Source organism: Dipodomys spectabilis, unplaced genomic scaffold (assembly GCF_019054845.1).
Source record: "Dipodomys spectabilis isolate Male_0828 unplaced genomic scaffold, ASM1905484v1 ptg000002l, whole genome shotgun sequence".
In the NCBI taxonomy this organism is placed as follows: domain Eukaryota; kingdom Metazoa; phylum Chordata; class Mammalia; order Rodentia; family Heteromyidae; genus Dipodomys; species Dipodomys spectabilis.
This window is the reverse complement of record NW_024870679.1, coordinates 40,270,073-40,388,162: the sequence shown is the minus strand read 5'-3', so window position 1 is coordinate 40,388,162 and position 118,090 is coordinate 40,270,073. Positions and strand designations below refer to the sequence as shown.

At 45.9% G+C, this 118,090-nt stretch overlaps 3 protein-coding genes and 1 non-coding gene across 4 annotated transcripts; 3 read left to right on the top strand and 1 right to left on the bottom strand.

The window, feature by feature from the left end:
• The first annotated feature begins 16,957 nt into the window (after nt 1-16,957).
• Fabp3 (fatty acid binding protein 3) lies at nt 16,958-25,640 on the top strand. The gene is made up of 4 exons (XM_042677561.1): nt 16,958-17,113; nt 21,961-22,133; nt 24,075-24,176; nt 25,348-25,640. Exons 1-4 carry the CDS (start codon nt 17,041-17,043, stop codon nt 25,399-25,401), a joined length of 402 nt encoding a protein of 133 aa, XP_042533495.1. The 5' UTR covers nt 16,958-17,040; the 3' UTR covers nt 25,402-25,640.
• A 642-nt stretch (nt 25,641-26,282) lies between these two features.
• Nucleotides 26,283-61,975, bottom strand: Zcchc17 (zinc finger CCHC-type containing 17). The gene is made up of 8 exons (XM_042677549.1): nt 61,905-61,975; nt 60,257-60,377; nt 52,200-52,257; nt 47,973-48,073; nt 43,948-44,039; nt 38,938-39,038; nt 37,022-37,167; nt 26,283-27,146 (listed from the first exon to the last, which is right to left on the bottom strand). Exons 2-8 carry the CDS (start codon nt 60,320-60,322, stop codon nt 26,985-26,987), a joined length of 726 nt encoding a protein of 241 aa, XP_042533483.1. The 5' UTR covers nt 60,323-60,377; nt 61,905-61,975; the 3' UTR covers nt 26,283-26,984.
• Nucleotides 61,976-62,155: 180 nt separating this feature from the next.
• Snrnp40 (small nuclear ribonucleoprotein U5 subunit 40) lies at nt 62,156-82,686 on the top strand. The gene is made up of 10 exons (XM_042677280.1): nt 62,156-62,374; nt 64,172-64,301; nt 65,790-65,883; nt 68,873-69,038; nt 70,873-70,995; nt 72,663-72,783; nt 75,234-75,316; nt 76,831-76,892; nt 81,344-81,447; nt 82,239-82,686. Exons 1-10 carry the CDS (start codon nt 62,231-62,233, stop codon nt 82,286-82,288), a joined length of 1,077 nt encoding a protein of 358 aa, XP_042533214.1. The 5' UTR covers nt 62,156-62,230; the 3' UTR covers nt 82,289-82,686.
• On the top strand, nt 73,894-73,957 carry Trnaa-ugc. The gene has a single exon. It is a non-coding gene; the product is annotated as a tRNA-Ala (tRNA).
• Nucleotides 82,687-118,090: the final 35,404 nt, after the last annotated feature.

Below are 118,090 nucleotides of genomic sequence, written 5' to 3'. Positions count from 1 at the left end.
ATTTGTATTTTTCATATTTCTTATTTATATTTCTTTTTAACTATCTTCTAATAGCTGTTCAAACAGGTTTTGATTTAACATGTCCATTTATGTGTACAATGCATATCCACCCACCCAGGATTTTCCCTCCCTCTTTTTGCTGTTGTTTAAAGACAGGATTTTGCTATTAGTCCCAGCTGGCCTCAAACTCTAGATCCTCTTGCCTCACCTTCCAAGTGCTGGGGTTATAGGCATATACCACCACACCCAGTTGTTTCATACACATTTCTTATTTGGTGCTAGAGTGACCCTGAAAACAAAATGAAACAAACCCACCTTTTAATAAACTCAAATCCCTAACTGGTCCCCCACCATCTGACCCCAGTGGCTCTTGGCCCTGTATCCCAACATTGTCTGGAACAATTTCCTGCTTTCCAGGAATAGCCATGCAACCTCTCTCCTGGCCTGAATGGTTGACACCACTATCACCCTGAGGATCAGCCCTACCGCCATCTCCCAGGGAACATGTGGCAGCAGGGCCAGCAGCAGGGTGCCTGGCCTCTGCGGAAAGGCCCTGAATTGGTTTCATGCTCTGCAGTCCCTGTCCTGAAACCCATAATTGTATTTTATTTTTAAAGGGCTGCACGTTTTCATTCTGCACTGGAATCTGCCAATTAGGTAGCCTCGGGTGCTTGTGTGCCTTGGGCCTCTCACATAACATGATGCACTCCTTAACATTAGGGTCATCTGAGCCCCTTCTGTACCCTAGCATCCTACAGAGGACAAATGGATGGATGCATGAATGAATACCCAAAATGTATTAGGAATGCACGTTTGAATGAGTGAATGAATGAAAAAGAGAGGAAAGAAGGTAAGAGCCTGTTATACAATGAAGACTAGGGTAAGAGAAATTTTGAGTTTAAGAAAAGTTCGGAGGGGGCGGGGAGGCTGGGATGGTGGCTTAGTGGTAGAGTGCTTGCCTCACGTGCATGCAGCCCTGGATTTGATACTCAGTACCACAGAAACAGAAAAAGCCAGAAGTGGTGGTGTGGCTCGAGTGGTAGAGTGCTAGCCTTGAGCAAAGGAAGCTCAGGGACAGTGCCCAGGCCCTGAGTTCAAGCCCCAGGACTGGCAAAAAAAAAAAGTTGAGGGGTTGGAGGCAGGCTTGGTTGGAAGAGTGCAAGCCAATGGACAAAGGTCAGGTACCGAGGTCAAGTCCCAGTCTTACAACAAAAAACAACAAAAAAAAAAAAAAAAAGAAAAGTTGGGAGGGCATTTCAAGCAAAGGATCAGCACAGGCAACAACACCACAAGTGAAAATCCCCCTTTAGTCAGGACTCTGGGAAAGCATCTTCACCAGCCTCAACTAAACCCTGAACCTGGAGAAGCGGAAGAGGAAGGGTGGTGGCTGTCCTCTGGAAGGAGCTGTGTCCCAGAGTGGGGTTCAGGAGAAAGCCCTGGCATCCACAAAAGGAAGGACTAATTAGTACCCTCACAGACCTCTCCTTCACTGGGGAGTGGTGAGAGGTCAGGCCAGGAAGTCAAGGAGCCAATGGGAGAGCTCCGCTCAGAGGCAGGCCATGCAGGCTTGGTGATCTTAATGACCCAATCAATGGCTTTGCTACCATGTGCCTCTGGCCTGGGGGTAGCAGTCATGCCCCAAGTGCCCATCAGCTGATATGAATTGTCTGGGCCCCAGAACCTGCAGGCCAGCTCCCCACTGCCCCTCCCCAAGCCCAAATCACAGACTGCATTCCCATCCCCCAAATTGAATGCTCATCAGTGTCCCAGGACCAGTGGAGGTGGGGGTGGGGGTGGGGGGAAAGCAGCCCAGCAGTGAGTGTCCAGCTGCCAAAAGGGACAGTGTCCAGAGGACTAAGGGTTTATGGGCTTACAGCCAAGAAGAGGACCCCATGGGTTGCAAAACCCTTGAAAGACTGTACAGATTGACTATCCCTACCCAAGGTGCCTGGGATCAAAAGTGTGACAGATTTAAATTTCTGAATATTTGCCAGGTGCCGGTAGCTCATGCCTGTAATGCTAGCTACTCAGGAAGCTGAGATCTGAGGATCAAAGTTCAAAGCCAGCCTGGAAAGAAAAGTCTATGAGACTCATATCTCCAGTTAACCACCAGAAAATTGGAAGCGTCGCTGTGGTAGAGCACTAGCCTTTAGTGAAAAGAGCTCAGGGACAGCGCCCAGGCCCTGAGTTCAAGCCCCATGACCAACATTAAAAAAAAAAAGAGTATTTGCATACATAATTAGATATCATGGAAGTGGACCAGAAATCTAAAACACAATTTACCTTCATGTACAACTAATACATTGAGCCTGAAGGTCTTGGTATAAGTTTATCATTTCCTGTAATTGTGTGTACTGAGTCATCAGAAAAAGTTGTCATTCTGCCAATTATTCACATGGAAATCTGTGGGTGTTTGGTACAGCACCATTCCTAATGCTAAATGTATATGGTACTGATAAGCAATTTCATTTTGTATTTATTTACTTTTTTTTGAGGTAGAATCTCATTAAGTAGTCCAGGTTGGGCTCAAATCTCAAATTGAAACTTGCCTGCCTCAGCCTCCTGAGGCAAGCACCACCATACTAGCAACAATCTCTCTCTCTCTCTCTCCTCTCTCTCTCTCTCTCTCTCTCTCTCTCTCTGAACTTGGGACCTCACACTTGCAGTCAGACGCTCTACCCCTTGAACCATGCCCCATTCCCTAAGCATGCTTATCTTCTGATACACTTGCTCACACACAAGCACACAAGTACTTAGCTGTAGAAATCATGAAGTCCCATTAATGCAGTGTCACTAGGCAGCACAGAAGTATTGCCAGGAAGGACACTTGCATCACTGTGACCTGCCACAGCAGCATCAGATATAGGCAGATTTCAATCTAGGCCTCACTGCTCTGGTCCATCCCATCTTTTCACCAGAGCCCTGAGTTCAAGCCCCAGTTCAAGAAAATAGGAAAGAAAAGATTTTTCCCGTTTTGCTGCTCACTGTCCCCAGGACACCTTGGTCATATGGTTGAATGAACAAGATCACACTTGGGGGGGGGGGGAAGCACATGGAAGAGCATTATAAAACACTGAAACAAGCAACCACCAGCTAACCGCTCATGGCTACCTAGAACCAGGACTACCCAAGGACTCCAGGTCTTCACGCCTGGTTGCAGGCTTTTTTTAACTTCTCCTCTCTCTCCCTCTTCCTTTTTGTACTAGGTCTTGAACTCAGGGCCTGAGTACTGTCCCTGAGCGTCTTTGCGCAGTGGTATTCTACCACTTGAGCCACAGCTCCATTTACAGCGTTTTGCTGGTAACTTGGAGACAAGAGTCTCACAAAGCCCTGGCTGGCTGCGGACTCAGCCTCCTGGAGAGCTGAGGGTGACAGGGGTGAGCCACCAGCAGCTCCCACCCCACTGCAGACACAGCCTGATCAGAACTGATCAGACAGCTCCCAGAGGCTGGGTGTGCTGCTGCACGTCACACTTCAGCCACCACCCGCTGTTGGCTCTGCTTCCCGGGTAAGGAAACGGAGATCTGAAGTTACAAAGCTGGTGACTGTACCCCTAGGTTTCTCTAACCCAACCCTCTTCTCCCCGCGCAGACAAAGGTAAGCAGAGTGGCTGTGCGTGGCCGGGGGCCGGGGCTGGGATGGGGCAGAGCTGGATGAGGCGGGGGGGCGCTCCGCACTGGCCAGGGTCCCCGGGGGAGATACAATTCCAGGCTTTGGTGGCCCAGGGACCTCTTAGGAGAGAATCCTCGGCCCGGAGGTGACAGCGGCACCTTCGCCGCCCCGGCTGGTGCCAGGGCGCCGGCCTCCAGTGCCAGCTCCGCCTCCAGCTCCCGCGGATCACGCTTTTCTTGCCCAGCTCAGGTGCGGACCAATCAGAGCTCAGGGGCGCCCAGAGCCCTTGCTCGCCTAGCCGGGTCTCTATTGCCCCCTGGTGGACAAATCGGTGACGACGCCTCTGTCGGATCCCAGGAGAAGACGCCAGCGATGGCCCCTCAGATGCTGACCCGTGGCCCTGGACGCGTGAATGGAGTGCCCACAAGCCTCCTTTCCAGGCCCTAAAGAGAGGGGAAGGGTCCCGAGAAGGACATGGGTGGGCCAGGTGGATTTGAAGACACCTGCTCTGCCACCCACCACTCCTCTCTGGACCCGCTTCCCTGCCTCTAAGAAGGGATTCATGGAAAGAGCCCAGGAGGCTGGGTGCAGCCCAGCATGCTCCAAGTCCTGAGTTCTATCACCAACATGACTAAAAGACTTCATTTTTAAAAAATTGACTAAACGGTGTGAGCTTAGGCCTTCCCCTGTCCTTTCACTGGGCCTCGATTTCCCCATCTGTAGAAGATGGAGGTCAGATGGCCTCAGGACTCCTCTATTCAGGAATCTAAGTGGAAGCAGGAAAAAAAAAAAAAGGCCATGCGACTCTGCTATCTAATTAATCACCAAAAGCCAGAAGTGGAGCTGTGGCTTAAGTGGTAGAACATCAGTCTTGAGCAGAAAAAGCTAAAGGTGAGCACCAGGCCCTGAGTTGAAGCCCCAGTACCAGCGCGAGCACACACACACACACACACACACACACACACACACACACACACACACACGAAAAAACAAACACAAGGCTGGGATTGTGGCTTAGTGGTAGAGTGCTTGCCTAGCATGCATGAAGCATGAAGCCTTGGGTTTAATTCCTCAGTACCACATAAATAACAACAAAAGCCAGAAGTGATGTTATGGCTCAAGCGCTAGCCTTGCTAGCCTTGGGCAAAAGAACCTCAGGGACAGTGCCCAGGCCCTGAGTTCAAGCCCCACGACTGGCAAAAAACAAAGTCCTTGCCCTTGAGAAAAACAAAAACTGACAACCTAGCTCAGGTAGTCCACAAATATTTACAGCCTAGTCTGAACAAGTCCCAGCAGGATATGTATACATCAGCCATGCTGGGAGGTGAGGTATCAGGATGATGACCAGGTTTTAAGGAATGAAAGAACTAATAGGTACTGTATTCTTTGTTGTTGTTGGTTGTGGGGCCTGAACTCTGGGCCTGGGCACTGTCCCTCAGTTCTTCAGCTCAAGGCTAGCACTCTACCACTGGAGCCGCAATACCACTTTTGGCTTTTTCTGCTTATTATAGAATTGAACCTAGGGCCTCATGCATGCAATGCTAGCACTCTACCACTGAGCCACCTTCCCAGCCCCAGGTACTGAATTCTTTTACAAATAAAAATGCCTGTAGATCCTAGTGAAAGTCCTACCTCCTGGTGGGAAAGCAGATAAGCAAACTGTGGTAGGGATAGTAAAACCTAAGGAACAGTAGGACTACTCCTCTTCGTACCTAGCGTGAATACAGGAAACTAATGACCGTAATGAATCAGCTGAGGCAAGGGTCAGGCACGTCTGTTGAGCACTTGGTAATAAAAAGTCCTTAAATCTGCATATAAACCAATTTGAAGAGTCTGATTGGCCTGTTTGAATCAGGTAGGCATTCCTGAACCAATGGGTTATAGTCATGATGCTGAAGTGGGACCACGTTTAGGGGGCGGGTATGTCCTGAGGAAGGAGGGTGGGACCTGGCTGAGTCAGCTTAGGAAAGTCTGTGATTTTAATCTAGGTCATAAGTGAGTTTCCTTCCTTCCAGTCATGAGAAAGTCCTCTGCACCAGGTAACAGGCCACTATGTGGATTGTCCATTATTTGACTGTTGAACAGAAAAATACCAACCCTGCCTTAAGGAAAGTTTATTTTCTCAGGCAAATTGAGTTACTACAGTTAACCTGAATGTCAGGGCAGATAAAATGTGACAGTATCCATCCTGGCCACCCAGGGATCCATGTGAAGGCAGGCACATACAAGAGAAAGACTATTATAAGGTTTATTAGAGGGGCCATATCCCTTCACCCCTTGTCTTCACCCTCACCCCCCAGGGAGCAATGTGGCATCTGCCCCATCCAGGTGCTAGCTCTGGGGCTAGTGGAGGGTACTCTGCATGGGCAGGTAGTTCTGGGCAGACAGTGGGACTGGCCAGCTATCATGGTGGGAGATCTAGGCAGGGAGTTGCTCAGGTCTGGGTGAGGCTGAGGACCCGAGGTGAGGAGAATGCTAACAATATATACTTCCATAGTCACAGAGATGAAGTCATGAATCAATGTCTTTATAAAATATATAGGTGGAATCTCCAGGTAGGCAGGATACAGCAAACAAAAAAGTCATAAATCAACATACTTACCAGTGGCAAGGGAAGGAACATCAAATCTCTCTTCCTGGAAGATAGAATCTGGCAGACTTCTGCCCAGGCTAGTTTGAAACTGCAATCCTCCAGATCTCAGCCTTCAGAGTAGCTAGGATGACAGAGGTATGAGCCATGTTGCACCTGGCTGCAATCTTTAATATGGAATAAGCTTCTTCATAGAACTTCTTCACCTTTAGCTTTTCACACAATTCGTGTGTCCCTCCCCCCTCCTTTCCCCCCATGTACCTTCAGTCTCATCACTTGCCTTTTCCTGGAAACCATTGTTCTCTCTTCACTTTCCTCTTACTGGAACTTCCCTGGATCATCTTCCAACCCTTTCCCATTACTCTCTGGAGGCAGGGGGTGGGGGTGGCAGGGAAGATACTGGGGCTTGAACTCAGGACCCTGTGGTCTCAATTGGCTTTTTCACTAAACACTAGCATTCAATCATTTGAGCCATACCCCCACTTTTGGCTTTTTGAAGGTTAATTAGAAATAAGAGTTTCATGGACTTTCCTGCCCAGGCTGGCTTCAAACTGAGATCCTCAGATCTCATCCACTCGAATAGCTAGGGGTACAGCCCCTTTTATTCTTCTCTCACCCCATTTTATAAACAATAGCCTGGGGAAGGTGTTTGGGCCAAGGGAGTCCAGCAGGGGACAGCTCAGAATGACCAAACTGTGATGTTTCTCCTTTCCAAGAGGGGGTACACTGTCTGTGACTGCTGGCAACCCTTCCAAGGTGCAACTCAACTCTGGAAACAAGACTCACATGCAATGAGATAAAGGATAAGCAATCAATCCCCAGTTTCCAGATGAGAAGACCAGGGTCCTGAAAAGAGTGGTGGTGGACGATAGCCTAGAGTTTCACAGCAGTGTGAGTTCTACTTCAATTGTCCCGACCCCAACCAGTGGCCTCAGCTCTGTTCACCTGCTGCCCCAGGTCCTGGGAGGGCTGCTCTTGGAACCTACTGGATCCTGAGGCGTCAGTTCTTAGACCACTCATGCTTGAACCAATACCCTCCCCGCTCTCCCCAATCAATCTTCCTGTCTGTTCCCAGGACTTCTATGCATCCATGCAACCAAACTGTGGGTAGGAGGGAAGGGGTTTAAAGGCACAGTTCTGAATCCTGGTGCCCTAATCTAATGTCCACGCCATCAGCTCTACTTGGAGACTCAAACACCACTGTCCCCAGGAGCCCCTTTCTCACTGTGTCCTAGACTGCTCACTAAGCCCCTGGGTGTGTTACCTCACTGTACCCTCAAATGCAGCACATAAGGGCTGGGAAGGTGGCTCAGTGGTAGAGCGCTTGCCTTGCATGCCTGAGGCCCTGGGTTCGATTCCTCAGCACCACATAAGCAAAAAGAAAAAAGCCGGAAGCGGCGCTGTGGCTCAAGTGGTAGAGCGCTAGCCTTGAGCTGAAGAGCTGAGGGACAGCGCTCAGGCCCAGAGTTCAGGCCCCACGACCGGACCAAAAAAAAAAAAAATGCGGTACATAAGGCACAGCTGAGGGTATAAGTAAGTGAGCTGCCTGCCCCGTTGGTAAATGGTAAGGCAGGACTGACTTCAACTCAGTAAATGTGATGTCAGGCAAAGACTTTGAACCACTGTGTCTGAGCCTCCAGTCCTGTGACATCCACACTCTCCTTTTTTTCTTTTCTTTTTTTCTTTTTTGGTGGTCATGGGCTTGAACTCTGGGCCTGGGCCCTGTGCCTAAGCTCTTCAGCTCAAGGCGAGCGCTCTACCACTTGAGCCACAGCGCCACTTCTGGTTTTCTAGTGGTTTATTGGAGATAAGAGCCTCACAGACTTTCCTGCCCGAGCTGGCTTTGAACCATGATCCTCAGATCTCAGCCTCCTGAGTAGCAAGGATTACAGGTGTGAGCCACCAGCACCAGGCTCTCCTTTTTTTCTAAAAAGCTGCATAGAATAATGGCTGTCATTCCCCAACCTCTCTTGTGGCTAGATGAAAATATGTGGCTACTTCATGGTCAAGAGAGATGTACTTGGCTGCCAGCCTTTAGCTAGAAGGGGCATGTCCCCTTCTCTCCAGCTCATGTGGGTGTGAAAGTGGACCACACAGATCACATGGCTGCCACAGCAGATCATGGAGCTTCTCTTGCTTGCCTTTGGCAGAAAGGCCAGACTTCCATAACAGGAAGATCTGTTCCGGTCTAGCTCTAAACAATCTGGTCTTACACTCTACCCTCACCCCAGGCCAGTCATCAGGAAAAGTTTGTCCTAGTCTTTCCTTCTCTGCATTCCTAATTTCTCTCTCCATTTCCAGAAGACACCTATGTATCCTTGAAGACCTAAACCAAAGAGTACCTCCTGTGTGGAGCTGCTCCTGACCATCTCAGCAGAGTGAGTGGCTTTTTTCTCTGCTTCCATGTCATACCTACAGTTCTCTAGAGCCTCTGCCTCTCAGTCTTGTTGCCATATGAAGATGGAGTCATCTTTCTAATCTTCCTGGGGGCGGGGACCAAGTCTAGGCCATCTGTTGGTTATTGTACCCAGTGTGAGGCCAAGCATCAAGCCAGAGGAGAGTCAAGTTCAGCAAGGAGAGCCTGAGCAAGCGAGCGAGTAGGTAAATGAGAGAGAGAGAGAGAGAATGTGTATATGTACATGAATGAGCTAGCTTGGCTAAAGGCCCAGGCCAAGTAGACAGTGAGAATATCTAGAAATAATCCCAAACCAGGCCTAATGCCCACATGAAGGGGTACAGGGTAAGGGCGAGACTCAGCCATGGGTGGGTAGAGACTGGTTCAGGCAGGCTGTGGCCCTGTTGCCTGGATCACCAGCCCTCTGGGTGTGTTAGCCAAAGTAGATGGACTTTGGCTAACTGCTGACACTCAGACTTCAGTGACCCTCAGTGACCAGTGAGTATTTTGGGCTAGGGCTGAGCATCACCTGCTCCCTTGGCCTCACTTGTAGGGCAAAGGGGAACCTGCCAGCCTGATGAAGGGCCAATTCTAAGACAGGACACCGGAAAAAATTGTCCTCTCTCTGCTCGGTCACCCTCTTCCCCACTTGGAAATTACTTTTTTGAGCCATGGATCATCAGTGCTGGAAGGATGAAGAGATTGGAAGCTTGATTCTCCCTCTCCCCCCATGGAGCTGGGGACCCTGAAGGGAAGAGCAAGGTCCAAGGTCACAAATGTAGGAAGAAGTGCAGGAGATAGACATTACAGGAAAAGGGCAGAATAGCAGTGAAGAGTTGGTCTGTTGAGTTCAGGTCCTGGCTTTCCTCTGAAATCTGGGAGAGGACTCACACACAGTTCCTGCATTATTACCAGGATGGAGATGAAAGACAACCACCACTGAGTCTAGCACTGGCCCAAGGAAAGGGATCCGTAGATTTTAGCTAGCACAACGACACAATCTCTCCAGGGGCTCCAGTCCTTCTAGAGGTAGACTTTTTCTGCTCACCTAGTATCCTTGTTTACTATGGAGTCCACTCATGCTGTTCCCCTAGACCTCCAGGCAAGCCCCTGACAATCTCAGGTCCTCAGAAAAGCGGGAGCCAGGCTATGGCCTTGGCTCTCTACCTGCTTCCTGGAACTTGCCTGGCCCTGGATTCCCAAGGCCAACATCCACCCTCTGCCAGCTCTCCTCATTCCAGAACATACAGTGGTCACATTTCCTCACCAACTAGGTTCATCAAGCCTCCTGGAACTTCCTGGATGTTTCTAGAATCTTGGGCAGACTGTTCCTGAACAGAGTGCACTCTGAGGTATGACCATTGTGCCATTAAGGCCAGGAGAAGGGACAGAAAATTAGGGGATAGAGGCCAGGCCACAGGGAGGGTAGATACCAATCTGGAAAGCAAACTACCCAATCTAATTAGAGATTATTTTAGATTTTGGCAGGGTAACTTCTTCATTTAAGGAGGAAACTGTAGTTTGAAGGGGGATGGGAGGAGGAAGCAGAGTCAACCCCAAGTCTGGGACTTTTTTCATTACTTCGTAGGAATAGCCCTGTCTTCAAAGAAAGTTGTCTTTGAGGTCCAGGCTACCAGGAACAACCAGAAGGGTGAGTCTTGCCTGAAGAACTCAGTCCCTTCTACATCCAACCATGGGTGCTGCAGGGAGAAAAGAGGACAAGAAGCAAGTTGAGAAGGAACAGAATTTTCGAGCAAAGAGAACCCTGGAGTGGACCAGTGGCTCTCTTTGCTGGAGAAACTAATGTTAAGCAACTACCCAAACACTTGCCAGGCGCCACGCACAGAAGAGGGCAACACAGGCCTGTTCAACCCTAGAGAGCCTCTGGTACTGACCTCCGAGAGACTCAGAGGTCAGTAGATTACATCAGAGCAGGGTCTGGGCCATGATGGGGGATACTGGGCTCCCCAGAGACTGGACAGTGAAGCTGAAAGCTTCATAGTGTTAACTAAAAGATGGTAGGGGCCAGGCACCGGTGGTTCAGGCTTGTTATCCTAGCTACTCAGGAGGCTGAGATCTGAGGATCTCAGTTCAAAGCTAGCTCAGGCAGATACATCTGTAAGACTTAACTCCAGTTAACCAGCAAAAAAGCCAGAAGTAGAAGAGTTGTTCAAGTGATAGACCACCAGCCTTGAGCAAAGAAAGCTAAATGAAAGCACAAGGCCTTGAGTTCAAGCCCCAGTACTGGTACTAAATAAATAAAAACAAAGGAATAAACAAAGAAAGAAATAAAAGATAGTAGGGGCTAGGCAGAAAGAGCATTGGAGGCAAGCAGCGGAAGATGAGCCTGGTGGCCTGGCAAAAGGGAAGTGGGTGCTGGAGAGGCAGCAGGTGCTAGGGCACTGGGCCATGACCTGAAACAGAACTTGTGCAAGAGAGATACAGCCAGGGAAAGAGGCTGGAAGAGAGATGACCTTTGCCCTGCATTCCCACCCATGTACACTGTCTCAGACTCTTGAGTCCTTGGGAGGCCAGCTAAGTACAGATCCTGATGGGTTAGTTTGTTTGTTTGGATAAACAGACCTAAAGAGATCATGATGCACCAGAGATCACTGGCTGGTATATAAGTAAGAGAGGCAGAACTAGAACTCAAGTCCAGAGCCCTTAAAGTTAGTGGAGCTAGTTCACTCACTCCTGACTCATTCATTTGAGATACTGAACTCTCTACCACCTTCCAGGCTTGATTCTCAGAGCAGGATTTTTGGTAATAGATTAGATCAATGAAACTGAGGAGAGCAGGCCAAGGAGTTTGGGCTCCCTTCTGTTAGTCACCGAGAGAGAAGGGTTGGTTTCTGGGAAGGAAGAAGACCCTTCTCCCTGGCTGCCACTGTTCCCGGGGCAGGGAAGGGCACTGCTCTCTTTCTGGGAGAGTGGTGGCCATAGGCAGCAGTTTCCCAGAAGTAAATTAGTGTTGAGTACACCTGTACCGATTGCCCCCATTTGTTCTCTCGGACCCACAGTCTCCCAAACTCTTGGGAAACAGGGAAGCAGGTTTCTTAACACAGAAGGAACACTCTCCCGTGGCGGCAGTTCCCTTCTGCTGTGCTGTGCTGTGCTCTCCTGTCTCCTTTGGGTTACTACTGAGCCAAGCACAGTGCCTGGCCCTAGGAGATGACCATTATAGTAGGCTGGACAGACTATTCTTTTTGTGTGTGTGTGAGGGGGAGGGGCCTTGAATTCAGGGCCTAGCAACTATCCTTAAGCTGTTATGCTCAAGGCTGGTGCCCTACCCCATGAGCCAGAGCTCCACATCCGGTTTTTTGTTTTTGCTGATCCTGGGGCTTCAACTCAGGGCCTGGGCTCTGTTCCCAAGCCTCTCTATGCTCAAGACTAGTGCTCTACCACTTGAGTCATAGCACCACTTCTGGCTTTTTCTGAGTAGTTTATTGAAAGTCTTATAGACTTTCCTCCTCTGGCTCGTTTTGAACTATAGTCCTCAAATCTCAGCCTCCTGAGTAGTTAGGATTATAGGCATGAGCCACCAGCTCCCTGCTGGACCAATTGTTGAAAGAGGAATAAGGAAGAGAGGATGACACTTACCTGTAATATCTGAAAGCAGCTCCAGGGCCTCAGGAGAAGTTGGCCACAGATCCTTTCTTATTGACTCAGGGTTTCACAGTGACTTGGTCATTTGACTGTCCTGGAAAGGAAGCCTGGAAGGGAAAAAGAGGAGGGAATTACCACTCACTAAATATTAGCTTATGTCAGCCTTACCAGTTATTCTCTTTTTCATTGATGCTGGGGATTGAATCCAGGACCTCATACATGCTACCCAACCCCATTTATTGTCTCCTGTAATCCTTAAGACAACCCTGAGAACCCTGTAATCCACTGAAGGGAAAGATGACTCAGGTCATAGCTAGTAAGTGTCAGGCCTGGGATGTAAAGTCAGGCTATGCATGCTATGCACCAGGGGAGTGGTTCAGAAGCTGGGGAAGAAGGATTACCTAAGACCTGCTGAGTCCATGGCCCCACTACCCATACTGGAGAAGAGAAAAACTCCCCGATGTAGGTATTAGGGATGTGATGAGGAGTATTATGGATGGTGGGGAGAAGGGTAAAATGAGGTCTCTGTGTTCCTAGATCAGAAAAGCCCCAGCTCAGCTGCTTTGGCCTCTGCCTTTAGGATCTCTCCCATGCTAGAAGCACGTTTCTGATGGAGGCATCCAGATGGCAGGGAGGGCCCAGGAAACAGCTGAACATGCTGAGCAGACCTCCTTCTGCTCCCCTCTCCATGGCCCCATGCATCATCCGGTGGAGCTGCCCCATCTCATTGGCTCCCTCCTAGTTACTCATCTCTCTTCTTCTCCATCTTCCCAGCCCACGGTTTCCATGGAAACAGAGCAGTGACATCCCCAAAGGGCCAGGGCTGGGGAAATGCTGCTCTTGACAAGCACTGGTGTTCTGCTGCTTGCCACATGTTTCAGGCTCATCTAGTTCTACCGAAGGCAAAAGGAGAGCAGGAAGAGAGACAAGGCGATCCCCCTCTCCCAGAGTAGTATTTGAGCAAGGAGGATGCAACCAGGGAGGCAGAGAAAAGTTCATACTTAGAAGGGAGGATGGAAACCATAAAGGAAGGAGTCAGCTTTGATGAGTGGATCAGAGTGGTCCCTGCAGCAGGGTAATTGGTCTGGGATGCCTCAAGACTCACATCTGCTGGTCGTGGCCACTCAGGCTTGCAATCCCAGTACTTGACTGAAACAGGAGGATCTCAAGTCTGAGGCCAGCCTGGGGTATGTAACAGACACTTCTCAAAAACAAAACAGACAATAATTGATGACACGATGGCAGTATGAGCAGCAGTGAGCATTTAAGCGAGCCATGCTCTGGACTTTAAGTGTAGTCTTGCTCTTGCTCCCTAAATACCCCCATTTTCAAAGATGAGAGTGGCTTACATCAAGACTCAAGGCCACACCACTAGTATCCAGTGGAATCAGGACCGGAACACAGATCTTCAGGGTAGTACCTGCCAGTCTGTCCACAGCTTCCCACGCCTGCAATAGAAGGGCTATGTAGAGACACTCCTGAGTGCCTGGCCTCTCAGTTGTCAGGAAAGGAGACCCTGTTCACACTCTAAAGGCTATGACCTTGAATTGGAAACTCTCCCCTCCATGGCATCTGCTCTGGTAGTGAGGTTATTGGGGCTCCATGCCCAGCCCTGAGGCCTGTCCCTGTTACTCTGGCAGAAATGAACTTCTCAGTTCTGGCAACTGGACTATTCAAAGGAATCAAAGCCTTAGGTAGGGGGTGTGTGTGAGAGAGGACTCTTCCTCACTTGCCTTCTTCCAGGAACAGAGGAAGAGAGGCATGCAGACAAACAGAGGTTTGCCACACAAACAGAAGGTTTGCCACACATACTACAGGCATGTGGCAGAGCTGGCCTGGCACCAGCGCTGACTGCTCTGTATCTACCCTAGACACCTTCTGCTGGCTGATGTACAGTTCACACCACACTCTCATGCTCAGGGCCTTCCTATGGTCAGGAGTTCACTTAAACTCCTCTTCCTCTGAGTCCCCAATTCAGAATGGGCTTCCCAGAGTTGTCACATGAGGAATGGTCCCTGTCTAATGGGTACTTAGAAAATGCTTTTGCTGAAAAGCACAGACTCCTGACTTGGGCCCACAAGGTACGTAAAGGCAGGAGAAAAACCTGGCATTCCTGCCCTCATTTCCTGTCTCCTTTGTCTTACAACTTTGGGTCAGACTCCTGCTTAGCTGTGTACATGGACATGTTACTATCAGCTAGCGGCACCTAACCCATCTCATCCCTTTAAAGGCAGAAGGCATACAGATCAGAATGACTGAGGCCTCTTCCTATCTGCTTTCACAGACCCCTAAGAGGTACCTACCTGAAATGTCTCTGGTCATTTCTGTAAGCTGCAGTCACCTTGGATTCCAGGAACAGAAGAGCTTTCAGACACATCACCTCATGATGAGGCCACCCCCAAACAAGGACAGTCATTGCATAGGAACTGCACTGTTGCCTCCAGCACTAGGGACTTCTTCTACCACCTTGCTGAACTAGAACTGAGATAGAGATCAACCAGTCCACAGTTTGACCAAGACTGCTGAATTATGCAGACCTCTCACCTCCTTCTCTGGGTGTTCCTCCACTTAAATCGAAAGTGCATGGCAGTACCCCCACGGTGAGCTAAAACACTTATTTTTCTGTCTTCCCCAGACTGTCATTTTGAGCCAGGTGCCAGTGGCTCACGCCTGTAATCCTAGCTACTTAGGAGGCTGAGATCTGAGGGTTGCAGTTCAACGCCAACCTGGGAAACCACCAGAAAACTGGAAGTGGAGCTGTGGCTTAAAGTAAAGCACTAGCCTTGAACAAAGGAGCAAAAGGACAGTGCCCAGGCCCTGAGTTCAAGCCCCATGACTGGAAACAAACAAAAAACTATCATTTTGATTAGGCAACTTTCATTTCTCTTGTTTACTTTCTTTGTAGTGACATGCTGGAGGCTATGGCATAGAACTCCAGTCACATCTGGAGGGGAGCTACTTGAGTGGGTGTCCTGTTCCCTGTTGTCTCTCTCCATAGCAAGGTGGGCACCACACAGGTGCTTTATTTGTTTTGTCTACTTATTTACTTTGAGTCAGGATCTTACTCAGGCCAACCATCATCTCTCCCTCCATCCTTCCACCTTATAGTCTCCAGTGCTGAGTGCTTTGATGACCGCTGAATTAAGCTAGGTGTTGTGGTACAGGTCTATAATCCCAGCACACAGGAAATGCAGACGGAAGGATCTTTTTCTCATCCCTCCCTCCTTGCTGAATTGAACTTAGGGCATGAAAGGATCCATGAAAGGATCTGCTACACCCGTGCCAGGGGACTATGCAGAGGTGGGCACAGGAGAAAGATTATTACAAGGTTTATTAGGGGTGCCATATGTCCCCGGGAGAGAGAGCACAGGAGGCCTCCGCTATTTAGGTAGCAGCAGGGTCTGGGGATAGGAAGTGAGGTAGATGGGAAATCAGGTGGGTCTGAGAAGAGAGAGAGAGGGGCCAGCATGTCTGGGTGGAGCTGAGGATTAAAGGTGGGCACAATGTTTACAGGGCATCTTGTCTGCTAGGCAAGCACTCTACCACTGGAGCCCCACCCCCAGACCTGGATGGCATGTTTGAGGATAGCCTGAACTATACAAAGGAAAGTAGAGAAGAGAGGGGAGAGGGGAGAAGAGGGAGGGGAGGAGAGGGGAAAGAGGGTGGGGGAGGATGTAAAAGTGATGAATTAATGAATCGGCTTTTGTGCAACTTCCTATAAAAGGAACGCCTATAAGGTTGGAAGGAAAATACCCCAACACCTAGTTCATGGATTTTGTTTTAAAAGCTTCGTGTGGCCAGGTACAAAAGTCAAAGCAAGGTGAGCCTTAATGTTATTTAAAGTGTCAAACAATTGCACAGTAGACTCTTTAAGAAAGGGAGCAGTCTGTGCCGGCCGCAGACTTGCTATCAGCGCCTGGAGGAACCATCTGAAGGTCCAGCATTTCCAGATGGCGAGGGAGAGGGGGAAAGACCTGAGCCCAGGGCTCGGAGAAGGGCGGAATACCTGCGCAGGGGCGGGGGGGGGGGGGGGGGGAGAGGAGGGGAGGGAAGAGGGGAGAGAGGAGGGAAGAGAGGAGGGGAGGGAAGAGGGGAGAGAGGAGGGGAGGGGGGAGGGAAGGGGAGGAGGAAAGGGGGCACCAGCGGGAGACATTCCGCGGGGAGGGGCAAGCACGTGTGGGGCAGGCACGTGGGAAGGGTCACGCTTCGTCCCAGAGCAGGTGAGGACACGGGGGCGGCTCTCAGCCACCGCGGGGCCCGGGGCCCGGTGCCCGCGGCGGGCGGGAGCGGGCTGGGGCCTTGGAGCCAGCGAACAAAGACTTGGTGTCTGGGATCGGGCTCACCTACTAAGCGTGACCTTGGCAGCCCCCCCCCCCGGCCTCGGGCTGTCCACGCGCGTGAGGACAGCGGTGTCAGTGTCACCAGCATCCAGCAGTGCCCAGCACGGGTTTCCATTCTCCTCCAGCCCCGTCTCGGGGAGGCACGGCGCGAGGGAGGAAGCGGCGGCCGGCGTGCGCCCGGGCCGTGCCTCGAGCTTCCCTTGTGGAGGAGGCCGGTCCTGCCCGTGTGTGCGCGCGCGCGCTGGCGCGGGGGGCACCGGCGGGCCGGGGCGCCTCCCCCACCCCGGCCAGCCCCTCGGGGCAGCGCCCGCCCCGGGCTTCCTATTTCGGGAGCCCGGGGTGGGGGAGGTGAGGGGGTGGGGCGGGTGGGCCGCGGCTCGTCACGTGATGGCGGGGCTATTTAAAGCCACCCGCTGTGGCCGGGAGCCGCTGGCCCGGGACTCCCTGCTCTCCATCCCACTCGCCCCCAGTGCCTTGTCAGCGCAGCCCAGCTCACCATGGTGGACGCCTTCGTGGGCACCTGGAAGCTAACGGACAGCAAGAATTTTGATGAGTACCTCAAGTCTCTGGGTGAGCCGGCCAGCCGCGGGGCTCAGGGCGCGGGGCCGGGGAGCGGCTGGCTGCGCGCCCCGCGCCCCCGCCGGCGGGCTCCGCGCGCCTGCCTCCTGCGTCCCGCGGCCCGCACGCGGGAAGGGCACCCAACCCAGGCAGGGATGTGCGGGGAGGAGGCCGCTGTGCGCTGGTGCTGGGTACCCCCGTGCTTTCTAGGAAGCGGGGGTACCGGATCTGGACTGGGAGGAGGTGGATGGATCGAGCGCGCGAGCGCGCAGGAGGCTGGGGAAGAAAATTAACAGAGACACGGGTGGCCAGGAAATTGGAGTGGGGATGGGGGTGGGGGCCCGCGGCTGAGTCTGGAAAGGGAATGGAGTAGACAGGGAGTGTGGTATCCCCCAAAACAGGAGGTTCAGTAAGAATAGGTGAATAGATTGTGGGTGAAGAGACCAGGGTTAGGGAAGGTGCCCTCCTTCTCACCACGCTGACCTTGCCTCCCCGCCCGTTCCCTCCCCCCTCCCGTAAGTAACCAAGACTTACTGGAGTCTAGTGATAGGGTGTGGCTAGAGGCCCATCACCACCCAGGCTTTCCCTGCTGGCCTGTTCAGTGCAGAACAACCACTGGACGTCTGCGGTGCAGCAGAGGTTCCCAGAGTAAAGCCTAGACCTGTTAAAGGGTCACTAGCCTAGGAGGAGGTAGAAAGCAGTGTGGTTGGTGTTGGCATGGAGAACAGTTTCTAAGAATCTTACAAGTAAAGGACCTTGGAGCTCTCATTCCTGGACTATTGAACAGTGAAAGGTCCAAGGATGGAAAGTTGTCATTAAAAAAAAAAATTCCAAGCCAGGTGACCGTGGCTCACCCCTGTAATCCTAGCTATTCATGAGGCTGAGATCTGAGGATTGCAGTTCAAAGCCAGCCAGGGCAGGAAAGTCTGTGAGACTCTTATCTCCAATAAACCACCAGAAAACTGGAAGTGGTGCTGTGGTTCAAGTGGTAGAGACTCACCTTAAACTGAAGAACTGAGGGACAGCACCCAGGCCTAGAGCTCAAGACCCATGACCAACCCCCCCCCCCCCAAAAAAAAAATCCCACAGCAGAACTAAGATGAAAACAGGATCTAGAGCTACAGCCCACAGCCCTTCTGGCTACACTGTAGGCCCCAGGAGAGGGAGGGGTGGTATGAATTGCTTACCCAGAGGCTGGCTGAGCTGCTCTCCTGGTTTGGGATAGGATGATGGCATCCTTTCCCTAACATTCCTGGCTGCACTGTCCTAGTTCACCAGCCCTGAAGAGTGAAGACTGGGCAGGACTGGTAGTCACTGTTGTGCTAGGTCGCAGGACTTCCTCCAAAGGAAACAGGCCTGGATCACAGAAGATAGGAAAAGTGTGTCTAAGGATCGGTCTCCCCTCCACTTCTGGTCCTATCCTGGACAAGGCTTAGTGTAGCTGTGGAGGCCCTAGCTCTCAGTGGAACCTATCTCATCTTGGGGCATGGTGCCCAGTGGTTCTAGGGAGGCAGCCATTTGGGGGGGACAGTATTGGGGGGTTTGGACTCAGAGCAAGGTGCTCTATTAACCCAGGAGACTGAAATCTTTATTCTTCTAGCCTAGCTGGGATGAAAGGTATGTACCACCATACCTATTCTTTATTGGTTACTGCCTGGGCTGGCCTCAAACAAATGATCCCTTCTAGGATTTCACTGAGCAACAGTAAGGCAGCAATTCTTCCATTCTCCTTCTTCTTCTTGATGGTACTAGGGTTTGAACTTTTACCAGGATTTGTTTTGTGCCAGTACTGGGGCTTGAACTCAGGGTCTAGTCACTACCCTTTAGCTTTTCTTTTTTTTTTTTTTGTCGGCCGTGGGGCTTGAACTCTGGGCCTGGGTGCTGTTCCTCAGCTCTTCAGCTCAGGGCGAGCGCTCTACCACTTGAGCTACAGCGCCACTTCCGGTTTTCTGGTGGTTTATTGGAGATAGGAGTCTCACGATCTCTCCTGCCCGGGCTGGCTTTGAACCGCGATCCTCAGATCTCAGCCTCCTGAGTAGCTAGGATTACAGGCGAGAGCCACCAGCGCCCGGCCCCTTTAGCTTTTCTATACGGGGCTGGCACTCTACCAATTTGAGCCACATAGTTCCACTTCCACTTTCTGCTGGTTATTTGGAGGGTCTCATGAACTTTTCTCTCCAGGTAGGTTTCAAACCTCAGTCCTCAGATCTCGGTCTCTGGAGTAGCTAGGATTATAGGCATGAGCCATCAGTGCCAGGCTTATACTGGGATTTGAACTCAGGAACTTGTACTTGCTCAGCTAGTGCTGTCACTTGAGCCACACCTCCAGCCCAACTTTTGTGTTGGTTATTTTGGATATGTAGTGTCTCCGAGATCCAGGTTGGCCTCCTAACAAAGTTCTCCAGATCCCAGTCTCCTGAGTAGCTAAGATTACAAGAGTGAAATATTGGCACCCAGCTAGGGCAATTTTGTTGTTGTTGTATTGGCAGTATCATGGTTTGAAATCAGAGACTCGACTGGCACTCTACTACTTGAGCCATGCCTCCAGCCATTAGACAACCATACCTTTTTTTTTTTCTGGTTGTGGTTTTTGAACTCTGGGCCTGGGCACTGTCCCTCAGCTCTTAGCTCAAGGTGAGTGCTCTACCACTTGAGCCACAGTGCCACTTCCAGTTTTCTGGTGGTTAATTGGAGATGAGACTCTCACGGACTTTCCTGCCCGGGTTGGCTTTGAACTGCGATCCTCAGATCTCAGCCTCCTGAGTAGCTAGGACTACAGGTGTGAGCCACCAGCACCCAGCTAAGACAACCATTTTTAAGAATTCCTAGGCAACTGCTAGGGAAACTGGACTGTCAAGGTTTTGTTCTCAAAGAGAACACAGGGTCAAACACCTGAGTCCCTGAGCTGAGTTGTGGCAGCCATATCAGCCTTGTTCCCTTATGCTGCTCTAATATGGACTAGAGAACAGATCTCCAGAAACCCCACTATGTTTGCACAGCTTTTGTGTATCTATGCACTGTGGGGGTCTGAAGCCAGCATCGGGCATGCTAAGCACATGCTCTCCTATGTGCTTACTGAACAGCACATCTAGCCCAGGGCAGCTTAGGTTAGGAAGCCAAAATTCCAGCCAGCCAGCTTTCCTCACCACACAAATGGAAAGGTTAAGGCTCACTAAAGCAAAAAGCCCACGCAGCTCTCAGTAAATAGCTTTGGCTTCATTCCTAATTGGAACCCACCTCTTTTAAGTCTAAATTCTGTCAGCCAGTTTGTTTAGTTTCTCTTGGGACAGCATAAGTATTTTCTTCCTAAAACACTCCCACCTCGAAGTAGGCTCTAGGCAGACAGTTCCTAGTTCAGTGATGAAGCCCTGCTTTGTGCTAGACTATGTGGCTGGCGCAACTCTGCTACCATGAGGCAAAGCCAAGTCAAGGTTCCCAGCCGAAAGGCCTGTGGGCTGCATCAGCATTTGGGACAGTAGAAGCCCCTCTGGCCATAAACCCAGGTTTCTCAGCCTCTGCTAGAGGCCCAGCTTTACCAGAGGTCACAGACACATCTGGGAACCTTTGTGCTTGGACTGAATGCAGGCTGTGCAGAGCAAGACAGTAGGAATAGGTGGACACTGAAAATCTAGGTTAATTACTCCTATCTTGGACCAGACACCTTGCTTATTGAGCATCATTTGTAAACTGAATCATAAAGCCTACTCTCAGGGCTTGTCTCAGCACTAAGTGCAACACTATGGGGAGTGTATATAGTGCACCTTCCAGCAAGCACTGTGATTGGCACCTTCAGAGAGCTGACACTCCACTTCACCATACTGGCCTCACCTCAGCCTAGGAATGGAGCTAAGCACACTGCTTATCCTTGCTCCAGCCCACAGGTAGAACTGTCCAGGTGCCTGGTGCTCTGCCTCAGGTCATGGTGCGGCTGGGCAGTTAAAAGGGCTCTGGAGCCTAAAGAGCCCAGGGCTTCAGTCTTATTTGTAACCTGGGCTTATATCCAGCTCAGTATTTAAATCTACAAAATGGAAATAAAATATCAGCTCTTCAAGGGGACAGGAAGGTCTGAGCCAGGTAGCATATTTTGGAGTCTTACCATCCAAAGTAGTCAATACCTTATTCTCATCTCGGCAACTTTACTAACTTGATGTAGCAGGCCTGTTTCCTATCTGTCTACTGGGCACACGGAACTGAGGGAGACTGAATAAAATAGCCACACAAAGGCTCTGAGAGTGGAGCTGGATGCTCATACCTGTAACCCCAGCTACTCAGGAGGCAGAGACTGTGGGGAGGGAGGCTCAGGTTCAGATCAGCCTAGGCAAAATGTAAGATTCCATCTTAACAAATAAGCTAGGTGAGGTAGTTCACTCCTATGATTCCAGCTATTGGGATGCAAAAGCAGGAGGATCAGAGTCTGAGGCTGACTCCGGAGAAAAACTTAAGCCTGTGTCTGAAAAATGCCTAAAGCAAAAAAGTGTGGCTCAAGTAGCAGAGAGCCTGCCTAGCAAGCATGAGGCTCAACTTGAGTTCAAACTCCTGCCAAAAATAAATACTTTGTGTGTGTGTGAGTCCGGTCATGGGGCCTGAACTCTGGGCCTGGGCACTGTCCCTCAGCTCTTCAGCTCAAGGCTAGCACTCTACCACTTGAGCCACAGTGCCACTTCCAGCTTTTTTTGCTTATGTGGTGCTGAGGAATCGAACCCAGGGCCTCATGCATGCAAGGCAAGCGCTCTACCACTGAGCCACCTTCCCAGCCCAATAAATACTTTTTTCCTGACAGCAGTTACTCTTCGAGTTTTTGTACAGTGCCTCCCTGCCCAAGCTCCTATACTCCTAACCTTCCCTTTCCCCACCCTCAGGTGTGGGCTTTGCTACTAGGCAGGTGGCATGTATGACCAAACCTACCACAATCATTGAGAAGAATGGAGACATTATCACCATAAAGACTCACAGCACCTTCAAGAACCTGGAGGTCAGCTTTCAGCTGGAGGTGGAGTTTGACGAGACCACAGCTGATGACAGGAAGGTCAAGGTGAGTGAGAGGAATGAGAGGGGAAGGGGAGGAAGAGGGTGCTGAGACCCTGAAGGGACTGACTGGCTGGCTGGCTGCTAGCTTCCTTGATGCTGAACACTGAGGGTTTAAGTAAAACAAGGTCACAAAGCTGCTCAGTGCTGGGGTGCCCCAGGGCCCAAGTTGGTGGTTCTCCTCCTCTCCCTTTTTGGGAAGCCCTGCTGGCTGCTGTGGAGTGGGCAGCACCTGGAGCCAGGATGTTCTTCTAACCTCAATGTCTCTGAGGCCCCAGCTGGGTGACCTTGTGCAAGGTATGCAGCCCTGGCTTGCTTCCCTCTTCCATAGATGGAGGAGTTATGTGGTCATGGCTGTGACCTCAAGTGCTTTAGGAACGATGCCCAGAAGCCAGGGCCCTTTCCTGAGAGAGGTCATCCAGGCCTCTGGCAACAAACATGGCACCGGGCAACAAGAGGCTGAGCCCTACTCAGGTGCTTCCTCTTCTGCAAGCTGAAGCTCCCAGGTTTTGCCAGTGGTGAAGATAGGCAGAGCTATGCCCTAGAATGGGTATTCATGTGGTCCTGGGTATCTGCTCCGTTTCCCAGGGGTGGCTGGGAGGCACATACCTCCAGTTTCAGCCGTCAGCCCATGGCGCCTGTCTTGGCAGCTTGCCTCAGGCATCCAGCACTGGGACTGGCGGGGAGAGAAAACCAGGAGCCTTGCTTTGACAGGGCAGCCCTACAGCAGCATCCTCTACCCCATGACCCTGAAATTCAGCTCCTCACTGTTTCCTCTTCCTCTCAGTTGCCTCCAGGAACAGGGCAGGGGCTGGTCTGCTTACAAAGGAAGAAGAGCTATAGCCCAGCCTGGGATCACACAGCAGGTTGGCAGTAGAGCTGAGATAGTGCCCAAAGATGGTAGCTTCCCTAGGATGAAGGTGGCTGCCAACCACAGAGGGCAAGAACCCCAATGAAAAACTATGGCCTTCTATTGGCCAATCTAATCTGAGTGGCAAAAACATAGGGGAATGAGAACCAGGAGTAACGTGGTATACAGATAGGACAGCAAGAAATGAGTGACCCCAACATATTTATAACCTTCACAGTCTCCTAGTGAACCCTGTTAAGTCAAGGCTCTTGAGACTGGCATATCCCCCCTAAATTCCTAGAGGAGACCTGGGAGAGCTGCCAATGGGAACCAGCTGATGCATGCTGGCAGCACCCAGAGGTCTAAGAGAGCTTTTGAGCCAGGGCTAAGGAACACTCCAAGGACAGTTCTGAGACCTTGCCCGCTGAAGGGAGTACATGACCAGAAGTGGAAGTCCTTTAGAAGAATCTTCTAAGGAATTTAGACATTTGGAAGTGGTGCTATGGCTCAAGTGGTAGAGCACTTGTCTTAAGCTGAAGAGCTGAGGGATAGCACCCAGGCCCAGAGTTCAAGTCCCACAACCGACCAAAAAAAAAAAAAGGAATTTAGACATTTGAGCAATGACAGACACAAGGCTGGAAATTCCCAGGACTCCTCCACAGTATCCTTCTCAGGGACAGGGACAGGTTCTTTATACGAGGGAACTGGGGCCATGGCACTTACACATAACAAGTGATCCTTATTTATTTTTATTGGTGCCAGGGTCTCACATATGCTACACCTTACCTCAGCACAAATGCCTCCATTTTGGAGGATCATGGTACTTCTAGGCGGGGCACTCTTCCTCTGCCATGTTTCTATGTATTCTCTATGTATTCCCTATCTTAGGCCCCTCCCCTCGTCAGTCAACTGTGGACCAGAGGCTGAGGGCAACCTGAACATCCGACTTTGGCTAGGATGGAGGCGGGCTGTCTGAGCTCTGCTCCTGGCACTGTCACTAGAGTTGGGGTCAGAGGTTGTCTTCTGTGGCCCTGAACCCATCCTGCCCCTCAATCCTGGCTTAAGATCACTGCTCACGCCTCAACCCTCTTTCCACAGTCCATTGTGAGGCTGGATGGAGGCAAACTTATCCATGTGCAGAAGTGGGATGGGCAAGAGACAACGCTTGTGCGGGAACTAAGTAACGGGAAACTCATCCTGGTAAGACGGGCAAGTTGGGAGCCTCTGCTGCTTAGTCTACACTGCCCCCTCAACAAAGCCTGTTCTACAAAGTCAAAGCCTCCCTGAAAGGCACCACAGATGGGATAGGAGAGGCAGGGTCATGACTTTGGCGTCACAATGGGCTAAGATTAAAGCTTCACTTTTTGTGAGAGTGTAAAATGAGCAATCAATCACCAAAGCAACCTTTGCAAGCTGCAGAGAACTCTGGAAGAGATCGTGTGTTCATAGCAGACAGCATCAGGGAGGTGGGAGGAACAGAGGTGACCCACAGCCTTAATTTCTCCCTCCTGTTGCTGCCTCACCCCCCTCCAGGCAGAAAGCAGGGCTCTCTAGAAGCAGCTCCCTCTTCCCATCCCAGCATCCCTGCATGATCACGTGCAGGGCAGGCTGGTGATCCAGGAAGGCACTGACTGGCAGGAGCCCCTCTATCCCAGGCCCACCTCTCAGTGTGTGGTTGATGTCGGGGATCACAAATCTGGGGACTGTACTTGGACCCAGGAGCAACCACTTGGTGGGCCTCTGCACTGCTGACATCCTTGGGTCAGCAGAATGTGCTGATTGCCTTCTGGCACTCATATGAAGCTGGGGTCCTCAAAGGGTTGGGAGTGAGGGGTCCAGCTTTGTGGGGATATAAAATACAAGACCAAATACTCGTTGGTCACTCTACAGTGAGATCATGCACTTGACTCTATATGCCAGACTGAAATGAGGCTCAGGGCCTGGGTCCTGATACTGCCCCGAGTTTGGGGGAAGGGAGAGTTGGCACCTTACTTAGCACAGTTGCTTCTCAAGTGTCTCTGACTCTTTTGTGAGGCTGAACCTGCTAGGAGGGTTCTCTACCATTGAGCCATGTCTCCAACCCTCTTTGGACACTTCCTTCATCTCTGTGTACTATGTGCCAGGCACTATCTTCCATGCTAAGCTTGAAGGAAGCTGAATGGTAGAAGAAGAGGAATGCCTCTTTCTAGGTTCATTTTCCACACCTCTAAAACAGGATTATGATGCATATTTTTAAAAGACTTACATCAGAACAAACACATGTCAGGTGCCCTGCACACAGCAAGACCTCAGGTGATGATCACTGGATAAGGGGAGAGGGGATGCGAGGCCCTCCTTGCTCCACCCCATCTGATTCTGTCTTTCCTTCCAGACACTCACCCATGGCAGTGCAGTGAGCGTTCGAACCTACGAGAAGGAGGCATGACCTGCCACACCATCATGGACTGCCCCTTTGCCAACTGGCTCAGCACCACATTGCCTCATATTTTTCCTCTGGCATTTTATATAAATCTACTTTGGTTGGGGAATTCCTTGGGGTCAAGTGGCACCAGTTTAGATCGAGTTCCTCCTCCCACTGTGTATGTGTTTTTTTTGTTTTCTAAATGATATCCAAAGTACCAAAGGGTACTCTGAGGTCAATAAAGCAGAACAAAGGCCACCCCAGCACCATTTGCTGTTCGTGACATGGCTCTGAGAATCATTTCCCCTGTGTGGCTGCCTGAAGGCTCTCTGGAAGAAGCCCTGGATGAGAAGCTGAAATGGACTAATGTCTCAGGGCCAGCAAGTCAGACTGTCTTACACATTCAATAATGGAATAGCTCCACCTAGATGTCATCTTAAATGAGCTAGTTCCCTCAGTGCTGCAGCTTCCCCAAGCTGCTCTTGTTCTAATGACCTTGGGTCTAGCTCTCTAGGGACACAGGATCCAGGCTTGTACCACTCTGGTGGGAGATCATTACTGCCTAAGAACCAATGCTCAGCTCCCACCTATGCCTCAGGCTAGTACCCGAGGTTCCAAACTCTTCCTTGTTCTCTAAAGGACTCTGGGGAAAAGGTCATCTGATTGGTAAAGAAGACTCTGGGGTAAAAGGTCATCTGATCAGTGCTGATGGAAGGGCTTAAAAGTGAGCTCCCAAGAAGGCAGTGACCTGCTAGCTCCTCTCCTCTGTACTTCAGCTGGGACCTTCTCCAAGGACTTAGGTAACATACCAAATGCTATTCTGTCAGCTAGTGCACATTCAATGACTTTTAAGTCTGTTAAGTTACTCAGGGACAAGGATAATAAGAATAAGGGCTTTTGGCAAATTTAAAACCAAACACTTCCATTTAGTGCCAGGAATTTAAGCAGAGGCCTGAAGTACAATTAGATTCAAATAGTAATAAATAGAAAATAGAGCAATGATCTTGACTTCTGATGTCTGGTTTAGTGGTCTGCTGGAATGTCATACACAAGATAAGTCACACTGCAAATGACTGTTTTCTGGTTGTCACTTCTAGCTCAGGGGAACCATGTTGAGGGAATGGAAAGAGTGAATGCCACTCCTTCCCATGTTCTCCCACCTGCTGCCGGCCTCCTGCCTCCTGCTCCCACCCTGGATGGGGCAGCAGAGACTACCTACGAACTGGCCAATACAGACCAACAGGAAGGGGTCCATCACATCCCCAGCAACAGCCAGGTTCACCTCTATAGCACTTCCTGTGGCTCAAGACTGGACTGCAAAGGAAGCCAGCTCTGGCAGTGGCAGCTGTATGAAAGAAGCTAGGTGAATGAGTGGGTGGGTTGCAGGGGTCACTTGCAAAGGAATCAGGAACAATAGAAAACTCAATTCAGGCAGCTGCTTTTGGCCTCTAGCTCCCAAATCTGCCTGCTGCATGAAGAAGCCATTTCTGGGAGAAAAGTCAATGGGGTGGGAGGCCACCTTCTCACTACTGAGTCTTTCCAGGAACCAGAGCATCAAGCACAGAGCTCCTGGCCCTCATTGCCCCTCACCCCCACTTGTTCTCTGCTCACTCCTTGTGCTTCTTCTTGTGCTTCTTCTTCTTCTTCTTCTTCCTTGATGCCTTGCTGTCTTTTGAGGCATGCCTTGCCCTCTTGCCAGTGTCACTGTCCGAGTCTGAGCTATCAGAGTCAGATGACTTCCTGTCTCGATGCTTCTTTTTCTTCTTTTCCTGAAAAGAAAGTTAAAAAATTCAACAGTGTGGGTAAGTACCTGCTTTAAAAAATACAGCAGGAAGGCCGGGCGCTAGTGGCTCACGCCTGTAATCCTAGCTACTCAGGAGGCTGAGATCTGAGGATCGTGGTTCAAAGCCAGCCCGGGCAGGAGAGACCGTGAGACTCCTATCTCCAATAAACCACCAGAAAACTGGAAGTGGCGCTGTAGCTCAAGTGGTAGAGCGTTCGCCTCGAGCTGAAGAGCTGAGGGACAGCACCCAGGCCCAGAGTTCAAGCCCCACGACCGGACCAAAAAAAAAAAAAAACTTTCAGAAAAGGTCCCTACAGGTTATCCAGTCTCTATCTAAAGACAGTGACTCACATATGCAGGGACACAGAACAGTTGGATGCTGGTGGGTCATACCTCTTATCCTAGCTATTCAAGAGGCTGTGATCTGAGGATTACAGTTCGATGCCATCCAGGGCAAGAAAATCTGTGAATCTTATCTCCAGTTAACCAGCAAAAAACAGCTGGAAGTGATAGAGCCCCAGCCTTGAGCAAAATAGTAAGATTGAGAGGCCCCAAGTTTGAGCATCAGAACACACACACACACACACACACACACACACACACACACACACACACACACACACACACACACACACACACACACACACACACACACACACACACACCACAAGATGAAAGCAGATTTCCACTGGAGCATGGCTCAATGGGTAGAGCACTTGCCTAGCAAGCTTGAGGCTACACACACACACACACACACACACACACACACACACACACACACACACACACACACACACACACACACACACACACACACACACACACACACACACACACACACACACACACACACACACCACAAGATGAAAGCAGATTTCCACTGGAGCATGGCTCAATGGGTAGAGCACTTGCCTAGCAAGCTTGAGGCTATGGGTCCAATCACCAATTCTTGGGGACAAAAGTATGCAAAAGATTTAGGATTTATAACTCCCAGTCTGGCAGTCATACCATCAACTACTCTTGAATATTTATCATCTCTAACATTCACAACATCACAAAAGTATACTGATAAAGAAAAAAGCTTGGAGCCAGGCGCTGGTGACTCGTATATACCTAGCTACTCAGGAGGATCATGGTTCCATGCCAGCCCGGACAGGAAAGGCTGTGAGACTCTTATCTCCAATTAACCACCAGAAAACTGGCAGTGGCACTATGGCTCAAATGGTAGAGTGCCCACCTTGAGCTGAAGAGCTCAGGGATAGCACTCAGGCCCTGAGTTCAAGCACCCCCCACCCCAAAAAAAAGAACAAAGCTTAGGCCAGGAGTGGTGACACACATGTATAATCTCAGCACTAGGGAGGCAGAGACAGAAAATCCCAAGCTTGAGGCCATTGAGGACTACATGGTGAGCTCCAAGTCAGTCAGTGCCACATAGTGACACCCTGTCTCAAACACAAAAACAAAACAAAAAGAACAAATTTAAGAACTTTCTAAAAACTAGATCCCCAAATACCATGCTGCCAGAGTAACAGTACAGCCTACAGAAACATAGGAGGCAGGTTCCTGTGACACTGTCAAGGCAGTTTTTAAGCACTTTCCTTGAATTTCAAATATCTGTATTGCCTCAGTAAGGTTTCTGAATGAGGAAGAATAGAGGGAGGAGAAAAGGAAAGAACAAAGCACAATGCTACTGCTCTTCCTATAGGCTTCCAACTGGGAGCTGGCTGTCAGAAGGCAGCAGTGACAGGGTAGAAAGAACAGCTGTTAGACAGACCTCCATCTGCTTGTTCTTATGACTGTAACCTTGGCCAACCACCCCACCCCACTGAGTCCCAGCCTCCTCAAATAAAAACCAGATAAAAATAGCACCTATGTCACATGGCTGTGATTTAATGACATAGTATTTATGGTCTGCAGAGGGTGAAGTTGCTTGCCCCAGATCTGCCTCTCTGATCTGGGGCAAGCTGCTTCCAACTGCTGCATGGGATTTAACATTTTTTGAAGCTCACTTTTCAGTAAAAGGGAAATTTTTACAAGAACATACTTCAGAGGGTATTGTGGGAATTCAGTGGGTCCTAACTGTAGTGGCTGATACTTTACAGACACTCAGTGGGAGATAGCTATGGTAGGTTTTGTGTGTTTTTCCTGGTGCCAGGGATTGAGCCCAGGGCTCTGAGCATGCTCAGCAAGCACTCTACCATGAAGCTACACCCTCAGCCCACAAGAAGTAATTTTCTCTTATTTCAGAGAACTCCCAGGATGCTCTTACAGTGTGGCTAAATAGCTACAGCAGATGAACCTAAATTTTAGGTTTAAAGCAAAATCCTTTCTTGGCATCTCCCATGGGACAGAGATCGAGTGGGAACAAAGTAACTATGGCCAGGAGCTGAGAGCAGGGAAACATGGCACAGTGCATCTCTCTACGGCAAGGCTATGGGATATATCCCCCATCAGGGGGTATTTTGGGCTTGGGAGCTTCACTAGGCTCTGCCCTTTTACATAGGACAGGGTCCTAGGAAAGTAAATAAGCACATGGATAGCCAGGTACTGATTCCCTCCAAGCCTAGCCTAGCCTGAGTAAGAAATAGGGAGAATAATGCTGCCTTACATCTAAGAAACACATCACAGTTTCTCAATAATTTGTTGGGGAAAGTAACAGGCTTGGATGGGGATTGCAGGGCACAGAGGGAGTATGTGAATGAGGATGAATATGGTTAGTAAGAGGGGAAATGAGATCGGAAGAGTGATGGAGGGAGTGAGGTTGATTAGGATACATTGTATACATGTATGGAAATATCACAATGAAACCCCTTTGCACAACTAATGAATACTAATTTAAAAAGATCATCTGTCAAAACCAAAATTCATTATTTTTGCTGAGATGGATTCTCACTAGATAGCCCAGGGTGACCCTAAAACTGGTAATTCTCCTGTCTCACACTCCCAAGTACCTGAGATTATAGATATGTACCACTGTACCAGCTAAAATTCACTGATTATTATTCCCAGATTTCACAGATGGAAGCCTGTAATTCAGAGAAGAAAAGCAAGTTGAGAAAGGCTAAGACAACAAGAATGCCATGTTTCCTAGTTTGGCACTTTTTCAACTTTGTTCTCAAACATGCTGGCTCAGGAGAAGAACAAAATGCTAGAGAATCCTGGTGCACTAGGGCATGCATGGACTCTGGCAATTGAGGACTGAAAAGAGGCTTTCTAACTAACACTCAGTTTGAATGCAAAAGTGCTCATGCAATCTGAAGGGACACAATTCACATTCCAGCAGGTGGCAGTATGTGTGCTGGGTCTAGCTCTGAGTTAGAACACATAAGAACAGTTACTTCAGAAAGTCAACAGGAAAGTTGGGAGTTGTGTAGGGAAGGCAGAGAGTCATTAGTTTCTGATCCCTAGACTGCATTCAAGTAGGAAAAGGAAAAAGATAAAGGGCAAAAAAAAAAAAAAAAAAAGAAAAAAAGAGCCAGGGTGTGAACCTAATATAAATGAAGGGAGGCACTGAAAAGAAGCTTGAATGTTTCTAAGACACTAGAGAAAGCAGATATTCTTTGCTAGAGCATGCTTTCCAGGGCTCTGAAACAGATTCTCAATAGCCAAATGCAAGGGAAAAACAAAAGTAAAAGCAAAACTTGAGACGAGAGAATTGCAGCGATATGCAACTAATTCAGTGTTTAATAATCCAGATGTGGGGCTGGGGCTGTGCACACGCATCTCACCTAACTTTCATCAATAAATGGGCAAACTTTTTAGGAAAGAGAATTGACTTCAAAGAGGGTGACTAAGATGAAGTGACTTGCCCATGTGGTAGGACCTAGTTCAACTCTCACTAGGACCCAAAGCAGATGTTCTTTTAGCCTGGCAATGCCATGTTAACACCTAAATCCTTTGGAACTGATTTAGAGAGAAGTCAAGCAAATGCTGGTTCTTAGGAAATGACTGTCAAGAGATGATTTGATTCTTAAACTGATTTTATAGAATAAACTTTTGGGAAGTAGTACAGAAGACAAATCCTGGCTAGAAATTGCCTATAAGGTACCAGTTTATTTCCTTGCAAAGGAAAAAGCAGAAGAAAAAGGTCTATCAATCAACGATTTAGAACCTAGGAAGCACATTAGAGAGCCACAGTTATATATAGTGTTGCTTAGGTCATCAGGAAAACAAATTTCTTTTTGTGCTAGTACTGGGGCTTTAACATAGGGCCCTGAGCTTTCTCTTGGATTTTTCTTCTCAAGATGGTGATCTATCACTTGAACCACGCCTGTACTTCTGGTATTTTGCTGCTTAATTGTAGATAAGAGTCTCATGGACTTTTCTGCTTAGGCAGGCTGTGAACCTCAATTCTCAGATCTCAGCTGCCTGAGTAGCTAGTAACAACATGTATGCTAACCATATCTCCAATGAGCTTCATCTTGAAGCCTACAACAATTGTAATCCAACTAGTAAGTTACAAGTTGATATACACAAAGATTTTTTTTTTTTTTTTTGGTTGGTTGTGGGGCTTGTACTCTGAGCTTGGACGTTTTCCCTGCACTCTTCAGCTAAAGGTAAGTGCTCTACCACTTGAGCCACAATGCCACTTCCGGTTTTCTAGAGGTTTATTGGAGATAAGAGTCTCACGGAGTTTCCTGCCCGGGCTGGCTTTGAACCATGATCCTCAGATCTCAGCCTCCTGAGTAGTTAGGATTATAGGTGTGAGCACCCGGCTAACACAAAGATACTTTAAAAATAAGGCATACGCTTCTGTAGCCCCCAACCAAAAGCCAGTAGCAGGCCAGTGCATCCCTTTCCCAGGGTTTGCTAGAACAGACATTTAGGCAACTTAGGTCCCTTGTAATGTTGGGCACAAACAAACCCTTCCCTATGTATGCATTTTATTTTTTTTTAATTTTTTAATTTTTTGGATCCGGTCGTGGGGCCTGAACTCTGGGCCTGGGCGCTGTCCCTCAGCTCTTCAGCTCAAGGCTAGCACTCTACCACTTGTCACAGCGCCACTTCCGGCTTTTTTCTTTTTGCTTATGTGGTGCTGAGGAATCGAACCCAGGGCCTCAGGCATGCAAGTTAAGCGCTCTACCACTGAGCTACCTTCCCAGCCCCTGCATTTTATTTTTTGCCTTTAGTATGCACTTTAGCCTATACAGCCAATTAATAAAAACAATGATTGAGGAAAATAAAAAGGCATAAAACCATTCATATACTAACAAAGGGCAATGGAGATTTGGATATGGGTTGACTAAGCAGACTATTAAAAGCCTCATACCTAGCAGATCTTTAACAACTGTTTTGGTGAAATGAAATACATGTGTCAAAGTGGCTCCAGTTAACCAGCTAAACAGCTGGACTGAAGATATAACTCAAGTGGTACAATAACTGCCTAGCAAGCACTGGGCCTGAGTTCAAAATCCCAGTAGCAAGACAGATGGAAGGGAGGGTGGGAGAGAAGGAGGGAGGGAAGGAGGGAGAAAGGAAGGAAGGGAGGAAGGGAAAAATCTGAAAAGGCATGGTGTAGAATGTATAATCCCAGTACTCAGAAAGTGGAGGCTGTAAGAGCCCCTATCTAGGAGCTACTACCTCTAGGAGAGTCAAAGTTCAAAGCCAGCATATATTTTGGCAGGGAAGCTGAGGCCCCAGGAAGGTCAGAAGGAGAGTTAGTTGGGCTATATAGTGAAACCTCATCTGAAAGTAAATAAATAAATGATGATTTTAAAAATATCTGAAAAAAGGGCTGTGAAGGTGGCTTAGTGGTAGAGCACTTGTCTTGCATGCTCGAGGCCCTGGGTTCGATCCCTCAGTACCACATAAGAAAAAAGCCGGAAGTGGCGCTGTGGCTCAAGTGGTAGAGTGCTAGCCGTGAGCTGAAGAGCTGAGGGACAGCGCCCAGGCCCAGAGTTCAAGCCCACGACCGGACCCCCCAAAAAAAAAAATCTGAAAAAAAAAAAAAGAACCGACTGTAGGGGTTAGAGGTGTGGCTCAGTTTGAAAGAACACTAGCCAATGAATGAAAGTGGTAGGTACTAATTTCTAGTCCTATAGACCTAAAAAAAGAAAAAAAGAGAAAAAAGAAAAAATATCTGATGTCCAGACTTAGGTTCTATAAGGAAATATGTATTTTTTTAAACTTCTAGGGCTAAGCCGGACGCCATGGCTCACACCTGTAATCCTAGATATTCAGGAGGCTGAGATCTGAGGATCACAGTTCAAAGCCAGTCCAGGCAGGAAAGTCCGTGAGACTCTTATCTCCAATAAACCACTAGAAAACCGGAAGTGGTGTTGTGGCTGAAGTGGTAGAGTGCTCGCCTTGAGCTGAAGAGCTGAGGGATAGTGACCAAGCCCCATGACCGACAAAAAAAAGAAAAAGAAAAAGTCCGTGAGACTCTTATCTCCAATTAACCACCAGAAAACTGGAAGTGGCACTGTGGTTCAAGTGACAGAGCACTAGCCTTGAGTTGAAAGAGCTGAGGGACAGCACCCAGGCCCAGAGTTCAAGCCCCACCATGACAAAAAACAAACAATGAAGCAAAAAACAGCTCCTAAGGCTAGCCAAGTGCTGGTAGTTCACACCTGTAATCCTAGCTAGTCAGGAAGCTGAGATCTGAAGATTGCAGTTCAAAGCCAGCCCAGGCAGGAAACTCCAAGAGACCCTTATCTCCAATAAACTACTCAGAAAAGGCCAGAAGTAGTGCTGTGGCTCAAGTGATAGATTGATAGCCTTGAGCACAGAGACTCAGGGACAGCCCCAGGCCCTGAGTTCAAGCCCCAGGGCTGGGAAGGTGGCTCAGTGATAAGAGTGCTTGCCTTGCACTCATGAGGTCCTGGGTTTCAGTCCTCAGAATCACATAAGCAGAAAAAGCCAGAACTGGCGCTGTGGCTTAAGTGGTAGAGCACTCGCCTTGAGCTGAAGAGCTGAGGGACAGTGCCCAGCCCCAGAGTTCAGGCCCCATGATTGACTAAAAAAAAAAAAAAACAGGGCTGGGAATGTAGCTTAGTGGTAGAGTGCTTGCCTAGCATGCATGAAGCCCTGGGTTTGATTCCTCAGTACCACATAAACACAAAAAGCCAGAAGTGGTGCTATGGCTCAAGTGGTAGAAGTGCTAGCCTTGAGCAAAAGAAGCTCAGGGACAGTGCTCAGGCTCTGAGTTCAAGCCCCAGGACTGGCACACACACACAAAGAAAAAAAAAATACCAACACCAAACAAAACAAAAAACTCCTAAGGTTAATTCAATAGTCTGAATTTAAGAGATGTGAGAAGACAAACTGTACAAATGTAGTGAGAGTAACAAAATTTAGAAATATGCTCCTTTCTGGACATGGTGGTACATGCAGGTTATTCTCCAGCACTCAGGATACTGATGTGGGAGGATCGAGAGTTTGAGGCCACCCTCAGACACTCTGTGAGTTTCAAGCCTGTCTAGTATACACACACAGGACCTGGTGGTTTAGTGAATGTGAAATGTAAAGAAGAGAAAAGTAAATAATGTATTAACTGCTTTCTTGGGCAATCAAAGATATAGTTGCCACTAAAACATATAATATAAAACAGAAGGGTAAAAACAAGAGTTGTGGTTGTGGTGATGATGATATGATGTGGTATGTGTATATTTGGGAGAAAAAAAGATTGTGATCATGACAGTATTTAATTAGGAACTTACTTATCAATTGTTCTCTACTTATTTTGGGGAGCTGAGCATCTGTCTGCAAGTCACTGTCATCAAAGAACAAGGCAAGGCAACAGTGGCTCATGTCTGTAACCCTAGCTACTCAGGAGGCTGAGATGTGACGATCCTGGTTCAAAGCCAGCTTGGGTAAGAAAGTTCACGAGACTCTTATCTCCAAATAACCACCAGAAATCTGGAAGTTGAGCTGTGGCTCAAAATGCTAGAGTGCTAGTCTTAAGTGAAAAAGCTCAGAGACAGCACTCAGGCCCTGAATTCAAGCCTTACAACCTACAAAAACAAGAACAACAAAACAAACAAATAAAAAACCCAATCCTACTTTGCAAACTAACAAACTGAAGTTAGCTTGAATTCACACACAAGAGCCTCAATTCTAGGTCTGCATGACTTGAATCAACTCTATGGGAACTAGGAGGCACTAGTTAGGGAGTGAAAGTTATCAGGCAGGTAAAATCCTAGGAGTGACATGACTACCCAGGAAGAGAATACATACATAAAAAAAGTCATCCAAGGGGCTGGGAAGGTGGCTCAGTGGTAAAGCGCTTGCCTTGCATGCATGAGGCCCTGGGTTTGATTCCTCAGCACCACATATGCAAAAAGAAAAAAGCCGGAAGTGGTGCTGTGGCTCAAGTGGTAGAGTGCTAGCCTTGAGCTGAAGAGCTGAGGGACAGTGCCCAGGCCCAGAGTTCAGGCCCCATGACCGGAGCCCCCCCAAAAAAGTCATCCAAATACTTGGCTAATTTTTATAATGGCATAATGGCTCTTTCCCTCTCCTACAAAATGAATTCTTCATTTATGGGGAAAGGATCTCAGCCTTGTATCCCTAGAGTTTGTAGTACCTGGCACAAATGACCAGTCAATGAAAGTTTGCCAAATATTTAAAAATAAAACAAAGCTGGGCTCACAACCGTAATCCTTGCCACTCAGGAAGCTGAGATCTGAGGATCGAAGTTCAAAGCCAGACTGGGCAGAAAAGTCCTTGAGACATATGCATAACCACCAGAAAACCAGAAGTGGTGATGTGCTCAAGGCACTAGCCTTGAGCAGAAGAGCTCAGGGACTGAGCCCAGGCCCCTACAACTGACAAAATAAATCAAAGGTTTTCTTTTTCCTTCTTTACAGGCAATCTATGGGCGCTGGGAAGGTGGCTCAGTGGTAGAGTGCTTGCCTTGCATGCATGAGGGGCCCTTGGTTCTATTCCTCAGCACCACATAAGCAGAAAAAGCTGGAAGTAGGGCTGAGGCTCAAGTGGCAGAGTGCTGGTCTACAGCTGAAGAGCTGGGGGACAGCGCTCAGGCCCAAAGTTCAGGCCCCACAACCAACAACAACAAAAAAAGAGACAATCTACGTAGCCCAGTCTAGCCTTCAGCTAGGATCCTATGATCCTCCTGCCTCTACCTTGCAGGTGGCTGGGATTACAAATGTGCACATCATACCTGGCTAGCAGCCTTAATAAAGGATTATTGTAGTAGTCTTTTTTTTTGGCCTGGGGCTTGAACTCAGGGCCTGGGCACTGTCCTTGAGCTTTTATGCTCAAGATTAGCATTCTATCACTTAAGCCACATCTCCACTTCTGTCTTTTTATTGGTTAGTTGGAGATAAGAATCTCATGAACTTTTACGCTTGGACTGGTTTCAAACCACAGTCCTCATATCTGAGTCTTCTGAGTAGCTAGGATTACAAACACAGTCTTATTTATCTAAAGAAAATAGTAATGAAATGGCCAAAAATGTAGGTTGAGCCAGGGTCCAGACATTGAAAAACAAAGAAGAAAATCAAGATCTCTTATAATCTTTTCACTAAGAGAGATTTTTTTTTTATCAGTATTCATATTCTAATCTTTTTCCTAGGTAATAATAAACAGACATCTACAGCTCTATATCTAAGATTATGGTCATTCTAGGTATGATATATTAATTTTTCTTATAGCCTTTTATGTTCTTCAAAAATTTTGATATTAAGGACAATGAAATATCTATGGCTAAAGGGTCATTAACGTACTTTCCTATTACTGAATATTATTATTATTATTATTATTATTTTGGTGAGCTAGTCCTGGGGCTTGAATGTAGGCCTGGGCACTATATGTGAGATTTTTTTTTGCTAAATGACAGCATTTCTGCAAAATGCCCATTTTCATTTTAAAACAAAAAAAATTTATTTTTATAATGGAACTTACCTTCTTTCTTTTTCTGGAGGAATTCTTTGTGGGATCAGGCTTCTCAAATTCTGCTGACTTTGCTTCTTCTTTCTCCTCTTCTTCATCGGGGATGAGAGCATATTTGGTCCCCCCTGGCTGCATGAAACAATCCTTTGCAAAGTGGCCTGCAGAAGAGAGACAGAAAGGGTAGGAAAGGAGTAAGCAGTCCCTCCTTTCAGCAGGCGGGTCTTCCTCAGAGGCTCCCGACATGGCCAAGTGGCTCAGAAAATATTACTAAGTCTATTCAGAACAGATTTTCTGCCACCTCAAGATGGCACTACTCACTCAGCAGAGGCCGGGGAGCAGATGGTCTTAGAGCTGGTGGAGATATTGGTATTGCTTTAGAAATGGCAGAGAAGGAGAATGCAGACTGTGTTGTCCTCCATTAGCAATGGGATTTATTAATTTTTCGAGGTCTATTCTGGAACTCATTTCTGACAGTGAAAAGCTGCTCCAGAGAGCAGAATGCTTAGGCAAGGGGAGCTGAGTGGCAGGCCAAGTCCTAAAGGAAGATAGCTGGCAGGAAGTAGGCACTCACAGCCAAGCCAACATAGAGAGACAGGCAGTCACTGAGGGGCAATGAACATTCACAGATTGTCAGGTTTGGCAAGAGCCTGAGGAATCATGAGATCCAATATCAAGCAATTGCAGAGGATTCAAAGGAAATACCTCAAAGTCATATACAGTAACAGAGCTACTCATGGCAGATTTCATGCCTCCCTGTTCTGGGCTTTTTAGCTGCACCAATACCTTTGGTTCAACCTTTGTTGACTGGAACAAATTATTACTTTCCTCATTATTATTTTCTATATTCTTCTCCATCTCATATAGTGCCATGGGAGGCCCCTTTAACAGATGGCATTCCCTACACAGCTTCCCACAGATCCCATCTCAAGAGCAGATATAACTACATAACTAGAGAGCTAAGTGCAAGCTACTTTGCACCTGAGTCTAGAAGCTGAATGGCTCCAGGAGGACACTTCAGAGTTCTCCAAATACCTGGTATGCACCCATTCTTCCAAGGAGATATTCTTTCTTTCAGTTTTACTTTTCCCTTCTCCCTCTATGTTAATAATAAATAGGTTCTTAAAATCCCATAACGTCAGCCAGGGCACAAATCTGCCACAAGTCACTGCAGAAAAATGAACAGAGCAGGACAGATGGAAGGCTAGGGGGAAAGAGGTGACAAATTGAGGTCACTCTGAAAATGAGAAGCTGTCAACTCCTCTTATGGCTCCAACAAGGGAAGTCAGGCTGACAGAGCTTTTTAATATTTGAAAGACTAGAAGAAACCTGAGGAAAACAAGCTACAAGGAAGTCACTAGCCTGTATTGTTGTTAGTAACAGGCTTTTGTGTACCCAGAGGTTTGAAGTTAGAAAAAGATGCGGAAGACAGAGCTCAACTTGGATCCTCAAGGAATATAAGTCCAAGTCACAATTTTTACAGAACAGTAATTGTCCCTTGCGATAAAATTTAGAGTGTAGGAAGTGGAGTTGTGACTTAAGTGAAAAAGCTCAGGGATGGTGTCCAGGCCATGAGTTCCAGCCCCACTACTGACCAAACATAAAAATAAAATTAGAGTGTAAATCATAATCTAACACTCTTCCCTCTGTGGCATAGGACACAGGAACCTTACCCAGTCAGGGTAAGTGCAGAAAGCAGGGTGCAGCGCATGTGGGGGAGACAATGACAGTTGCTCAGGAATCTTGCAGGGCCAGCATTCAGGAAAGAAAACAGAAAACAGCTTCATATCACTCTCTGATATATAACAGCACCAGCAGGCGCCACTGTCAATTGACTAAAGAGGGAGACAGCCTAACCCTGAGCTATCTCTTCCATGAGGCAGGGTCCATCTATGGGGAGGGAAACACAGAAATGGCAGGCTTGTCCTTACCTTTACAGCCACACTTCTTGCAGGTAGTGTTCAGGACAGCCTCGAGGGTGATCTTCTGCCCTGTGTAATCCTGGAAGGACCGCCTCCGCCTCTCTTCTTGCCTGTAATGAAGAAAACATGACTGCTGACCCTCTTAAGGGATGTGGCCAGATACTACAAGGTAATGCTGTATGCTGGATTTTTTTAGGTTTTCTGTCCTGCTCTGTTCATTTTTCTTCCTGCTCTGTTCAACGTATTGGGTAGAATGAGCGAGGCTGAAAAATCAGTTGAGTCTAAATGTTCCCCATGTCAAGAGATTTTATTTTTTTTACATTTACTATTGTAATAAAACACATAAAAAAAACACATAGTACCTGAACTAAGGTACTCAAGTAGTTAATATGAAGAACATCATCCTAGATTACTTCCTTTTTCTAAACTCTAACTTACACATACCTTAATCCTGGCACACTTTGTACTTTTTATTTACAGTTTCATATATTTATGTTTCTTCTTTGGATGATGTTTTTACTTATGTTTTTAAGATACCGTCTCAATGTATAGCCTAGGCTGGCTTTGAACTTGTCATCTGCTAGCCTCAGCTTTCCAAGTGTTATTATGCCTAGTTCTGAATGGTGAGCTGTTTGGGTTACAATATCTTAACTGTGTTCATTCCCCACCTTAACCCAAGGTTCAAAACATTTTTTTCTCCCTCATTCCATTGCGTTCCGTTGCATTCCCTTCCCTTCCTTCTCTCTCTCTATCTTTCTTTCTCTCTCTCTGGTGCTAAGAATCAAACCCAAACATGGTCGAACATCATGTTCTATATCTATAATTTATATCCATAGTCAAAAAATATTCCTGTGTGTGTGTCTGTGTTTGTGTGCATGACTAGGATTTAACTCAGGGCTTTCCTGCTTCCTAGGCAGGTACCCTTCCACTTGAGCCACTCTGCTGTCCTCCAGATATCTTTTTTCACATGAATATCTAATGTTGGACTCTAGCTTCACCTAAGATTTTCAAACCCTTTATTTACTAGGTCTTTTTTTTTTTGGATCGGTCATGGGGCTTGAATTCTGGGTCTGGGCACTGTCCCTCAGCTCTTCAGCTCAAGGCCAGAGCTCTACCACTTGAGCCACAGCACCACTTCTGGTCTTCTGGTGGTTTACTGGAGATAAGAGTCTCACAGACTTTCCTGTCCAGGCTGACTTCGAACTGTGATCCTCAAATTTCAGCCTCCTGAGTTGCTAGGATTATAGGCGTAAGCCACCATGCCTGGCCTTACTAGGTCTTTATAATTCAGTAAAAATAGAGAAACATTACCCAGAGAAATGCAAGACAGCTATATCAAAGGAGATCATAAGTAATTAGTTCACATATTTTGGGCAACAGTTTCAAGTGTTGTGGGCTCAAATGGAGAGGACAAAGATCTTCCACATTCTGCCCCAACCACTGATCTTGGAACTTCTTTAAAGTTCACCTCTAACACCTCTTCTAGGTCTTCCTCTTCTCCTTCTTTTCTACCTCCTCTTTTTCCTCTTTTTTATTCTCCATTTCTTCTTCCTCCTCCCTTTCTCCTTCCTTGCTTGCTTGCTTATGAACAGGGTCTCACTATGTAGCCCAGACTAGTATCTGCAGAAGCTGGGGTTCATGTACTAACTTGGAACAGAACTAGGATTCTTTGTAATTAAGTCTTACTCTAAAACCTGCATTCATTTCACTATGTTGCAATGCTTTCCTGAATGCACCTACTGCCACGGTTTATGACAAAAGTCACTGCTTCAGTCACATTGCTGTAACTAGAAGCAGCCCACATGCCTGGTCACTTCTCAAACCAGAAGCCTTTCCCTCTCCCTACCCTATTTCTGAAAAGCAATTAGTTCATTATCTTGTTTTATATTTTATCATTGTTAAGCATGGTTCTGGGAAATTTCACTGCTTTTTGAATTAGTCTAAAGCAAACAGAATTCTTTGGAACAAAAGTAATTTATTATAATGTCATCAGTTTAGTGTCAGACCTAAATAACCTCTCCGAATTATGAGTTGTAAAAGATTTCCACTATAACTGAAAGTGTTTTGATAACAATAGGCCCTACAAATGTCAATATTTAGAGACTAAGGTACTACAGAATATGAAAAACTTTAAGTCACATGCAATAGTTAGAGGCATTTAGTGACAATAACGGCTTAACTTTAACACTAGATTCCCTACATAAACACAGGCTAGTTACTTATCATCAAGCAATGCTAGAAAATAGAAATACAAAGTAAAATGAAAATCACACCCACCCATGAGAATTGCATTCATTAAGGTATGTGAATTACCTTGAATGATGCCAGGCACTGTACATTTTTTTGATAAATAACACATCTTTTTCTTTCAGAAAAAAAATTCTTCATATCCAAAGTGATTTTGCTCAGGAATATAAAAGATCTGAAACTTTTTGAGCTAGGTACCAGTGGCTCACACCTGTAATTCTAGCAACTCAGGAGGCTGACATCTGAGTATCGCAGTTCAAAATCAGCCTAGGCAGGAAAGTCCATGAGACTCTTACCTCCATACAACCACCAGAAAAACAGAAGTGGCATTGCAACCCAAAGTGGTAGAGAGCTAGCCTTGCAAAAAAGCTCAAGACAGTACCCATGCCCTGAGTTCAAGCCACATGACCTACCCCCCAAAAAAAACTTCTTCAAACATGATTTCACTCAAATGTCATTTATTACTTTTTTGTTTTCATGGTTGTTGCTTGTTTACGAGTCTGGGTCTCACTATGTAGCACAATATAGACTCAAACTCACCTACTACTTCAGCCTCCTAAATCCTGGGATTACAGGCATATGTCACCAGATCCAGCTTTTCAAAATTTTTTATTAATTGCCGGGCACTGGTAACTTGTGCCTGTAATCCTAGCTACTCAAGTGGCTGAGGTCTGAGGATCAAAGTTCAAAGCCAGCCCAGGCAGGAAAGTCTACAAGACTCTTATCTCCAAAATTAACCACCAGATGGCTGGGAAGGTGGCTCAGTGGTAGAGCGCTTGCCTTGCATGCCTGAGGCCCTGGGTTTGATTCCCCAGCACCACATAAGCAAAAAAGAAAAAAAGCCAGAAGAGGAGCTGTGGCTCAAGTGGTAGAGCTGAAGAGCTGAGGGACAGCGCCTAGGCCCAGAGTTCAGGCCCCACAACTGGACCCAAAAAAAAAAAAATTAACCACCAGAAAACCAGAAGTGGCACTGTGGCTCAAGTGGTAGAGTGGTTACCTTGAGCTGAAGAGCTGAGGGAGAGTGCCCAGGCCCAGAGTTCAAGCCCCACAGCCAACCAAAAAAAAAAAAAAAAAAAAAATTAATGACCTAACTTCCACAGAGAGCATCAATTAGCATAAAAGAATAATATATTTCACTATTTAAGGCAACGAATAACATCACGATTAACCTAAGAATTAGTGTATGATTTTTTTTTTATTGGCTTTCTGGGATTCTTTTTTTTTGCTGGTCCTGGGCACTATCCCTGAATCTCTTTGTGCTCAAGGCTAGTGCTGTACCACTTAGCCAAAGAGCAACTTGGCTTATTGAAATAACAGAAAACAATTATTAAGCCCCTCAAGTTTCCTCAATGGCTGCACGCAGGCTCACTAGGAGAACTCCTACCTAGCAAGCATAAAGTCCTACACTGCTAAAGATTTCTCAAAGGATCTCAGGGATTCAAGAACCACTGGTTAAAATTTTAGGAAGTATTTGAAACAGAACATTTTCTGTGCCATTGTCATAGTTCAAAGAAAAACCTTCAACTCTTTTCAAAAAAGCCAATGAAAGAAAGGTGGTGTATTCAGAAGATGTGAGAATCTAAACACCACTGGAATTGCTCCAAGACTACCCCATTCTCCGACACGCTCTTTATGAGGCTTCAGAAAACACTAGGATAGGGCAAGTAGTGGTATTTCATGAATGCTTGCTGGTTAACAGATTAAAGAATAAAAGCAGAAAAAGACAGAGAAGGAAATAAAACAGTAATAGAGCCCTACTATGCTAAGAGATTTTCATCTTAGTATTTCATCTTAGAACTTGGTAAGTCAGGCCTGGTGGCACATGCTCACAGCACTCAGAGACTGAGGCAGGAAGATGTGGACTGTATAGGGAGACACTACCAAAAAATAAATAAATAAATAAAAATTCAGGGGCTGGGAGTGTGGCTTAGTGGTAGAATGCTTGCCTAGCATGCATGAAGCCCTGGGTTCGAATCCTCAGTACCATATACACAGAAAAAAGCTGGCAGTGGTGCTGTGGCTCAAAGGGCAGAGGGCTAGCCTTGAGCAAAAAGAAGCTCAGGGACAGTGCCTAGGCCCTGAGTTCAAGCCCCAGGCCTGGCAAAACAAAACAAAAAATTCAACATCAAGAAACAACTAATCAGGAGCCAGTGGCTCATGCTTCCTATAAACCCAGTGACTCAGGAGGCTGAGATCTGAGGATCATAGTTGGTTTGAAACTAGCCTGGGTAGGAAAGTCCGTGAGACTCTTACCTCCAATTACCACCAGAAAACCAGAAGTGGAGATGTGGCTCAAGGACAGCACCCAGGATGTGAGTTCAAGCCCCATGACTGATAAAAGAAAAGAAAAGAGCCAAAAAGAAAAGAAAAAACTCTAAGCCAGAGACCAGTAGCTCATGTCTGTAATCATAGCTACTCAGAGGCTGAGATTTGAGGATCAAGGATCAAAGCCAGCCCGATCAGGATAGTCTGTGAGATTCTTGTCTCCAAAGTAAACATCAAAAAGCCAGAAGTGGAATTGTAGCTCAAGTGGTAAAGTATTAGCCTTGAGCAAAAAAGCTCAGAAACAGCACCTAGGCCCTGAGTTCAAGCCCCAGGACTGGCACACACACACAAAAAGAAATAACTCCATAGTCATGTTATATATACTTCATATCCATAAAAACTAAAGACCACAAAAGTTGCATAACTCATCAACAACTAAATCAACAAATGGTGGAAGTTCCAGGTCAGCCTGAGTGGGACTGAAGCCTTTCCAAACCCTTTACCTACTCAATGATAACGTTGTTGGGATCAAGGTCTTTCCCAGTTCCTTGGTTGACAACTTTCATGGAGAGGGATACTTTTATCCTATCATTTTTCATCTGGGGGAAAAAAAAAGCAGAGTCATCAAATATTATAAGTATATAATTGAGACTGCTAACATACAATTTTCTGACTAGGGATCGGATTTCTCATCATCCTACAACGCTGAGCTCTTGTACTGGACAAAGTGCTATGCTAGGAACCGTGGGAGTACAAAGAAACCTAACAGGCAGACCTAATGGCAGAAATGTAGGAAATGATCTGTATCTCATCCTTGTCCTCTGCTCAGAAATCCAAGGCCCACCAGGAGAATCAGGCAGAAAATAAAAAATTCAGAGATCATAAACCCTGAATAGATCTTCAAATACCCTGAAGAGTAGATCTCCTTCTTGACTTGGTCTAGAACATCTTTAAACAAGGTGACACTTGCTACTCACCTTGGTCTTCTTCTGCTTCCTGGGACATATGAAGCCCTTCTTCACTTCAGAGTCTGCATCAGCTGTTCTCTTGGCCTAGAACATTCTTATCCCAACTCTTCATATGACTAAGTACTTTTCCTTTGGGTCTCATCTCCTCTGAGAGCCCCCTGATGACTATCTAAATCTACAATAAAGTTTGAACAGACTGCAATTGTTTTACACACACACATACACACATTTACTTTCAAAAATAGTCTGTCTCCTCCACTTACATTATATCTACGCTCCATAGTGGCTGGAATCATACATACCTAGCTCATATTTTTTTTTTGTTGGTCGTGGGGCTTGAACTCTGGGCTTGGGCACTGTCCTTGTGCTCTTCAGCTCAAGGCAAGCACTCTACCGCTTGAGCCACAGCACCACTTCCGGTTTTCTAGTGCTTTATTGGAGATAAGAGTCTCACGGAGTTTCCTGCCCGGGCTGGCTTTGAACTGTGATCCTCAGATCTCAGCCTCCTGAGTAGCCAGGATTACAGGCATGAGTCACCAGTGCCTGGCTACATTTTTTGTTTTGTGAGACATCTTACTATGTAACTAGGCTAATCTGGCACTCAAGATCATACCTTGATCTCCCACGTGTTAGGATTACAGGTGTGTGCTCGGCCCCTGGTTCTTTCTTGGCTCCCCCAAACCAAGCATATACTATACACTCATTCTCCATTGAATAGCTTTCAGGTCCCTCCTTCCAGGTGGAAGAACAGGATGAATGCAGGCTTGCATGCCTCCTGTGGTCTGTACACTCACAGCCCTATAACCTTCATCTGAGTTGCAATTCATGTTGTTCTCACTTCTACCATAGTAGAAGTACATGATAGATATTAGGAAAAACCACTACAGATTCTCTGTGCTTTTTTTTGTTCTGGCCAAAAATGAAATATACCTGACAGGTACCCTTTAAAGTTTATGAGGCTGGGAAGGCAGCTCAATGGTAGAGCGCTTGCCTTGCATGCATGAAGCCCTAGGTTCGATTCCTCAGCACCACATAAGCAGAAAAAAAAAAAGCCGAAGTGGCACTGTGGCTCAAGTGGTAGAGTGCTAGCCTTGAGCTGAAGAGCTGAGGGACAGTGCCCAGGCCCAGAGTTCAGGCCCCTGACTGGACCCAATAAATAAATAAATACATACATACATATATAAATAAAGTTTATGATAAAAAGACTTATCCTACAGATTGTCCTTCTCTCATTCTGGTCATTTTTTTCCTTTTTCCTTTCTTTCTTTCGTCCTTTCTTTCTTTCTTTCTTTCTCTTTTCTTCTTTCTCTGTGTGTGTGTGTGTGTGTGCACGTGCGTGTGCACTGGTGTGGGATTTGAACTCATGTCTCAGATTTCTGAATAGCTAGGAGTATAGGTATGAGCCCTATAATCTTCTTGGTTATAACTCCTTTTGGTTGTTTTTTTTCTACTCTTCTTATTCAACTCATGAGATAAACTACAGGGAAGAGAGCTTTACAAACAAGCACTTACTGCACCACTTTCACAGTTCATGTCATTCCTTCTGACTGCATGACAACCAGAGATGTTTTTCTTGTTTTTCACTCATTCAGTTGCTCATTCATTCACTCATTCATGCTGGTCCTTAGGCTTAAATTCATGGCCTCACACTCTCACTTGGCCTTTTTACTCAGACTGATCCTTTTTTTTTGCCAGTCCTGGGGCTTGAACTCAGAGCCTGGGCACTGTCCCTGAGCCTCTTTCAGTCAAGGCTAGTATCTACCACTTGAGCCAAAGCACTACTTCTGGCCTTTTCTGTGTATGTGATACTGAGGGCTTCATGCATGCTAAGCAAGCACTCTACCACTCTCCGAGCCCTAGACTAGCGAGGATTACAACATAAGCCATCAGCCAGATGGCCAGATATTTTTTATTACTACTTTTTTATTTTTGGTGGTACTGCGCTTTGAACTCAGGGAATTGTACTTGCTAGGCAGATACCATTTGAGCCAAACCTTCAGCTATTTTTGAGTGTGTATGTGTGTTGGTGTGTGTGTGCTGGTGTGTGTGTGTGTGTGTGTGTGTGATTCCATTGTGCTTAAGTGTCACTTTTTTTTTAACCTACTCATCTATTGTTGAGTTATTGTGAATAGTGCAGCAAAAAACATGGATGCACAAGTGTCTTTACTGTATCCTGACTTGTAATGTTCTGGGTAGAATCCCAAGAGTGGGTCATAGGGGAGTAGAATAGAGTCACAGGGGAGATTTATCTTTAGTTTTTTGAGGAACCACCAGACCACCTTCGAGAGTGGTTATACTAGGTTCCTTTTTCCCTACATCCCTGCCAACATTTATTGTTGTTTGAATTCTTAATGCTGGTCAGTCTAACTGGGGTAAGATGGAATCTTAAAGTTGTTTTGATTTGCATTTCCTTTATGGCTAGGGATGTTGAACATTTCCTCATGTGTTTGCCATTCTTACTTCTTCTGAGAAGTCTCTCTTTAGCGCCTTTCTTGATTGGTTTATTAGTTTTGAGGAGGGGGTTAGTTTCTTGAGCTCCTTGTATATTTTGACTACTAGGCCTTTATTAGATGTATTGCTGGTAAAGATCTTCTCCCAGTCTGTTGGCCATCTTTCTAGTTTAGTAACTATATCCTTTACTGTGTTGTGCCCTGGGACTCTTTTCAAAAAATTCCTGTCTATGCCTATAAGTTCTAATGTTTCTCCTACTCCATCTTAACAATAGTTTCAAAAGTTCAGGTCTGCATTGAGGTCTCTAATCCACTTTGAGATAATATTGGTGCATGGTGACAAACAGGGATCCACTTTTAGTTTTCTACATATGGATATCCAGTTTGCCCAACACCGATTATTGAAGAAGCTATCTTTTTTCTACTGTACATTTTTGGCCCCCTTGTCAAATATCAGATAATTATATGTATATGGCTTTATTTCTGGGTTTTAGTCTATTCCATTGATCTGCAGGCCTGTTTTTGTACAAGTACCAAATTGTTTTTGTTACTATAGCTCTGTAGTAAAGCCTGAGGTCTAGGATTGTGATACTACCAGCACTGCTTTCTTTGTATGTGTGCCTAAAATTGCTTTGTATACCCAGCTTTTTAATTGGCTGAGTCTGGGTGACACAATTTTTTTGTCTGAACTTCTCTTGGACCATGATCCTTCTGATCTCCACTTCTTTACTATGTAGGATCACAATGTGAGCCATTGCACCTGACTAGAAGATTTAAATTTAAGACAGATGATTATGACGGATTTAAAAATAATCAGCTAGAATTAACAACATATCATAAAATTCCAAGAAAGGCTCATCTTTCCCTATCTTTTTTCCTGCCCCCAGCCAGTCCTGGGGCCTGAACTCAGGGCCTGGGTACTGTCCATGAGCTATTTTTGCTCAAGGCTAAAATTCTACCACTTAAGCTACAGCTCCACTTCCAGCCTTTTCTGTTTATGTGTACTGAGGAATCAAACCTGGGGCTTCATGCATGCTAGGCAGCACTCTACCTCTAATCCACATTCCTAGCCTCCTAATCTTTTCTAACCCTATGAAATTGTATAGAATTTTACCTCTCGGCCAATAAGCTTCACCCACACTTTATCTCCAACATCTACTATCTCAGAGGGCTTATCAACCCGACAGGATGACATGTGAGTTCGATGAACCAGACCTGAGCACAGAAAAAAACAATAAAACAGAGGTCATTTCTGGTATACGTACACTAAATGATTGGGCTAGCAAAAGACATGCAAGATAAAAGGAAAATTTTTCACTTAAAAATATAATTAATTTAAAACTACAAACAGAAGTTTTGGTGTTTTGTTTTTGTTTTTTGTTTTTGTTTTTGTCAGCTGTGGGGCTTAAACTCTGGGCCTGGGTGCTGTCCCTCAGCTGTTCAGCTCAAGGCAAGCACTCTACCACTTGAGCCACAGCACCACTTCCAGTTTTCAGATGGTTTATTGGAGATAAATCTTACAGACTTCCCTGCCCAGGTTGGCTTTGAACCGCAATCTGCAGATCTCAGCCTCCTGAGTAGCTAGGATTATAGGCATGAGCCACTGGTACCCAGCAATTTTTGTTTTCTTTTGGTGCTGGTACTGAGGCTTGAACTCAGGGCCTAGATACTGCTCCTTAACATTTTTGCTTATGGCTGGCACTCTACCACCTGAGCTATAGCTCCACTTCTAGGTTTTTGCTGGTTAACTGAAGAATCTCACAGACTTGTCCTGCTTAGCTTGGCTCCAAACTTCAATCCTCATATCTCAACGTCCTGAATAGCTATGATTACAGGCATGAACCACCAGCATCCTGCATGATGTACTATTTAAAATATACTAAATTAGTAAAATATGTAAAAATAACTAATTAATGCTGCAAAAGCACAGTAACATAATAAATAATAAATACTTCTAATAAATAATAAATACTTCTAATATTATCTAATATGACTTAGCAATGACTATCAAGAACGGCACGTCTAATTAGGTGTTGGTGGTTCACATCAATAATTTTAGCTACTTAGGAGGCTGAGAACAAGAACATCATAGTTTAAGGCCAGCTTGTGCAGAAAAGTCCATAAGATCCCTTCTCAATCCATTGCTGGGCACAGAAGTATGTGTCTGTCACTCTAGAGGACAAGAGAGGCTAAGAATAGCTTTCAGGCCATCCTAGGCAAGACTGTCTCAATCGAAGTAGCTAAGCATGGTGGTTCACAGTCTATAGTAGGTGGATGGAGGTTCGGACATACACCTACACAGAAAGCAAGACTCTACAAAATAATCAGTGCAAAAAAGGTTTGGAGGCATGATTCAGAAGTAGAGAAAGTGCTTAGCAAGTTCAAACCCCATACTGTGAAAAAGAAAAAGAAAAGGCTAGATTCAGAACTATAGCTTAGCAACAGAGCACTTTCAAGCATTTGTGTGAATTTCCACCACCAGAAAAATAAAATAAATCATGCTTAGCAAATAAATGAATCTAGTCTCAGACTTGACATTTAATATCTTGACTTGGACAAGTTACTTATTTGTTTTGTCAGTTTTGGGGCTTGAATTCAGGGCCTGGGCACTATCCTAAGCATTTTTGCTCAAGGCTAGTGCTCTACCAATTTGAGCCATTATGCCACTTTTGGTTTACTGGAGATTAGAGTCTCATAGACTTTCCTGCCCAGGCTGGCAATAAATCTTGGAGTCACCAGCTCCTTGCTTGACTTTTTATTTCTGAATTTCAATTTGAAAAGGAAACCAGAAGAAGGAGCTCAGTAATTATTTACTAAACTGAATTCACTACTAAATATGATCTTCCATCATAAGCAAGGAAGGCTAAATGCTACACTGAATAATATCTATCTGCTATTAAAACTTCATATTTAGCCTGGCGCTGGTGGCGCATGCCTGTAATCCAAGCTACTCAGGAGGCTGAGATCTGAGGATCATGGTTCAAAGGCAGCCTGGGCAGCAAAGTCTGTGAAACTCTTATCTCCAAAAAAAAAAAACACTAGAAAACCACAAAGTGGCACTGTGGCTCAAGTGGTTGAGCTGAAGAGCTGAGGGACAGCTCCCAGGCCCAGAATTCAAGGCCCATAACTGACAAAAAAAAAAATTCATATTTATACATACATGAAAATGAAACTAGGAAATGAGAAGACGGGTAAAGGGTGGGATATACTGGAGTGGTGACACTGATCAAGATGCCTGCACACATAAATGAACATGTTAAACCAAAACACTTTATACGACTATGTGAAGAAAATCATAAAGGAAGAGGGCTAGGCACCAGTACCAGTGGCCAGCCAATGCAAAACTCAATACCTTATCTCAAACATAACTAAAGAAAAAAGGGCTGGAGATGTGGTTGAAGCTGTAGAGTACCTGCCTAGCAAGGTGCTAAGTTCAAATCCCAGTACTGGCAGAAAGGAAGGGAGGGAGGGAGGGAGGGAGGGAGGATTGGCTAATGTCCGAAAATAAATCAGTCTTTATAGAACATGTAGATCATCACAGAAAATTCTGCATGAGAAGTATTTAATTTTTTTTTTGGTCAGTCATGGGGCTTGAACACAAGGCCTAGGCCTGTCCCTGAGCCTTTTTGCTCAAGGACAGCACTTTACTACTTTGAGCTCCACTTCCAATTTTGGGTTGGTTAATTGGAGATTATAGAGTTTTATGGACTTTTCCTGCCTGGTCTGGCTTTGAAGTACAATGCTCTGATCTCAGCCTCCCTAGTAGCTGAGATTATATGCATGAGTCACCAGTACCAAGGTATGAAAAATAATTCATATGCACCTATGGATATGTCAAAATGAAACCCCCTGTACAACCGAGGCTAATAAATGTGGAAGGAAACACTATGAGAAAGGAAAGAAAACCTAATTTAGATTTGAATACTAGTAAGGAGTCTTCAGCTCAGTAGTAGTTAAAAAATTATGATAATAGAAGTTTGGTTGGGGAGGGTGAGAGGAATACAGAAGTGGTAGAATGAAGAGTGAACTAATGCAGCAGTGATACTCACTAGACACTATGTTGAAAGTGAGCTATACAATTTGTGGAGGAAGGAGGTTGGAAGGGAAAAACCAGTCTGGCTTTGCTACTAGAACAGCTACTAGCTGAAATAAAATATGAGATAAGGAAGTATGTGGAATGAGGGAAGAGGTGACACTGTTCAAAAAGAAATGTACTCATTACCTGACTTATGTAACTATAACCACTCTATACATCACCTTTACAATAAAAATAAATTTTTAAAGAAAAAGAGGTTTGGGAAACTAATTCAAATTCAAATCTACCGTCCTGAATCAAAGATGTTATGTTCTGATCAGAGGACAGTTATTTTATTGCTCAATCCTTCCTACGTAAAAATATGATCTTTCCATTCAGAAAAGCTAAGATTCGCTGTAAGGAAATTCAAATTATTGTCCAAAAAAAACCTATGAAAGATGCCATGATTAGAATTCACATGTCCTACCTAACTACCTACATCCCTAAGCTCAACTCTCTCCCTTGAAGGCTTGTCTCAGCATAGCTGTCAGGCTGGCAGATTTACCTATAAGCTGTCAGCCACAATCAGAGGCATTATCAGATGGGTTTTTTAGATAGTTTTTTTTTTTTTTTGTCGGTCATGGGGCTTGAACTCTCCAAGCCAGAAAGCACCATCCTCTCCGGGAATGTAGCTCAGTAGTAGAGTACTTGCCTAGCATGTGCAAAGCCTTGGGATTTAATACTTAGCACTGCCAACAAAACAAAACAAACCAACAAAATAAGAGTGTCATTCTTCTGAGATAAGACCTGCTAAATGGGATAGGGATGTAGCTCAGCCACAGAGCATGGGCTGAGTATGCAAAAGCCCTGGGATCTACCCCAGCATACACATGTAAAGGGCCTACTAAAAATGAACTGTCTGGTTGCTGTTTTTGTTTTCTTTTCTTTTTGTCTTGTTTGTCTTATCTGTCTTTGGGAGGGTAAGCAGGGACACAGAAATAGAAGGACACACAGTGAACAAATGCAACAGTGGTACTCACTAGACACTATGCTGAAAATGAATTAAACAACTTGGAAAAACTGGGAGAGTACAAGGGAAGGGATGACATTGTCCAAAAAGAAATGTACTCATTACCTGACTTACGTAGCTGTAACCCTCCCATATATCACCTTTATAATAACAATAAAAAATAATTTAAAAAAAATGAACTGTTGACGCTTTTTTTGTATTTAAGCCACTACACTAAAAAACAAAACAGCAACTAGAAAATAAGACAAAACTGTATGAAAAGTATGGAGAGTAAAATGGGAGGGCTGAATTTCTACCTTGCTTCCGACATCCTGGGATTTTGATAAAGGCTCCATAGTCTGTCACCATAGCAACCTACAAAGATTGAAAAAAATCTATGTCATACAAATTAATATTTTTCTTCTAAACCATTTAAGCTAGTTTCTCTGAATTTCTATTTGGTTCTGACCACTGCTACAAAACTGCCTGAAAGTTATCTGTTAAACATTCTTTCTGTTCTTGTTAAATTTTAGACTGATAAGTATATGTGCATACACATTAAAAACACTGGAGGAATTAGGAAAGTTATCACAGAATAGGTATAATAGGAACCTAGGGTTGCCCAAATCTTATGTGTACTGAAATCACCAAGAGTCTCATAAACAAAAGGAGCAAACAACAAACACCAGGTTTAGATAAATTGACTTTATATCTACTGAGACTGAAGCCTCAAACCTCAATACAGAGAACTCTAACAGCCTGGGATGGACCAAGAAGGATAGCCATTTTTCTTAAACTTCACAGCTGTTGTACTTCAACCCAAATCTGAGCTGTGGGGTTTATCAGTATAATTAGAGAAGAAGTCAATACACAGACAATCTGGCAGAACTTAAAGAGATGTAATAAGAAAGAAAAGGAGTTGTCCTTAGGTCCTATGTGGAGCTGAGTGGATTTGTGTAATGAACAACCAATAAATGTTTGTAAGGAAAGGCGCAGAACCACTGATAGACAAATGATTATCCCAGGTTTTCTCTTTCTCCTCTCAATCTTCTAGTCCACTACCATGTGGATTGGATTCATTTTATCATTCCATACTGTATTTATCACTAAATTCATTATTACTTATAAAAATATTCAATACAGGGGCTGGGAAGATGGCTCAGAGGTAGAGCGCTTGTCTTGCATGCCTGAGGCCCTGGGTTCGATTCCTCAGCACCACATAAGCAAAGAGAAAAAAATACAAAATAAAGATGACATTATTAAAAAAAAAAAATTCAATACAGGGCTGGGAAGGTGGCTCAGTGGTAGAGCGCTTGCTTTGCATGCATGGGGCCCTGGGTTCGATTCCTCAGCACCACATAAGCAAAAAGAAAAAGCTGAAAGTGGCACTGTGGTTCAAGTAGTAGAGCACTAGCCTTGAGCTGAAGAGCTTAGGGACAGCGCCCAGGCCCAGAGTTCAGGCCCCAGACCCAGAGTTCAGGCCCCAGACCCTCCCCCCAAAAAAAAATAAAATAAAAAATATTCAATACAACCTATGCATTAAAACTTTATTCCTGCCGGGTGCCGGTGGCTCACACCTGTAATCTTAGCTACTCAGGAGGCTGAGATCTGAGAATCCAGGTTCAAAGCCAGCCTGGGCAGGAAACTCCATGAGACTCTTATCTCCAATAAACCACTAGAAAATGAAAAGTGGCGCTGTGGCTCAAGCGGTAGAGCGCTCGCCCTGAGCTGAAGAGCTGAGGAACAGCACCCAGGCCCAGAGTTCAAGTCCCACAACCGACCAAAAAAAAACAAACAAACAAAAAACTTTATTCCTGCTGGGTGCTGGTGGCTCATGCCTGTAATCCTAGCTACTCAGGAGGCTGAGATCTGAGGACCATGGTTCAAAGCCAGCCTGGGCAGGAAAGTCTTGGTGAGACTCATATCTTCAATTTAAGCACCAAAAAAAACAGAAGTGGAGCTATGGCTCAAAGTGGTAGAGTGCTAGCCTTGAGCAAAAGAGCTCAGGGACAGCACCTAGTTCCTGAGTTCAAGCCTCATGATCAACAACAACAACAACAAAAAAAAAAACCTTTATTCCTTTCAGTGCTTTTAGTTGCTTGATCTTGAGCAATTATTGTGTTAGCTTCACATAACTAAAACAATAACTGTATACAATAACACATAACTAAAACTAAGACAATCCCTGCTGTACAGCTAACATGTATCATAGTCACTATATAAAAAACACTATTTAAATCCTTATGATTGCATAAGTTGGAACTATGAATTGTACTCAACAGATAATAACTAATGGGTGGAGAAATGAAATAATTTTACTGAAAGCCAAAGCTAGTAGGTAACAGAACTAGAATTTGAATTACAAGTCCTATATTAGAGCCGTTCTTTGGGTTCCTTTTTTGTTGGTGGTGGTGGTGGTCATGGGGCTGTCCCTGAGCTTCTGCTCAAGGCTAGCACTCTACCACTTGAGCCACAGCACCACTTCCGGTTTTCTTTTTTTTTTTTGCGGTAAGAATCTCACAGACTTTCTTGCCCAGGCTGGCTTCGAACCATGACCCTAAGATCTCAACCTCCTGAGTAGCCATGATTACAGGCGTGAGCCACTGGCACCTGGCTTTGGATTCTCTTTAAAGACAAAATTCTAATGGCTGAAGCAATGTAGCATTTGATAACTGGTCTCCTCCTGACAACAATCTAGAACGAGGTCACAAAAATACATGACAGGACCGTGTGTGTTACAGATGAGGCAGAATAGTTTATGTGTAGAAAGAGCACAGGCTTTGGAGTGAAAGATGTGGCTCCTTGCTGTGCCATTTCCTACCTATGAGATATTGGACACAACTTGCCTTTCAAGGCCCAAGGTCCCATTTATGTTTATTTTGCTGCCACAGATAACAAAAGATACATACAAACTGATATATGGCACATGATATACATACATTTATTTATATCCACATAATAACTTACAGTCTAAAACACTAAATCACAAAAAGATTAGCAAGTGGTAGAAAAGGACACAACTTTAGATAAAAGTTAGGAACACAACCTGGGTCCTCGAAGTTCTCATTTCACCAAATATCAATAATATTCATTTCAGGAAAAGATGGAAACTAAATTAAAAAACAACAACAAAAACAAAAACAAAACCTTTCAGTGGGGTATCAGTGGCTCACACCTGTATTCCTAGCTACTCAGGAGCCTGAGATCTGAGGATCAGTTTGAAGCCACCCAGGCAAGAAAGTCCTTGAGACTTTTTTTTGTCAGTCATGGGGCTTGAACTTAGGTGCTCTGTCTTGAGCTTTTGTGCTCTACCACTCTGGGACACAGTTTTGGAGTGGTTAATTGTAGATAAGAATCTCAGACTGGGGAAGGGCATGCCCCAAGGTGACCTTTCTCATCCCATGTCCTAAACCCCAATAAAGACAAATTAACAACAACAACAAAAAAAGAATCTCAGACTTTTCTGCCTGGGCTGGCTTCAACCCAGGATCCTCAACCTCCTGAGTAGCTAGGATTACAGGTGTGAACCACTAGCATCCAGCTCTCTACAGACTCTTTTATTTCTAAATTAATCACCAAAAAAGCTAGAGTGGAGTTGTGGCTCAAGGGGTAGAGCCCTAGCCTTGAGCAAAAAAGCTCAGAGACAGCTCCTGAGTTCAAGCCCCAGAACCAGGAAAACAAATTTTAAAAAAACAACAAAAAACTTTCATTCTCTGAATTGGAAGTATGTCTCAAATGGCTCTCTGCCAAATGCATGGCCCTGAGTTCCAACCCCAGCTCCAAAACACAAAGAAAGCGCTTTCATTTTCCTCATTTTTATTTTGCTTGCTTGTTTTTGCCAGTATTAGGACTTGAACTCAAGACCTAGTGCTTATTCAGCTTTTTTAGCCAGGTGCCAGTGGCTCATGCCTGTAATCCTAGCTACACAGGAGGCTGAGACCTGAGGATTGTGGTTCTAAAGCCAGCCCAGGCAGGAAAGTCCGTGAGACTCTAATCTCCAATAAACCACTAGAAAACCAGAAGTGGTGCTGTGGCTCAAGTGGTAAGAGTGCTCACCTTGAACTGCAGAGCTGAGGGACAGCACCCAGGTCCAGAATTCAAGCCCCATGACCGACAAAAAACAAAACGAAACGGAAAGAAAAGAAAAAGACCTAGTGCTTATTCAGCTTTTTTGCTCATAGCTGGTTCTCTACTATTTGAGCTGCTCCCTAACCCCTATTTTAATGGAGATATTTGGTTAGAGAATACAAACTGATTCCAAGACACAGTATAAAGAACAAGTTATAACCCAAAAGCTCTAAACTCCTGTTTCCCACAAGAAACAAGCTGTGATGTAAGGACCAGATAGTGCAGAGGACACAACACAGCACAATTATGCTGATAGTTACTATGTAGGCAAGGGAGAGCCGGAGGAAGGACTTTAGAGATTAGCTCCTCCAATCCTGTCATTTTTCAAATGAGGAGTATACAAACACAAAGTGCTTACACAAGTTCACTGAACAATCTATTCTGTATGAAAATGGGCCCAAGGTGAAGAACTTAAAAGTCTTTCCATTTTTGAGAAAAATAAGAGCACATTCCAAAAAATAAGAGCACATGCCAAAGGCACTCTAACTGGTTTTGCTTCATTATTCTAGAAAAAAGGCTAAGAAGTCTCATGTTGTATAACATTATTAAGAAGTGTAATTATCTAACACACTTAACAGTAGCAGCTGGAAGTTAAAGAGCCCAAATCACCTTGCTGCTGTAAATTAAGACAACCTCACTTTTCAATCTTGAAGCTCCAGAGTCACATCTCAGTCTTTAGGGGTAATAACAGACCTTAATTTGGTCTCTCCCAAAAGGAAAGGTTAAGGTGCTTCAGAAGAGATGGGCTCCATTGCTCAGTTAGGAAGGCCTTCCTGCCTTCTCCCAGTACCAAGTATTTATTTCTATTGCTATGTCTCCCAGGGTGCAGTCAGAGTAAAACTAAAAAGATGGCATCTACCTTAGGTGCTCACACAGTCTGTCTGGAGTCCCAAGGGTAATTACTCAAATGGCTCAGGGAGGGGAAATTTAGTAATTATGTCAACTGAATTCAGGCCTCAGGTAAAATTAATTTCTTATCTTCAGATTAGAGTTGGCACTGGCCTTGAAACTTGTTCTCTCCATAATATAAAAGATGAATTTGAGGCTGAGAGTTATCTGTCACAAAGTTAGAAAGTAGCACAGCCAGAGACTGGACATAGTAGTACACATCTATAATCTCAGTACTAGGAGGCTGAGACAGAAGGATCACAAATTTAAGGCCAGATAGGACTACATAGTGAGACCCTACCTCATGAGATAGATAAGTAGATAGGCAGACAGACAGACAGAGAAAATAAAAAAGAAAGCGGTATAGCCAGGCATAGGGCAGAAAGTTTCTTTTTTACTGATGGTACTGGGGCCTGAACTCAGTATCTTATATTCTTGCTTGCTTTTTTCACTCATGGTTGACACACTACCACTTTTTGCTGGGTCAATCAGAGAGAAGAGACTCTTGGATTTATCTGCCCAGACTGGCTCCAGACCAAGATTTTCAGATCTCAAGCCTCCAGAACAGCTTGGATTATACGCATCAGCCACTAGAGCACCAACTGTAAATTCATATATTCACTCATATCTGAATGCAATCAACTTTTTTTTTTTTTTTTTTTTGGTTAGTCATGGCGCCTGAACTCTGGGCTTGGGTGCTGTCCCTGTGCTCTTCAGCTCAAGCACTCTACCACTTGAGCTACAGTGCCACTTCCAGTTTTCTAGTGGTTTATTGGAGATAAGAGTCTCACGGACTTTCCTGCCCAGGCTGGCTTTGACAGCAATCCTCAGATCTCAGCCTCCTGAGCAGCTAGGAGTATAGGAGTGAGCCACTGGCACCTGGCACCCGGCACAATCAACTTCTTTGACCCTCACTTTTTCATGTTTCTGGTCCTCACTTTCTGGTGACTAGAGGGAACAAGTGCCTTAGTTGATTCCTATCCCTATTAAAAAATAAAATCTAGATAGTGTATCATAGAAATTTATTTCTCACTGGATATGGTTGCTTACTCTGAAATCGTAGCTACTAACGAGGCAAGGATCAGGAGGATTGTGGTCCAAGGCCAGTCCAGGCAAAAAGTTCAAAAGATCTCATCTCAACCAATGAAAGTCTAGTACAGTGGTGTGTGCCTATTTTACCAACTATGTGGGAAAAAAATAAACAGGAGAATTGTGGTCCAGGCTACCCCATAAATAAATGTGACACAGTAGTAGAAAAACAAAAGTGACCTACCTAGCAAACATAAAAACATGAGTTCAAATCCCAGTACTAACCAAAAAGAGACAGAGACAGAGAGAGACAGAAAGGGACAAAAAAAGAGAGAGAAATATTTTTCTTCCATTTTTGGAGGCTAGGAAATTTCCAATCAAGTCTGATAAGGGTACCCACACTCTGCTTCCAAAATGGCTCCTTGTTGCTGCATCTTTCAGAATGAAGGAATGTCATATCCTCACTAGGTGAAAGGGAGAGATGGGCCAGGCAACTCCCTGATTCCCTTTTTAAGACAGTGATCTCATTTACAAGGTAGTTAGGATGGCTGTACTCCCAAATTTACACTGAAACTTGGTCCTTAATCAACAGATTTAAGAGGAAGGGCCTTTAGGAGATGTATTCAGTTAGCTTCCCACTGCCTGAACAAAACACCTGAGATAAGCAACTTAAAGGAAGAAAAAATTTCTTTTTCCTGTTTCCATGGTTATTTGGCCAGTTCACTTTGAACATTTGGCAGGGCCAGCATCTTGGCAGGAACATGTGGTAAAACATAGCTGTTTACCTCATAGAACTGGGAAGCAAAGTCAGAAAGAAAGGGGCCAGGGGCAATATATAGTTCTCAAGGGCACCCCTAAAGGAACCATTCCTTTCAGCTGGGTCCCACCTCCTAAGTTTCTAACTCATCAAATTATGAACCCATCACTTCCTAAAGCCCTGCCTTGAATATTGATGCCCTGGGAATCAAGCCTCAACACAGAAGCTTTTAGGGGACATTTCAGCTATTAACCACAATAGGAGGCTACAGGATCATGAGACTCTGCCCGTGTGAATTAATCAGTGCCTTATTAAGGGCTTGGGGAGGCAAATTAATCCCTCTGCCAAGTGAGGACCCAGTGTTTATCTTCTAGAAGATGCAGCAATAGGCAAGTCAGGGAAGCAGAGAGCAGCCCCTACCACATACCAAATCTGTTAGCATCTTGGTTCTGGACTTCCCAGCCTCCAAAGTATGAGACATAAGGTTTTGTTCTTATAATCTACCCAATCTAGAAATTTTGTTATATTGCATAAATGGACTAAGCCAAACAGAATATCCAAAGGTCCTAGGGGGGAAAAAAAAGCCAACCTGGAATGTGTAGAGTTCTAAAGAAGCTAGCATGTCTGGAGCATGAGCAAGGTAGAAAGACAACTGTAAAAGTAAGTAGAGGCAAAGTAATGGAAGGCTCATGAAAATGAGTTTGTAAGCCAGGTGCCAATGGCTCATGTCTGTAATCCTAGCTATTCAGGAGGCTGAGATCTGAGGATTGTGGTTCAAAGCCAGCCCGGGCAGGAAAGTCCATGAGACTCTTATCCCCAATAAACCACTGAGAAAACCAGAAGTGGTACCGTGGCTCAAGTGGTAGAGCACTAGCCTTGAGCTGAAGAGCTGAGGGACAGCGTTCAGGCCCAGAGCTCAAGGCCCCATGACCGACCAAAAAAAAAAAAAAAAAAGAGTTTGTATTCAAGTAAAATGAGAGTATGAAGAGCTGAGACAAAGAGGGTGCCAATCAATTTTATGGACCGATGGATGCACTATAGTATTAAGAATCAAAACCATCAGAGCACCAGTGGCTCACATCTGTCATCCTAGCTATTCAGGAGGCTGAGATAAAAGCACTAGCTTTCAGCACAAAGCTCAAGGAAAATGCCCAGCCCAGGAACTGAGGTCAAGACTCAGGACTGGCAAAAAAAAAAAAAAGGCACAGATTTCTAGCTTGAGTACTTGAATCAAGGATAAAAGTTCCAATTGCTAAAATAGAAATGACTAGTGAAAACATTTAAGAAATCAGTTTCAAAGGTAAGTTAGAGATGCTATGAGACAGACAAATGAAGATGACAAGTATGCAGTTAGGTGTCTACAGCTTAGTGCATCATCAGATAGAGGCTCTGCTGGTCCATACAATTTACACTATAATGCTCAAGTCTCAGATTGGACAGCAGGATTAAACCCAGATGCTTTGTACTCTCAATCTATTCTTTTTTCTTTTCTTCTCTTTTTCTTTTCCTTTACCTTCTACCTATTCTTAATAGCCTATAAATAAGATGTTTTCAAAGACCAAAATAATATACCTCTCCTTGGAAAATCGTGTAGAGTGCAGGCAAGTTTTCCATGGTCTCAGGTCTCCCTGAATTCATCCTTAAGGTTCTATGGCTCCTCCATTTCTCTTCTGCAAAAGCTAATATTAGTGTCCTGCCACAAAAAACATAAGCAACAATTAGAGGGACATCTGTACTAGAGAAGAAATGAATGGGATTTTGGAAGTAGCTCAGAGACTGAGCCCTAGCCTAGCATGCTGCCTAAAGCCCTAAGGTAAGCCCCATAACCACAAAAAAAAAAAAAAAAAGGAAAACAGTCTACAGTTAAGTTCTACAAAATTATACCATTAGATTGACTATCTCATACTTTCATCAAAATCCCTTTTGTCATTCTAATCCTAGGGAGTTTTGGAAACTTGTTGTTACTGGAATATGAACTCAGGATGCTGTTATCACCTAAACATACTCCCAACCCAGTTTTAGATACCTTGATCTCATTTCTTTTCAATTTGTTACTGATCCAAAGCTATTAGACTATTGGGGTTTTTTGTGTTGTTGTTTTGTTATGTTTTGTTTTTTGAGATGGATCTAACTACACTGCCCTCGCTGGCCCTGCTCTTCCACTAATTAATGGGCTCAAACAATCCTTCTGCCTCAGCTTCCTGGGTAAATAGCTGGTACTACAAGCATGTGCTACCACTCCTGGCTAGTTTTTGGTTCTTTATATTGCTGCTGTTGCTACTCTTTTACCAGGGATACACTTCTGGAAGTGTGGGGAGTATGTGTGCCTGGATCTCAAACAATATTACTAAGAATTAACATTTACACTTACTATGTGTAGCTACTATGCTAAACAACAGACATTCAATAACTCATTTAATTATCAAAGTTGTCACGATGGGCTGGGAAGGTGGCTCAGTGGTAGAGTGCTTGCCTTGCATGCATGAGGCCCTGGGTTCGATTCCTCAACACCACATAAGCGGAAAAGGCCAGGAGTGGCGTAGTGGCTCAAGTGGTAGAGCGCTAGCCTTGAGCTGAAGAGCTGAGGGACAGCGCCCAGACCCATGACCAACCATGAATCCGCTGAGATGGAGGTAGGGGTTCCCAACAGGTCCCCTCTTCACTCTGCACAATAAATAGTAGGTGGAAGACTGGAAGAGTGAAGGCTTGGTACACAAGTATGAGCCTCCAATTTCTCAGCCAAACTATGCCCTGGATCAGCCAATCATTCTGCTCTATCACTGTTTCTCTGGGACGGTGGGGGAGCACAGATGAGGCCCTAATAAAAGATAGCAGAAAGCAGAATTAGGGGACAGAATCCGGCGGGCCTCTTCAACTAAACGCAGCACCTAAAGGGGCTGGCGGGGGGCTGGGGTGGGGGCAGGCTTGTCTCCCTGCGAACGCCAGGCACAGGACTGGGTATGGAGGGCGGCTGCTGAAGAGAGGCACCGGTCCCGCAAGGGCCAGCAGCCGCGGGGTCGGAGACCCCCGAAGCTCTTCCGGCCGGCGGGCCGAGCTGGAAGCGAAGGGGCCGGTCTCCCGCTCCTTGCTGTCCCGGCCTTCAGAACAGTGCCTGAGAAGAACTACAGGGCCTGAGAACGACAGGCTCGGGCTACACCACGGAGCCGTCGCAGCCACGTCCGAGCACCCACCTCCCCGCCGCGCTTTCCCCCTCACTCACTGACTCAGCGACCGCTCCAAGCCCTGGAGTCGTGAAGCCGCTCGGAACGCCAAGCCCACACGGCTCTTTCCCACCCACAAGACACAGCGCGCCTAGGAGGGACGCCAACTCCAGCCACCAATCGCGGAACCGCTCTCTCGTGACGTCAGAAATAACTAACCAATACTACGAGATTATCCAGATGGGCGTTACAGGGGGATTTTAAATAGCCCATTGGTTGGTTTGAGCCGGAACTTCTCTTGGAAGGATTGAGTTGTAGCCAATCGCGTGGAGCCGGTGGCCGTCGGCGCGGTCACTGGCGGCGTCGAGGAGACCTGGTTACCGCCATGATAGAACAGCAGAAGCGTAAAGGCCCGGAGTTGCCGCTGGTCCCGATCAAGCGGCCACGGCATGAGTTGCTTTTGGGAGCGGCGGGGTCGGTCCCCGGAGCCGGACAGCAGCAGGCGACGCCTGGGGCTTTGCTGCAAGCGGTGAGTAAAGAGGCCTGTGGCCCCCGCCCTCCGCGCGTGGGTCTGTTCTGAGCGCTGGTCGGAGGGGTCCCGATCCTGCACTGCGGAGACAGAACGGAAGGGTACCTAAAATTAAAACAGGTGCACTGTGAAAGTCTCCAGTGTCTATTGTTTCTTACGTGTCCTTGTTTAACGCCCATTTTCAGTCTTCGATCGCCCTGTGAGGTAGCATTAGAATTACTTTAAAATCTTGGGTTCAGTATCAGGACCTCGGGGAGAATGCACTCATAAGGTTCAATACATAGCCTGTGAAACCAAGAGAATTGAAGGGAGGGGTAGGCATAGGAGGGATGTTGCAGAATGATGGAAGAGCTGACATTGATCGAGAGGCCTTGTACTTAAAAACTGACATGGCGAATGGTAACTTTTTGTACCACTACTTACAGCTAGTAATGAAAAAAAAAAATCCTAAATTTTCATGGGATCCAGCGTAAAACAAATATTAACAATTTGAATGAATGAGGGAGAGAGGTGGCGAAGCAAGACCGGAAATGAATGATACTGGCTTACCTTGGGCATGTGGACAAGTTGCTTTTCCCGTTATTTCTCCCTACATTTATCTTAACAGCAACTAACCTTCATTGACTCTTGTGTATGTGAAATCTCCATGCATCTCCCTAACAGCCTAAGCAATCACACATCTTCTACTAAGGCTGTTAAGACTCAAAGAAGGAAATATGTGTGCTCTCTGTCTCAACTCCTTAATCTGCCTATCAGTGAGTCCTACTGGCATCCTCCTCAGTTACCTCTAGGCCTTGCTACTTAAGAGTCTAACGCAGAAGGTAGACTTGAGTTTGAGGCCATCCTGGTTAACATAGGGAGACTACTGACAAATTTCTAGTTATCAAGAGGGTGAGTACAGAACATTTTTTTAGGTCAGCCTGAATTGATGAGGAAAGTAAGAATATCAGTCCAGGTTTAGGTGAATTACCAAGCCTGGGTTTAGTATTTAAAACTATATGCTAAAATGAGCAGAGTGGTTCCTGCCTGTAATACCAATACTTAAGATGCTGAGGCAGGAGGATCACAAGGTTGAGGCCAACCAGACTTAGCAAGATGATGAAAGTGGCACTGTGGCTCAAGTGGTAGAGCACTAGCCTTGAGCTGAAGAGCTCAGGGACAGGGCCTAGGGCCAGAGTTCAAGCCCCACGACCAACCAAAACAAACAAAAAAAAACAGAGTTATCAAGATGAGATCCTGTCTTGAAAAAATAAACTGCTTTGCCAAATAATCGGTGTTCTACATAGTTGTTGGGAAGCCCGATTCATTCATTAAATGAACCAAAGACTAAGAAAAGTGAGAGTGAGGAATGGCACCGCAAGGTCCCTGCATTCAGAGACCTTCATTTCTCTGGAGGAGCAGACAAAATATATGAACAATTACACAGGAAGATAATTTCAGATAATGCTAAGTTCTGTGAAGAAATCCAGTGGAGGTAATAGTAAGAAGTTTCATATTACATGAAATTGAGTGCTTAAGACTCTCTGAAGAAGAAAGATCCAGAAGCAGAAATGAGCAGTGAAAAATTGGCTGTGGAACAAGAGCTGACTGAGAGGAAGGAGAAGTTAGCACAACTTGCAGATAATGGAACATCCAGGAGATGGTCATATGAAGGACTAGAGTATATGAGCAGAACTGCCCTGTAACTCACAGGACATTCACTCTGTCATCATTTGCCACATCTTTTCACTGTACTCCCCACCCTATCTTTTCAGTCTCCTTTACCTATATTCTACCTTGTATTTCTCTTCTGTTTAGGGCCCTCCAAGGTGTTCCTCCCTTCAGGCCCCTATCATGCTGCTCTCAGGACATGAAGGAGAAGTTTACTGTTGCAAGTTTCACCCCAATGGATCCACCTTAGCTTCTGCAGGATTTGACCGTCTTATATGTAAGACACAGTTTTTGAATGTGCATAATTGTTATCTGCCTAAATAATCACTTGGATATAGAACTTATATGGTAAATACAGAATTATTTTGCTACTTGGAAATTGCTATGTATGTGTTCTTCATGGAAGCAAATGTTGAGCTAATTTATAACAAGCAGTAAGTTTAACAGATTAATGGGAATCATGAGAACAAAGAGAACTTTTCCATTTCCAAAGATATGAGGCACTCTTCTTGATCCACACCTAGCACAAGTGAAGGGAGGAGAATCCTAAAGCAGCAACTCACTTTGATAACCTACCTGAACATCATTACCAGATTCTCAGCTAATTAGGAATACTGATATTTGGAAAATAAACTCAGTGAGGCCAATAGCTATGTTCACTCATTTACTCCAGTACTTCACATGTCAAAGGTACTTACAGGATGAGAACAAAATGACCACCATGTGACCTTTAAGGTGTGACCTCCTAGGTTTTCCATAAATCTATCATTTTGCAGTCTGCTTAGGAACTCAGGAAAGGACATATATAGTAGTAAACACCAGCATTTTTTTACAAGGTAAAAATTTAAATATCAGATTATATCCACCTTTTAAAAAATTACGAATTAGGTGCTGGGAAGGTGGCTCAGTGGTAGAGTGCTTGCCTTGCATGCATGAGGCCCTGGGTTCGATTCCTCAGCACCACATAAGCAGAAAAAACCAGAAGTGGCACTGTGGCTCAAGTGGTAGCCTTGAGCTGAATTGCTGAGGAACAGTGCTCAGGCCCAGAGTTCAGGCCCCATGACCGGCAAAAAAAAAGAATTCAAGCAACAATAAATGTTGGCAGGGATGTAGGGTAAGGAAAAAGGAACCTAGTGTAAGGAAAAAGGAACCTAGTATAACGTACATTCTGGAATGTAGTCTGGTGGTTCCTCAAAAAACTAAAGATATAGGGCTGGGAAGGTGGCTCAGTGGTAGAGTGCTTGCCTTGCATGCCTGAGGCCATGGGTTCGATTCCTCAGCACCACATAAGCAAAAAGAAAAAAGCCGGAAGTGGCACTGTGGCTCAAGTGGTAGAGTGCTATCCTTGAGCTAAAGAGCCAAGGGACAGCGCCCAGGCCCAGAGTTTAGGCCCCACAACCGGACCCCAAAAAAAAAAAAGAAAGAAAGGGGGAGCTGGGAAGAGAGCTCAGTGGTAGAGTGCGCTTGCCTTGCTGAGGCCCTGGGTTCAATTCCTCAGCACCACATAAGCAGAAAAAGCAGGAAGTGGCACTGTGGCTCAAGTGGTAAAGCGCTAGCCTTGAGCTGAAGAGCTGAGGGACAGCGCCCAGGCCCAGAGTTCAGACCCCATGACCAGACCCAAAAAAAACAAAAACAAAAAACAAAAAAACCTAAAGATAGATCTCCCCTATGACCCTACTATTCTGGTCATTTATAAGTAACCTTTCCATGGCCTGCGCTGTGCTTTTCTTTTCTAATAATGCTCAATCCTGTCTCCTGTTAACAGTGCTGTGGAATGTCTATGGTGACTGTGATAACTATGCCACATTAAAGGGCCACAGTGGAGCTGTGATGGAGCTACATTATAACACGGATGGCAGGTGAGCATTGTACATGACAATATTTACCATGCTAATTCTTTGCATTCTTTCTCTTTTTTTTTTTTTTTTTTTGGTCGGTCATGAGGCTTGAACTCTGGGCCTGGCCACTGTCCCTCAGCTCTTCAGCTCAAGGTGAGCACTATATAACTTGAGCCACAGCATCACTTCTGGTTTTCTGGTTAATTGGATATAAAGAGTCTCACAGCCTTTCCTGCCTGGGCTGGCTTTCATCCTCAGATCTCAGCCTCCTGGGTAGCTAGGATTACAGGTGTAAGCCACCGGTGCCCAGACTCAGCATTATTTCATTTCATCTTTCTGTGTTGTTGTATTCTTTTTGGCACTGAGATTTGAACTCAGAATCATGTTCTTTTTTTTTTTTTCAGAATCATGTTCTTGTTAGGCAGCTACTCCACCAAATAAGCCATTCCTCCAGCTCTTTTTTTTTTTTGGGTCCGGTCAGGGGGCCTGAACTCTGGGCCTGGGCGCTGTCCCTCAGCTCTTCAGCTCAAGGCTAGCGCTCTACCACTTGAGCCACAGCGCCACTTCCGGCTTTTTTCTTTTTGGTTATGTGGTGCTGAGGAATCGAACCCAGGGCCTCAGGCATACAAGGCAAGTGCTCTACCACTGAGCCACCTTCCCAGCCTCCCCAGCTCTTATATGCTTTGTTTTTCTGGTGGAGGGGTTACAGCTTTGCCCTGGGTCAGTCTTAGACCATGATCTTTCTACCTATAATCTCCCTCATAGCTGAGATCACATGCATATATTATGACTATGTCATAATATATTCAAGGCTGGCCTTGAATCAAGATTTTCTATTACCATCTCCCAAGTAGCTAGGATTACAAGTATGAGCCACCTCACCTGTTTTGTTTCACTTTGAATACTGGAGAAATACCGGGTATGTAATCTATCACTGAGCCAATCTTTTTTTTTTCCCCCGAAATGGCTTTTGAACTTAGAACCTTGACCTGTTTACTTGCTCTGCCGGTGCTCTATCATTTGAGCCACACCTCCCACCTGTTTTTTTGCTAGTTATTTTGAAGATGGAGTCTCATGGACTTTTCTGCTCAGATTGGCTTTAAACCTTGATTCTCTAGATCTCAGCCTCCTGAGTAGCTAAGATTATAGGCATAAGCCACCAATGCCTGACATTTTTTGATTTTTTTTGAAACAGGGGCTGGCTAAATTGCCCAAACTATCCTTGACTTTTCAGTCCTACTGCCTCAGCTCCTGGAGTGCTGGGATCACAGGTATGCATATCATGTCTGGTTTCAGATTTATATTTCTGACCTCTAAAATCTTATGGTGCTCCCTCAAAAGAAGATAGCATTATTTACATTTTAAGTAAAGAAAGCATTTAGGGCTGGGAATGTGGCTTAGTGTAGAGTGCTTACCTAGCATGCATGAAGCCCTGGGTTTGATTCCTCAGCACCACATACACAGATAAGGTCAGAAGTGGCACTGTGGCTCTAGTGGTAGAGTGCTAGTCTTGAGCAAAAGAAGTCAGGAACAGTGCCCAGGCCTTGAGTTCAAGCCCTGAGCTGGAAAAAAAGAAAGAGAGAGAGAGAGAGAGAGAAAGGAAGGAAGGAAGGGAAGGAAGGAAGGAAAGGAAAGGAAAAGGAAAGCTGGGTGCCAGTGGCTCATGCCTGTAATCCTAACTATTCAGGAGGCTGAGATCTGAGGATCACAGATCTAAGCCAGCCCAGGCAGGAAAGTTCGTAAAATTCTTACCTCCAATAAAACTACTCAGAAAAGGCTAGGAGTGGCGCTGTGGTTCAAGTGGTAGAAGCTCAGACCCTGAGTTCAAGCCCCAGGACTGTCACACAAAAAAAGAAAGCATGTATAGCTGGCATGGTCATACACACCTATATAATCCTAGCTCATGGGAGGATGATGGAGTAAGGTGAGAAGTTTGAGGCTATCCCTAATTACATAGTGAGACCCTGTGTCAAGGGGGAAAAAAGCATTATAAAATCAGTTGTAACTTAGAAGTTATTCTCAGAGGCTAGGAACAGTGGCTCACTCCTGTAATCTCAGCTTCTTGGAAGGAAAAGATTGGAAGAATCTGTTTGAGGTCAGCCCAGACCAAAGTTGACAAGATCCCCATCTCAAAAAAGATGGAACCAGGTGCCAGTGGCTCACACCTGTAATTCTAGCTACTCAGGAGGCTATGATTTGAGGATCGCAATTTGAAGCCAGATGGGGCAGAAAAGTTGGGAGACTCTTATCACCAATAAATTGCTCAGAAAAAGCTGCAAGTGGCTCTGTAGCTCAAGTGGTAGAGTGCTAGCCTTGACGCTCAGGGACAGTGTCCAGTCCCTGAATTCAAGCCCCAGGAACCGGGGGGGGGGGTGGGGGGGGGGGGTGGGTGGTGGTAAGCATGATAGAGGATGGAGTTCCAAACTGGCTTAAGCAAAACCAAGAGATCCTACCTGGGAACTTGGTTCAAGTGGTAGAGTACCTGGGAGCAAGTATAAAGCCCTGAGTTCAGACCTCTATACCTCAAAAAAAAAGAAAAACCATTCTTTGACATGAAGCAAAACTTTTGTGTTTAGACAAAGGATTGGAATTAGTGTACTAGATTAGTATATTGTATATTAGTTTATTAGTACTGGAGTTCGTTTATTAATCCATAATGGTCCCAGTCTTGTCTCACTTCTACCACAGCAGGGAGTGTTTAAACATTACCAAGTGAGAGGATGTACTTACATCAAGTGTTAGCTGTCACAGAGCAATAAAGGATTGAGAAAAAGTACTATATTAGATATGTGATGTGTCATGGAAATTGGGGTCACTCAATCTTACCCCCAGATTTAGAATGTGGGTAGGATTTCCATAGGCTGAGACATTCCAGCGCCAGGTGCCAAACTGGCAGAGCATAGTAATTGAGTGATCTGGAAGAACTTGGCACAGTGTGGCAAGTGGAAAAGATAGATTGGTTCCGTTGATATTCACTTATGTCTTTTGTGTTCTTCCTCTTACCTTCCAGTATGCTCTTCTCAGCATCCACAGATAAAACTGTGGCAGTGTGGGACAGTGAAACAGGCGAGAGGGTCAAAAGGCTGAAGGGACACACTTCCTTTGTGAACTCCTGTTACCCAGCCAGGAGGGGCCCCCAGCTTGTCTGCACTGGCAGTGACGATGGTACAGTGAAGGTAGGTGTCATCTGGGTTGCAGGTGGAGGTGACAGGATGGGACCCTGGCCTTGCCCTTCCACCTGTGCTGGTGGTACCTCCTCTTCTTACAGCTTAGTTTCAGTAGTTGTTTCCAAAACTTGAAGATTTTTCCCCACGTTAAATAATACTACCACTGTAGAATAAATTACTGCTTGGGATAAATAGGTTTAATTCTCAGTTTAGCTTTTAGCGGTATGGCCTTGAGCAGTTAATTTTTTTTTTTTGGTCGGTCATGGGGCTTGAACTCTGGGCCTGGATACTGTCCCTCAGCTCTTTCATCTCAAGGCTAGTACTCTACCACTTGAGCCACAGTGCCACTTCTGGTTTTCTGTGGTTAATTGGAGATAAAAGTCTCACAGACTTTCCTGCTCGGGCTGGCTTTGAACTGCGATCCTCAGATCTCACCCTGCTTAGTAGCTAGGATTACAGACATGAGCCACCATCGCCTGGCAGTTAACTTTTCTGACCTTTCATTTCTTTTTTTTTTTTTTTTTTGGTCCAGTCGTGGGGCCTGAACTCTGGGCCTGGGCACTGTCCCTCAGCTCTTCAGCTCAAGGCTAGCACTCTACCACTTGAGCCACAGCGCCACTTCCGGCTTTTTTCTTTTTGCTTATGTGGTGCTGAGGAATCGAACCCAGGGCCTCATGCATGCAAGGCAAGCGCTCTACCACTGAGCCACCTTCCCAGCCCTTACCTTTCATTTCTTAATCTTAGAACTGATATAAATGTCTCACAAGATAGAAAAATACTTAGTAAATGGGTTCAGTAACTCAAGATGGGAACATAAAAGAGCATTTAGACCTGCATTTTCCAACCTGTCTATATAGAGAACCACCTGAAAAACCTATTGAGAATACTGAAGTACAGATTGTAGTGACAAATGCCTATAATACCAGCCCTCAAACTTAAGAAACTGAAGTAGTAACATCCTACTACTGAGTTCAAGGGCAGCTGGTCTGCATAGCATTATGGTTTAAAAATGGGGGGTGGGGAGGGATGGGAATATGGCTTAGTTGTAGAGTACTTGCCTAGCATGCATGAAGCCCTGGGTTTGGTTCCTCATTACCACATAAACAGAAAAAAAGGGGGTTGGGGAAGCTGGAAATGGCACTGTGGCTCAAGTGGTAGAGTGTTAGCCTTGAGCAAAAGAAGCTGGGACAGTGCCAGGCCCTGAGTTCAAGTCCCAGGACTGGCAAAAAAAAAAAAAAAAGACTGGAGAATAAAATTGACTCTTGGAAGAAAGCATTAAGTGGGTGAATGAGGATGGATATGGTCAGATTTCTTAATATGTATGCATAAAAATAAAGAAATGAAGCCAGGTGCCTCTGGCTTATGCCTGTAGTCCTAGCTACTCAGGAGGCTGAGATTTAAGGATCAGGATTCAAAGCCAACTGAGGCAGAAAAGTTTCCATGAGACTGTTAGCTCTCAGTTAACCACTCAAAAACTGGAAGTGGTGCTGTGGCTCAAAGTGATAAAGCAGTAGCCTTGAGTGAAAGAGCTCAGGGACAGCACCCAGGCCTTGAGTTTAAGCCCCATGACTGACAAATTAAAAAAAAAAAAAGGTAAGCAATTCAGAAGAGCACCTGCCTAGCAAGCACAGAACCCTTAGTCAAATCCCAGTACTTTAAAAAAAAAAAGTGCTAAAATTACTTTTTTCACCAGCCTGCAAATACATTGACTGAGTTGTAGTCACCTCCTACCATGTTTTACTAGGATATCCAAAAAGTTTTGGATGTGTCCACAAAGTCCATAAATGTAGGGATATATTCTTAAAGTGATGCTACTGATAGATTACCTGTTCTTCTGTTTCAGCTTTGGGACATCCGGAAGAAAGCAGCTATCCAGACATTTCAGAACACATACCAGGTGTTAGCAGTGACCTTCAATGACACAAGTGATCAGATTATCTCTGGAGGAATAGACAATGATATTAAGGTATAGTTGGCATTTATATTGTATTCCCTTTCACCTGTGTATGTTCACAAAAGTGAATCTTTATGTGAGATGAGAGATGCCGGGAGGAGACGGCCACCACTACAAAAAAAAAAAAAAGGAAATGGCGCTGTGGCTCAAGTGGTAGAGTGCTAGACTTGAGCAAAAGAAGATCAGGGACAGTGCCCAGACCCTGAGTTCAAGCCTCATGACTAACAAAAAAAAAAGTTACAATGTTGGGGCTGGGAAGGTGGCTCAGTGGTAAAGTGCTTCCCTTGCATGCATGAGGCCCTGGATTCGATTCCTCAGCACCACATAAACAGGAAAGGCAAGAAGTGGCACTGTGGCTCAAGTGGTAGAACTCTAGCCTTGGGCTGAAGAGCTCAGGGACAGCGCCCAGGCCTAGAGTTCAGGCCCCAAGACCTACCAAAAAAAAAAAAATTAATCTTTAACGTAGTAGATTATAGTAACTTGAAACTTAACTTTCTTTTACTCCTGTTCCAATTGACTTCCTCATCCAAGGTTACATTGCAGCCCATATAAATGCCATCAAGGACTAACCAGTTTGTTTGAAGTATGTAGTGCCCGGACGACTAAATGGGAAAAGCAAGGTGCTTTTCATCCTCTGACAAAAGACATTTAAAAGCTTTTTTTAAAAAACTGTGTTAGTCTAATGAGATAGCAGTGAATCCATTTGTGACTGTCTACCCTCATATCTCAATGTATTTCTTTTTTATTTTTATTTTTTGGGTCCAGATGTAGGGCCTGAAATCTGGGCCTGGGCGCTGTCCCTCAGCTCTTCAGCTCAAGGCTAGCATTCTACCATGTGAGCCACAGCGCCACTTTTGACTTTTTTTTTTCTTTTTGCTTATGTGGTGCTGAGGAATCGAACCCAGGGCCTCAGGCATGCAAGGCAAGCGCTCTACCACTGAGCCACCTTCCCAGCCCACTTATTTTTTTTTGCCGGTCATGGGACCTGAACTCTGGGCCTGGGCGCTGTCCCTCAGCTCTCCAGCTCAAGGCTAGCACCCTACCACTTGAGCTACAGCGCCACTTCTGGCATTTTCTGCATATGGGGTGCTGAGGAATCAAACCCAGGGCCTCATGCATGCAAGGCAAGCACTCTACCACTGAGCCCAAGAATCACAGTTTAAACCCTTTAAATGCTAATTATTTTGTCTTTAGTGGCCTAATTAATGCATTTTGTTCTGACTTGAAATACTCTATAATTTTTTGTTATACTTTAATTAATATTTGATATTTATTGGTTTATATTGGTCTAATCAAACATGGTCATTTTGACAACCTTTTCAGAAAGCAAAGAACTTCATCCTTTTCACAGAAATCCTGCATTCTGTGGTAAAGTAATATTTGATCCAGGACTGGGACTGTGGCTTAGAGGTAGAATGCTTGCCTAGCATGCATGAAGCCCTGGGTTCAATTCCCCAGTACCACATACACTGAAAAGGCTGGAAGTGGCACTATAGCTCAAGTGGTAGAAGTGCTAGCTTTAAGCAAAAGAAGCTCAGGAACAGTGCCCAGGCCCTGAGTTCAAGTCCCAGGACTGGCACAAAAGGGGTGGGGGGGCTTCCAGTTTCTGCAGGCAACAGAGTGGAGAATTCTTTTTCTCTGTCCTCAATTTAATTTCTAAGCATACTTCTGTTTTACAGGTCTGGGACCTACGCCAGAACAAGCTAACCTACACCATGAGAGGCCATGCAGATTCAGTGACTGGCCTGAGTTTAAGTTCTGAAGGTTCTTACCTCTTGTCCAATGCCATGGACAATACAGGTAAACAGTGGAGAACACAGCTGTCCTGGTGCCCAGTCTCTGAGGAAAGTGGGCATTGGTTATTAAATATGTCTGCTGGGGACTGGAGGTATCCCAGTGTTAGATAATTTGCCCAGCATACAGGTTGCACTGGGTTCCATCTCCAGAAACACAAAAAGAAGAGGGGGAAATGTATTGGGATAAATGAAAGTCAAGGAAAGGGCCAGAGATGGCTCACAGCTTCTACCTGACAATTAGGACATGTAATGGTAAAAGGGCTGGACAAGATGATCTAGAATCTAGGACTCTAGTCCGAAAACTGGTATGTAGTCCTTGAACAACTGAACACACAGTATTTCTCTCTGGGCATCAGTTTCTGCGTGAATAAAATTATAGCAGACTGGACTTAACATTAAGGTCCATTTCAGCTCAGTGCATTTACTATTGACTAAGTCTAGCAGTCTTTCGTGAGAAACAATGAGACACCCTCAATAGCTATTAAAGTATAATAATAACTTATTATAGTTATATACTTTATTATCAAGGTTTTTTTGTTTGTTTGTTTTTAGTGCCACTACTGTGCTAGGGCTAGTTTAAGCTAGGGCTTAAACTCAGGACCTTATGCTGTTGCTTAACTTTTTTGCTCAAGGTGGATGCTCTACTATTTTGAGTCACTTCTTTGCATCCTCTAGTCATACTTTATTTTATTGTTGGTTGTGGGGCTTGAACTCTGGGCCTGGGTGATGTCCCTCAGCTCTTCAGCTCAAGGCTAGTGCTCTACCACTTGAGCCACAGCAGCACTTCCAGTTTTCTGAGTGGTTTATTGGAGATCAGAGTCTCACAGACTTTCCTGCCCGGGCTGGATTTGAACCGTGATCCTCAGATCTCAGCTTCCTGAGTAGCTAGAATTACAGGTATGAGCTACCACCTCCTAGCTCCTACAGTCATACTTTAAATAAGATTTTATTAAATATGATTTTTAACTTAATTTTACAGAGCCAGAAACCAAGATAAAAATCTCAATGTTTACCTGATATCTATATACAACAGAGCTAAAATTAGGTTCCAAGTTCATATTTTCTGGGGCTGAGGATATAGCTCAGTAGAAGAGCACTTGCCTATGGCTGGGAAGGTGGCTCAGTGGTAGAGTGCTTGCCTTGCATGCATGAGGCCCTGGGTTCGATTCCCAGCACCACATAAAAAAAAGCCGGAAGTAGCGCTGTGGCTCAAGTGGTAGAGCGCTAGCCTTGGGCTGAAGAGCTCAGGGACAGCACCCAGGCCCAGAGTTCAGGCCCCACGACCGGACCCAAAAAAAAAAAAAAGAGAGCACTTGCCTAGAAATGGATAAGGCCCTGAGTGCCCAACAGGTGATAATGAGGATGTCAGGACAGCAAAGTTTGTGTTTCCTGATTCTTGGTATAATAGTGTTTTGCTCTGTTTTACCTCATTCAAGTTTACGCTGTCCATATAAGGAATAGTCAGTATTACTTAATAGATTTCATCAGTCACTGGTAGTTAGATTATCATGTGGAAACTTTGCTAGATTTGACTGAGTTGGCAAGAGACATCATGCTTTTGGGGAGAAGTTGGATTTAGGAGTTTTGTTTGTGTTTTTTGGGCAGTACTGACACTGAAACTCAGGACGATGGGCTTTCTAGGTATATTTTCTTCCACTTGAACTGTGCTCCCGGTCCTTTTTGCTTTCATTATTTTTGAGTAGAGTCTTGCTTTTATGCCTGGACTGCTATCCTCCATTTGTTTCCAGAGTAAATGGGATCAGGTGCACACCACCATGCCCAGTGCTTTATTTGTTGGACTGAGATCTTGTTAACTCTTATCTCTTATCTCTGATTGACCTAGAACCATGATCCTTCCAATTCCCAGCCTCCCAAGTAGGTAGGATTACAGGAATAGGCCTGGCACTTTTTTTGTTGTTGTTGTTTTTTTTGGGGGGGGGGGGGGGGAGGTGGAGGTGGAGTGTCGATCCTGGGGCTCAAACTCAAGGCCTTATCCTTGAACTCTTTTGCTCAAGGATAGCTCTCCACCACTTTGAGCCACAGTACTACTTCCAGTTTTCTGGTGGTTAATTGGAGATAAGAATCTCACAATCTTTCCTGCCTGGGCTTGCTTCAAACCACAGTCCTCAGATCTCAGCCTCCTAAGTAGCTCAGATTACAGATGTGAGCCTATCATAAGCGCCTGGCCACTTTTTAAAAAATCAGTGTTACATCCATATTTATTGTGTTGGAAACTCACAATGATACATTTTTAATTTCTCCTTCCTACTCCCTCAGCTTTCCTTTGTTTTCTTAGCCCCAGTTAACAGGGCTTTACTACTAGAAAAAGTAAAGCTGGACCTCCTCTACACAAAAATTAGCATTTGTCATTGACATGATACTGTTTTTAGTTTTCAAGAGGCCTCTGCCTACTAAATATTTTGGTGAGTTGATTGTTATGGATTTGCTTTTCAGTGCGTGTCTGGGATGTGCGGCCCTTTGCCCCAAAAGAGAGGTGTGTGAAGATATTTCAAGGAAATGTACACAACTTTGAAAAGGTGAGTGCTGCATGACAAAGGAGGTTTGGGGGTTTTTTGTTTTGTTTTATACCAATAATGAGTCTTGAACTTGGGGTCTGGGCACTGTCTCTGAGCTTTTCTGCTCAAGGATATCATTGTACTATTTAAACGACAGCTTCATTTCCATCTTTTTTGGTGGTTAATTGGAGCTAAGAGTCTCATAGCCTTTACTGCCCGGGCTAACTGAACTGTGATCTTCAAATCTTAGCTTCCTGAGTCACTAGGATTACAGCACTCTGCTGCATAGCATAGATTTTACTGTCCATTTGATTCAGAGCAACATATAAGATAATGCTAATGACAGATAGTGGTTGCTCTGTTAAGAATAGGCTAGATTCTAGTAATTCTTCATCAAATCTACTCTTTCTCTGTTTTGAGACTTCTCCTATGTAGCCTAAAAATGGCATGGAACTGGCAATCTAATCTAATCTAGCCTAATCTAATCCAGTCTCTTATGTGCTGTGATTATAGGTATGTGCCAGCATGCATAGTTCAGAACTGTTCTTGCCAAAAATAAAGCTAATAGAGGCATATTAAAAAGGCAGTCACATAGCTAGCTAGCAGTGGAACCAGCACTCAGACTGAGGCCTGCTGACACTCCACAGAATACTCTTAGTCTTTTATTCCTAGTGAACCTCAACCATGTTAGATCTACATTCTGTATGAGATCCAGACTCACAGTGTTGTTAATCAAATGGTCTCCCTCTTTCTCCCAATAATCAGCAGTTAGAACCCTGAGAATACCTCCATCCCCTTAGTAATCACTCTGGACCCTAAGTTCTGAGAGACAGAAATGTGTCTCAGACCCTTAAGTTCCCATGTTAGCTGTGTTAAGAGAGGAGTATTTTTCTTTTGAGAGTTCATTGAGATTGTTTTACTTTATAAATCAAATTTTTTTGATGAGTTTGGTTTTATTTTTCTTAAACAGGAAAAATTTAAGCAAAACAATAAAAACAATTGAATGAGAATCAGGATAAATGGAGCAATAAATGCCGGGTCTAATCTTAATAACTGTAAATTAAGCATTTTCTTTTTCTTTTTTCTTTTCTTTCTTTTTTTTTTTTGTTGGTTGTAGTGCTTGAACTCTGGGCTTGGGCACTGTCCCTGCACTCTTCAGCTCAGCTCAAGTGAGTGATCTACCGCTTGAGCCACAGCACCACTTCAGGTTTTCTGGTGATTAATTGGAGATGAGTCTCACGAACTTTCTTGCCTGGGCTGGCTTTGAACCGTGATCTCAGATCTCAGCCTTCTGAGTAGCAAGGATTATAGGTGTGAGCCACCAGTGCCTGGCTACATTAAGCATTTTCTACAGTTTTTATGTGGTATAAAATAACAAAAGTGTTCTGTTTTGGGCTTCAAAATTGCTGATCATCTTTCTGGGGAGAATAATAAAAAGTCTAATTAGGAAATTTAAAGTTGGTGATATTGTAGTCTAGCAGGGAGGAGTTTGGTTCATTACTGTTCAATGGGTTCCTGCTTATTCATCATTATAGAATCTCCTGAGATGTTCTTGGTCACCTGATGGAAGCAAAATAGCAGCTGGCTCAGCAGACAGGTAAGGATTACTGATGTGAGATAAAGGATGATGGAGCTCTGCAGGTTTTCTCATGTTTAATACCTGAAACATCCATACAGACCAGAACAGACCTAGAGTTATAGCTGTATTCAGAGCTGAAGCCATGTGCAGCACAAAAGGTTTAAACACCATGTTGACCAGGCATATCATTTCAACTTCTGCCCTTCATATCAACTCGGCACTAGTTAATAGCTACCAGTACTGAGGGTCATTCAGAGGCAGATCTGTGTTCAGTAAGAATGCCGTGATATAGACCAAGGCTTCTTCAGTGTGAATTTAAACTGGTTAAAGACATTATGTGATAAAAAAGAAACCTAAGGGAGAGAATTTGTCCATCGTGTGCTGCTGTGTTAGGTGTATCTATGTCGATCTGTACTTGGCAGGAATTAGAGATTGAATCAAGATGTCCACATATGAAGGCTGATGGGTTACAAATGTGCAAGGAGACCTGATGGCAAGCTCTAGCTTCGGTGTCCATCAGAGATGTCTCGGCCTTTTTTGGTTTGATCCTGTCCTTGTCTCTACTGAAGTAATCACTGTCCAATAAGTGGGAAGCCTCCCCTAGCTTTCCAGGCATTCAGTAGATTCTAGGGTTTTCTTTTGGAGAGCCAGCACCAGATGGAAAAGTTTCACTGTGATCTGGAGGTTTGTCAACACCTAATTGTGCATATACATGGGAAAATCCCAGAGTCTGCTTTTTCTTCCTCTCTGACCTTCCTAACAGGTTTAATGCTAGGAAAAATGGACACTGGTGGGTTTTGTTTTGTGTGGTGTAAGCATGGGGTCTAGGTGAAACAGTGCCATGGTGATTATTTGAATTTGAGTCTGGGTGGGGTAGAGAGCTGCCTTAAGGGAATCTTAAGAGATTTTCAGTAGGTAACTAAAGAAGACCTGAAGAAACAAACCAGAGGGACTGAGAATGTGGCTTAGTGGTAGAGTGTGCATGAAGCCCTGGATTCGATTCCTCAGTACCACATAAACAGAATAAGTCGGAAGTAATGCTAGCCTTGAGCAAAAGAAGCTCAGGGACAGTTCCTAGGCCCTGAGTTCAAGCCCCAGGACTGGCAAAAAGAAAGAAAAGAAACAGACCAGAGCCATTCTAAATGTGTTTATACAATTTTTAGCGGGGATGGTATGTCTTTCCTATATGATTAAGCCCTTAATTTATCTTTGCATAAAGTTTTCCCAGATAAATAATTTGTGTTTTGCATTGGCCCCTTTTTTTTTTCTTCTTCTTTTTTTTTTTTTGGTCGGTCATAGGGTTTGAACTCTGGGCCTGGGCACTGTCCCTCAGCTCTTCAGCTCAAGGCGACTGCTCTACCACTTGAGCTACAGTGCCACTTCTGGTTTTCTAGTGGTTTATTGGAGATAGGAGTCTCATGGTCTTTCCTGCCCAGGCTGGCGATCCTCAGATCTCAGCCTCCTGATTAGCTAGGATTACAGGCGTGAGCCACCGGCACCCAGCTAACATTGGCCCTTTTTGACTGTCCTCTCTTCCTCTTAATATTGGCCCTTTTTGACTTGTCCTCTCTTCCTCTTTTTGTCTCCACTATTCCTTTACATGTGGAGGCATGGTTGCAGTCTAAGGAAAACCTGCCCTGTTCCTGCTGGTCTGGGCTAGATTTCACAGTCCCTTTACCAGTAGCCCCCAGTCAGCAAGCAGCTCTGTTACATAAGGAACCTAGTTTCTACTGACTGCTGCCATGCCAGAGTGAGGACGACAAGGAACTCCCCTAAATTTAGCATCTAACAGGCAGCCATCAGAAGTGAGGCCTTGAAGGAAACCCTTGGATGTCTGGGTTCTGCTTCCTGGGAAATATCTATCCTTCCTTCTCAGAAAATTGTGTTTCAGCTGAGCCTGGGTTTGACAAATCTCTCCTTTCTACATGCAGATCACCTGGTCATGTTCAAACTTAATACCCTCAACAGCTCTATTAGGATATAGGGAGACTGGTCAGTCTGAGCTACATGCAATTCTGGGTTCATAGTAAATATGCTTTTTTTTTTTTTTTTTTTTTGCCTAAGACCAAGACTCAAACTTGGTATCTGATGCTTTTGCTCATTGGCTAGTGCTCTATCAACTGAGCCACATCTCCAACCCCAGTAAATGTGTTCATAATTACTAGCATCATTCTGTGTGCCAGGCACTACGCTCAGAGAAATTGCATAATTAGTTGTGTTTACTTAAGTACTAGATAGTTACACTGAGACTTTTGAACATGGGTCTTTCAGACTTCTGTGCTTACATTTTTTCACTGTGCCACACTGCCCTTAGATTGGAGGGGACAGTTACTTGTGTGCCCTTCCTTTATATTGTCCTGGTGAGGGAGTTGCATCATTCTGATCTGGTGTGTTTGGCCATGAGCCTGGTTTCTCTGATGCAGTTTTGATACATATGCCTATGTGTCCTTTTCTTAGTGATTTAATTAGATAGGTGTGTAGGTGATAAAGAATTTTCCTGTCTATGCCTCATGGTTGTACATCTGCCTGCTTATAAGTTCTGTGTCCAACACCGGGCGCTTATCTTCTTGCTCAAACAGGTAACCACGCTATTCTGCCTTAGCACTGCACTCAGAATAAAGCATGCTGCTGCTTGATGTAATGGAGTCACCTGGGGTGCGGACTGTTTTAATCAGCACCCGTGGTATCATGCACGGTAAACATGTGCTCTGCACTAAGCCACATTCCCAGCCCCAGGAAGAGGTATCTGGTAATCAAATACTAGTGATTTTGATTTAACAAGTATGTTGTAAGTCCTACTAATACTTACTTAAAAACAATAGCCCCTTTGATTTGCCAGCAGATTGCTTTTGCATAATTTTATGAACATATACATATTTTGGCCTCAGCCAGGTTGAAGGTCGAAGGACCATTTGTTTTTCTCCACAAGAGAAAGAAAGTAAGAGAGGAGAACACTAGATTATATTAAGACTACTAGTTTTCTTTCTGTCACGAATGAACTGTGTCAACTTGGAAAAGTCACTTTACTGTAATTTTATATCTATAAACATGAGGGGCTTAGACTGGTTTCTGTTGGTCTCTTTCATTCTAGAATTTCAGTATTTTTTTTGGGGGGGGGGGACGGTCCGGTCGTGGGGCCTGAACTCTGGGCCTGGGTGCTGTCCCTCAGCTCTTCAGCTCAAGGCTAGCACTCTACCACTTGAGCCACAGCACCACTTCTGGCTTTTTTCTTTTTGCTTATGTAGTGCTGAGGAATCGAACCCAGGGCCTCATGTATGCAAGGCAAGCACTCTACAACTGAGCCACCTTCCCAGCCTGAATTTCAGTATTTTCTGTCCCTGAACTCTTTGTAAAGTTTAGTTTAAGTGAATATTTGTTATTTTGTCTGTTTGTTTTCAGTCCTGTAGCTTGAACTCTGGGCCTGGACACTGTCCCTGAGCTCTTCAACTCAAAGCAAGCACTCTACCACTTGAGCCACAGTGCCACTTCTAGTTCTCTGATGGTTAATTGGGGATAAGAGTCTCATGGACGCTGGGTGCCAGTGGCTCAAACCTGTAATCCTAGCTACTCAGGAGGCTGAGTGAGATCTGAGGATCAAGGTTCAAAGCTAGCCCGGACAAGAAAGTCTGTGAGACTCTAATCTCCAATAAACCACCAGAGAATGGGAAGTGGCTCTGTGGCGTAAGTGGTAGAGCACTAGCTTTGAGCTAAAGAGCTGAGGAGCAGTAGGCCCAGAGTTAAAGCCCCACCACCACCAACAACAAAAATAGTCTCACGGACTTTTCTGCCTGGGCTGGCTTTGAACTGGGATCCTCAGATCTTAGCCTTCTGAGTAGTGAGGGTTACAGGCCTGAGCCACTGGTGCCTGGCCTTAGGTTATGTTTTTATAACAAATTTCTTGACCTTTCTCGGGCTTTGCTAGAATACAATACTACAACTTGAGTAGAGCACTATCATGCAGTGTTTTACTCTGGGTTGTTTTTTGTTGTTGTTGGGGGACATAGGATGGCACTGGGGTTTAAAGTTGCACTTCAGTACAGTGGTTCGAATACAGTAGGAGCTCAGTTAGATCTAAACCTCTCCACCTCTGCAGTGGTTCAGTTACCTTTAAGACTTTCTAGTTAGTTATAATGTTGATTGTTGCTTAGTTATCCCTGGTGGTTTTTGAGGTGGTGTTTGTGTGGGGTTCCAGGGGAACTTGATTTTTTATCTTTTCAGTCTTTGCCATCCAGAAGCTGGGGTTTGAGAATGCCAGGAATGCTTCTATATGCAGCTATTCCTAGTTTTTCACTCAGTGTCCATGTCTTTACTCAAACTCTGTTCCTGGTTTCTAAAAAATCACTAAATATGTGTGCAGTTCAGTAAATATGGGGTAAACAAACAGCTACTTTTCATATCGGTTAGCAAGCCATCCCTCTGCCCTAACCCTACCCTTGGGGCCTTACCAGTGTTCTTATGGTACTTTGCAGGTTTGTGTATGTGTGGGACACTACCAGCAGGAGAATCCTGTATAAGCTGCCTGGCCATGCTGGCTCCATCAATGAAGTAGCCTTCCACCCGGATGAGCCCATCAGTAAGTCTGTCCTGTCTATTGGGAAAGAGGATCTGGGACAATCTCCATAGTGAGGCCTTGTGAATACTGAAATAGGAACAGGCATCTGTTTCTGTGAATTTCTATGCAAATAATCTTCGTAGGTAGCTATCATAGCCTTGCTGTTGGTGTCCTTACCAGTAAGGAAAGGAATAAAGGTTGGCTAGACCATGTCTCATCCTTTTGCTTCAAGTTTATGCTTCAATATTTAGATACATGGTTGTTTGGGGGTTGTTGTTGCTTTTTGTTTGCTTCTTGTCTGGTTTTGAACATGGTCTTTCTATGTGTCCCAGGCTTGCCATGAACTCTGGAGCTCAGGTGAACCTCCTGCCTCAGCCCCCAGAGTAGCTGGGACTACAGATAAAAACAATGTTTCATACAAATCATGGCTCACATTGTATTAGCTAGTGAAACCAAATAATGGGCCTTAAATTTAAAAAGAAAACATAACTTTCTCCACAGCTAAATATAACATATAACATTTATAAAGGTGACCGGCACTGACATCCATTCTTCTGGAGTGATTGGGAAGATTTCTTGGAAATTTGACTAACAAAGGACATCAGGAATTAGAGCCTGATAGATGTACATTGAAGACTTAGATTAAAAAGCCAGGCTAGTGTCCTATGGATGGTGTTTAGGGGGAAATCTAAGCTCAGCCCATTTGTTGTCAAACACCAAAATTGGCACTTGACACAAGAGCCCTTGCGCGCCCAGGCTCTCAGAGCCTTTATCGATCATTTCCAATCCTCTTCTCTACTCTTTCGCCTCAGTTCTCTCAGCATCCAGTGACAAGAGACTGTACATGGGAGAGATCCAGTGAAGGTGGATGGAAGACTGCTTGACCTGGAGGCCCCAGCTGCTTAATCGACGGGCGTCCAGTGGCACCCTGACTGAGCTCCTCCCTTCAGTGGTCGTTACCAGCAAGCAGCAGAAGTGCGGCTGAATTGCAGCAGTTGTTTGAGCAGGATGATTGAGACAACCCCAGGGACCTCTAGTGCCACCTGCCAGCTTTCAGGGACTGTTTTCTCCCTTTTTTAAAAAAAAATATATATATAATAATAAGTTTTTTTCAGAAGGACAAATGCAATTTGTTGGGTTTGGGGGTTCATTTTTCTTTTTGTTTGTTTTTAATTCAGTAACTGGCTTGTATGATATTTTCTTTCTATGTTTCTCTGAGTCATTTTGTACTAAGAGCCAAATAGATGCCTTTTTACAAGAGCCTTGTGAATTAGATTTATTGCTATCTTTTCTTTGAGGATTGGTAGTTACAAATCAGAGTAGGCATGATATGTCCAGGGGATACAATCCCTTTAACTCCCAAGAGGCTGTTTTCTGGGGATTCCCACACACATATTCTCTGGTGTTTTGTTTGAGTTTGATTTCTTATGTTTCCTTGCTCCTATGAAAATGGATTGTTTTGTAGTAGTAAATATTTTTCTCCTAGAAGCAGAGCACCAAGAGGAGATAAAGGTGATCTGAAAGAACCTGGCTCTGGGCTAGCAATGTGGCTTAGTGGTAGAGTACTTGCCTAACATCATGAAGTCCTGGGTTCAGTTCCTTAATACCACATAAACGAAAGCTAGAAGTGTTTCTGTGGCTTAAGTGGTAGAGTGCTAGCTCAGGGACAGTCTCCAGCCCTTGAGTTCAAGTGCCAGAACTGAAAAAAAAAAAAAAAAAGAACCCGGCTGTGATGTACTTGTCTCTAATGGACCGGCCTGTGTGAGCTCTGCCTTCTGCCCACCGCACTTTCCTGAGCAGCAGTCACTCTACCAGGAGCTCCTCTGGTGGAGAGAGTTGCCCTCATCCCAGCTGGCAGAAATGACACGCTCAGCTCCACACCACACTCAAATGGAGTATGAGGATATTTGGTGGAACTTGACCATGATGTGTTCTGAGGCTTTAGTCCACCCTTCCCTATGCAGACAAGGATGTTAAGAAAATGATTATTTGGAAGTGGCACTGTGGCTCAAAGTGATAAAGCATTAACCTTGAGTGAAAAAGCTCAAGGACAGTGCCCAGGCCATGAGTTCAAGCCTTCTATACTAAGGCAGGTAGTGAAAGTCTAGATCTTGGGTATCTGTGCCCACCATACAAGATAGGCCCTAAGGAATGTCTCTGGCACTGGATACTTTTCCTGAATCATCTCAGAGATTATCACATCTCTAGCCTATTCTAAGCTTTTACACTTTTATCTCACAACTTGAATCATATATATTTATCTTTTCGGAGGTTTTTTTTGGGGGGGGGGGGCGCTGGGTACTAATTGACTGATTTTAGGGCTTCACACTTGGTAGACAGACATTCTACCATTTGAACCACGCCTCCAGCCTCTCAGCTCTGATTAGTTTCAGATAGGGTCTTGCTTTTTGCTCAGCCTACCCTTCCTGGACTGCAATTCTGCACTGCTCACTCACAGCTGGGATGACAGTTGTATACCACCACACCCAGCTGTGTGTGAACTAAAAGAGAGTTTGGGCATAGTTGTTCAACAAACACTAACTCCTATTATGTGGCAGGCATGATAGCTATTGCTGAAAACAAGAGATACAGTCTGTCATCTTGAAATGCACAAACCAGTAGAAAAGATTGTTTAAATTACTTTTGTGTGTATACATAGCTGAGATTTAACCCCTTAAAAAAAGGAATCATCAGAATGAGAAAGCTCTCAAAACAATTGCTTTTAATAGAGTGAAGTTTTAATAAAGTGGACTGCAAACAGGAGGAAGTGATTTATTGTACTGGAAAGAGAGGAGAAAGTGTCACTGATGATGTGTTAATGCTTTGCTGGGGTGAAGGAGAATGAATAGGGCTTTCCAGGTGGACAAAAACTTGGGCACTCTAAGAAACAGCAGGTACAAGCTTTAAGGTGTGGCAAACTGCCTGAGCCGAACAGCTTGAATGTGATTAGAATTACAGAACAAGTAGTGCTGTGGCTCACGTGGTAGAGCGCTTGCCTTGAGCTGAAGAGCTGAGGGACAGCGCCCAGGCCCAGAATTCAAGCCCCATGACCGACAACAACAACAAAGAATAGGGAACAGCAGACACCAAAGTTGTAGGCTTTATTTATTTATTGTTGTGGGGCTTGACTCTGGGACTGGGCACTGTCAGCTCTTCAGCTCAAGGCAAGCACTCTATCATCTGAGCCACAGCACTACTCCCAAATTTGTAGGCTTAAGTGAAAACGTGGAGAGCTTTAGCTTTGGGTTTTTTTCTTCTTTTTCTTTTTGTGTGAGTCCTGGGTCTTGCCCTAGATCCTGGGCCTTGATCTCATGGCATGGGCACTGTCCCTGAGCTTTCTTCTCTCCCCTGCCCTTCCCCCCACCCCCCAACACACACACCTTTGCTTAAGGCTAGTGCTCTACCACAGCTCCACTTCTGGGGAGATTAGAGTCTCATGGGCTTTCCTGCCATGGCTGGCTTCAAAACAGCAATCCTTAAATCTCGCCCTTGTGAAGAGTGAGGATTATAGGCGTGAGCCACCCACACCTGACTGGCCCTACACTTTTAAGAAGCTCCCAATTGTTGGGACCAGTTTAGCCAAAGTAACTCCATTTTGTCCAGGCAGCCATTTGGTTTGTAAAGTATTATTAAGAGCTGACCTTGAGCCGGGCGCTGGTGGCTCACGCCTGTAATCCTAGCTACTCAGGAGGCTGAGATCTGAGGATCGCGGTTCAAAGCCAGCCTGGGCAGGAGAGACCATGAGACTCCTATCTCCAATAAACCACCAGAAAACTGGAAGTGGCGCTGTAGCTCAAGTGGTAGAGCACTCGCCTTGAGCTGAAGAGCTGAGGGACAGCACCCAGGCCCAGAGTTCAAGCCCCATGACCGACAAAAAAAAAAAAAACGAGCTGACCTTGCCTGCACCTGTTGTTTGTGCAGTAATGGCAAGGTGACCCTGTCTGTCTATAGGGAAACAAAGAAAAACAATTTCCAACATGGCCAGTTCCCAGAAACGAAGCCTGAAGAACAAGGTCGGGACAGGCCATGTGGAGGCGTACTATCAGTAAGAGCACATATGTAACCCTTCTGTTTCAACCAATGAGAGTAAATTAGCTACATGCTTACAGTTAGTGTGTGCTTTGGGGTTTTGCCCTATAAAAGCTAGCCTGTGAGACTTGGTGGAGTCACTCTCTCCATAGACACAGCTCTGACTAGTCAATTTGATTCTCTATGCTTGCCTCGAAATAAAGCTTTGCTTGACTTTCACTTTTTATCAGTCTAGTTCCTTTAATCAAGGACCCTTATCAGATGGGGCCTCATCCAGGATCAAATGAGGAGGACTGAGCCAGCATCAGAATTTCTGGGAAAAGCCTCCAGATGTAAGATCTTGAGGTTCTGTTCTGCCAGATCCTGCTGTTTCTGGGTTTGTGGAGCTCCAACCCCCTCCCTCCCCCACCAGGGGGAGAAATTGGATGCAGGAGAGGATGTGGGGACACCCCATTCCCTCAGTGTGTAGATTGCTAGGAGGGGGTTTGAGTCCCCCAAGGCGGTCAGGAGATCAGGGAGATCCCCACCAGCGGCAGCTTGCATTTTTTGGGGGGGGGGGGGGGGTGTGGTCGTGGGGCCTGAACTCCGGGCCTGGGCACTATCCCTCAGCTCTTCAGCTCAAGGCTAGCACTCTACCACTTGAGCCACAGTGCCACTTCCAGCTTTTTTCTTTTTGCTTATGTGGTGCTGAGGAATCGAACCCAGGGCCTCATGCATGCAAGGCAAGCGCTCTACCACTGAGCCACCTTCCCAGCCCTCAGCTTGCATTTTTTGAGTTGGGATTACATCCTGTCTGTCTTTAGATTTAACATCTTGTCTAGGAGGAGCCCCTGGGTCTGCCGTTGTCTTTGTCCTTTGTCTCTGTTTGTCTTTCTGTTGTCTGTCCTGTTGTTTGTTGTGTATGAAGAAATGGGACAAGCAGGGAGTGAGGAATCTGTGACACCCCTAAATCTTGTTCTCCAGCATTTCAAGGAAAAGCCACCCAGTCGGTTGACAGAGTATATCCAGAAAAACTAAAAACACTCTCCCAGTTGGAGTGGCCCACTTTACAGAATGGCCACTGGAAGGAACATTTGCCTTGGCCCAAATCTACTCTACCCAGAGTAAAGTTTTTTACTTCCATCGGGACCAGACACCATACATCGTGGCCTGGCAATACCTTGTGGAAGAACTGCCATCATGGTTAAAGCCTCACCTTCCCCCTGCTAGTAGAACTGTTTCTCTCCCTCTGAGGCAGGTCAGATCTCCAGAATCAGAAAAGGAAGAGGAGGAAAAATCTAAAATGACCATTCTGCCCCTTTGGACATGGAAGATCTAGACCCACACACACACACTTATTCTTCCTCTAGACCCCATACTCCTCTTACTAGCCCACCCAGTCAGGATCTGCATATGTGGCAGCTGATCTCAAGGATTCCCTTCATCCCAGCCCCTCATCCTCTCCTTTTCCTACACCACACCCAGGCCCTTCCCCTTCTCCCTCCCTCTTCTGCCACCCTTTCCCAATGCTGCCTCTTTGAGATGTTGCTCCACTGGACAGGAGAGGGCGCTCCCACCTAACCTATATTCCTTTCTCTTCTGACATCTATAATTGGAAAGCTCAGCCTAAGTCTTTCTCTGCCCACCCCCAGGACATGATTAGTCTCTTGGAAACTGTCTTCCTTACCCACCAGCCCACTTGGGTGGACATCTAACAGCTTCTTATGGCCCTCTTTAACGTGACGGAAAGGGATTGCATTATGAGGAAAACACATAAGGTGATAACTGAGAGGTTGGGACGAGTCCCCCAGCGAATGAAAGACTACTGCCCAAGAGAGCCCCCTGACTGGGACCCAAACACCAATGAAGGTAAGGAGAGCCTCCAAGTCTACCGCCAGACTCTGTTGGAGGGACTCGTGAGGCTGCATGGAGGCCCATAATTTACTAAGATTAGTGCGGTGATCAAGGTAAGAATGAGTCCCTGGGGGATTTTCTGAAAAGGCTCATGGAGGCCTATAAAATGTATAGCCCGGTGGACCCGAGGTGCCCGAAAATCTAAGAACAATTAACCTTGCCTTTGCTAGCCAGTCAGCCCCAGATATAAGGAAAAAAAAAACTCCAGAAGATTGAGGGGTTTGAAGGGAAAAACTTAACTGAGTTAATGGGCATAGCAGAAAATGTGTTCCACAACAGGGATGTACAAGAGGAAGAGAGGCAGACTAAAAGGATTGTTAAGGTTTTGGAATTACATGAGGCAGGAAAGAGACGGGAAAAGAGGCCAATTAAAAAGGAAAAGGCAAGTAGGAGATGGTCAGTGGAGAGAAAAGCCTAAGAGTGAGGAAAACAAGTGGGAGGACTTAGATTCAGATCAGTGTGCTTACCGCAAGAAAAAAGGATGCTAGGCCAGAGAGTGCTCTAAAGAGGGAAGACAGTGCTGGCCACCAAAGACTGGGGGCTGTGCTTCAGAGCCCCTCCCCAAACCTCGGGTTAAAATTGAGGTGGGGGGGAAATCAGTTGACTTTTTGGTGGACATAGGAGTCCAATTTTCATCGTTACTAAATCCTATGAAAAAACTATCTGGAAAAAAATCTGGGTACAAGGGACAAATGGCACAGAAAGACATTAGTCAAACATTGATTCCTGGTCCTCCCAAATGCTCTGTATAACCTGATGGGCAGAGATCTCCACAAGCTGAGGGCTGGCATTCAGTTCTCAGAAGGAGACATGACTGTAACTTTGGAACAACCCACTGTACAAATGCTTGTGGAAGCAATAGATAAACACCTCCTTTACGAGCCAGTCTCAAAGTCCGGAGACAGGGAAGGGAAGCCTTTTCCAAACCCTACAGGACAAGTTTCCCCAAGTCTGGGTAGAAGGGAAGCCTCCAGGCCTGTCCAAGGGATGTCCTCCATAGTGGTACAGCTAAAAGCAACAGCTTCGGCCTGTATTCCCTCCCCTGGGAAGCAAAGGAAGGGGTCAGAGAACATATTAACCACCTCCAAGGAGACGGGATCCTAGTTCCTTGCAAGTCCCCATGGAACACACCCTTGCTGCTTGTCCAAAAGGCCAAGGATGTCGCTGTGGCTTAAGTGGTAGAGCGCTCACCTTGAGCTGAATTGCTGAGGGACAGCGCCCAGGCCCAGAGTTCAAGCCCCAAGACAGACAAAAAAAAAAAAAGAATATTAGGGAGCTGGGAAAGTGGCTCAGTGGTAGAGTGCTTGCCTTGCATGCATGAGGCCCTGGGTTCGATTCCTCAGCACCACATAAGCAGAAAAAGCTGGAAGTGGCTCTGTGGCTCAAATGATAGAACGCTAGCCTTGAGCTGACAAGCTGAGGGACAGCGCCCAAGCCCAGAGTTCAGGCCCCATGACTGACTGTTCAGGACTTTCAGGAAGTTAACCAACAAGTTAAAGACATCCACCCATCGGTGCCTAACCCCTCTACCCTACTCTCCTCCCTGGGCCCCAAAAGAACTGTGTATACCCTCCTAGATCTCAGGGATGCATTTTTCTGCATTCCTTTGGCAAAGGAGTCTCAGCCCCTCATCTTCGACGAGGCTACATGAAGATGTGTGTGAGTACAGAACCTCCAACCCAGGAGTCACCCTGTTACAGTATGTTGATGACTTGTTTGTAGCAGCTGAAGACTATAGAAGTCATGCTTGGGGGAGGGGAGGACAAACGCTCTTTTACAGACCCTACAGAAAAAAGGGTATGGGATGTCAGCAAAGAAAGCACAGCTTTGTCCCAGCCACGCCACCACATATTTAGGCTTTGACCTCCACGAGGGAGTGCGCTCAGTCCCGATGCCCCCACCCCGCCACACCCCAATAAGTGAGGCAGTTTTTTGGGATGGTGGGCTACTGCAGTTGTGGATACCCCGGTTCGTGGAGATTGCCTGTCCCCTCTACAAACTGACTAGAGGGGGACTCACTACCATAGAGTGCACCATGAGGCAGAAGGGACATTTGGGGAATTACAAACAGCCTTACTGAGTGCTCCAGCATTAGCCGAACCAGATGTTACTAAGCCCTTCCACCTGTACGTGGATAAAAAGCCAGGGGTGGCTAAAGGAGTTTTAACTCAGACTCTGGGACCGTGACAAAGGCCAGTGGCCTATCTCAGCAAAAAGATCCGGTAGCAGCTGGGTTTCCCCCTTGCCTCCGCATAATTGCTGCTACAGCCCTCTTGGTCAAGGATACAAGTAAATTGACTCTGGGACAAAATCTCATCCCTGCCAGGCGCTGGTGGCTCACGCGTATAATCCTAACTACTTGGGAGGCTGAGATCTGAGGATCATGGTTCAAAGCCAGCCCAGGCAGGAAAGTCTGTGAGACTCTTATCTCCAATAAACCACTAGAAAACCAAAAGTGGTGCTGTGGCTCAAGCGGTAGAGCACTCGCCTTGAGCTGAAGAGCACCAGGACAGTGGCCAAGCCTAGAGTTCAAGCCCCACGACCCATCAAAAAAAAAAATCTCATCCTGACCACCACTCATGCTATCGAGGGCCTCCTCCAGACCCCACCAGACCTGTGGATGACAAACACCCGAGTAACAGGATACCAAGTCCTCCTCCTCAACAAACCCAAAGTGACTTTTCGGACCCCCAGCAGTGCTAAATCCAGCCATGCTGCTGCCAGAGGAGTTGACCAATGACCCATACGACTGCGGGGAGGTCCTGACTCAGATCACAGGAGTAAGGCCCGATCTCAGAGACTCTCACCTGTGGGATGTAGAAATGACTGTTCACGGATGGGAGTAGCTACATGGTCGAGTAAAAAAAAAAAAGGTATACAGGGCTGGGAAGTTGGCTCAGTGGTAGAGCGCTTGCCTTGCATACCTGAGGCCCTGGGTTCGGTTCCTCAGCACCACATAAGAAAAAAGCCGGAAGTGGCGCTGTGGCTCAAGTGGTAGAGCGCTAGCCTTGAGCTGAAGAGCTGAAGGACAGCATCCAGGCCCAGAGTTCAGGCCCCACAACAGGACCCCCCCCCCAAAAAAAAAAAAGAAACAAAAAAGGTATACAGGGGCTGAAGTGGTTTCTCCTGAGCAGAAACTCTGGAAGGTGGTCCTGCCACATGGAACCTCAGCACAAAAGGCAGAGCTGATTGCACTTACCAAGGTACTACAAGGGTAAGACTGTCAACATCTACACGGACAGCAGGTATGCCTTTGCTACCCTCCATATACATGGGGCTATCTATAAGGAGAAGGACCCGCTAACAGCAAAAGGAAAAGGAATTAAAAACAGAGAGGAAATATTGGCTCTCCTCCGGGCTATTTGGGACCCAAAAGAGGTGGCCATTATGCATTGCCCAGGATACCGACAGGGGATTGATCTGGTTTCAAAAAGAAACCAATTAGCAGACTGAGCCACAAAGCAAGCAGCCCAAGATGTAGTTGCATTCCGGGCTCCAGCCCTACCTAAAAGGCCAGACTATTCAGAAGAGGATTTAAGGTATTTACAAAAGTGGGGCAAACTAGAGTGGGAAGGGGAGTGGACCAAAATCAGGACAGGAAAGTTGGACCTTCCCCGAAGGCTAGGAAAAAAGTTTGTGGACCAGATACATTAGAGCACTCATCTAGACACACACAAGCTTAAAATAAACTTGTAGGTAGACAGTTTCATGTTTCTAAGCTAGGACATATGGCTCAGGATATGGTAGACAGATGTGCTCAATGTCAGGCGGTAAACGCAGGAGGACCAGGATGGGAAGAGGAAAGAGGGAGAGAGGTAGGGAACCAGGAATTTATTGGGAAGTAGGTTTCTCAGAGGTAAAACAAGAAAAGTATGGACACAAGTATATGTTAGTTTTTGTGGATACCTTTTCAGGCTAGGTAGAAGCTTTCCCCACCAAGCATGAGATGGCAGGGATTGTGGCCAAAAAGCTAGGTTTGGGTTGCCTCTTGTGATCAGGTCAGATAACAGCCCTGCATTTGTGAGTTCAGTCTCACAGGCATTGACCAAGACTGTGGACACTAATTGGAAACTACACCTGTGCCTACTGTCCCTAGAGCTCTGGACAAGTAGAGAGAATAAACCAGACTCTTAACGAGATCTTGACAAAGTTAATTCTGGAGACTGGGGGTGGATGGGTAAATCTTCCCTTCGCCCTCCTTAGGGCTCAATGCTCACCCTACTTAAACAAGGTTACCCCATTTGAGATCATGTTTGGGAGACCCCTTCCACTCTGCCCACAACTACAGGAGGTTGTGTTGGCAGAAATGTCTGACCAGTCGCTACAGGCACTACAATCTGTCTTAAGAAAAGCCCACACAGGGGCTACCCTGAGACAGAGAGAAAGCCACACACTGCCATCGACCCAGGGACTTGGTCTGGATATGCTGCCACCACCAGGCAGGAAATCCGGAGCCTCACTGGAAGGGACTTTTCACTGTCATCTTGACACCCCCACAGCAGTAAAAGTAAAAGACATCAGGACCTGGATCCACGCATGTCAAACAAGCCGAGGACAAAGATGCCTCCCAGAGATGAAAGCCACTGCCATTGGACCCCTACAACCGTGGGCTAAAGCTAAGACTCACAAGACAATGACTCTATTGCTGTTGTTACTGTTGCCTTTGTCTTTGCCTAATGGTATGGGAGCTTCTGAGTCACCTCAGGTGACAGAAAGATGCAGATGGGAGATTAGACAAACAGAATCAGGAAAGCTGATTCTGAAAAATGACACCAAACTGTACAGTTTAATGTGTCTCTGTGCCAGCTAGTCTCCATAGTCCCCTGTGTTAATTATAAGTCACCATGCCTCATCACTTTTATATGTGTCCAAGCATTGCAGCCCCGTCTTGTAATACTCCAGGTCAATTTTACTGTGCTCACTGGGGTTGTAAAACAATAGCCACTAGCTGGACCCCTGCGTTGAACCCCATATTAGGGTAACCAAAGGGCCACGCCAAACTTCTGCTTGGACGGTGAGGCCGGACACCTCTGTACTAAACTAACATTGTAATAACAAATCTCAGGGATCCGCTTTGGGAACATGGCAGAACCCGGGGTCTCAGATACTATAAAGATGGTGGAAACAGAGGTGGGAGTTCACAATCCAAAAGTCAAAATTAAAAGAAACGCCCATTGGGCTGGGAAGGTGGCTCAGTAGTACAGCGCTTGCCTTGCATGCATGAGGCCCTGGGTTCGATTCTTCAGCAGCACATAAGCAAAAAGAAAAAAGCCGGAAGTGGCGCTGTGGCTCAAGTGGTAGAGCACTAGCCTTGAGCTGAAGAGCTGAGGGATAGCACCCAGGCCCAGAGTTCAGGCCCCACGACCAGACCCAAAAGAAAAAACAAAATACAAAAACGCCCCAGCCTATAAGGCCAAATTCAGTCCTACGTTCCCCAAAGTCGCCAGAACCAACATGGGCTCCCACCACCTTTGCCCCAGATAAGTCCAGGATCGGCGATAATAATCACGCCACCAAAGTTCTACTTCCACTGGTAAAGTCAATGTTTAGCTTTTTAAATGTTTCAGACCATGGCATTACTTGAGACTGTTGGTTATGCTTAAATCCTCAGCTTCCATATTATATTAAAATAGGAGCTAACCTAACCATAGGAACTTAAAAAGGCCAAATTAAAAATGAGAGTTCTTATGAGTCATGTAAATAAAAAAAGGTGCCCAGGCTAATCTTAGGGGACCTGAAAGGAAAGGGACTCTGCCTGACAACACAGACGGAAAACGAGCTTCCCCATATTGATACCTGTGTCACACCATAATAGTTCCTACTGTTTCTACTAACTTCCTTAAGGCCCCCACAGGAACTTGGTTTGCTTGCAGCTTGGGAATTACACCATGCCTTAATCTTATTTTATTTAAAAACTCTTGTTAAAATAAACTCTGTATAACTGCCCACATTCTTCCCCAAGTAGATTACTATGGAGGACCCAAGGGATTCCAACATCTTACTGCAGGGATAGGATGGACAGAACAGGCGATTCCCATTCTAACTCCAGCATTAGCTGCAGCAGGGATAGCAGGGTCCACAGCAGTAGGAACTGCAGCCTTAATAAAGAAAAGGGGCGATTTTGAGGCCCTTGGATCCCAGGTAGATGCCGACCTGTGCCACATGCATAAAAATATAGACAAGCTAAATGATTTTTTGAGCTCATTAGCTGAAGTAGTACTACAATATAAAAGAGGGCTTGATATATTATATCTTAAAAGGGGGGCGGGGAACTCTGTGTAGCATTGGGAGAGGAATGTTGTTTTGGGGTAAATCATACAGGAGTCATCAAAAACAATCTGGTAGCCATCAAAAAGAGACTAGATAGGGGCTGGGAAGGTGGCTCAGTGATAGAGCGCTTGCCTTGCATGCTCAAGGCCCTGGGTTCGATTCCTCAGCACCACATAAGCAAAAAGAAAAAAGCCAGAAGTGGCGCTGTGGCTCTAGTGGTAGAGCGCTAGCCTTGAGCTGAAGAGCTGAGGGACAGTGCCTAGGCCCAGAGCTCAGGCCCTATGACCAGACCCAAATAAATAAATAAATAAAAGAGACTAGATAAACGCAAACAACTGCTCAAAAACTCTCAAGGATGGTATAAAAGCATATTCGGTTGGTCCCCATGGATGACACCCCTAATAGCAAAAATAGCAGGGCCCTTGGTCCTACTGTTACTAATGTTGCTTTTTGGCCCTTACATTATAAATGCCCTAATGTCATTCGTACAAAAAAGAATTGGAGCGGTAAAAATGTTAGTACTACAGGCTCAACATAACCCCTTACAACAGAAGGACATAGAATTGGCTAAAGAGTCAAGGAACTGACTCAGCTTCAAAGATAAGGGGGAAATGTTGGGACCGGTTTAGCCAAAGTAACTCCATTTTGTCCAGGCAGCCATTGGGTTTGTAAAGTATTATTAAGAGCTGAACTTGCCCGCACCAGTTTGTGCAGTAAGGGCAAGGTGACCCTGTCTGTCTGTAGGAGAACCCAAAAGAAAGAAAGAAAAACAATTTCCAAAACGGCCAGTTACCAGAAACAAAGCCTGAAAAACAAGGTCGGGACAGGCCATGTGGAGGCATCCAATCAGTAAAAGCACATATGTAACCCTTCTGTTTCAACCAATGAGAGTAAAATTAGCTTACATGCTTACAGTTAGTGTGTGCTTTGGGGTTTTGCCCTATAAAAGCTAGCCTGTGAGACTAGGTGGAGTCACTCTCTCCATAGAGACGGCCCTGACCCTGACCGGTCAGTTTGATTCTCCATGCTTGGCAGAAATAAAGCTTTGCTTGACTTTCACTTTGTATCAGTCTCATTCCTTTGATCAAGGACCCTTATCACCAATCCCTTGATAAGCAGATGAGGACTGGAAGGCCAGAAACCCTGCAGATGTCAGGGAGTTCCTCTAACCTCAGCCTCTTCAGGCATCCCAGGTGCCTTCTTCAATTTGATTTTGGTACCCTGAACCTTGTATATACATTTATCTAATTTGGGGAGGGGAAAGGGGAATAAATAACAAAATGCTGAAACAAGGACACAGGATGACCCATTGCAACAATGATACAAGACACTATGTTAGAAATGAACTTTATAGCTTTCAGAGGTGGGGGAAGAGTGATGGAGGTGGGGTAGGGAAGACATAGTAGGAGGGGAAAAAAGGAGGGGCTAACAATGCTGGACAAGAGATGTACTCATTACCTTACTCATGTAACTGTAACTCCTCTGTACAGCATCTTTACAATAAAAAAGAAGACGAAGCTAGGAGGGACTAGGAAGGTGACTCAGTGGTAGAGTGCTTGCCTTGCATGCACAAGGTCCTGAGTTCGATTCCTCAGCACCACATAAGCAGAAAAAAAGCCAGAAGTGGCACTGTGACTCAAGGGGTAGAGTGCCCAGGCCCATGGTTCAAGCTCTATGACAGAAGAAGAAAAGAAGAAGAAGAACAAGAAAGAGAAGAAGGAGGAGGAGGAAGGAAGGAAGAAGAAGAAGAAGCAGCAGCAGCTGGGTAGGAGCCATTAGCAGGAAATGGCAAAGCCACTTAGGATTGGAAGAGAATAGAAACCTCAGCCTGGGGAGTAGAGATCTGAGCATAAAATGTCCCCTGAGGATATGCATTGCCTTCTCACCTTGGAAGAGACAGATTGCTCCTGGATGAGTAATGCCATCTTGGTTTTCAGTTAATTTCCCTTTATGACTTCTAGTCTCAAGCAATTAATATTCTTGGCACTGAAAGAGCAAATTTTCTTTCTCTCTCTCTTTCTTTTTGGAGGGAGGGTAATACTGGAGTTTGAACTCTACCACTTGAGCCATCCTTCTAGTCCGGTTTCTGTTTATTTTGTGTGCATGTGTGCCAGTCCTGGGGCTTGAACTCTGGGCCTGGACATTGTCACTGAGGTTTTTTGCTCAAGGTGCATGCCCTGCCACTTGAGCCACAGCTCTATTTCCAGCTTTTTGGTGGTTAATTGGACATCAGAAGTCTCATGGACTTTTCTGCTCAGGCTGGCTTTGAACCATGATCCTCATATCTCAGCCAATTGAGTAGTTAGGATTACAGGCATGAACCACCAGTGGTAGCTGGTAACTCAGGTTATTTTGAGACAAAGTCTCTGGCCTGGACTGAGATCCTTCTAATTATGCTTTCTTCCATAGATGGAGCAACATATGTGTACCATCAAGTAGCTATTGGTCAAGATGAGGTCTCCAGAACTTTCTTCCCTGAGCTAGCCTCAAACCATGATGCTTCTAATCTCTGTCTCCTGAGTAACTAAGATTATAGGCATGAGTCACTGACACCTGAACAAAGAACCAGATTTCTCATTTGCTAGATGGCTTTTTGTGGGTCAAACTGTCAAGCTTACAGGTCATTTTTCCCAATTTTTTTCTATTTATCTGGTGCAATTGTTTTGTTCCAACCAGTAGCGCCACTCCTAGTCCTAAATCTAAAATTGATTTTAAAACTGGCTCTTCAGAGCAAAGATTGATTCTGCCTTCGCTCACCTACTCATGCTTGTACAAGGACAACTGACCCCTTTCCAGGTAGGAGAAGAGACCCTGTGGAGACCTCAGTGGGCCTCATAGAAAAAGGCAAGGGTGAGTCCTGTAGAGGAAAAGCCACTTGTCCACTGTTCCAAGTGAGCAGACAACAGGCAGAACTGGTTCCCAGAGGCCTGGGCTAGCTAGAATAGGCCAGGGCACTTGTCAGAGTTTTTGCTTCTCACTGATGGACTTAGAGTCTCCTGCTTGATGAGTATCTACTCCAGGTAAGAGTAGGGAAACTGAGGTAGGAGATATCTGTGAGTAGTTGGATGCCTGTAATCCTAGCTACTCAGGTGTCTGAGACCTGGAGAATTGCAGTTACAAGCCAGCCCAGGCAGAAAAATCTATGAGACTACATCTCCAACATAACCAGCAAAATGCTGACTGGAGACATGGCTCAAGTGCTAGAGCAAGTGCAGGCCCTGAGTTCAAGTCCCAGTTACACACACACACACACACACACACACACACACACACACACTCACCCCACACACACAGTGATTTGGGGCTGTGGGCAGTTGAGCCCTAGTTGTCTGGCCATTTTCATTGCTTCTTTGAAGATTTTGGATGGGGCACTGGATCTGTAACTCGGTGGTAGTGTGCTTAACATGTACTAGACCCTGGATGCCATTTCCAACACCAAAACCAAATCAAGAGCTTTTGACCTTGACAGCTAATATCTCCGGCAAAGGGGAGGACTCCAGGTTAACATGGTAGCCCCAGTTCCTGTGGGACCCAGTGAAGCCTGGTGGGCTCCACTCACCTCCTCTAGTCAGCCATGTCTACCTAATACCTGTAAAGACTTCTCTGAAAGAATCCTGGGTCCCAGCTTCTCCATTAAGCCCTGTGCTACACGCGACTCCTAAGCTTCAAGCTTCTCTTTTGCATAACTCTACAACCCACCTAGAGTCCTGCATTTAATTTAGAGACAGTCCCCTAAGGATCATTTGACAATATTTGGAGATAGCTGGGGAGGGTTCTCTAATGGGTAGAGGTTAGAGCTAAAACAAAGAATTAGCTCTCCAAAAAGTCAAGGTCATGCTGTTAAAAACAAACAAAACAAAACAAAACAAGAAACCCTGGGGCTGGGAATGTGGCTTAGCGGTAGAGTGCTGGCCTCCATGCATGAAGCCCTGAGTTTGATTCCTCAGTATTACATAAACAGAAAAAGCCAGAAGTGGCGCTGTGGCTCAAGCCGTAGAGTGCTAGCCTTGAGCAAAAGAAGCTCAGGGTCGGCCGGGCACCGGTGTCTCATGCCTGTAATCATAACTACTCAGGAGGCTAAGACTTGAGGATTGGTTCAAAGCCAGCCCATGCAGGAAAGTCCAAGAAACTCTTATCTCCAATAAACCACCAAAAAACTGGAAGTGGCACTGTGGCTCAAGTGGTAGAGCATTTGCTTTGAGCTGAAGAGCTGAAGGACAGTGCCCAGGCCCAGAGTTCAAGCACCACAACCACCACCACACCAACAACAAACTTTCTTTTCTTGGGGGGGGGGGCGGTCCAGTCATGGGCCTGAACTCTGGGCCTGGGCACTGTCCCTCAGCTCTTCAGCTCAAGGCTAGCGCCACTTGAGCCACAGTACCACTTCCGGCTTTTTCTGCTTATGTGGTGCTGAGGAATCAAACCCAGGGCCTCATGCATGCAAGGCAAGTGCTCTACCACTGAGCCACCTTCCCAGCACAACAACAAACTTTCTTTTTTTTTTTTTTTGTTGGTCGTGGGGTTTGAACTCTGGGCTTGGGCGTTGTCCCTCAGCTCTTCAGCTCAAGGCAAGCACTCTACCACTTGAGCTACACCGTCACTTCTGGTTTTCTGGTGGTTTATTGGAGATAGGAGTCTCACAGTCTCTCCTGCCCGGGCTGGCTTTGAACCGCGATCCTCAGATCTCAGCCTCCTGAGTAGCTAGGATTACAGGCGTGAGCCACCAGCGCCTGGCCAAACTTTCTTTACAACAGTGGTTTCCTACCCCTGGTGCAGAGAATAAGACCCAAGACCTCATGCATGAGTGGCAAGTGCTTTAACGGCTGAGCTATACTCCCAGAACCACCAGCAGTGGTTCTCAGAGTGTGAACCCTCACCCAACAGCAGCAGTATTACCTGAGAACTTGTTATTACAAGTTCCAGAGCCCAGAGACCTACTAAATCAGACACTTGGCACAGGGAGTGAAGGCTGGAGCATAGTTCAACACAAGAGGTCTTACCTAATGTACAAGGCACTGGGTTTGATCTCCAGTACCACAAAAGGAGGAAAGAGGGGGTGGGGAGGAAGAAGAAGTGTGGGGACAAATTTGGGAGAAGATGTTTAGTACTTGGACAATTGTAGTTTGACAAGTCTTCCTGGTGAGTGTGATGAATGTTTGAGAACCCTCATTCTAAAGCTTAGAAAGCCTTAATCCAGGGCTGGGAAGGTGGCTCAGTGGTAGAGTGCTTGCTTGCCTTGCATGCCTGAGGCCCTGGGTTTGATTCCTCAGCACAGAAGCAGAAAAGGCTGGAAGTGTTGTTGTGGCTCAAGTGGTAGAGTGCTAGCCTTGAGCTGAAGAGCTGAGGGACAGCTCCCAGGCCCAGAGTTTAAGACCCACAACAGAAAGAAAGAAAAGAAAGAAAGAAAGAAAGAAAAAAAGAAAGGAAGGAAGGAAGAAAAGAAAGAGCCAAACACTAGTGGCTCATGCCTGTAATTCTAGCTACTCAGGAGGCTGAGATCTGAGGACTGCGGTTCAAAGCCAGCCTGGCAGGAGCACCTGTGAGACTCTTATCTCCAATAAACCACCAGAAAACTGGAAGTGGCGCTGTGGCTTAAGTGGTAGAGCGTTCCCCTTGAGGTGAAGAGCTGAGGGACAGCGCCCAGGCCTAGACAAGTGCCAAAACCCACAAGAAAAGAAAGGAAAGAAAGAAAGAGAGAGAGAGAGAAAGAAGGGAGGGAGGAAGGGAGGTAGGGAGGGAGGAAGGGGGGAAGGAAGGAAGGAAGGAAGGAAGGAAGGAAGGAAGGAAGGAAGGAAGGAAGGAAGGAAGGGAGAAAGAAAGAAAGAAAGAAAGAAAGAAAGAAAGAAAGAAAGAAAGAAAGAAAGAAAGAAAGAAAGAAAGAAAGAAAGAAAGAAAAAGAAAGAAAGAAAGAAAAAGAAAGAAAAGCAAGCAAGCAAGCAAACCAGCCTTAATCCTATACTGAAGTGCCCACTCCTCAAAGACCACCGGATTCCACCAGAGACAGACACCCGAACTGCAAAACGCAAGGTTTATTCAGAACAAGCCTAGGCTCAGGCCTCGTCCCACACACTCTGACACAGCAGAGGGAGGGAGGAGACCCCAGGGACATTCCAGCAGGGTTTATAAAGACAAAAACCACAAGGTGACAAAAAGATACATTATCCAGGTCTTCAAACAGAATTACATGTGAATTGGCTCAGGGTTAGGGGTAACAATCCAGGAGGATTAGCATCAGCAGTGGGTTACAGAACCGGATGGGTCATCTGAGTGGGGAGGTAGTTAGGGCCTGATGGTTTCAGTATAATCAACCTCTTTCCTCTTTCCGTAATCTGTGCAGGTTCTGGTCAATTTCAACATAATAATACCTCTCAATACAATTACACTTTTCAGAAACATCTTGGCCAGCAGGGCTTAGAACAAAGGCATAAAGTTAATCATGAAACGTTGCCTGAGCAAGATAGAGTTACTCTTGTTCTGTCATTCCCCCCTCTGTTTTGATCATATTCTCAATCTTGGGAATATCATACTCCTGAGTCAGAAACATGCACAGAAGGGCATTCGTAAGTACTGTGTACAATGAGTATGGCCCCAATCTAGTTTTATTAGGAAAACAAGGCCCAAAGGTACCACCTGCATTGATAACACACTCAGGCTATTACCATACCAGAGCCAAACTAGGCTGTGACTATAGAGTAGATTTCCAGTCACTATGCACTGAAGTGCATAAGGCGAGCAAGCCAGTGATATCCTTGCCCCCAATATCCACTGTGGGAATAGAGAGGGTTTTTGGGTATCTATATCGTCTGTGTGACGATATAGATTTCCTCCAGGTGACTGTCAGGCTGTCAGCGAACTTTACCCATTAAGGTGTGCAGCAGCAGCAGCAGCAGGGTCTCTCAGTGGCTCCAAGGGACTGTCACACCTAGTGCTGGGCTGCAAATTTCTACAAAGGCTGGTTAAGGATACATTACATAGGCTTGGCAGGCTGTGGCCCAGTTGATTTTTAAGACTGTTTAGACAATAGCCCAGGACAATTTACCAACATGACAACGTTTTTACTAACCAGGTATTTTTTTATTTTATTTTTTGCCGGTCATGGGGCCTGAACTCTGGGTCTGGGCATTGTCCCTCAGCTCTTCAGCTCAAGGCTAGTGCTCTACCACTGGAGCCACAGCGCCACTTCCGGCTTTTTCTGTTTATGTGGTGCTGAGGAATCAAACCCAGGGCCTCATGCTTGCAAGGCATGCACTCTACCGCTGAGCTACCTTCCCAGCCCCGACTAACCAGGTATTTTTATAAACAGACACAGAAGGCTTAGTCTTGTAACCATCTCCGACAGGTACAGTCTCCACACTTGCATACCTGTTATCATTATTCTTTATGCCTTTAAAAAATTATTATTTTTATCTATTTTGCCTCATTTTCCCAAAACTAACTCTGGACTCTTGATCTTAAAAGGGAGTTGATGGGCGAAGGCCCATCTTCTGTAATTTCTTCAAGCTGACTTTAGGGGCATTGATCCTACCTAGCCAGGAACCTATAACCTTAGCCTATTTTACAAAGAGGATATCAGGGTTAGATGTCATTAAGAACAATATTTTAACTTTTGACAACTGCACAAAACTTTTCTCTGGCTACAGCAGTGTAGCTTGTTTAGCACTCTGTTTTGTAAAAGCATCTTTCTGGATGGCTTAGGAATGTGATCTCTAGTGACCCTAACAATGCCTAAGTTACCTATGCAGGCCTTCAGATAGATGTTAATAGAAACACTCTCAGGTTTATTTTTATTTTATTTTATTTTTTTTGGGGGTCCGGTAGTGGGGCCTGAACTCTGGGCCTGGGCGCTGTCCTTCAGTTCTTCAGCTCAAGGCTAGCGCTCTACCACTTGAGCCACAGCGCCACCTCCGGCTTTTTTCTTTTTGCTTATGTGGTGCTGAGGAATCGAACCCAGGGCCTCGAGCATGCAAGGCAAGTGCTCTACCACTGAGCCACCTTCCCAGCCCTACTCTCAGGTTTATAAACTTTGTCCTGAGCAGACAAATTTCATGTAGCTGGTGTCCACTCAAAAGTTACTGCCAATTAGAGCTTTTGGCACATAAAGGGGTTGGGATTTAAACTATCCCTCACATTTTATAACATTAGCTTTTTACTACTATCACAGAGGACTGGCAAGTTCCTGTCCCTTACAAGGTAGGTAGTCATGGACATTAGGCATGCTTACAAACTATCTTCCCATGACCTCCTGGCTCTGATCAATTTTTGAAGGGCCACGCACAAATGACTCTAGGATCTGACATTTCTGCCATCCAAGCAGTGGCTTTACTGCCTCTGGATGCTCCTCCATTGCTCTTGTCCCAGGAGTGTCTTCTCTACACTGGGATAAATGCCTCATTTGCATTTCCCTTAGCTGGTTGCTGGACTTGAACTCGGGCCCTGAGTGCTGTCCCTCAGCTCTCCAGCTCAAGGCTAGCACTCTGCCACTTTGAGTCCCAAAGCAACTCTGCTTGCTCTTTCAGCACTCTGCTGGCTGATTAGAGGCGACAGTCTCACAGGGACCTTTTTCTGCCCGGGCTGGCTTCGAACCAGTTTGCAGATCAATGAGTCTTATAAAAAGGCCACTTTACTCCAATTAAAAGCAACAAGGTGGTCAACATAGAAGTAGCTTTTAAGCAGGCTCTTACTTGACGCTTATTAAAAGCCAAAGTTATATCTGACAAACTTGTAAGAATCCTCTGTGCTTTGCTCTGGGCTTGCTAGAAACTGTTAAAAAAAACCTATAAGAAACTGTTAAAAAAAACCTATAAGAGCAAACTGGAATAGCAATTATTTTGGTAGTCCTAATTTTTTCTTTGTGTACTTTGAGGCAAATGTTAAGAACAATTTTACTTTTAAACTTTATATCCAAAAATTCATTCCTAATTTTTTAAGCCTCCTATTATTAATCTCTTTTAATACTTCATACTTTAGTTTCATTTGTGTTTTAAAAATATTCCTTGAAATCTTGAGGCCAAGTGTCACTCATTACTTCTTGGCTGCTTGTTTTAAAACAAATACACATTAAAATTTTTAAATTCAAATGACAATTTTTCCTTAATGCAAAAATTACAATCACCATAACTGTACCAAAAAGCTAGACTTAACACCTTTATAACTTTTAAAAACATCCTAATTATAAAACATCATTAAAAGCAAGTCACATTATACAAATAAACTTTTTAACCCTCTTTTTAAGGCCTTCCTAATTTTAATGTTAACACATCCAAGGGGAAGTTTTAGCAATACTAATCAGATCATCACATCACTCATTTTAACTATCATGTTTCCAGTGTCTATCTGCAGGGAAAAGAGACAGAACAAAGATGGGCCACTCGGCCCCTCCTATGGAATGGGCACGCACCCAATCCGACACTTTAGGGTTAGATGAAGTGCGTTTGTGCCAGCTTGCCCTCTTTCACCATGCGTGGACTCCTCCCAGGACCTGTCCCACCATGCATAACCAGCTGAACTGCACTTCTGCTCGTTCACCCCTTACCCCTAAAGATAGGTCTTCTGTTGGCTTCTAAGTTTTTCCCTTTTCTTTTCTCTTGGTGCTTGAATTAAATACACAATTTTAAACAAACAAAACAGGTACGGTCTTTGACAGTGTTAAACTAACCTTTACATTTAAATTTCTAATATTTATCCCCAAATTTTAACCAATGGAACTAAATCCCAAACAGCCAATGCATTTTATAATATTAGATTTTAAAATACCAGATTTTCTAATTTTCAAATTAAAGAATCCTTAAAAAGCCATTTAAAATAATGTGAAAGTTCTTTAAAATTTTTGGTAACGTCCAAACCTCATAACCTTTTATATTTTAAATTTAAACTCACCCAATTGTTACAGCATACTTACAATCCTTATCTTGAACATGTTCACAAACACATACAAATCACTCATACAGATCTTAAAGCGTGCACAAATCAAAATCAGTTGTATGTACATTTTCTAAAGTTTTTAAACAAAAATTTAAGACAGTATTTCTTTTAAACTAAGTACCTTTGTTAAGCTTCATTTTTCCCAGAGCTTGCTTTTTTAGCAAGGCAATTCACCAATGGGTCTTTTAATCCCTTCTGTTGGAGGAAGGGGTCACCTGAAACTAAACTGGCCTGATTTTTTTAATCCAATTTTAGACAACAGCACTTTACAAATTGTTACATTGTCAAGACTAGCTGAAAAGTCCAAACCAAGCACACAGCCTCCTATACGCTCCCCACCGGCAGCCTCCACAAGGAGAAAATGCAGCCTGAGGCTTGAAGGGAACCAAACTAGTCCAGAAACCTTCCATGCCTCAAAGGGAGGAGCGTATAGCAGATCTGTGGCCGAGCCCAGCTGGAGGCTGGAACTTTTATTCCCCCAGAGATGTTCAAATAAATAACAAAATACAAGTAACACAAAACCAAGGATCCACACTTAAAACTGGTACCAATTCTAAAACAAAACTAGACAACAGCCAAAGGCTGAGTTGGAGACTAATGGACCCCCGGTTCATCCCTACCAGAACTCTGCACCATTCTCACTCAGCGAGCTGAATCCAGAGTCTGCTGAGTGAGCCTGCCACTGTCACCCAGAACTTCCCCATCTCAGAAAACAGAACAGAAAACACACCGAAGTAAACAAGACAGACAAGTGGCCACAAAGACAAAATCAGTGAATGGGGCGACATCTCAAATCCACTTACCAGGGGTTTCAAATCCCCTCTACTCATTCCAGAGAATTTTTCTTTTAGATTCTTGCAAACGTTGACCCAAGAGCTTTCCAAGGCGGAGGAGAATTCCCAGTCATCTTGGGGCAAGGGAAAGAAATCCCTCACGGCCATCCCCTCAGAATGACAGGTTCTCCCCTGTGCTCAGACCCCCTGAGCCAATGCCTGAGGCTAAGATCTTGTTGGTGCCACTTGTAGGTGGTCAGTGGCAGTTTCATTAAACAAAGAAAGAAACATAATTAAGACAGACACAAACAGCACAAAATGAACAGTGCTGCATGGAAAGTCAGGCAAATGCCAGAGAAAATTCCCAATAGACAACAATCCACTTTTCCTTCTTAATAGTCACACTCTGATTTTGAGCAATTTCCTTAACTTCTTTCCAGTAGGCAACAGCCAGGTCTAGAGGGCAGGAGGGAACATTTCCTCCCATTTTGAAAGCTTCAATAATTAAAATACAACAGTAAAAGACACACAAATAGACACCTTTTGGGAGTGAGACAAAATATCTGCTCTGACCTCTGGGCCCTATTGGCCTCTCTGCCTATCTCCACTCTCCCAAAAACAGTAAACATTTGTCGCGACAAAAACAATTCTTCCTGGCTTCCTTCTCTATCTCTGATAGTGGGGTATCAAAACACCTCTTTCCTTCCGGGGATGGAGCGTCCTCCTCATCCCTCGGGACTGTGGCATGGATACTCTGATCCAGTGCATCACAGTCCAGGACTGTGGTGTGGACACGTCTGTCCAATGCCTCACAGTCCTCCCCACTGTGGATACTCTGATCCAATGCTTCACAGTCCAGGACTGTGGCGTGGACACATCTGTCCAATGCCTCACAGTCCAGGACTATGGCGTTCCAGTTTTTTACGTAGTTTGCCTCTACGGCCAAAAACGAAAGTGACATAAGACAGGACACACACTGAACAAAGACACTAAGGCGCCTCTTACCTTCGAGGTCTGGGGTCTCAGGGGTCTCTCGGCTCATCCCGGATGAGCCCCCAACTGAAGTGCCCACTCCTCAAAGACCACCAGAGACCACCAGAGACTCAGACACCCGAACTGCAAAACGCAAGGTTTATTCAGAACAAGCCTACGCTCAGGCCTTGTCCCATACACTCTGACACAGCAGAGGGAGGGAGGAGACCCCGAGGGACATTCCAGCAGGGTTTATAAAGGCAAAAACCACAAGGTGACAAAAAGATACATTATCCAGGTGTTCAAACAGAATTACATGTGAATTGGCTCAGGGTTAGGGGTAACAATCCAGGAGGATTAGCATCAGCAGTGGGTTACAGAACCGGATGGGTCATCTGAGTGGGGAGGTAGTTAGGGTCTGATGGTTTCAGTATACCCAACCTCTTTCCGTAATCTGCGCAGGTTCTGGTCAATTTCAACATAATAATACCTCTCAATACAATTACACTTTTCAGAAACATCTTGGCCAGCAGGGCTTAGAACAAAGGCATAAAGTTAATCATGAAACGTTGCCTGAGCAAGATAGTTACTCTTGTTCTCTCAATACTGGGTGTGGTGGCAAATGCCTATAATCCCAACACTTCCAAGGCTGTGTTGGGAGGTTTTGAGTTCAAGACCAGCACTGGACTATATAACAAGACCCTGTCTCCAAAAGACACAGTAAAGGTTGGAAGTGTGACTCAAGTAGTAGAGTGCTTGTCCAACAATTGCCAAGCCCTGGGTTCGATCTCCAAGTACCACTAAAAAGCAGCAGCAACAGTTTTAATGCTTCCCAGGGAGCTGCAGTTACTCAGCAGTTGCCCTTCTCTATTAGCTGTTAGTTTTAGCTCATTGCCACACACGCACTTGTCCAATTTGAGCAACAGATTCAAAGAGAAGTAGCTTGCCCAATATCATCCAGCTGGCAAGTGCAAAGACTAGGATGGAATCCTAGCTAGATCTTCACCACTACCACCACCATCACCACCATCATCACCACAGTGTGGCCCTTCATGGCCTCTCACTTTAAATATACGTTAGGATCACCCAGGGAGCCTTTGCTATTAGCTAGACCAAGGCCCTGAGTTCAAATGCTAATACCACAAAAAATGGGGAGAGGGGAAGTAGGAAGGGAAATCCAGGCCCTTATGTTGTTGTCCAGACCAATTACACCATAATCTCAATTTCAGTATTTCATAGACACTCCCTTTAGATGGTTCCAAAGTACAACCCCAAACCACAGATCATCTCTCCTGGTAGACTCAAATTTTGTTTAGAAACAGGTTCCTCCAAACGTTTCTGTTAGCATTGTCCCCACGGGAGGTCCTCAGCTCCACCCAGACCTGAGCTCCTCCCTGCCCTAGAGTTCCGGCTATATAGCTGGCCACTCCCTTTCTTCCCCCATAGACCTACCTGCCCACACCACTTGCACCAGAGTTACCCACCTGGGTGGAAGCAGACGCGGTATTGCTCCCTTTCCCGGGGGATATATAGCCCCTCTAATAAACCTTATAATAATCTTTCTCTTGTGCCTGCCTGCCTCCATGTGGTCCCCTGGGATGGCCAAGATGGACCCTAACAGTTCCTAACAGCCAGGTACCAGCTCTGCCTGTGATCCTAGCTACTCAGAAGACTGAGATCCTAAGATTTCTGTTCAAAGCCACCTGAGGCAAGAGAGTCTGTGACACTCTCATCTCCAATTAACCACCAAAAAGTCAGAAGCAGAGCTGTGGCTCAAGTGGTAGAGTGCTAACCATGAGCTAGAAGAGCTCCAGAACAGTGCCCAGGGCCCTGAGTTCAAATGCCAGTACTAGCACAAAGACAAAAACATAGGCATTGGGGCTGGGAAGGTGGCTCAGTGGTAGAGCGCTTGTCTTGCATGCATGAGGCCTTGGGTTCGATTCCTCAGCTCCACATAAGCAAAAAGAAAAAAGCCGGAAGTGGCGCTGTGGCTCAAGTGGTAGAGCACTAGCCTTGAGCTGAAGAGCTGAGGGACAGCGCCCAGGCCCAGAGTTCAGGCCCCACGACTGGACCCCCCCCCAAAAAAAAAACAAAAAACAAAACCAACATAGGCATCATAGTGCTTTATTCTCAAATACTATTTTCTTTTTCTTTCTTTGTTTCTTTGTTTCTTTTTTTCTGTCAGTATTGGTGTTTGAACTCTGGGGCTGGGCACTGTCCTTCAGCTCTTCAGCTCAAGGCAAGCCCTCTACCACTTGAACCACAGCGTCACTTTTGGTTTTCTGGTGGTTTATTGGAAATAAGAGTCTCACAGATTTTAATGTCCTGGCCGGCTTTGAACTCAGATCTCAACCTCCTAAGTTGCTGGGATTACAGGTGTGAGCCACCAACACCTGGCTTTCTTTTTCTTTTTCGGAACAGTACTTTACTATATTTCTCAGCCAGGGCTAGAACTTCCTGTAGTTCAGACTGGCCTCAAACTCAAGATCCTCCTGCTTTGGCCCCCTAAAAACAGAGGTTGCAGGCAAACACCACCACCCACAAAAACTGAAAACATTCAGTGTTGATTTGTTTGATTTTTTTTTTTCTGGCACTTGAACTCTGGGCTTGGGCTCTGTCCCTGAGCTTCTTTCATACAAGGCTAGTGCTCTACCACTTGAGCCACAGCACCATTTCTGGCTTTTTCATTATTTATTTATTTTTTTTTTTTTTTTGGGTCCGGTTGTGGGGCCTGAACTCTGGGCCTGGGCGCTGTCCCTCAGCTCTTCAGCTCAAGGCTAGCACTCTACCACTTGAGCCATTGTGCCACTTCTGGCTTTTTTCTTTTTGCTTATGTGGTGCTGGGGAATTGAACCCAGGGCCTCAGGCATGCAAGGCAAGCGCTTTTAACCACTGAGCCACCTTCCCAGCCCCTCTGGCTTTTTCAGAGTGGTTTATTGGAGATAAGAGTCTCATGGATTTTCTCGCCCGGCCTGTCTTCGAACCCTGATCCTCAGGTCTCAGCCTCCTGAGTAGGATTACAGGCATAAGCCACTGGCACCTGGCTTGATTTTTTTTTTTTTTTTTTAATAGTGTTCTTTGTTTTGGAGATCAAACCCAGGACCTGGAGCATGCTGGGTAAAACAAACCCAGGATCCTCCTGGAGCATGCTGGGCAAAAACAGCTCTATCACTGATTACATCCTGAGCCTTATAGTATCTTAATCTACACCAGTCCTTCTACCTTTTTTCCCAGTAAAACTGACTACACATATATGTGAGTTTCTGTAGATGTGCTTGTAACACCAAGTAAAATTGTCACTCCTGAAAGATGTGCCACATTTATCCTGGGCTTCTGAGTCTCATTATTAATTTATCTGAGAAGCAAATACAAACAAGCAATTTAAATCCAATCGAATAGGTGCCAGATCAAAAGCAGGCCTTTAAGCCAGGGGCTATGCCTGGCAGGAGTCAGGGGAAAGCTTTAGTGAGGAAGTGACACTAGAGGTGAATCCTAGAGGACTGGAAGTCTAGGAGAAGGGAGGGAGCCCCACAGAGGTAAGGTCAATCTAGGAAGCAGAAAAAATATAGATGACAGTACAGGCCACCAACTCTCATGCTGTGTCCAAAAGTGACCCACAGTATGTGGCAGGTAGTAAGAGTTTGTGATCATGTTTGTGATTCTAACTACTCAGGAGGCTGAGATCTGAGGACTGTGGTTCAAAGCCAGACCAAGCATGAAAATTTTTTTTCTTTTTGGTTGGTCATGGGGCTTGAACTCTGGGCCTGGGTGCTGCCCCTTAGCTCTTCAGTTCAAGGCTGAGGTATAGCACCCAGACCCAGAGTTCAGGCCCCACAACCAACCAAAAACCAAAAACCAAAAAATAAAGAAATGTCTTCTGACCAAGACAAAAAGGTCAAACAGTAGAGAAAATGAGTTTGGGGCCTGTGGCTCCTTTTCAAAGGGTGGTTGGACTATCTGCAGGCTTTTACTTTTGCCCCCCCCCCCCACCTTTTTTGTATGTGCCATTCCTAGGGCTTAATCTTGAAGTCTGGACATTGTCACTGAGCTCTTTTGCTCAAGCTAGTGCTCTATCGCTGGATCCACAGCGTCACTTCCAGGTATTGGGTGATTAATTGGAGTTAAGTCTCTCAGAATTTCCTGTGCAGGCTGGCTTTGAATTGAAATACTCAGATCTCAGCTTCCAGACTAGCTAGGATTACAGGTGTGAGCTACCAGTTCCTTCTCCCCTCTTGTTCTTTCTATTTAAAAAAATTTTTTTTTTTTTGCTGGTCTGGGGCTTGAACTCTGGACCTGGGCACTGTCCCTAAGCTCTTCAGCTCAAGGCAAGCATTCTACCACTTGAGCCACAGCACCACTTCTGGTTTTTCTGGTAGTTAATTGGAGATGAGTCTCACAGACTTTCTTGCCTGGACTGGCTTTGAACTGGGATCCTCAGACCTCAACTTCCTGAGTAATTAGGATTACAGGCATGAGCCACCAGTATTGGCCTCTTTTTTTTTTTTTCCCCTTCTTCAGTATATTAAAAAGGGGAGATCTTTTTAAAGTGCTCAAGCAAACACTGGACATTGATCAAAATGAACTAAACAACTCAACGGCAGCGATGGGAGGGAGGGAACAAGTGGGAAAGAGGGAACAGCTGATGCTATGCAAAACAAAAGACATGTACACATCACCCAATGTGGAAGAAATAACTGTAGTGCAAAGCTCATAGAACTCATAAATGTTTTTTTTTGGGTCTGGTCGTGGGCCTGAACTCTGGGCCTGGGCACTGTCCCTCAGCTCTTCAGCTCAAGGCTAGTGCTCTACCAATTGAGCCACAGCGCCACTTCTGGCTTTTTCCCCCCCCTGCTTATGTGGTGCTGAGGAATCGAACCCAGGGCCTCATGCATGCAAGGCAAGCACTCTACCACTGAGGCACCTTCCCAGCCCAGAACTCATAAATGTTATAGATCATGATAGACAATTTGCCCCATGAAAGTTAGAATGTTTTTGACTTTAACTAAGCATCACTATCCCACAATGCTGTGAAATTTGGGAAATTATGTAACCACTTAATCCCAATACAAATTTTGGAAAAAAATAATAAAGTGCTCAAGCAAGCCCCTAACTCCTGGGCTTAAATGATTCTGCTCCCTCATTTTCGTGTTGTCTGGGATTATAGATGAGACCCCTATGTTTGATAGGCATTCACGGTGAAATCTGGGACCTGCAGATAGAAAGAAGCCAGCCTTGAAAGAATTAGAGAATAACTCACAGAGCACACAGTGAATGCAAAGGCCCTGGGGCAGAAGTGAGGCATCTTTTCTAAGGTCTGAGACAAGGTTGGGGGCTGGGGACAGGAGGTCAGGACAATATGTCAGCTACAAGGTGCTGTACCTCAGAGGAGGAGGTTTGGGAGAAGACACCCGGAGACAGGGTGTTTCAGTGATCTGGGTGACGGAGCCGGCGAGGACTGTGCTGGGGCTGTGCAGAGGGAGAGGAGAGGCAAAGGCAGTGGTTTGGGCGTGGATGGACTGTGGGGCTGAAGGCAAGGGGGCATCCAGGGGACACCCCGTTAGGAAGCTGAGTCACAAGGGAAGTAGAAAAAAAAGAGCACAAAACACCCTCAACAAACCAGATAAACTTCAGTGGAGAGTTAAGAGGGGCACCCTGGTGACCGGCGGAGCCAGGAGACGCGAGGCAGGGTGTAAAGGGGTGGGGTGAAGTCAGGGCTTTCGTAGGGCGTTAGGGGCAGGGGACAGAGTCCCAGGTAGCTGGGGGGGGGGGGGGGGAGGTGGTGTTTGAGCAAGTCTCCCGCCCCGAGAATTCCTGGGGGCCGGGGAGTCTCAGGCCAGGCCCGGGGAGCAGCACTGGGTCCCGGGAACAACTCGGACCCCCCTCCCCTCCCTGGCCCCCCAGTCCACCCGCAGGGGCCCCGCTGGGATCCCGGGAGGAGTCAGCACCGAGGGGGCAGACGTCCAGGCTCTGGTGAGGGTGGGAGGTCGGAGTCAGGTCCCAGGGAGGCGGGGAGGGGGAGGCTGGCAGGAAGAAGGGGCTGGGCGGGGGGGGGGGGGGGGGGGGGGGCTGGCAGGAGGGAGGGGCTGGGCGGGGAGGGGGAGGCTGGCAGGAGGGAGGGGCTGGGCGGGGGGGGGGGGGGCTGGCAGGAGGGAGGGGCTGGGCGGGGAGGGGGGGCTGGCAGGAGGGAGGGGCTGGGCGGGGAGGGGGAGGCTGGCAGGAGGGAGGGGCTGGGCGGGGAGGGGGAGGCTGGCAGGAGGGAGGGGCTGGGCGGGGAGGGGGAGGCTGGCAGGAGGGAGGGGCTGGGCGGGGAGGGGGAGGCTGGCAGGAGGGAGGGGCTGGGCGGGGAGGGGGGGCTGGCAGGAGGGAGGGGCTGGGCGGGGAGGGGGAGGCTGGCAGGAGGGAGGGGCTGGGCGGGGAGGGGGAGGCTGGCAGGAGGGAGGGGCTGGGCGGGGAGGGGGAGGCTGGCAGGAGGGAGGGGCTGGGCGGGGAGGGGGAGGCTGGCAGGAGGGAGGGGCTGGGCGGGGAGGGGGAGGCTGGCAGGAGGGAGGGGCTGGGCGGGGAGGGGGAGGCTGGCAGGAGGGAGGGGCTGGGCGGGGAGACCCCTAACCCCCTCGGGGGAGGGGCCGGCCGAAGCTCTTAAGGGGGGGAGGGCCGCTGTCCCGAGCCACTCCTCGTGTCCGGCCGCCTCCGCTCCCCGGTCCTGGCCAGGTAAGGCTGCTCAGGTGCGGTGGAGGCCGGGCCTCCGGACGCCGGCCTCCAGTGCCCTCCGTGGGGTGGGGGGCCGGGGCTTGCCCTGACTTTTCCTCCCCGGGGCTGCGATGCAGACTTGGACGGTCCCTGGCGTCTCCCCAGTTTGCTAGGGAGAGGGGTGTGTGGCTGGATCCGGAGACGAAGCTGCTCCCGTGTCCTCCAGGGGTCACGGCACCCAGCAGACAGCCAGGGGGTCCCTTCCGCGCCTGCGCTTCCCTCGCCTGGACCCTGGCTCCCAGGGGTGGCGCGGCCGCGCCGCGGACCGCGCCCGGCCTCGAGAGCGGGCTCCCCGGCTCGTGGGTCCGGGGCTGCAAGGCAGGGCGCGGAGGCCCCACGCGGGACGTGCGCCTGCGCGCGGTGAAGCCGGGCGCCTTCGAGGCGGCCACAGCCCGGTCCCAGGGCGACACCCTCAGGACGGGATCGGAATCGGGGGTTCTGCCCCGCGGTGAGCGAGGAAGGGGCTCCAAGGGGTTCCCACCCTTCACCCCACCCAAACCCTGGGGCGGGGGCTCAGGCTTCGGTCCTGGAGGCCCTTGCGGGCTGGGGTGGGTGGGGTGAGGATGGAGAGCTCTCCTTTGCATCTCCATGGCTGCGCTGCGCCGATCCTCCCTTCATATGCTTATGACTTGCATTTCCTGTTAGGTAAATGGCCCCTTCCTGAATGGGTGGTGGGTTCTGGTGTGGGGTTGGGTGGTTTCTTTATTTTCTCCCTTTCTGGAAAGTGCTGAAGTTAATTTTGGAAGGACTTCCCCCCTGCCCCTCTTTCCTCTCCCTTGGGCTGAGGTGTGACTTTGGGAGAAGCCTTGACTGGCTGCCTACTCTGTGCAGTGTCTCTGCCTCTGGAGACTGCTTTGCTGAGATGGGTTAAACCACCCCCTGGGGAGCAGAAGGAAATAGAAATGCAGATTCAACTTCTAGACTTGGGGTGGGGGTGGAGGTGTTACTAGACGTTGGCCTTGGTTTTTTGTTTTATTTTTATTTTTTTTGTCGTTCCTGGAGCTTGAACTCTGGGCCTGGGCGCTGTCCTTCAGCTCAAGGCTAGTGCTCTACCACTTGAGCCACAGCAGCACTTCAGATTTTCTGAGTGGTTTATTGGAGATAAAGAGCCTCTCACGACTTTCCTGCCCAGGCTGGCTTTGAACCACAAACCTCAGATCTCAGCCTCCTGAGTATTAGGATTACAGGCGTGAGCCAGCAGCACCCAGCTTGTTCTTACTTTTTGTTTTCAAGTACTAAGGATTGAACCCAGGGCTCTCCACCACTTGAGCTACGCCCTCAGCTCTTTTTAAAGGCTACCTTTGGGGGAAGTGGTGCTGTGGCTTCAAGTGGTAGAAAACTAGCCTTCAGCAAAAAGCTCAGTGACAGGACCTATGCTCTGAGTTCCAGCCTCATGACCAACCAAAAAACCACAACTGTGGATTAAGTAATGTGGAACACTGGGCTGGGAATGTGGCTCAGTGGTAGTGTTTGCCTAGCATACTTGAAGCCCTGGGTTTAATTCCTCAGTACAACATAGACAAAAAGGGCCAGAAGGGGCGATGTGGCTCAAGTGGTAGAGTACCAGTCTTGAGCAAAAGAAGCCCAGGGTCAGCACCCAGGCCTTGAGTTCAAGCCCAAGGCCTGGCCCCCAAAAGGCTGCCATTTCCCTTTTTTTTCTTCCATTTTTGGTTCCAGCAGTGGGGCTTGAACTCAGGGCCTTGTGCTCATTTGGCTTTTTTGCTTGAGGCTGCCTCTCTACCCCTTGAACCATGCCTCCAGCTCAAAAAGTTGTGTATTCCAATGATTTTTCTCTTTGTAACTTTTAAAGTCCTTTTATTATTTGTTGGTGGAGATGAGTCTCAACGGACTTTCCTGTCCTGGCTGGCTTTAAACTGCGATCAACGGATCTCAGCTTCCTGAGTTAGGATTACAGGTATGAGCCACCATGCCCAGCTCTCTAGGCCTTTTGTCTATTTTATTTTGGCACTTTAGAAGTAAGGTTCTCCCTTGGCCAGGCTAGTGCTTCACCACCTAAGCCACACCACACATTCTGCCCCTCACCTCAGCTTTGTCTTAGCGTGTCTTGGTTTGCATTTTGCTACATTTAGAATGAATGCATTTTATGAACCTGTTATCATGAATGGAAAGTTTTTTCTTGCATTGCCTTGTGCTTTAACTGTACAGCTTCATCCTGGTGAGTGGCTTTTGGTTTTTCTGGGTGGGGCAGTTGTGCTTTCTGGGGTTCAAAGCCTGGGCGTGGTCCTTTAGCTTTCTTTGCTCCAGGCTAGCACTCTTAACATTTGTACCACACCTCTACTTCTAGCTTTTGGGCGGTTAATTGAAGATAAAGAGTCTCAAGGACTTGCTTGCTCTGGTTGGCTTTTTGAACCTGGGTCCTCAGATCTCAGCCTTCTGAGTAGCTGGGATAATAGGCGTGAGCCAAAGGTGCTCGGCATCCCCTGGGCTTTTGATCAGTAGGAAATGGCAGCTTTAGTTGGCTTCCGCACGGCACACCTCCCAACACCCCCTTCCTGCTACTCAGGTTTGGAAGTTACTCTGTCATAGATGGGGTTGAATTTATCAAATTGAGTTTTTTCAACTGTGTGCCCTTGCGCGCATGTGTGTGTGCCTGTGCGTGTGCCCGTGCACGAGCATGTTACACGTGTGTGCTGGTCTTGGGGCTTGAAATCAGGGCCTCACACTCTGGCTCAAGGTTATCAATCTACCACTTGAGCAACAGTGCCTCTTCCAGCTTTTTGATGATTAGCTGGAGATAAAAAGTCTTAGACTTTGCCCAGGCTGGCTTTAAACCACAACTCTCAGACATCAGCCTCCTGAGTAACCGGGATTACAGGTGTGAGCTGGTACTTGTCTACGTCTACAATGATTAATATCCTTTAATTTGTCTAGTGAAATGAATGGTTTCTAGGTTATTTGCTTTTAAGTACTTAAGGAAGCTGAGATCTGAGATCACAATTAATTCAAAGTCAGCAGGGTAAGAAAGTCCATGAGACTCTGATGACAGGATTACTGGCTGTGCTTGCTTTATTTAGCACCTTTCTTCCAGGTATGTGTGAGTACTTCCTTGAATGGCTGAGTAATGGTCCTACAGGTCACGTCTGATCTTTCCATTTACCCTCGCCTAGACATTTGCATTGTCTGTTTGAATATCTGATTCCTATTTGGGCTTGCATTCATTTGGGCTGGATCATTAGCTATTGTGCTTTATTGGAGAGCCCCAGTGGGCCTCAGGCCTTGAATCACTAAGCCAAATCCCCAGCCCCTATTTTAATTTCTAAGACACAGCTGCTATCCAGGATGGCTCTCCTTGGCCTTTGTGAATAAACCCACCTTGACTTTGGTGTGAGTTTGTAACCTTACTGTTAGATTTGTTTTATGGTAGATTACTTGCCTTACTTGGCTAGCAGGAAGCTTGATCTCTAAACACACACACACACACACACACACACACACACACACACACACACACACACACACACACACACACACACACACACACACACACACACACACACACACACACGCTGTTGCATTCTGTTTGAGGAATCTACCTTCAATTTGTAACTTTGTCCTGAGATGTTTTTAAAACACTGGAGGATTTAGGTACAACTCAGATAAAAGTGAATACTATTAATAATAAGATTAGCCGGGCACTGGTGGCTCACATCTATAATCTTAGTATGCTGGAGACTGAGATCTGAGGATCACAGTTCAAAGCCAGCCTGGGCAGGAAAGTCTATGTATATGTATATATTTACACATATGTATATATTTACATATATATTTATATATATATAATTTGTATAAATGTGTAAATATATATCTATATAGATATATCTTTCCCTTCATAGACTATCTCTTACTTGGTTTCATTTCTGTGAATTGTGCTCCTCTTGTGTGTGTGTTCAAGTCAATTTTCCTCAGCACTACCTTACATCTTCTACGTATGTCTATGTCTTTGTGTGTGCTGATACTGGGCCTCTCATTCATTATTTCTTGGCTTTAACCGCCCAAGATTGGTACTCTACCATGAGCCATCCATCTCTGTGTTGTTGTTGGGGTGGAGTGGCAAGCTTGTTTCTGTTTTTGTTTTAGTTTGGTTTTTGGTTAATTGGGAGACAAGTCTCATATGTCTGCCTGGGCTGGTTTTGAATTGAACCTTCATCCTTGGATCTGTTTCCTGAGTAGCTAGGATCACAAGTGTCATCCACTAGCACCTGGCACATTTTTTCTTTTTTATTGTTTGTTTTTTTGCTGGTTGTGGGGCTTGAACTCTGCCTGGGCACTGTCCCTCAGCTCTTTAGCTCAAGGCTAGCACTCTACCACTTGAGCCACAGCGCCACTTCTGACTTTTTGTGCTTATGTGGTGCTTAGGAATAGAACCCAGGGCCTCATACATGCAAGGCAAGCACTCTACCACTAAGCTACCTTCCCAGCCCTCAATGTTTCTTTTTCACAGGATTGGGGGAGTTTGAATTCAGTCTGATACTAGCTAGGCAGGCACAGCACTGCTGAGCTAGTGCCAGCTTTGTATTTTTGTTTTTTATGTTTGAGTCTCACTCATATAGTCTGAAGGGTTCACCTCCTGTGCCCAGCTAGCTCTTGCGTAAGTAAAACCATAAGGAGGTTTTGGTTGTTAGTCTTATTTTTGTTTTATGTTTATGTGTGTGAGTGCACACAGCACACACATGTGCGTGCACGCTGAGCTATACCTAGGATGTTGGGCATGCTAAGCACAAAGTTTTCCATTGAGTTACAGCTCAGTTCTCCAAGATGTTTTATTAATTTCTGGTTTGGGTTGAGTATATAGTTGCTGCCTGTATTGTCCTTTTGTTATCTTTTGGTGCCAGTGCTTGGGCTGGGGTGCTGTCCCTGAGTGAGCTAACCTCAAGTTGATTTTTTTGTATGGAACAGAATCTAAATTTGAGTCACAGACCTATTTGTCTTATTCCTGAGTTAATTGCACATCAAACTTGCTTTTTATTCCTCTGAGGAAGGTCTCTACATTGTTCTCTATGTTGAGCTGGCTACATTCAAACTTCTGGGCTCAGACATTCCTCCCACTCAACCTTACTTCTTCTGTTCCACTCAGGACAGGCCCCATATTTACACTCTGAGAAACAATATTCGAGTTGATCTGACAGCTGGTTTGGAAGGGAAGTCTTAATCTGTGCAATCAAAAGGAGAATTTCCATCCAAATCATTTCAAGCATTCTTTCCTTTTCCCCCAGTCAGGGGCTTGAACTTAGGGCCTGTGCACTGTCCCTGAACCTCTGTGCTCAAGACTAATGCTCTACCACTTGAGTCACAGTGCCATTTCTGGCTTTTTTTTTTCTTTCTTTCTGTGTATGTGGTACTGAGGAATCCAACCCAGGGCTTCATGAATGCTAGGCAAGCACTCTACCACTAAGCTGCATTCCCAGCCTATCTCAAACTTTTATAATTTAGAATAGTGCACTTAATGCTTACTGTAATCCATATTTAATGCTTAATATACTGAACCTGAACAGCAAAGTTAACTAGGAAAATCACAAGTCTCTTTTTTCCAGGCTTCTTTTTTGCTGAAAGCTAGCACTCTACCACTTCTGGCTTTTTCTATTTATATGGTACTGAGGAATTGAACCCAGAGCTTCATTCAGTGTCTCGATATTCTACTTAATATCTCTCTTTCCTTTCTCTTTTTTTTTTTTTTTGTCGGTCGTGGGGCTTGAACTCTGGTCCTGAGTGCTGTCCCTCAGCTCTTCAGCTCAAGGCGAGCGCTCTACCACTTGAGCTACAGCACCACTTCCGGTTTTCTGGTGGTTTATTGGAGATAGGAGTCTCCTGGTCTTTTCTGCCTGGGCTGGCTTTGAACCGTGATCCTCAGATCTCAGCCTCCTGAGTAGCTAGGATTACAGGTGTGAGCCACCAGCACCCGGCTCTTTTTTTTTTGTCACGGGTTTGAACTCTGGACCTGGGTACTGTCCCTGAGCTCTTCGATTCAAGGCTAGGGTTCTACCACTTGAGCCACTGTGCCACTTCGGTTTTCTGGTGATTTATTGGAGATAGGAGTCTCG

Coding starts and splice junctions, on each gene's coding strand:
- Snrnp40 (XM_042677280.1), top strand. CDS start 62,231: ATGATAGAACAGCAGAAGCGTAAAGGCCCGGAGTTGCCGCTGGTCCCG. Junction 76,893..81,343: donor GCAGCTGGCTCAGCAGACAG/GTAAGGATTACT, acceptor GGTACTTTGCAG/GTTTGTGTATGTGTGGGACA. Junction 81,448..82,238: donor CCACCCGGATGAGCCCATCA/GTAAGTCTGTCC, acceptor CTTTCGCCTCAG/TTCTCTCAGCATCCAGTGAC.
- Fabp3 (XM_042677561.1), top strand. CDS start 17,041: ATGGTGGACGCCTTCGTGGGCACCTGGAAGCTAACGGACAGCAAGAAT. Junction 17,114..21,960: donor TGAGTACCTCAAGTCTCTGG/GTGAGCCGGCCA, acceptor CCCCACCCTCAG/GTGTGGGCTTTGCTACTAGG. Junction 24,177..25,347: donor GTAACGGGAAACTCATCCTG/GTAAGACGGGCA, acceptor CTTTCCTTCCAG/ACACTCACCCATGGCAGTGC.
- Zcchc17 (XM_042677549.1), bottom strand. CDS start 60,322: ATGAATTCAGGGAGACCTGAGACCATGGAAAACTTGCCTGCACTCTAC. Junction 52,258..60,256: donor ACACGATTTTCCAAGGAGAG/GTATATTATTTT, acceptor CAATCTTTGTAG/GTTGCTATGGTGACAGACTA. Junction 39,039..43,947: donor CCCAACAACGTTATCATTGA/GTAGGTAAAGGG, acceptor TCTTCATTACAG/GCAAGAAGAGAGGCGGAGGC.